Genomic DNA, 135000 nt, shown 5'->3' on the forward strand with positions numbered 1-135000 from the left:
CAAGTCCGGAAGAGCAGCCTAAAGGCAGACGGAAGAGCAAGTTCGAGACGATGCGGTCCAGGGTGTGGAAGGTCTTGGATGAACCGTTCACCAGCATTCCTGCCCGGGTAGGACATCTTTGGTGACCGCTCAACCTCACAGCGAAAGTTCCAGGGCTTGAAAATCACAAACACACGCACGCATGGGAAAAAAAAGAGAGAGAAAAAAGGCTAGTGCCGTGCCTTTGTAGCCTACTTTGTCGAGAGGGGAGGGAATTCACGTCTTCTAGCACCCAGTATAATGAACAGGTAACACGTAATTAACAGATCTGGTATTAAAAAAGAAGTCTTAGTTTTAGAGGTTATGAACAAAAAAATATGAGATAACGGCGTCTTAGAAGGGCGAGAGTCTAATTGGTGGTTGGGGATCTTCAAAGGGAGGTTGAGTCTTCTATCAGGTTGGGTAAGAAGGGAGTAAATCTTCTATTGGGTGGTCTTAGAAGGTGTGTGTGTGTGTGGGGGGGGGGGGGGGGGGGGGTGGAGATTTGAAGGCGAGTCTGAGTAAGCATTTGCTTTTCTTGTTTTAAGGGGAGAGATGTATTTTGAAGCATAGAAGCATAACAAGTCACATTCATGCTCTTTGTTTTAAAAATTTTTTTTAAACTAGCACCACTATTTTTTTTTTAAAAAGTCCCCAAAAGTGACATTTCGCTGCATAAAAATAGTTAAAGCTGCAGGTTCGACATTTTTCATCATGAATGTGTTTACAAGAAGCTATTACCAGTAGTTACACAGCATTTTTATAAGTATCAGCCTTAGTTCCCAGTCAGAAGAAAAAAATTGGGCGACATTATATTTGTGCAAGAAAATGCTATGTCAGGCTTTCATTCTAATTCATAAAAAAATATATGTAATGTATTTTCAAAAAGCGCCCCTGTAACTACGGGGCGAATTCATTAACAATGATTGGGGAACAAAATTGGTAGTCTACCACAAGTAGATGGGAAGTGAAGACCATCGTTGTGTGGTTACCATCCTTGAACATCACACTCTTAGAAAATTGCATTTGAAAGTTTGTGAAGTGTTTTGCTGCGCACAGTGAAGACAGATTGCCAAACCAATAGTATGTGTGCATTCTGGTACTTTTCACTGACATTTTCCAATACTCCAAGTACTCTTCAGAATCCCCTATCAGTCCATAGTTGCACATATGGACATCAGCCTGACGCTACACTCAATGAAACATCAAGTACAGCTGGCAATAAGGCAATAAGGCGATTGGAATTTTACTTGCAACTCTCGATGTTCTCAGTCGCAGAAGCAGACATAATATGGTTTCTGCCAATTCTTGTTCCCATCACACAAAAACCGGCCGAGATTTGATCGGAAATTGCTTCGAAGTAAGCATTATTTTTTTCAAAACTCATACAGCTATGGGTAGGACGTCAGTCGGGCTTCTGCCAAAATAAACTCTAGACTGAATGCTTCCCTGACAATCTCAAGGGGTACAATGATCTGGAGGAAGAAAAGAATATCAAGTTCTTATTAGTAAAGCAGATTTGGGATGAAATCCGACAGATTTTACCCCCAAATTCGATTCACTCGAAAACGCACCGAGTTGTTATATTCCGTGAATGGGAAAAGTTAGATTTTATCCGCCGAATTATTTATCTTTTAGAGGCAGAGTTGAGAGAAACATCGCTGTTTGAGACGTCAATAAATAACGTTCGCGTGTGTCTGCGGATATGGTGTGCACGCATGCGCAGAACGACCTCTGGGCTGAAAGTTATTGGTAATGACCAATCAGCGAATAGATTTTCAAAGGTGAAGGTCACTCATCCAAATATGGAACATTTGCATGTGAAAGTAGCCTTCGCCAGCTCTGTGTTTTGGCCGTTGAGCGGTATAAACGGACTTTATTTTTATGACTGTGACATCATCAAAAAACGGGAATTCCCGCTGAGTACGGCGCATGCAAAAAATCTGACAAATTCATCGACAAGTTGCTGCTGCTCTGCCTTGAAAAAATCGATTATTCTCCAAGTTTGCAGATTTTTAGCATTCACTTTGCAAATCATCACTTTATTGAAAAAAAGAGGATGACTACATTGAAAAAAAAAATCATCATGCAGTTATTCTAGGGTGTTCAAAGTACCTAAATATGCTGAAAACCCAAATCATGTCATGGGACCATTTTGGATACAAATTCAGTGCCACCTCTCCCCTCAAAGTGTTCTCGCAGCATCGATTTTGATTTCCTTTAATTATATCAAGTTTTGACACGTAAACGGGTCCTTTCGTTGCAGATCTATTTCTACGCAATGTGCGTCTTCATCGTGACCTCATTCTTCACTATCGCTGCTGGCACCATGGAAATGTTCCACAAACACGAACATAAACACCAGGCAGTCCATAACATGCACATGATCAGCTACACTTGCAATGCCTACCTCTACTTGGACTACTTGCTGAGGTATATAAACATTCAGGCATCTGAGGAAACCTTCTGTTTGAATACACGAGATCGCCGATTGCTTTAAAACTAACGAAACTGGCTTTCGCAGCATCAGTGGAAGTGTTTTCATTATACTATGTTAAAACTGCAGTGCAATTAAGTCACAGCATTGCTGAAGCAACGATTGGTCTTTTTGGCGCAGATTACGATATACATATGTGACCCTCCACCACGGAATGAGTCGCATGTCACCTTTGCATGATTTTCATATTTTTACATTTTCCTAAAGAGTTTTTTATGCTCTATCCAGTGGTGAAAACTGTTTTAGAAAAGAGCCAAAACTGTTTGAGTTATAAGCCTGTGACTAAGGTGACCCTCACACTGTTACCAGACACTCCCCGGACTTATATTAAGCCTAGCGCAGAACCGCGCGAGGTGACATGCGACTCATTTCGTGGTGGAGGGTCACATATAGCCAAAAGCTTTACACAACTGTCTCACAGATGACTGCACATACCTTTAGTATTGCCAGCCAAACGAAACTATGCGGTTTGTCAGTTCGCATCTCCCGCCAAAATGAAATCAACATTTCCCGTCATCACGTGCTGGGCTGAAGGCCGTGTGCGGTATGCCAAAGTGTATCCACATACCAGCTTTTACAGTGTGCTTGCGTAATCAAACACAATGTCTTGACTTAAAGAACCCAAAATAGGAAGGATTCTCCCTCTCACCGAGAGCCATGTAGGCTTTTGACGTAATTAGTCTCGTGCGAGACCTGATGTGAGACTAATCGAGGACCAGAAAATCATGAAAATTAATTAGCGAAAAAATGGCAGTTTTTGAATTCTTTCAAGAAGGTCAACAAAACTTGGTATAATACCAAATAGATAGATGCATGCGGCATGACTGAAAGCCCTTGACGCTCGGTGCACCTTGAAGTGTCAATCACAGTAATTAAGACTGGGGTTATTTGGGTATTTATTTGAGAGTCAGAACGTTAGAGTTACTGAACCTGTCAACTCCAGGTGCACGGAGCCCCTATAGGGCTTTCAGTCATGCCTCAGGCAGCTATCTGTTTGAAAAAATACCAAGTTTTATTGACTTTTATGCAAGGAGTCAAAAACTGCAATTTCTTTAACGAATTAATTTTGGACTGCCACCAGGCAGGTTTTAGTCGCCCTCGGCCTGGCTCACATCAAGTCCCGTACGAGAACTAATTACGTCAAAAGCCTACATGAAAGTCTATTTGTCTCGGCGAGAGGGAGAATTCTGTCTGTTTTGAGTACTTTAGGTCAAGACATTGTGTGTGATGACGTAAGAAAATGGTAAAAGATGGTATGTGGGTCCATTTTGGCATACCGCACACAGCCTTTAGCACAGGCACTCGTCACGAGGTGGGCGTGGCTTATGGCTGTCACTTGTGATGGACGGGGGGTCTTTTCTTATGGTTTATACAAGGTATGATACTGATTCTCTCGACCTCGTCGGCAAACTTCGCATTCCTGCCATACACAGCTTAGCAAAGCAAAACAACGGCTATGATAAAATCAAGTATACATTAAACTATCAGGCAGCTACAGATTTATACCAATTAGACGTTGCTACGGCTGTTATTTTGCAAAAACGGCACGGATTTTGGCACACAAAAACCTACGTTGTTCTAGACCGAACGGAAGTTACGTATGACTTACTTCCCCTTATAATCAAACCAAGACAACAAGCTGTGCCTTCATTGGCTGAAGGAAAAATATTGCGCGAAATCTGACGTGTAGATCTGTTGTAGATTTGAGAAAACATAAGAAGGTTGGTTACGTGTAATCTTGAATGAAATAGTAAGATTGTTTTTGTTGCTCAAGACTGTAATTTTTATGGAGCTTTTCTCAATGTCTGTCCAAAATTGCGCACCATAAGAGAGAGGGAGGGAGATAGAGAGGAAAGAGAGAAATTTTGTTTCCCATCCACATCAGTTACGGGTTGGTTGTTGATGTAGAACGATAGCAAAGCAGTCAGGTCAGATAATGCACACAGCACGAGACGCTTGCAGAGAAGGATATACAATCAGGGTTCTTGCATGCTTACAGTGTGATCTTTATTGCTATTTTTCATCAATGAACATAATACCACAGCAAAACATATTTAACCCAATTGTACTTTGTGGTTTATGTTGAGAGTGAAGTTAGGATTTATCTTTTCAAGAAGTAGACTCTGCATCCAAATAATCTAATTTGCAGGCTTAGATTCCCAGTTAGCTAGCACACAAAGAGCACCAAGTGCAGTGACATCTGTGTACAGTACTGAGTAGGGCAACCGAGCTTGACCCATCTGTGCAATTATAAGTTGATCAAAATGCTAATCGAATTGATTGAAAATTAAGCAGATAATACCCTCCTGCTGCATATTTTATGCACACATTTTTTTCAACAAAGTAACTAATTGTTTACAGGTTCTGGTGTTCATCACAAGACATATTCTTATTTATATTTTTATTTTCAGAAGCCATATACTCAGGATCATTCCACATCTCATACCTGCATGTGCATACTTCAAAACCATTGAAGAAGTCACACATGAGTAATTATATCATGATCCTTCATATATATTTATTTCAAATTAAATCTTTCATTAAACACCTCCATATGTTACTAATTCATACCAATGTACAACAATACAATTTAGCAACAACAGTATAGAGGAAGACACACTTAACTAATAATCTGCATTCAAAATTATTACAACACTTCTTTCGACACACACACAAACACACATACTGTTTGGAATCATACTGCTAAAGTTGAACGAACACATTTAACAGCAACATGCAAGCATTCATTCTTGTATTCAAGAAACATGCAAGTATACACTCTTCTTTCGTCTTTCAATAGACATTTTCCGAAAAAGACTGTGAGTGTTTATGGAGTAGTTTTATTTCTGGATGGTGAGCCGAGATAAAAAATTAAAAAAAATAAAAAACACACACACATGTTGATCGTATAATAGTGAACAATAATCATAAAGTGCATATTTTGTCAAAGTGTTGGTGTCGGAAATATGCACGAGGGAGCCCACATTCACTGCCAGCATGATAGTTTGACTGCTGATTGAAAAAGTTAACACATGATGGTAGTACTCATAAGTTTGGATGTGCAGGTTTTGGAAAGAACAGTGCGTCATATTTATTTGCAGAAAATGTGTATCGGGACTGTGAGCCTTTTCATCACTTGCCTGAACATTATTATCCCTTGGCATAATTAAGGTTCCTAAAGGTCGGCGATCAATAAAACCCTCAGTAGATTTGTTTCCAAACATCGTCAACTGCAGTGTTGCTCTTAGGCCTAAGTTTTTTTTTCTCTCACTGGTCCACACTTTTTTTTTCTGATTTGAAGCACTGTTGTGACCACTGGCTAATCAGCCTGCTGTCCGGTACATTTTGACATGTTGGAGGCCCTCTGATTGAAAAAATTTTGTGATAAATCTTGAAAAAGTTGGCCGCTAAGGTAAATCCACTTCCTCTCCACTGTATAGTCCTTGTCCATCAGACTGTTACTGAAACAAACAGTTCAGAATATCATTAGTGCGTATAGTCCTTAAGCCAAAACACTGCAGCTTTTTCGTTCACCTCTCCATCTACTTATTTGTTTTGCTTTTGTACGTAGTACACTCACTCTCTTATCACACAGAGTTTCTCAAATAAAAAAAGAAACAAAACTAAAAACAGAGGAAACAAGCAAACAAACACCACCACAACCAAGAAGAAGAACAACCTAGCTGAAGACAAGCTGTTTTGCATAAACGCAAACATGTGCATAACTCAAAATGGTAATTAGACAGGTAATTAATCTAAATCAGGTAATTAATCATGTCTAAAAGTCAATTCCTAGAAGTGTGTAAATAGTCAAAGCTCTAACTAAAAATGTAAAATAAAAATGTATCACTAGAAAACACACACACACACACACACACACACACACGCGCGCGCGCACACACACACACACACGCACACACACACACAGATGATCTTGTATTTTCTGATAACATGTCCTAATTAAACCATTGAAGAATAGGTGTCTGAACTTACTCAGAGATGAAGAGTTGACCTTCTGTTGTTATTCCTCAAGAGATTAGTTCTGCTCAAGCATGTCGCCTCGCCGGGGTTTTCCGTGTTCGGCCTGCATGCAGTTCCCCAAGCATCCGCTGTGTAAACGGATGTCTTTTTGTTACGTCTGTAGCTCCACTGGATATGAGGCTTCTTGTAAAGTTCTGTTCCAGCACTATCAGTCATCAATGTAGAATACTCCACCTGCAAAAGTGCCAATACCCCTAAAATTATGTGTCAAATAATTAACTTCTGATTCATAATGTAGATCTACACCCGATAGCCGAAATTGTGTGACTGGACAACTGATGTGTAAACCTGATGAAATATAATCTGTAGTTGGTATCACTCGATAATTGCTGCTTCCATATTCAGCTATGAATCTTTAAATTACAATTTAAAACGGATTTACCCCTCCCCTTCGCTTTTAAAAATCACATCAATCTGAGAGAGGAAACATAAAATCCCCTAACTTGTCATTTGCTTCTGGTCGTTAGATCTAAATTACAACTGAACTAGGTGCACAGACTGAGTTTGAGATCTACTTGAATGAGTGAGCTGCCATACCCACGCTACCCAATCTCTCTCTCTCTCTCTCTCTCTCTCTCTCTCTCTCTCTCTCTCTCTCTCTCTCTCTCTCTTTCAAATAACCTGCTGAAGGGTTGGGGATACATGTGTTTGGGATTATCTATTCGAAAATTCGCTCACCTTCACATGTGGACTCCGTTACGTCTTCAGCAGAACATGGTCAAAACCATGGGTCATATGTTTCGTGACGTTCAACTACAGGCTTTGAATGAGTTCATCGGCAGTAAACAAACAATTCTCTCATCTCTGCTCGTGGTTGAAACACAACCACAATCCCTGACAAAACAGATTTTCCAGTTTTCGAAAACTATCCGAAGACTTGGTGCACTGGTCACACTGGCCGAATCAGCTATATATTTTCTCTGGTGAATCCATGGTTTCCAACTCCATCACAAGGATGATCATACAATCTAAATTTGTGTTTGCATCCTATTATCTGGAAGTTGCAAGAAGAATCAAGGAATAGGAAAGTTGGTCGTGAACAGACAGATCGACTGACGAACGCCGCTGACAACTTTTTAATTATGCCTGGTCACGGGGTCACATGCGCAGAAAACATGCGCAACCTGTCTGTCGTCTGCTGCAATCTCGGTTTCTGATAACTTCACTACTTCCGTTCGGTCTAGAGCAACGAAGAGAGTTTTACCTTGTAATAGTAGTAGTCCTGAGAGCGCACAGGCCCCGCCCACTTTGATCCCGACCCGATCGTGACGAGTGCCTGTGGCCTTTAGCCTCAGAACGTGTTCACGGGAAATGTTAATTACTTTGGCGGGAGATGTAAACTGACAAACCGCATGAAGTTTGGCTGGCAACATTAAAGGTATGTGTAGGCATCTAAGAGATAGTTGTGGGAAGCTCTTGGCTGTTTATATCGTAATCTGCGACAAAACGACAAATCTTTGCTCTCGATGCTGTGACTTCGGCACTGCATCTTTAAGAACCATGAGATGTCTTTACCTAGACCATACGAAAATGCCCTATGAGTCTCATAGATACGAGGGCCAACTGAGAAGTACCGGGCCCGACTGGGAAGGAATTGACTTAGAGTAGACATTGAAAACTTGGAAGAAATTAGGAAAGGTTTTAAAGACTTTATGCAAAGTAATACGTATTTTCACCGGTTAGTTTGTGTGGGTATGTTTCTTAAAGTACTATACACCACTGTTTACCCCTGCAATGGAGAAAACTAACAAAGAGCATGCAGTGATCCAATATTTGCAAAGACAAATATTTAGCCCACTGGAAATTCATAACGACATGACGTTAACGTTTGGCAAGGATTCCCCTTCATACATCACAGTAATAAAGTGGTCAGCTGAATTCAGGCTTGGAAGGAAAACCGTTCAAGATGACAAACGGTGTGGAACACCACCAACAGTCACAACTCAAGAAACCGTTGATGCTGTCTTCGCACTGGTGTGGCAAAATTAACCAATAGGCACCTATTACATTGCTGATACACTTGGCATCTCACATGAGACAGTTTGGAGTATTCTGTTCAGAAAGCTGCCCATGAAGACAGTTTGAAGGTCTTTAAACTTTTACACCAGAACAGAAGCACTTCAGATTTAACATGGCTCTCGACATTTTACGCTTATTTGAGGCTGATCCAGAAGATTTTATTTCCCGATTTTTTTCTGATGATGAAACTAGGGTACAACTTCTTCAGTCTGAAACTAAGCAGCCGTACATGCAGTTGGGTCGTCCAGGTTATTCCCCCTCTAAAGAAGGTTAGGGTCATCTCCCCTGAACAAAGGTGATGGCATCAGGTTTGTTTGACGCAGTTTTTTTTTCTTTGTTGAACTTAGTTCCAAAAGATGAGACAGTAACCGGTGAATTCTATTTCAAGAGAGCATATCAAGGCTGAGCACCGAAAAAGTTCCGGAAAGGGGTGATATTCCGTTAAGACAACGCCCCTGCCCGAAAGTCCTTGGTTTCCCCATGGCAACAAATCATGAATGCGGCTTTGAGATCGTTAACCATCCGCTGTATTATTAGCAAGATTTGGCACCCTCAAACTATCATACGTTTGCAAACATGACGATGTACCTCAGGGGTGAGCATTACGAAACGGACAATGACGTCATGACTGCTTTTGATGACTTCGTACGGTTGCAATACAAAAGCTTCTGCAGCAACGGCAAAAAAATAAGTCTCTGAGGCACAGACGGAACAAGTGTGTGGAGGTGCGGAGGGACAATGTTAAAATGTAAACTTTTTCTAGTCCCGTAAGTCAACTCCTTCCCAGTCGGACCCGGTACTTTTTAGTAGACCTTCGTAGATTTCTTTGAACTTAGTTTGATGCCTCTATATATGATTCAAATTTGGTGAACCCTCGTCAAATTTTAAGTTCACAGTGCGGTCAAATTCGGATAAAAAGTAAAGAAAAAATTGTCATTTTTGGGAATATTTTGGAAACTAGGGCTTTGCAATTTCAACTTCAAACATGTCTGGCTGATCCCGCTCAAATGTTAAAGCTGTGGTCTATTTATGACTTTCCGGGGCTACGAGGTTGAACAATAGGGTTACAATCATGTACAGAATTCTGTGCAGCAAACGCTACCCGAAACCCCACCTATACGGCGTGTATGACCTTGAGAGCGTCAGTCAACGCTTGAATTTTGCAGGGATAACCTTCAAGAGAGATCAAGGGGAAAAAATAAACGCCCCGGCGAAGATTCGAACTCTCGACCTCGAGACTTCGTGTCTCATGTCCAAACCACTAGGCTGCTGCGCCAATTGAGAAAAAAAGAAGGAAAAACATTGATATAAATTCATGTTATGTTATTCTTGAAGCAGCATGATTTATGTCTCTATCCGCCCATTGTTCAGAAGTGAATACATGTATAACTATTTCTTAGATGTCTGTTTTCAACTGCACAGAGCTTTGGAGAGATTCAATTACTGATCTTGTCATTTTTCTTGCATGTTGTAAATAGAGATATCGCAGCTATTTGCATGGCGCGAATGTCGTGTAGCATGACGGTGTAAACATGTCCTGCGATTCCGTGAAACATGTTTGCAAATAAAGGCAAATTTTAATGGCAATTTTGACGTTTTTGCAACGCATGAATGGTAATTCAAGTGTAGAATGATATAAAATTATAAATTTTTTTTAAATCTTTGACAACACTGGTGAAGTGGCCTAGCGGTGAAGACATCGGCCCCGACATTTCGAGGCCCCGAGGCCTTCGAGTTCGAATCCCTGCCAAGTCGTTTATTTTTTTCTGCTCGATCCTTCTTGACAAATATGCTCAGCTCTGAGAGAGCAAACCGGATGTTACCACTGCAAAATTCAAGCGTTGACTGACGCTCTCAAGGTCATACACGCCGTATATGTGGGGTTTCGGGTAGCGTTTGCTGTACAGAATTCTGTACATGATTTTATCCCTATTTTTCAACCTCGTAGCCCCGGAAAGTCATAAATAGACCACAGCTTCAAGGACCTAGTTGGGTCGATACGTTGGAAGTTAACATTGGACGTTTGTGGAGGCTAGAGCAACAGTTAATTTGCTTCTGATTATGTATGGCAAAGGTGAGTCGTACAAGCATTAATTTGCTCTTCTTGTTTGTATTTGAAGATCCAAGGCCAAAACAGCAACAACCACAGGAAACCTAGCTTTAAACAAAGGTTCCTCTGTTGTATCAGATTCCTATTTTGCCCGAGCCTGCGCTCTTTTTTCATGGACCTGATCAACGTGACCGACGGGCTGGCCGTGCTGTCCAGCATCGCCAAGACAATAGTGGAGGAGATGATTCTCGTCACCGACCACACAAACAAATTTTACTTAGAGGCCATTGACATTCTACAGCTCCTCAGGATCCTTCGCCTCGTCCGCCCCATGTCCAAGGTAATTGGATTGAGATACTAACCCATAGGTCTTCCTCATTGCAGATGTTGCGAAAATATTGCAGCATTGCAAAATGTTCCGTCAATATTGCATCACTGCATAATCTTGCGTAAATATTGGATCATGGCAGAATTTTGGGTACATAAACTGAGCAAAAAAGTTATTGCACCCATTTGTGTACCCAACTAAAACATTCATTCCCGTGTCATTTTATTCAAACTTTATATGACATTCAAAGGCCCTTTACTTGGCTACCTGGCACGCTTTTCGGATCAAGGATTGCTGTTATAAGTATTACGTGACCGCCGCCGAAGTAAGGGTACCCCCAAAATCGACCTGACAATAACGTCAGGTACCAATTAAAAAATCAACAAAAAATCAGAACAGGCTTAACCTGGCAAAGTTTAAAAAGGAGGAGAGAGTCAAATCAATTATCTATTCAGAACAGGTTCTTTTGTTTTGCTATCTTGCATATCTCTTGTGAGAAAATGTAAGCTTTACGCCCTCACGGCAAAGCCATTTGGGGCATGTGAGACGGGAAAACCCGGCTTTGTATACAAAAAGAAAAAGAAAAATGCAGGGGGGGGGGGGGGGGGGGGGGCGTAGGAGTTGTAGTCAGCTGGCTGCCGGCCGCTAGAGAACACCTGAAATGGGCTAGGGACTGGGTTGGGTTGTTTTTGGTCAGTGCTGAAATGGTTACTTTGTGGACTGTTGGTCGATCGGACACTGGGGCTTAATATTTTTGCATGCATGTTTTCGTGTTTTTATTACTAAGTTAGTGGAAGAATCTTTTGTAATGTATGTTTGATGGTGTATGCTTTTAATTAAGCGTTGTTGACTATGAATGTAGATGTAAATGCTTGTATAACTGTGTTTTAATTTTAAATGTGTCAAGCGCAAAGAGCATAATTGTAAAGTTATGATGTTGCGCTATATAAATGCTCATTTATTATTATTTAAGTTATTGAGACATCCCCGTGCACTAAGGGATTTATAGAGCAAATCGAGAAAATTCTTTATTGAACGAAGCGCATAGCGCTGAGTTCAATAATTATTTTCGAGATTTGCTCTATAAATCCCTTAGTGCACTGGGATTGTTTCAATAACGATATTGTCAGTACTGCCATAGAAAAAAGAAAATTCCAAACGCACATTTTGTAACGCGCATTTGAATAGGCATAACTGTGTGGTCAGGTCGTGTACAGTAAAGATCTACTTTTGTGTGGGGTGTCTCAAGTGTGTCGTGCTTTCGTCACACGCATTTTAATTTCTGTTGGTAAATTCCAGTGTAGCGTTAATCTGAACAGTGATGATCTTTCAGAGAGACCTCATTTGAACTCGGAGAAAGGACTGTGCTCTTCATTATTTGCGATTCGAAACCTCCAGTCGAGCTTCGACGGATTGACTGTGCGGAGTGACTCCCCTTGAATTGACTCGAAGCGGGACTCGACGGTTCGCACATTTTCAAAACAAATGTGGCATATTTCTCGTGTTGTATCTTCACTCATCGGGGAGTCTGATATTAAATATGAACGGTAAGAATGCTCTGAACCCTACACGTATTATATCCCCATCGTTTTTTCGTTCACATTTGCCCAACATGTTAATTTGCTGAGCGGGGTTAATGTCTGCTAGGCTACCTAGCTGGGCAATCGAACCACTGCAGTCTGCACTGAGTCTGCACGCATGAAGCAGGCTGGTAATAAGTCTTATATATGGTAAGAACGTTCTGAACCTTACACGTTTTCGATTACGATTGTTCTTGCCTTGAAATAATAATTCGGAAACCATTCATTTACTGAACTGATGTAGTCGTATTTCTGTGTAGTCTGCTACAGAGTCGATCGAGTCAGTCTTCCAAACTGGCCAAGCTGGTACGTTATCGGAATAACACTTGTGTTTTCTGTTAGCCGCTGGGAATTGTATACTAACTCATCATTTGGTAATGTGGGTGATAAGCTACATGCCACTAACACGGCATATGAGAAGAATCTATGCAAGTCGGCGAAAATTAGATGAAACACAGCGGCTTCTATTTTTAGATCACTGGCACTGGCACAGGCACATGCAATCTGTCAGAAAAAAACCCACTTCTGCTTTAATTGAGAAGCAGGGAATTTATGGTCATTTGGTATTGTGGAGAATATAAGCTACATGTCATTAATTAATTCTGAGGATGAGAGCACAGTCTCGCTTAGGCAAAGGGCGGAAGAATACGCTCTGTGGAAAAGTTAGCGCACTCCAAGAGTGCGCTAACAGTTTTAGCGCATCGCCATTAGCCAATCAACTGGTTCACATCAGTCATGTGACACCAGTACTTACTGACAATTATTATTATTATTATTATTATTATTATTATTATTATTAATGGCATATACAGTTTCAATGAAATGACACGGGAATGAATGTTTTAGTTGGGGTATGAAAATGGGTGCAATAATGTTTATAATGATATAATTCAATTGCAAAATGTTACGTAACTATTGCATCACTGCAAAAGTGTGCGTAAATGTTGCATTTTCAGGTATCTTGGGCATTTTTTGCAAAGTCCCTGCAAAAATGAGGTCTCTTTTTGCGCCAAGTCACAATTTATTTATGTTGAATTAATTTTGCATATTGTGGTTTGCTCCATAACCAAGGTAACCGGCTTCCGGCTCATCTACTTCACGCTCAAGTGCAGCTTCCAGGAGCTGCTGCTGGTGTTCATGCTGCTGGGCTTCCTCACCATCTTCTTTTCCACCACGCTCTACTACGTAGATGACGGTGTATGCATCGAATCCATCCCGCACGGCATGTGGTTCGCCCTCACCACCATGACCACTGTAGGCTACGGAGACATCGTTCCTAAGAAGGTGGGTCACATGTGGTACAAAACGTGTGGAAGCGAACAATGCAGTGCGGTTAGTTTCTCCACCGAGACATCGTTCTAAAGGAGGTGGATCACATGTGGTACGAAACGTGTGGAAGCTAACAATGCAGTAGGAGACATTGTTCCTAAGAAGGTGGGTCAGCTTTTGTACGAAACGAGCAAACAATGCAGGGTGATTATTTTCTCCACAGAGACACCGTTCCTAAGAAGGTGGGTCACATTTTGTACGAAACGAGCAAACAATGCAGGGCGATTATTTTCTCCACAGAGACACCGTTCCTAAGAAGGTGGGTCACATTTTGTACGAAACGAGCCTACAAATACAATGCAGGGCGATTATTTTCTCCACAGAAACATCATTCCTAAGAAGGTGGGTCATATTTTGTACGAAACGAGCGAACAATGCAGGGCGATTATTTTCTCCACAGAGACACCGTTCCTAAGAAGGTGGGTCATATTTTGTACGAAACGAGCGAACAATGCAGGGCGATTATTTTCTCCACAGAGACATCATTCCTAAGAAGGTGGGTCACATTTTGTACGAAACGAGTTTCTCAACGGAGACACGGTACTTCAGGTGGTGGTTCACATGTGGTACGAAACGTGTGGGAGCGAACATTGCAATGCGGTTAGTTTCTCCACAGAAACACCCTTACTAATGTAAGCTGGGAGGTTAATTCACACGGAAGTTTGCTCGAAAATCTGTAGAAAACGTGAATTGGGTTCTCAGCTTTTGCAGGTACTTTGAGCACCATATAATCACTGAATGATGTCCATTTTGTCAATGTCATCCACTTTCTTGCAATAAAGTGATAATTTTTAAAGTGAAGCGATTTCGGGTCTCTGCCAGGTTTGAATGGTGGGATTAAAAATTAGCCAGAAATCAACTATGTGTCTGTTTCTGTTACGAAACTGAGAACATTGAGAGTTGCAAGTACAATTCTGAACGCCTAATGGCCAGCTGATCGGAATAACTGTACTTGATGTTTCATCGAGTTTGGCAACTGTCTGATGTGGATATGTGCGATGCTGGACTAATGGGGGATAGTGGAGAGTAATTGAAGTATTCGAAAACGTCAGGGAATAGTACCAGAACGCACACAGACTATTGGTTTGGCCATCTGTTTTTATTGTGCACAGAGAAACACTTCACAAATTATCAAATGCAATTTTATCAGAATGCGATGTCAAGGCCGGCAGTGACACCACGCACATGGTGATGACTTTGGATCCACTGCGGGTAGACTTATCCTTCTTGTTTGGCGATAACAAGGAGTGATGTATCTTGGTGATTACCAGAGAGCTTTGTAGAAACAATCTTTTGTACTTTGTGACTCTAAAAAGACTCCACTTTATCAAAATATGATGTCATTGCTTGATCTCAGCTCACAGCTTAGTGTCTGGAGTAATTTAGTCTGGGCTAGACTAGTGGTGATGAGGGGGGCTGACGTTCGCGGGACTGAGATGCTGCATGGCCATTAATCATGATCAACTGTTCCTTGTTCCCAGGCCGGAACCAAAGTGGTGGGGTCAGTGATGGCCGTGTTCGGCATCATCATGATGTCCATGACCATGCCAATCATGGTGTCCAACTTCAACGCTCTCTACATCAACGCCGTGGTGGGTCAGCCAACCGCCATTGAGAAGGCGCACGAGCAGATCGGGAATACCGGCTCCACGGAGTCTGATGCGGAGAACGGTCTTGAAGAAGCAGCGGAAGGGGAGACTTCAGGTCTAGAAGCTGCTAAAGAAAGGTGCGCCAAATGCTGCCTTAGCCTGCGTGCGTGCCTGTCGCGAGCGTGCAAAGTTGCCTGCCCTCCTGCTGAGGTAGGTTGTTAGTTGTCTATACTACCTGTCCGAAAAAAAAAGACTTGGTAGATGCGTTTGAGTGCAGAGTGTATTGTACGACCAGATGTATGCATTGGAAGGCCATCCATTTCCCAACCATAACTAGCAAACATTTTTGTTCACCTAGCTTGTCTCCTAATGACGTTATGGCATGCTGAACGGTGTAGGTATCATTCTTCTCACAAGCTATTAAAGACGGTTTTGATGCCTTTTTTTCGTGGGTAATGAGACAAACAAAACGGTGTAACACCCCGTTCTGACCCCTACCAGGAAGTGGCCCTGTGTGTGTGTGTGTGTGTGTGTGTGTGTGTGTGTGTGTGTGTGTGTGTAATCATATGATATAGGATTTATTTGTGATAATTACAAATAGCAATACTCTGGTGACAATTATGTTGGCTTTTAAGAGTAACAGAACGTTTTCGAAATCTTTTGTCACTTTGTGGTGGAAGTATTACATTTATTTCGATTTTTCTTTTTCTTTATCAATATTACATTTGTCACAGGTATATAAAATCTTGAAAATCTCCAAAACCGTTTGTAAATCTGGGTAGGTAGATCATTACATGAAATGACGTAAGTGCCTTTTGTTGATAGGTAAATGTATATCTTCTATATCTATATACGCTTGTGTGTGTCTGTCTGTCTGTCTGTGTGTTCACGATTCACGGCCAAAGTTCTCGATGGATCTGCTTCAAATTTGGTGGGCATATTCAAGTAGACCCCGGACACAATCGTGGAAAATTTTGAACACGAGCGTGCTCTCAGCGCGCAGCGCTGAACCGATTTTGGTTTTTCTGTACATCCATTCCCAGTAACTCTTCCTTATCTTCTCCAGTGTTTTGCGCGTTTATCTCCCTTCCTTCGTACGGTGCGTTCGCCGGCGTACACCCGGAGGTATAACTTGGGCAATCACAAGTTCAGATCCCTTCACTGTCAAAAACGTTTGTCGAAGTTTTTTTTTCTCTCTCTGCCTTTTATGTATTTCTTGAACTCTCATTCTTGTATTTAAATTATTTTTATTCATTGCAAAGATTTTGAGTGATGTATTGATAAATAGAGAATACTACATGGCTTGCTGTGTCCCACCAGATTTACACGAGTTTTTTGTTTAAACATTGAACTGCGAGCGAAAGCGAGCTGTTCACTATTTGAACAAGAGGCGAAGCCTTCAAGACTCACGTAAGAAATCGACAAACAGTAACACAAACTCAATCACTCCGTCACACACACACACACACACACACACAGTAAGCATTGATAGGTGACACTGTGCAAGAAAGCGAGACACTAGATCTAGATCTGTCTGTCTGCATGTAGCCTACTTACAGGGACACGACTGCCAACTAGTCTCGGCCCGCTCAAAATAACAATGACCGAGACTTTCAGTAATTCCTTCGCGTGACGTCTAACCCTCTTACGTCATAATGTGACGTCTTCAAATGACGAAATGTTAAAGTTTCTACCACAGACATACACACGCACAAACAAACACACACACACACGCACACACGCACAGACAGACAAAGTTACGATCGCATAGGCTACACTTACGTGAGCCAAATCTGGTACGACACAGCAAGCCATGAAGTATTCTGTTTATCCTACATACTGTACTTACGTGTATTTTACTGAAAATGTCCTGCATTCGAGGCAGCTAAATTGAAGACGCTTGTTTTGGAACCTCGATCTCTTCTAAAGCCTCGTGCAATCTATTACGTCAAAGCAAAGAAACGTCACTCTGAAAGTGTGGCGTGACGTGTTAGTTCTAAAGATTCATCGAGGGTAATTAGCGAGCGCAATTTTTTTTCTTCTATAATGACGTTTGTCTCGGTGACGTTGGCATCATAAGCAGTGGAAAAACAGGTCCCTGCCAGACTTGCTTGACATGACCTCATTTACATGATATACACACGTGTGATTTGAACGATTATTATCTCACGGGTGTCTCTCTCACGTATGTAGGATAATCAAATTTATTAAAAGATTTCATAATTTTTAAGAACTTCCAGTGAACGATTTCCCATAATCGCCAGTCCTATTTTCAGAATCATCGGCTTTTGTGAAAAGCCCGATGGGCGATTGCATCACCGCGCGTTACCTGCATATAATGGTGGTTAGCTACTTCTAAATAATGCACATCTGCATTTGTGCAATAATACTAGTTTGTGTGAAAATGACACGCTGTAAACGCGGTGGAGTGTGTCCGTGCGTGCGTGCGTGTGTGTGTTTATGCGTGTGTGTGTATTTTTATTTTGCTTGTGTCTAAGGCAGTTTTCATGGTACATTTTTTCATTTTTTTTCAAAGGAAAGCAGTTGTTCTTGTTCTTTTTATTCATCTCTTTTTCCCATAGTCCAGCAGCATGTGTGAAAAGTCAGTAAGGCCCTGATAACTGGACACGAGGGTTCAGTGCAGGTGACTCGCTTGTGGCTCACCAATCAATGCACCTCGGGTCAAGCGCTAACCCCGTGTACCACCTCGGACACACACACACACACGCTTACACACACACGCACATGCACATGCACACACACACACACTTCACCGTGTAAGTACAGAAGGGGGGGGGGGGGGGGAGTGCCAGGGTCCCTAAAGGTGAAAATCAGGTTGGGGCCCTTTTGAGATGGGGATTGGACAGTACGGTGGAGGCTGAATACAGTATTATATTATGTGGGCCATCCGAGGTAATCCCCCTGGGAGCCACTTCGGAGTTCAAAAGTGGCCCCCGGGGTCCAGTTTGGGTCACAAAAATGGCCCTTCCAGGTTAGGGTCAGAACGGGGTGCTACACCGGATCATTTCAGTAACTCCTCAACGCATTGCCTTCACACTTTCGGTGAGTTGTGCTAACACATGTTGTAAAATATGACTGAAACGATGAAAGCCCTCGGGGCTACGTGCACCAGGAAATGATAAGCACATTACCTTTAAAAGAGAGGTACCGTTTTACAACCTTCTCAAGTTACCTTGCTACCATGCACGACTGCGCAACGCTCTGTTTGCAGAAAAGCAAGTCCGCCTCCGACGCAGAAGAAGAGCGCAGAACATTCAGCGGGGACGAAGCGGACGACGAAAGCGACTCCGGCAACTCCAGCGCAGACGACATTGAAGAGTACTTCATCAATCGCTGGAACAGGTCTCCGAAGGTCTCCCCTTGCCCGGGAGTACCGGTGTACCATGACCGTTCGAGTAAGGAAACCGTGGCCACGCGTCGTCTGCTGCTGTCCAAGGTTTGTGACACAGCGTGTGAGGAGTACAAGGCCGTTGGACTTTCGAGGCGCCGTTTTGCTGTCATTTCAGACGGCGTATCATTGCTGCACGAGCATTCCAAGGGCGACGACTCCAACCATGGGACATTTGACCAAGAGTAGACTGTGCCTTTTGCTGCTGGCGTAGTTTTTGACTCACATGCGAAGCAAAAGTGAGTCTATGTACTCACCCGAGTCGTCCGTCCGTCCGTCCGTCCGGACGTCCGGACGTCCGTCCGTCCGTCCGTCCGGAAAACTTTAACGTTGGATATTTCTTGGACACTATTCAGTCTATCAGTACCAAATTTGGCAAGATGGTGTATGATGACAAGGCCCCAAAAAACATACATAGCATCTTGACCTTGCTTCAAGGTCAAGGTCGCAGGGGCCATAAATGTTGCCTAAAAAACAGCTATTTTTCACATTTTTCCCATTTTCTCTGAAGTTTTTGAGATTGAATACCTCACCTATATATGATATATAGGGCAAAGTAAGTCCCATCTTTTGATACCAGTTTGGTTTACCTTGCTTCAAGGTCAAGGTCACAGGAGCTCTTCAAAGTTGGATTGTATACATATTTTGAAGTGACCTTGACCCTGAACTATGGAAGATAACTGTTTCAAACTTAAAAATTATGTGGGGCACATGTTATGCTTTCATCATGAGACACATTTGGTCACATATGATCAAGGTCAAGGTCACTTTGACCCTTATGAAATGTGACCAAAATAAGGTAGTGAACCACTAAAAGTGACCATATCTCATGGTAGAAAGAGCCAATAAGCACCATTGTACTTCCTATGTCTTGAATTAACAGCTTTGTGTTGCATGACCTTGGATGACCTTGACCTTGGGTCAAGGTCACATGTATTTTGGTAGGAAAAATGTGTAAAGCATGTGAGTCGTATGGGCTTTGCCCTTCTTGTTTAAAGAAAGAAGAAATACAAAACAAGTCGCGTGACGCAAAATTACTACATTTAGTCAATCTGTCGAACTCACAGAATGAAATTGAACGCACTGCACTTTTTTTTTTTACGAAGATAATATAGCTTCGGGATTCTCCACAGCAAGGAAATCGGTGACACTTCACGTGAAAAACACACTGAGATGGACAAGCCAGTAAAGCCCGGTAGCAATGGCGCTTCACAGCACAGCGCGTTTTTGCTATTCTGTGTAACTTTCTGAGCTTGTTTTTAATCCAAATAACCTAATACACCACTAAACAGTTCCGCGGCCATTGCGACAGTGCGCATGCGTAGCATTTTTTCGAGTAAACAACGCGTCGTGCTAGCTTCTCAGCAACTTGAAACATGTGCGATTTGAGCGAGATTTCCATCCAGACTGTGGAGCACTGAAGCATCGAAAACCTTGTCGTGTGTACGGAAAACGAGTGTGGAAGGTGCACACGAGGAACTTGTAGCTAGGTAAGTTTTATTTCTTTCGTTATTTACTCTTTGCAATGATGCGATGTGTTGTTCATTCCCAAGAGGCAAGACCGGTTTTCCGCCCTGTAAGTTGTAACACTAACAGTAACTTAGTAAGTGCTCTCTCTTCAGATACGCTTAACTTTTCAGTTGATTAAAGTCAAAAACTTGAATAAGTGCCGTTGATCTGTCCACGGAATCTAACTTATTATGAAGCATAACTATATTCCGATTCGTGATGCATAGGCTACATGTTGCGATAGTGTATGCAAAAGTTTTCCATTTTCAATCTGACGTGTGGGTAAGTTGCCACTGCCAGTTTGTATAGCTGCTAAGCTTACCTCAGGCTGAGTCAGTGAGTATTTTGTACGTTTACATACAAAATGGTGATGAGGGGGAAAAAGAATGCCTTCCACAGGTGCGAAAAACTGTGATTTGATCTCAAGGCCTTTTTGTTTCAGAGCTTTTCCTGCTTTGGAACTTGGGAGATGGGATTCCTGTCGACCGTGAAGCAGAAAATGCAGAGAAGGTGCTTCTTCGGGAGTACAAGCAGAAGTTGTATGTGAAAGGGGTGCTTTATCCTGATCCATTCATCATCACAACTGGATTGAAAGGCAGCAAGATGGGCGATTCCTGTGGCCAAGCGTCTTCATCGCCGGCTGCCTGTGAGTGTGAGCTCGACCTCGTGCATCGCCTCGTCAACGAGTTTTAAGGAGGAAAGGCTTACAAGAACAAGGTAGGAAACCTCTCTACTTTTTTAAATAAGTCATATTTGCACTTCTTTACTTTTGAAAAAGAGAATGGTTCAAGTTGAATTGCAAGATGGCAGTGCAGCCTAACAACATTTTGGTTTCAGTGAACAGGGAATGTGTCAAAATCTGAAAAACCAGCATACTAGTATTAATACACACTAAAATTATGCCTGTCGCTGTCATATACATATAATTTTTGAAAAGTGCAGTGATAGTGATACAGTTAATCAGCAATGACTGAACCGACTTTCTAAATTCAGGGATGATCAAATCATCTGACTAATGGCCAGGGGCGAGTACAAAAAATCCGCTGTGCTAGTTAAAACCGCTTGGCAACTCGCCTGGTTGGCTAGTGAAAATTCTCGTCAAATGCAACACTTCTGGTTGTATACTCTAGTTTCAAAACGTTATATAAACAATGCAGTTATAGCAACTGTGGTTTGTACCCGGCAAGCAATTCTTTTTGGTGGACTGGACTTTCTTGAAATGACTCACCTGTCTGGCAAGTTAAGATTTTGAGATCTGGCCATCCCTGCAACTGTCTTAATTTTGCAATGCTCTTCATGCAAGTTGCACTCAAATTTGTGAGCAATTTGTTATGTACAACTTGGTATAAATTGTCCTAAATGATGCTTTAGTAAAAGTTGTTGTCTCCTTTCTTTCTCATATTGATTATTTTCTTTTTTTCTCCCTTTTGGCAGTGTTTTGACCATATGCAACAGGCTGCGAGTCATTTTGGAGGAGGAAGCCCCTGATTGCATCTTTGTCAAAACCAGAAAGAGACTTCTACCTGTCTCCAAGAGTCAGCCATCACAACCACCTGTTACCCAGAGCCAGCCATCACAACCTCCTGTTCCCAAAGTAATCCAATTGCCCGTTTTGATACAGGCAGCAACAGGATGCACTTAGGAGGAGGAACTAGTAGAAGTAGGGAAAGCGGTATTAACAAAACAGCTTTTTCCTCTTAACTATGAAACCACACAGATAAACAAGGAGAGCAACCCTTCCACAAAGTAAACAATCCTGACGACTCTAATAATTTCAACAATTTGTCAACTCATGTAAAAGCTTTGCCAGATCCAGGCATTAAGCTCTACTCGTTACACATGTAATGGGCAGAGCAACATTGTTGAACAGCTGCTTCATTTCTGTAAGTTTTCAGCCTGAAAGGTAGTAGGGTGGGTCGCATCTAAAATATGAATGTTTGTCTTGTCAAAACCTATGTAAATTTTCCTACATTTTAAGACTCCCTCTTTTTCTGTAGTGGATTTTTTTTTATCAGATTATTGTTTGGAGTTCTGAAAAGGAAGGCTCCTGTGTACACCATTATAGATATGACTTTTACTGTACTACATTTGTGTTTTTGATATATATATATATATATATATATATATATATATAAATATATAAAACTAGATATCTTTCTTCCCAATATGTTCATTGCCAAGTGGATGAAGTCATCAGATTTGATCTGCTGCTAGTGATAACGTTTATCAACATAAGTAAAGTTTTTTGAGCTGACTGTATTGTGTGCATTTTGTTTGCAAGTGCTGATATGTTTGACTTTGTGCTGTAATGCTTTGTCTTGTCTCTCATTTTCCCTTTCAAAGTACGAGAACTCAGATTTTGTTCTGACACACTCATTGCATCATACAAACATCAATAGACACACACAGAAAGTGAGCCAAACAAACATTTTTCCTCAGAACATGTTATGGTATGCACAGGGGACATTAAAATTATGGAGAGGTCGACGACTGTGCGCAGGAAGAAGAAACATTCAAACAAATGAAAACAAACCAGTAAATTGTTTAAGGTTGCTCTTGGCCACTCTGGTGACATGTAGATGTACTTTATTCTACCTATATTAGCGAAACTGATAGGCTAGATCCTGAAGGTCTAATCCTCGTCTCTGTTGCATAAACAACATCTCATCTATACTACAACGTTTAGGGTCAATACTCATTGGTTGATCGCTAAAAATTCTTGTCTTTTTAGAATTTTTGACTTTTTCCTGCCATCTTCTTGTTGCAAAGGGTGACACTAAAACCATGAATTAATTGTAAGAGACTGGTCGTGGCTATACCAGTGCAATATGATATGTTCTGCGAGAAATCAGATTTCTGAATAACCATGGATTTTTCCTGTCTGCGTTCTTTTTCTTAGCCATGTTTGCAATCTGTAGTTTGAACATCAGTCTATTGTTCTCCTTAGTCAGCTTAATCATTGCAATAAGATTGTGCATAACGGGTGTGCATTAAGTTGGCATCTGCTTATACAAAAAAAACTATCAACAAATAAGCAAAAACAAGAGCACCCAGAAATGTTTCTGTTGTGAATGGGTCTTGTTCAGGGCTAGAGTCACACTTTTCTGGCAATCAACTAGCTGCACCATTCCTCTCCCTTGATGATCCTTGGGCCTGGCACGTCTCAAACTGGAATTCCAGATCTCGCATTGCACATTTTCTTCTGCCTAGCCGGTGCTCTGGTCGGGGTATGTCTATCAGCACTCTTGCTGTCTGAAACATTGCCAAACAGGGTTCATTCTGTCAGTATTTATGGTAGTATTACATCTTCATGCAGGGTTCTCCACATATGATGTCCGTTTGGGTTCAATGCCCCCAACTTCAACTTATAAAGGTGGTCATTTGGACCCACTGTAGTCATTTTCATTGCAATACAGAACTCCCCCTGTGAATTCCCCGGTACACTTGTTTTTGTTCCTTTGGCTTCTATGGAGAGCTCTCCTAATGTTGATCAAATCGCACTCTGGAAACAAACCACCCACATAAAACTTAGCTTGGCTTCCCACATTCATAAGCCTCATATATTGATATTGATTGATATTCATTCTTGTTCAGATTTCAAAACACACGAACAGATGAAAAGTCAATTAAATCACTCAAGCTGTAAGGCACAGACACATCATAGTGATACCAGGAACAGCATGTGTGAACAAATACATTCAACACCTTCCCATCTTCTTTACTGCGTACACACACAAAATATAACAAGAAAGTTATTTAAAAAAAAACTTACTCTGTGTTGAAATCCAGGGTATCCCAAGTTTTGTGTTGGGAAAGAGTTCTCTGCAGTTGGTGTGCCATCAAGAAAGTGTTGAGAACAAACCCTTGCAGGTGAAAAAAAAAGCTTGTGCTGGGTTCTTCTTGTGTGTTGGATGCGGATGCAAGCTGTTGAAAACAGACAGATGCATATCAGATTTAACAATTTATGGCTCTACAAAGCAATTTTTTATTGCTTTTTAATCACAGCCATGCCCTAACAACATGAAGTAAAACAAAAAAAAACAAGAAACGGAAACACACTGACACAGAAAGTGAGCCACATTTTTTGATCTCATGCACGGCAGATTCAAACAAGTATTTCATGCAGTGCCGGTGTGCAGCTTTTGTAACGTTCAAAGCTGTATAAATGCAGGTCTAGCTAAACGGTTTTGTAATCATGCTATGGAATTTGCAGAAAAAAACAATAAATCGCATGAATGTCAGGCAATAAAATAAGTTGATCAAGAACTGTTACAGTGTTGCGCTTACCTGAACGGTGGTTGGCATGAACAGCACAGACTCGTGTGGAACCTGGTGAATTTTGCAAAGTTTAGCTTTCCATTTTGAAGACGGTAGCTTCCGTTGTCACAATCAATCATCGGGCAGTGACATGCCATTGTTAAAATCGATAATCGCTGAATTTACATCGACAAAACAACAAAATAAACACAAGTGTCTGACTCGTCAGTCGCAGAACATACGCAAAGCTGTGTTGCAGACGATTTGTTTCCTCGAAAAAATGACGCAGCCAATGAGAGGCGTCTGTGCGGTCACGTGATTTTCCTTCTTTGTTCCATGTAAACGTCGGAACTGTTTAGTGGTGTATTGTCATCATTTTCACAACCTTTCATTCATAACAAGCTGGGTAACAAATAACGCTGTTCGTATGTGACAAATCCAAATTGCCAATGGTTTTTCAACTAAGCTGTGAAATCACTCATTGCAAAACGAAAAGGATTGAAACACTAAACGCCGAACAGAAAAAGTACATGCTGAAAGGTGACTGACCTCGCAACTTGATCTGATGGCAGCTCTGTGCATTTTAAGACTGGAAGAAAAGCGACGTAAAGTTTACGCTTGACGTAACATTTTCAATTATGACGCGATCGATTGAACTTCTGACGCGTTTTGAGGTTCTAAATTGCAATCTAAACAAGAGGCGAAGCCTTCAAGGCTCACGTAAGAAATCGACAAACAGTAACACAAACTCAATCACTCCGTCACACATACACACAGTAAGTTTAAGTGATACGGTGCAAGAGTGCGAGACACTAGATCTAGATCTGTCTGTCTGTAGCCTATCGACACTGCGCTTTCGCTATTTTTTTATTTTTTATTTTTTTTTATTTTTTATTTTTTTATTTTATTTATTATATTAGCATATATCATGATTGTATTGATTGTATTTATTGTTCAAAATGCCCCCATGGGTTATGGACCAATAAACTTGAACTTGAACTTGCTTCCTCGCGCAGACACTGGAAACACGCTGTGCAGATGAACCTGTAGGAAATCTCCTTTGGTATCTTCTTTATCTATTTTTCTGGAGCTACGAAACCGAACAATGTGAAATCATGAGTTGTCTTCTCCGAATCGGCGAACTGCAGCTCGGTGATAACTGTATCTATACCACAATCCTTCACGCGATCTGACCTAACCTTGACCCCTGACCTGGTCTACATACCACACACGGCACAAACCAGTCAGCTGTTTTTACCCTCCCAAACCCCCCCACCACCCGTTTTCTTTGGATACACACTTTAACTACATACGTGCCTACGAAATGTTGATCATTGCTTCAATACTTTGAAGCTGTTGCTTGAATAATAACCAGGTAAAATTAGTATTTCGGTGTTCAGTCAAATGTTAAAGTTTCTACCACAGACATACATACATACATACATACATACATACATACATACGCTCGCACGCACGCACGCACGCACAGACAGGCAAAAGTTAGCATCGCATAGGCTACACTTACGTGAGCCAAAATGTAGCCTCCTGTGCGTACTGTTGCACTACCAAAAGGATGACAAAAACGATGTTTGGTGGCTTGTTGTCAGATCAGCATTTTTTTACTCACCCGAGTAATTGGTGAGTCTTAGGATTCATATGTATGTTTTTCAAGCTAGACTTCTGAAACTGTGCACAATTTTAGGGTTTGATAATCTCACGAAGTGACCCCAGTTTAGTTGGCCCTCGTCAAATTTTGGGATCACATCGGGGTTCGTTTAAAAAAAACTTAACGTTGAGGTTATCTTGAATGTTGTTGAAGCTAGAGCTTTGAAACTTTGCACACGTCTAGGGTTTGATAATCGCCCGACTTCTCCTAAGTTTGATTGACTCTCGTCACAGGGGGTCATGTTCGATTCATAAGAACTTCATGTATTATGTTCAATTACCTATGAATTGTTGAATAAACACTGCTTAAACCATACGAACTTAACATTGACGTTAACTCAGGCGTTTTTGAAGCTAGAGCTTTGAAACTTTGAACTACTGATCTAAAAATAATGGATAGCGCACAGCCAATGAAAACAGCGTAACCAGAGTGCTGCCATCTTACTACAGTCGGAATCGTTTATAACGTAACCGGTTATAACGAATAATTGGTCATAACGAACATTTTATTTTTTCCCTGCCAGCGCTGTTCTTAGTTATCACTAAAAACAAACTAGTTATAACGAAACCGGTTATAACGAGAAACTGCTTACAACGTCAACATTTCTTGTTCCCAGACCAGAAAAAGAACCGGTTAGAGCGAAACTATGACGCAAATCCAACTTGTTCGTAACTTATGACTTATGACGTCAACTTTGGGAAGTAATTCATACAACAAGATGGCAACTAAATATTGATTATAACGAACATTTTATTTTTTCCCTGGCAGCGGTGTTCTTAGTTATCACTATAACGAAACCGGGTATAACGAATATTGGTTATAACAAACATTTTATTTTTTCCCTGCCAGCGGTGTTCTTAGTTATCACTAAAAACAAACCGGTTATAACGAAAATGCAAAGCAGAAACAAAGGTATAACTTTTGCAACTTGAATTTGTTTGTTCTGTTATAGAGTCACGCTGCAGCTAATTTTCCTTATTCAAATGTATCGTTGCTGATCTGTGTTGACCATTTCATTTTGCGTTCATTTATGGGAAGATTATTATTTAACGACACTATTATTTTAATCCAACTGGATTGCTAGTGTCGCGATAGTTAAGCATTTGTAAACACTGTCAAGTTGTACAGGTTATTTTTGTGCTTCAGTTTTAGTTTGAAAAAAGAAACCATTTTTCCATAAATATGTAGTTCCAAAAGACAAGGATAATTAAATTCATTACAAATGAATTTATTTGAATTGTTTTCACCAGTTTCTATTTGTAAATTGCTTGATAGTTTAAAGCCATATGTACTCGCTGACTATACACGCTAATTGCTTTACCAACAGCTGGAGACATGCTAAATTAAGTTCCCTGCAAAATATTGTGGTCTAGGACCCCTTCAATGTTGAGATATGTTAATTTTCATTTTGATCTGGATCGTCCTATTTATAGATTTGCCAACAGAGGTAGCGTTGACGCAAGGGAAATAACTCCGCGTCTTTGTTTACATCCAAAGTTTTTGAGACTCTAAAACAAGCTGTAATGCATGTATATGGTCCGCGCATGGCGACATATCGTCATTACATGGTCTTATGGTGCGTTTGACATCGATTATGGGCAAACTACACTTTGTAAACACGGGAGCGCGTACATATGCCTTTAAGTAAACATCTAAGTGTTGTTTTTTTGTCTATTTTCTTTTCCGCCTGCAAAACAAAGCCATTATTTTGTACATCAATTTTTAGACACCAGGTCTTTTGTTGTTGTTTTTGTTGTTGTTTTTATTTCATTGTTACATTCTTGGGTACAAGGTTATGGCCTAATAAACAGATTTGTTGAAGAACAGAATTCGATGTGTGTGTGTGTGTGTGTGTGTGTGTGTGTGTGAGTGTGTGTGTGTGTGTGTGTGTGTGTGTGTGTGTACGTGTGTGTGTGTGTTTATTGTTTCAGGCAAACTTTGGTATTGCTGTTGAAAACGATCTCTCTGCTTAATTATTCATTTATTTGACCGTTGTATAGACCACATAACAGTTGATAATTCTCCACTTGAATCTCCAGCTTTCCCTAGGCCTGTTGCATGCCCCATACCCCCCCCCCCCCCCCCCCCCCTCTCTCTCTCTCTCTCTCTTTCGCCATCTCTCTCTGTCTCTCTCTTTCTCTCTGTCTCTCTCTCTCTCTCACTCTCTCTCTCTCTCTCTCTCTCTCTCTCTCTCTCTCTCTCTCTCTCTCTCTCTCTCTCTCTCTCTCATGTACGATTATGTATGTACCTCATTGAATGTTTTAATGATATGACAAAAAGATTACTTATGCAACAGAAAACAATACTTGTTTGCCAACATTTTACCATTTTTACGTTGAAAATGTGAAGAAACCGGTTATAACAAATAAAAAACGTTTTTCCCTGAGATTCGTTATAAACGGTTTCGACTGTATATCCCACCACACTGACAAACAAGGTGAAAGGGAAATAATCGTACTTTCGAGAGCCTTCTCTCCCTTGAATACGAGATGCACCACTGATCTAAACAGGTTCACAGATGCGATCTTCATCCCTCTTATGTTTTCGCAGTTTGTGATTAAGGAAATGAAAGCAATTTGGTTTCTCTATAGGTGCGATTTTACGCTGTCGACCTGGCGTTGCGGTATCGAACGATGTCCCAAGATGGCGGATCCGGTGGAGTCAATGTTGTGATAGCAAATAAGAAGGGACGCGCTATCCATTATTAGATCAGTGCTTTGAACACGTCAAGGGTTGGATAATCTACTGACGTGACCCTAGTTTGGTTGAACCCCCCCGCCACGTTTTGGGGTCACAGCGGGGTCATGTTCGTAGTAACTTAACGTTTAGGTTTTCATTTTGGGAGCAAAAGCCGCTAAATTTCACACAAAAAGAAGGTGTTGGTAATCAGCAGACATGACCAGAATTTCATCCAATGTTTGTCACATCATGAAAATGTTGGCTGGAAAAGATTTTCACCACTAAATATTTCCGCTGAGCTATCAAAGATATAAGTCTTGACCTCACCAAGCTATGATGTCATTGTTTTATTTGGTCACAGCTAAAGGCCCTGTCACATTTGCCTTATGCAGGGTGTCACACTTGCCTTACGCTTATGCATTATAATTGGTCGAGCAAAAGATCGAGACATTTTTGCAATAAGAATATTAAGCTAGTCCTAAACACTGAACCCCTTCATCAAGTGAAGTGGGCTTACACAGTTAGTCTTTCTTTCTTTATTTGGTGTTTAACGTCGTTTTCAACCGTTCAAGGTCATATCGCGACGGGGAAAGGGGGGGGGGGGGGGGATGGGATAGAGCCACTTGTTAATTGTTTCTTGTTCACAAAAGCACTAATCAAAAAATTGGTCCAGGGGCTTGCAACGTAGTACAATATATGACCTTACTGGGAGAATGCAAGTTTCTAGTACAAAGGACTTAACATTTCCTACATACTGCTTGACTAAAATCTTTACAAACATTGACTATATTCTATACAAGAAACACTTAACAAGGGTAAAAGGAGAAACAGAATCCGTTAGTCGCCTCTTACGACATGCTGGGGAGCATCGGGTAAATTCTTCTCCCTAACCCGCGGGGGGTACACAGTTAGTAAACAACTGGGCAGATGCAAAGACAAAAACACGCATTGAATAAGTAAATAAGTAAATAAACAGATACATAAATAAGCAAATAAATCAATAAATTACATCTTACAAATGACCATCGCTTTCCCATCTTTCCTAAAAAAAAGTAAAGAAAAAGAAAAAAAAGACAAAGCTAAAGATCGTGTGGCTTCAAAGTTATTTAAAAAAAATATACAACTCGTTTTAAAACCTGTTTTTGAACCTATCCCACTTATTTAACAAGCCGATATCAGTTCCCCTAAAAAAGTACAAAAAAAACCCAACAACATCAAAACCAAAATAAAACTTTATTTACGAAATTTAAACATACAAAAATATAGACATTTCATTTGACTTCCTAATGACAAACGTGAACACAACACTAGTCTTGCTGAAAAAAAAGAAATGATTATATAGCAATATTCGATCACTGAGTTCATAGTAACCAAAAAAATGAGAAAAAAACAAAAACCAAACAAAGCAATGACTGAAAAAAACCAAAAGAATTCTACAAGAAGTATCCCAAGCGCGAATAAACAGGCAAACATCGACTTAACTCTAACTCTTCTGACCCCTTATCTAAACCGGCCTTATTTTTGTTTTATCTTCTTTGATACAATTATACATTGGCCTTGAAACACCCAACAGCTACCAAAACCGAGGCGCAAGCAAGCTGTTACATTACTTAAAAAAAACAAACAGCCAAGTGACGTTAGTTTCAACAAAGTTGATACAACTACAAACAACTACACTACGAAACAGTTAATTAAATTTTAACCTAGCAAAATTGAACTACAAGCACTCCACACTCCGTCGAGCGAAGTACACATTAGTTTCAACAAAAAGTAAACATTATAAAGTTTCAACAAAATTAAGCAAACTACATAAAAAAGCAAAAATTGTTTAATCAAATTCTAACCCAGCAGACAGACGGACACAAACACGCACACAGACATACACAGACGCACGCACACACGCACACACACACACACACACACACACACACACACACACACACACACACACACACACACACACACACACACACACACACACACACACACACACACTGTTGAAGTCACTTGATCAATGGTACTGCGCGAAACGCTAAAGGAATTCAAATAGGTAGACTAACTACCCATCCCTCTTTGAATACACGGGTTCCTCGCTTGGAGTGGTGTGGACACCCAAAACTTCTCGACGTTGGTGAGTGGTTCTTTCGAGTTTGTTGCTTGAAGTGAAAGCTTAATCATTTTTGTGTGTGTCTGAGCCTCATGCGTTCGGGATAAGGGTGCAGAAAGTGATGTAGGAAGCCATCTTGAACACTCGGCCAGTACAACTGGCCTTGACACGGAACGATTCAAGGGGGGCAATCTCAGTCATCTGAAAGAGGGAAATCCAAACGCAATCCGCCTTATTCGATTTTATGGGCTTGGACGATAGAGAAAAATAAGAAAAGCAAAAGCTGGAGTCCAGTCTGGACGAAACTGCTATCAAGAACGCAGAATTGATTTTTTCTGAGTTTTATTTTTAGCCGTAAGCGCCATTTCTCATTTCGAATTTCTCAGTAACTGCTGTTCACAATGCGGCCGCAGTAAAACCAACAAAGGGGCCTCACTCTGGAAGAGTTTCCTGCTCCGATAAACATGGCGCTTACGGCTAAAACAAACTCAGAAAAAACCAATTCTGCGTTCTTGATAGCAGTTTCGTCCAGACTGGACTCCAGCTTTTGCTTTTCTTATTTTTCTCTATCGTCCAAGTCCATAAAATCGAACAAGGCGGATTGCGTTTGGATTTCCCTCTTTCAGATGACTGAGATTGCCCCCCTTGAAAAGTTCCGCGTCAAGGCCAGTTGTACTGGCCGAGTGTTCAAGATGTGTAGGAAGCTTGAAACGGAGCGAGTCGGCAGTGCTGAGCTTCCGGCGTTATATTCTTTGTAGTGAATAGTGGTAGTAAGGGTAAGCATGACGGAGTAAATAATGATCGACCGGCGGTTGGATACAAGCTCCTGTGGTTGCGAGTTGGTGGTCAATGGCTCCCCTGTCGTCTCTGCCAGCCCTCAATAATGAACTGGTGGGTCATGGAAATCGAGACTGAAGAAATGACGTCACAGTTTTGTCGTTTCTTCGAGGTCAACTTCGTTAGCTGGTTCTTTGAAACTTGAACTACAATGCGTTACTTGAAGGACTCAAGTTTGGTTCTATAACACACCTTTTACAGGCGACGACTAGGAAGGTAAAGCTCATAACTTGTGTGGATACTTTCCTAAGTTCTTTTACTTTGAACATGGCATGGACACTCCCGTCCTATGTAGCTGTTTATGTATCTTCCCCCATTCATTGAAGTTTTAAAGTAAACGAAAGAGAAACAGACTGCAAAATATGTCGGAATAAATGCAAAAAATGAATTTCTGGCAGCCGAATGTTATTAATTATTTTAAATTCTCTTTGTGACGTGCTGTTCGTGTTTTTTTTTTTTTTTTACTGAACTGTTTTTCAACGAAGCAAAGCAGGGCAATGAAAAATAAGTGTTCGAAGGTCTTTTGTGTTTGTGTGGTGCGTTTGTGTGTGTGTGTTCCATTATGTGTGTGGACATATCTATAAACCCGAAAATACGGGTAGATTGTCTTTTGACAAATGAGCAAAGAGAATAGTTATATGCAGATTAATTCTGCTTACAAGGACATAATATGCACTGTTAGTGTTAGAACTTATTTTCTGCTTCAACAACTTGACAGAAAACAGTCATGAACCGAGGGCCTACACGAGATTCTTGCGTCTCGGCCATGCAGCCTTACCTCATCAGGGGTGACCGCAAGAATGTAAGTATTGTCGTCGTCTTCCGTTGTAGTTGTAGTTGTTGTTCCAGCTGCAGAAGTATTTGCTGCTGTCCTCGTCACTTGAAGGGTCGATTTTTACTTCAAATTATGTTGTGCGTTGATTATTGTAAAATTCTTTTCAAATGACGGGTTATCCATATGCATATCAAGGAAGGGCTCCTAATATGGACCGGTTCCTAATATGGACCACGTCCTGTTCTGACAAACTAACGGTGCCAGAGTGCTCAAAACAATTCCATTTGCTGTATTCACCCTATCGGGATCATTTGCACATGTGTCAAAACTGTTGCAGAAACACAAGTCACAGAACCGTTAGGCTTTTTCTCTTTTTACATTTAGTCAGGTTTTGAGTAAATGTTTTAACATAGAGGGGGAATCGAGATTAGGGTCGTGGTGTGTGTGTGTGTGTGTGTGTGTGTGTGTGTGTGTGTGTGTGTGTGTGTGTGTGTGTGTGTGTGTGTGCAGCGTTTCAGAGAAAACTACCGGACCGATATTCATGAAACTTTACATGAGAGTTCCTGAGTATAATATCCCCGGACGTTTTTTACATTTTTTTGGATAAATGTCTTTGATGACGCCATATCCGGCCTTTTGTGAAAGTTGAGGCAGCACTGTCACGCTCTCATTTTTCAACCAAATTGGTTGACATTTTTTGCGTTGTACGTACGTATTCCTCATCTTCTCCTGAATTCAAAAATATATAGATATGTCATGTTTACTCTAAAAATATGCTCAGAATGAAAGGAAATAGGTTCAGTATGAACAACTGACGCATGCTTCGCGGAGGCGAGCGTGACCCGTCTCGGTCTTCGGTATGGTTAGCCGAGACTATCTGAATGCAGTCTCGGCGATGCTTGGTTTGTGGTGTTGATGTCCTTATATCGCTTCACGCGACTTGTTTTAACTTTTGGCAGCATTCACGATCGGTTCAAAGATCAACAGTAAAATGTGACGGGGTAAGATCCCCCGCTTGGTCAAAAATGCGGGGGACCTTATCTGGTGTCTGCGGGGGACCTTACCCACTGAGAATCGAGTACCACAAAATAACGCTAGATTAGAGCAGCTTATCCACGATGCTGGTGCCCAAAAACGCGCATACAAGGCTGCAAGGTATCGAAGATTAAACTGTGAGTATTAAAATAGTGCTTTAAATGGTAGTTCTAGGTTAATTTGTACGAAATTGAGACCTCTCTGTATAATTTTCACGGACTTCGGCAGAAAATCGAACGCCACTGTTCACGAGTACACAACAAGACATAAATTACATATTATACATATATCCTATGCAATTCTGCTTTAAAATATCTATACTTAATAATGTGATTTGCCACAACGTACCTTCACAGGGCAATTCCTTTGCGAGATAACAATTTTGCTTCCGCGTGCGGGGGAACGAATTGGGTGTTGTTCCTGCGGTGGACAAAACTAGGCGTGCCACCATCCACGGCGTGAGTTTGGTGGATGTTGAGTATGTCAGGCTAGTGTTGGTAGTGGAAAGGAGGTTGGGGGTTGTGCAACTTTGAATATATGTTAAAGGCACAGTGCGCCTCCCGTAAACCATCACAGATACTGTCAGGCTTTTACACACAGTACAAACACCCTTCCATTCAGTTGAACGCTCACCAAACGGGAACATCCCAGGTGCTCTTCATAAAGAGCGAGCAATTTTCAAATAATTAATTTTGCGGATTGTGTCAGAGACAATCGGACCGTGGTGCGTTTTGGCGCTTGACCTAACTTTTAAAATCTAAATAATAAATTGACAGCTTGTTACACAAACATTCTTAAATCATAAAAGAATTCGTTTTTCATCAAGACAAGATCAGTACAATTCAAAGTTTTGAAAGTTTGAAAAAAGAAACGCCCGGAAGCAGGGTCACGCAAGGTCTTTGTTCTCGTAGCAGACGACGGTTTATGTCTATCGCCAGTTCCTCTCAACAGTCAAAAGCCATCGCGAGAGTTCTTGTGAACCACAGCCGTTTGTTTCGTGCATAGTCAGAGGTACACAATAACGTGCTATTGCAAGTTCAAGTTTTATTAGTCCATAACCTATGGGGGCATTTTGAACAATAAATACAATCAATACAATCATGATATATGCTAATATAGTAAATAAAAAAATAAAATAATAATGAAAAACTGTTACAAATTCTATTTATAAAGTCCAAAATATTCTTTAGCAATTTCTTTTTCATAGTAGCAAACAACTTTTTAAATTTAAGTGCATTAGGTTTTTTTCCAATAGTAACAACTCTGCTCTTTCTTCTTTGAAAAAATCACAGACAAATAAATAATGGAATTCATCACCTATGTCTTGTGATACACATTTGGTGCAAGTTCTTTCTGACCTCGGGATGTTAAGATAACGTTCTTTCTGTACAGGCAAATTGTTGTTTAATGTTCTAAACTTCATCATTGAAACACATTGCTGATATGGCAGGTGTGTGACATAGTCTTCACATGCAAAAATATCTTTAAACATTCGATAATTCCAAAACATATTTTTTATTCCAACTTATGTAAACCATTTATGGATATATACTGGTCATACAAGCTTCTTTTTACTTTCTTTTTAAACCATGCGCTTGAGTATTGAACATTTTCTTGAAAAGTCCAAAGGCCTGAGAGACCAATTTCATTTAAGGTTTTTTCAATAAAACATAAATAATTAGATTCAATCATTTTGTTGATATACAATTTATAAGTAAAGCAATACACAATACTTGAAAATTTATTTTTATGAATAGGACTAATCAGTTTATACCAATAGCAAAGCATTCTACATTTCATATTAACATCTTGTGGACATCTTCCAAGTTCACCAAATATCATAGCATTTGGAGTTGATTATTTTAGTTTGAAAACACTTTTATAAAAACGCAATTGAAGTTTAGTAGCAAGTTCACAGGAACCAAAAAAACCCATACTTCACATCCGTATAGTAAAATTGGAGCAATCATTTTATCGAACAGGTCAACTTTTATGTCCACAGGCAGTGACAATTGTCTACAAGTACGCAAAAGAACAAACATTGCCCTTTACGAATACGAATACGAATACGAATACTTTATTATCTCATACAGAGAAATTTCAGTGTGGTGCACATTAAAAGACAAAACAAATAATAAGACAACAGATAAAAATACCATACGAAGCATACTACACTCGCGCACGCATATGTACACTAACAGGAATAGTAACATGATTCCAAATAGGTAAATTGCCGTCAGCTTTAGCTAAAAGTTTACCGCTAAAAACTATCATTATCACAGGACTAGATATGTCATTGAACAATATTTATCACAGGACTAGTCATTCGAGGGTTATCACACTCAGCATAAGGGTGCACATCAAAGAATATAAAAAATATTCATCACAGAAATCAGTGCATATGTTCACCGGCACACATACTAGTTTTAATTAACTTAGGTATTTAAAAAGCCAATTGACTTTGGAATAAAACTGTTCTTAGTTCTGAGCGTGCGGAATCTGGGAGTGCGGAGGCGACGTCCTGAGGGCAGGACCTCAAAGTGGTGAGCGAGCACATGACTACTATCCTGGATGATGCAGCGGGCCTTTCGAGGCACGATCATATAGATTCTTCTGTGCGACTGAAAATGTATTATTATAATTAATCTTAAGGCCCAAGTACATTACATCAAACACTACTTCGATTAAATTGCCATTATACGTAAACAATGGTTTATTTCTTTTTTTACCTCTGTAAAAGACTATATCTTTCGTTTTGTTTACATTAATATTTAGACGCCATTTTAAACAGTATTCGTGCATTTTGTTTAAACATTCTTGCAGGTTTTTTTCAGACTCTGACTCTGAGCAGATCACAGTATCATCCGAATACAGAAATAAAAACATTTGAAACAAAGCATTTACATCAGTATCATCCATTCCAACAACAATAGCCTCTCTTGACATAGATTGTAAACCGTTACTGTTTTCCAACCGAAAAGGCTTTAGATCATTTAAAAATAGAGCAAAAAACAGCGGTGACAAGTTTTCCCCTTGTCTAACTCCACACAAACTGGGAAAATATCCAGAACACTCACTATTAACTTTAACGCAAGACTTGGCATTTTCGTACAAATTTCTTACAGTTTTTAAAAACTTCCCATTAACATCAGAACTAACTAATTTCTCCCATAAAAATGCACGGCGAACTTGATCAAACGCTTTTTCATAGTCTACAAATGCACAAAACAGTCGCTTCTTTTTGTTGAGAAAATTTTATACAATGCAAAGTAAAAACATGGTTTATAGATCTAGTGTTGAAAAACCTGTGCGGAAACCTGTTTGTTTTTGACCTAATTTATTATGCCTCTCCAAATAGTTTGATAACCTAGCATTTAAAATTGCACTGAAAAGTTTTCCGAAGCAACTGAGTATAGTAATTCCTCTATAATTTGCGGGGTCAGCTTGGGAGCCTTTATTTTTGTACAATGGAATAATTTCACCTACAGCCCATTGTGTTGGAACCTTTCCTGACTGCAAAACAACCTTAAACAACAATACATAAAATATCAATCATTCGATCATACAAAATTCCCACTGTACATGAGGCAGCCAGGTTGATTAATGTTGTGTATGTGTGCAAATGGAGGATTGTTCTCATCCAATGTAAAAGTCTGACAGATCTGAGATGGTGGCGGTGCAGATAAGCTCACAGCGAGTCGCATTCAAATTACTAACTGACGACTGCATTGTGAAAAAGGGAAACTGGATCACACGGGTTCACGATGGCTCAGGGGTAAGATAATTAAACCATGCAAAAATAAATTCTTTGAAAATTGCGCGCTCTTTACAGAGGGCCCCTAGGATGTTCTCAAGCGGTGAGTGTTTAAATGAAAGGGTGTTTGTACTGTGTGTAAAAGCCTGACAGTATCTGTGATGGTTTACGGGAGGCTTACTGTGCCTTTAAATATTCTTAGGGTTGATTTGCTAAATACCGGCACGGTTGGCCTAGTGGTAAGGCGTCCGCCCCGTGATCGGGAGGTCGTGGGTTCGAACCCCGGCCGGGTCACACCTAAGACTTTAAAATTGGCAATTTAGTGGCTGCTCCGCCTGGCGTCTGGCATTATGGGGTTAATGCTAGGACTGGTTGGTCCGGTGTCAGAATAATTTGACTGGGTGAGACACGAAGCCTGTGCTGCGACTTCTGTCTTGTGTGTGGCGCACGTTATATTTCAAAGCAGCACCGCCCTGATATGGCCCTTCGTGGTCGGCTGGGCGTTAAGCAAACAAACAAACAAACAAAAAATTTGCTAAATGAATTGATACAGGTCATATAAGGATCAAGTTTGTGTCGTTCAGTCTTACGTGAAAGTTCTCTTAAAAATTAGTTTATGAAGCTCCAACAGTTTTTTTTTTTTTTTTTTTTTTTTTTTTTGGGGGGGGGGGGGGAGGGGGGGGGGTAAACTTACAGAGATTATGAACAGAATACGTGTATTTTAGAAAACAGGGTCTATGGGGTAAGGTGGTTCAGGGAGGGGCGGGGGTAACGAAGGCGAGTCGTGTGTAAGCATTTGCTTTTCTTGTTGATCAGCTTCTTTAGTTTCCTAGTGTGCTTCGAATAATGTTATTTTGAAGTAAAGGGGCTTTTTACAGTGATTCGTCAAGGCCTCTTCACTGGTCCATATTGAGCGCCCAGGCCCCTAATATGGACCATTTTGTGATTTTTTCTGTATTTAATTTTTGCTGAATGTTTATGAAAGCTAATTCACTCGAATTAGGCCTAATAGTTAACCTACGAGAGAAGGGCTACCAAACACAAAATGAAACTTCTTGGCAAAACACTAAAAGGGGTTCATATTAGAAGCCCTTCCACTATCATTTTTTTCGCTCCTTACAACAATGTCCACACACACACACACACACACACGCACGTACGTACGCACGCACGCACGCACACACGCATGCACGCACACACATACACACACTCACACACACACACACACACACACACACACACACACACACACACACACACACGCAAAGAAACAAAGATTTATCCGAATAAACACTCCGCGCATTTCAGATCCCTCCGAGCTCCCAGCCCAATTTCAGAAACTTCGTCCGTATCAACGTCAACGGCAGAGTGTTCGACCTCTCTCGCTCCACCTGCATCCGCATCCCAGTTCTTCAAGGCATGCTGACCCGCGGCAGCAAGACCTCGTTAGAGGAAAGAAAAAAGGGCGATACTGATAGTCCCTCAGACGAGGTGTACTTTGAGCGCAACCCCAGTGTCTTCGCGGCGGTGGTGGACTACGTGCAGAACAACGAGCTTCACGTGCCAACCAAAGTTTGCCCCAAGCTCTTCGCGCGGGACTTGAACTTTTGGGGCTTTGACATTGATGAGGTCAGAGGGAAAGAAACAGAGAGATTGGAGAGAGAAAAAAAAAGGGGGGGGGGGGATAAGAGGGAGAGAGAGAGAGAGATATGGAGGAAGTGAGAGGTGGAGAGAGAGATAGGTGGGTGGGTAGAGGAGGGAAGGCGAGGGGAGGGGGAGGGGGGTGGGGGGTGTTGGGCTTGGATTAGGAAGATGTCAAAGAGTGAAAAGAAAGAAGGGGGGAGGAATACAAGGAGAAACAAACAGAGAGAGAGAGAGAGAGAGAGAGAGAGAGAGAGAGAGAGAGAGAGAGAGAGAGAGCTAGATGGGTTGGAGGCAAAGGGAGGGAGGGGGAGGGGGGGAGAGAGAAAATGCTGGGATTTCATAAGATGTCAAGGGAAAGAAAGAGTGACGGTGAAAAGGGATGAGTGGAAAGAGAGAGAGAGAGAGGTATGGTGGGCTAGAGAAAGTGCTTGAACAGGGAAGATGTCAAGGGAAAGAAAGTGACGGTGAAAAGGGATGAGTGGAAAGAGAGAGAGAGAGAGAAGTATGGTGGGCTAGAGAAAGTGCTTGAACAGGGAAGATGTCAAGGGAAAGAAAGAGTGACGGTGAAAAGGGATGAGTGGAAAGAGAGAGAGAGAGAGAGGTATGGTGGGCTAGAGAAAGTGCTTGAACAGGGAAGATGTCAAGGGAAAGAAAGTGACGGTGAAAAGGGATGAGTGGAAAGAGAGAGAGAGAGAGAGAGGTATGGTGGGCTAGAGAAAGTGCTTGAACAGGGAAGATGTCAAGGGAAAGAAAGAGTGACGGTGAAAAGGGATGAGTGGAAAGAGAGAGAGAGAGAGGGGTATGGTGGGCTAGAGAAAGTGCTTGAACAGGGAAGATGTCAAGGGAAAGAAAGAGTGAGAAGAGAGAAAGGGGGAGGAAAAAAAGAGAGAGAGAGGGGGGGAGGAGAAAATGATACTTGAACAGGGAAGATGTCAAGGGAAAGAAACAGTGAGAAGAGAGAAAGGGGGAGGAGGGAAAGGAGAGAGAGGGGGAAGGGGGGGTGGATGGGTGGGAGAGAGAGAGAGAGAGAGAGAGAGAGAGAGAGAGAGAGAGAGAGAGAGAGAGAGAGAGAGAGAGAGAGAGAGAGAGAGAGAGAGAGAGAGAGAGAGAGAGATTGCTAATGCGCGCGCTAGCTTGTGTGTGTCTGTCTGAGTATGTAGGTGTCTGTGTGTACGTCTTTGTGTCTGTGTCTGTCTGTATCTGTGCCTGCGTGTGCTTTGTTGCGCAAAGTCGTCTGTGTATATATACGTATGTCGTCCTTTGTGTCTGGCTGCGTCTGTCTGTATCTTTCTGTGCTAGCGTGTGCTTTGTTGTCAGCATTAAGGCACAGTTTTCCAGCACCAAAGAGGATAAAATGTGCGTCTTAGGTTGAACCTTGCTGCTTCTCGGGGGTGGTTCACTTCTTGTGGGAGCAAGAGAAACTGGGCAAGTTCCACGACTTTTTGCGCTCGACGGGGAGTCCGCAAAAGCAGCCAAACGGCAGACGGATGAGCAAGTTCGAGTCGATTCGGTCTATGGTGTGGATGGTCTTAGATGAACCGTTCACCAGCATTCCTGCCAGGGTAGGACATCTTTGGTGACCGCTCAACCTCACAGCGAAAGTTCCAGGGCTTGAAAAACACAAACACACGCACGCATGGAAACAAAACAAGTCGCGTAAGGCAAAATTACTACATTTAGTCAAGCTGTGGAACTCACAGAATGAAACTGAACGTAGTCCGCCGCTAGTGCAAAAGGCAGTGAAAGTGACGAGCCTGTTTGGAGCGGTAGCGGTTGCGCTGTGCTTCATAGCACGCTTTACCGACTGTACCTCTCTTCGTTTTAAGTTTCTGAGCGTGTTTTTAATCCAAACATATCATATCTATATGTTTTTGGAATCAGGAACCGACAAGGAATAAGATGAAAGTGTTTTTAAATCGATTTCGGAAATTTAATTTTGATCATAATTTTTATATTTTTAATTTTCAGAGCTTATTTTTAATCCAAATATAACATATTTATATGTTTTTGGAATCAGAACATGATAAAGAATAAGATGAACGTAAATTTGGATCGTTTTATAAAAAAAAAATTTTAACAATTTTCTGAGTTTTAATGACGAAAGTCATTAATTAATTTTTAAGCCACCAAGCTGAAATGCAATACCGAAGTCCGGCCTTCGTCGCAGACTGCTTGGCCAAAATTTCAATCAATTTGATTGAAAAATGAGGGTGTGACAGTGCCGCCTCAACTTTTACAAAAAGCCGGATATGACGTCATCAAAGGTATTTATCGAAAAAAAGAAAACAAGGTCCGGGGATATCATTCCCAGGAACTCTCATGTAAAATTTTATAAAGATTGGTCTAGTAGTTTAGTCTGAATCGCTCTACACACACACGCACAGACACACACAGACACACACAAACACACACACACACACACACACCACACCCTCGTCTCGATTCCCCCTCTACGTTAAAACATGTAGTCAAAACTTGACTAAATGTAAAAATGAATGAAAAATATGGCTAGTGCCGTCCCATGGTAGCCTACTTTGTCGAGACGAGAGGGAATTCACGTCTTTTAGCACCAAGCAAAATTAACAGGCCAAAGGTGAAGGTCATGCGTTTTCGAGGGGGGGGGGGGGGAACTTCCGGTCAGAAAACACGGGGAGGAGACATGTGGAAACGTCAATACAATATGGATTCCAACGTAAAGCTATGTTTCCTTTTAGCGACGCGGCGGCGGCACGACGGCGACAAACAGGCGATGCCGCTAGCGAATTTCGCCTTGAGTATTTCCATTAAAAGTGGCGCAGCAGGCGGACTTTTGTTCTTTCTGGCTTGACTTCTTCTAATAAATCGGTCAAAAACTCACACAACCATGCCGTAATTAAGAGAAACTATATTTGAAGCTACTTATGTTGGTAAGAAAATTGAAAAGACGAGAAATGTAAAAAAAACACTTTTATTTTAACAAAATGCTCAAAAAGGGAAACGAACCCGCCGGTTCTTTGACAATGACAACCTTTGAAGAAATTCTTGCTGGACTATGTACAGCTCAGGGAATACATGTATCTGACGAAAACACAGTCAAAATAGACTATACACCTGGTTGTTAGGGGTCCTCGAATATTTTGGAAAGACTTAAGACCACGCCTACTTTGGACGCCCGGCACGCAAATGGAAACACGCGCTCTTTGTTACAACTATTGCGATCGGTTTTGCCGCTGCCGCCACCTCGCCGCAACCATCGTGCCGCCGTTGCGTCGCTATATGGAAACATAGCTTAAGGCTGTTCAGCACACCGTAACCCAGCTACACTCAGTCACTTATTCAAAGAAATACATCCTCAGTGAAAGGTCCTCACACACAAATCTCACATGCTAAGCCGCAATGGAAAATATCTGTCACCCTTTCTACCAATAATTATTTTTCTTGACTCAGAGAGAGAGAGGGGGAGACAGTGACAGATTCACAACAACTTTGAGCTGAGAACGTAATGATACATTTGACGCGACTATGACGACACTTTTTGACTCGCCTGAGTAGTGGGTGAGTCTAAATATTCATCAGTCTCTGGTCGTGGACAAAATACGTAACGTTGAGGTTATCTCGGATGTTTTTCAAGCTAGACCTCTGAAACTTAGCACACTTTTAGGGTTTGTTAATCGCACGAAGTGACCCCAGTTTGGATGGCACTCGTCATATTTTGGGGTCACAGCGGGGTCATGTTCGTTTCATAAAAACTTAACGTTGAGGTTATCTCGGGTGCTTTTGAAGCTAGAGCTTTGAAACTTTGCACACTTTGACCTAAGTTTGGTTGAGCCCCGTCACATTTTGGGGTCACAGTGGGGTAATGTTCGTAAAAACTTTCCTTGTTATATTTAGTCAAGTTTTGACTAAATATTTTAACATCGAGGGGGAATCGAAACGAGGGTCGTGGTGTATGTGCGTGTGTGTGTGCGCGTGTGCGTGTGTGCGTGTGTGTGTGTGTGTAGAGCGATTCAGACTAAACTACTGGACCGATCTTTATGAAATTTGACATGAGAGTTCCTGGGTATGAAATCCCCGAACGTTTTTTTCATTTTTTTGATAAATGTCTTTGATGACGTCATATCCGGCTTTTCGTGAAAGTTGAGGCGGCACTGTCACGCCCTCATTTTTCAACCAAATTGGTTGAAATTTTAGTCAAGTAATCTTCGACAAAGCCCGGACTTCGGTATTGCATTTCAGCTTGGTGGCTTAAAAATTAATTAATGACTTTGGTCATTAAAAATCTGAAAATTGTAAAAAAAAATAAAAATTTATAAAACGATCCAAATTTACGTTTATCTTATTCTCCATCATTTGCTGATTCCAAAAACATATAAATATGTTATATTCGGATTAAAAACAAGCTCTGAAAATTAAATATATAAAAATTATTATCAAAATTAAATTGTCTAAATCAATTTAAAAACACTTTCATCTTATTTCTTGTCGGTTCCTGATTCAAAAAACATATAGATATGATATGTTTGGATTGAAAACACGCTCAGAAAGTTAAAACAAAGAGAGGTACAGAAAAGCGTGCTATCCTTCTTAGCGCAACTACTACCCCGCTCTTCTTGTCAATTTCACTGCCTTTGCCATGAGCGGTGGACTGACGATGCTACGAGTATACGGTCTTGCTGAAAAATGGCAGCTACTTGACTAAATATTGTATTTTCGCCTTACGCGACTTGTTTTTACATTTAGTCGTGGTGTTTGTGCGTGTGTGTGTGTGTGTGTCTGTCTGTCTCTGTGTGTGTGTAGAGCGATTCAGACTAAACTACTGGACCGATCTTTATGAAATTTGACATGAGAGTTCCTGGGTATGAAATCCCCGAACGTTTTTTTCATTTTTTTGATAAATGTCTTTGATGACGTCATATCCGGCTTTTCGTGAAAGTTGAGGCGGCACTGTCACGCCCTCATTTTTCAACCAAATTGGTTGAAATTTTGGTCAAGTAATCTTCGACAAAGCCCGGACTTCGGTATTGCATTTCAGCTTGGTGGCTTAAAAATTAATCAATGACTTTGGTCATTAAAAATCTGAAAATTGTAAAAAAAAATAAAAATTTATAAAACGATCCAAATTTACGTTCATCTTATTCTCCATCATTTGCTGATTCCAAAAACATATAAATATGTTATATTTGGATTAAAAACAAGCTCTGAAAATTAAATATATAAAAATTATTATCAAAATTAAATTGTCGAAATCAATTTAAAAACACTTTCATCTTATTCCTTGTCGGTTCCTGATTCCAAAAACATATAGATATGATATGTTTGGATTAAAATCACGCTCAGAAAGTTAAAACAAAGACAGGTACAGAAAAGCGTGCTATCCTTCTTTGCGCAACTACTACCCCGCTCTTCTTGTCAATTTCACTGCCTTTGCCATGAGCGGTGCACTGACGATGCTACGAGTATACGGTCTTGCTGAAAAATGGCATTGCGTTCAGTTTCATTCTGTGAGTTCGACAGCTACTTGACTAAATGTTGTATTTTCGCCTTACGCGACTTGTTTATATTTAGTCAAGTTTTGACTAAATATTTTAACGAAGAGGGGGAAATCGAGACGAGGGTCGTGGTGTATGTGCGTGTGTGTGTCTCTGTGTGTGTGTAGAGCGATTCAGACTAAACTACTGGACCGATCTTTATGAAATTTGACATGAGAGTTCCTGGGTATGAAATCCCCGAACGTTTTTTTCATTTTTTTGATAAATGTCTTTGATGACGTCATATCCGGCTTTTCGTGAAAGTTGAGGCGGCACTGTCACGCCCTCATTTTTCAACCAAATTGGTTGAAATTTTGGTCAAATAATCTTCGACGAAGCCCGGACTTCGGTATTGCATTTCAGCTTGGTGGCTTAAAAATTAATTAATGACTTTGGTCATTAAAAATCTGAAAATTGTAAAAAAAAATAAACATTTATAAAACGATCCAAATTTACGTTAATCTTATTCCCCATCATTTTTTGATTCCAAAAACATATAAATATGTTATATTTGGATTAAAAACAAGCTCTGAAAATTAAATATATAAAAATTATTATCAAAATTAAATTGTCGAAATCAATTTAAAAACACTTTCATCTTATTCCTTGTCGGTTCCTGATTCCAAAAACATATAGATATGATATGTTTGGATTAAAAACACGCTCAGAAAGTTAAAACAAAGAGAGGTACAGAAAAGCGTGCTATCCTTCTTAGCGCAACTACTACCCAGCTCTTCTTGTCAATTTCACTGCCTTTGCCATTAGCGGTGGACTGACGATGCTACGAGTATACAGTCTTGCTGAAAAATGGCATTGCGTTCAGTTTCATTCTGTGTGTTCGACAGCTACTTGACTAAATGTTGTGTTTTCGCCTTACGCGACTTGTTTTTATATTTAGTCAAGTTTTGACTAAATATTTTAACATCGAGGGGGAATCGAAACGAGGGTCGTGGTGTATGTGCGTGTGTGTGTGCGTGTGTGCGTGTGTGTGTGTGTGTGTGTCTGTGTGTAGAGCGATTCAGACTAAACTACTGGACCGATCTTTATGAAATTTGACATGAGAGTTCCTGGGTATGAAATCCCCATACGTTTTTTTCATTTTTTTTATATATGTCTTTGATGACGTCATATCCGGCTTTTCGTGAAAGTTGAGGCGGTCCTGTCACGCCCTCATTTTTCAACCAAATTGGTTGAAATTTTAGTCAAGTAATCTTCGACGAAGCCCGGACTTCGGTATTGCATTTCAGCTTGGTGGCTTAAAAATTAATTAATGACTTTGGTCATTAAAAATCTGAAAATTGTAAAAAAAAAATAAAAATTTATAAATCGATCCAAATTTACGTTTATCTTTTTCTCCATCATTTGTTGATTCCAAAAACATATAAATATGTTATATTCGGATTAAAAACAAGCTCTGAAAATTAAATATATAAAAATTATTATCAAAATTAAATTGTCCAAATCAATTTAAAAACACTTTCATCTTATTCCTTGTCGGTTCCTGATTCCAAAAACATATAGATATGATATGTTTGGATTAAAAACACGCTCAGAAAGTTAAAACAAAGAGAGGTACAGAAAAGCGTGCTATTCTTCTTTGCGCAACAACTACCCGGCTCCAGACTTCTTGTCAATTTCACTGCCTTTGCCATGAGCGGTGGACTGACGATGCTACGAGTATACGGTCTTGCTGAAAAATGGCATTGCGTTCAGTTTCATTCTGTGTGTTCGACAGCTACTTGACTAAATGTTGTGTTTTCGCCTTACGCGACTTGTTTTTATATTTAGTCAAGTTTTGACTAAATATTTTAACATCGAGGGGGAATCGAAACGAGGGTCGTGGTGTATGTGCGTGTGTGTGTCTGTGTGTGTGTGTGTGTGTGTGTGTGTAGAGCGATTCAGACTAAACTACTGGACCGATCTTTATGAAATTTGACATGAGAGTTCCTGGGTATGAAATCCCCGAACGTTTTTTTCATTTTTTTGATAAATGTCTTTGATGACGTCATATCCGGCTTTTCGTGAAAGTTGAGGCGGCACTGTCACGCCCTCATTTTTCAACCAAATTGGTTGAAATTTTGGTCAAGTAATCTTCGACAAAGCCCGGACTTCGGTATTGCATTTCAGCTTGGTGGCTTAAAAATTAATTAATGACTTTGGTCATTAAAAATCTGAAAATTGTAAAAAAAAATAAACATTTATAAAACGATCCAAATTTACGTTTATCTTATTTTCCATCATTTGCTGATTCCAAAAACATATAAATATGTTATATTCGGATTAAAAACAAGCTCTGAAAATTAAATATATAAAAATTATTATCAAAATTAAATTGTCCAAATCAATTTGAAAACACTTTCATCTTATTCCTTGTCGGTTCCTGATTCCAAAAACATATAGATATGATATGTTTGGATTAAAAACACGCTCAGAAAGTTAAAACAAAGACAGGTACAGCAAAGCGTGCTATCCTTCTTAGCGCAACAACTACCCGGCTCTTCTTGTCAATTTCACTGCCTTTGCCATGAGCGGTCGACTGACGATGCTACGAGTATACGGTCTTGCTGAAAAATGGCATTGCGTTCAGTTTCATTCTGTGAGTTCGACAGCTACTTGACTAAATATTGTATTTTCGCCTTACGCGACGTGTTTCTCAGTTATTATGGGAAAAAAGCCTCCAAAATTTCACACAATTGTATGTGTGGATAATCTGCAGACATGATCAACAATTGGCATGTTTTCCTCACATTTTAGAGTCACAACATGAACATATCCACTGAGCTATCAAGAATATATGTCTTGAACTCATCAAGCTATGATGTCATCGTTTAATTTGGTCACAGCTTAGTGTCCAGTGATTTTAGTCTTGGCTAGACTATTGGCGTAATTATAGTGTCAGAAATGAGATCACACGCCGTGGATCGTGTAACTCTGCATTTGCGCCACCGCAACTTTTTATCGCTTCACGCCGACGAAGAGGCAAGCTGCGAGGTAGGTCTCTCGAATGATAAATTAAATTGTTAGAATGCTAGGCACTCAGCATGTTCTCAAGTGTTGCATTTCACTAACTTATATCCTTAGCTATATTTCTGTATATATTTTTTGATGCTTTGATGGCCCTGGTGATCGTGACGATCTGTTTTTCTTCTCGTTTCCCCATGTTTTGGGCATATTTTCAGTTTCTGCGTCAAATGCAACAAAACAGAGATTACTGGTTATTCTTGGACATGTTCACTGATAACTTTAATGTTTTATGAATCTCCACGTGTAGTTTCTCTGTATATAGTTCCATATATACTTTGCAAGAAGCAGATAAAAACAGAGTGTCAACAACTCTCTGTAATTCGCCACCGCATCAATTCAATGTTAGATGTAACTCGCCACCGCATTTGTTGTTATACGCCACCGCACTACGCAAATTGTTATTTTCAAACGCATCAACATCGTGGAGGCATTTAAACCTTTATTTTTGTCACAAAACTGACAGCAATTGATAGGAGCATTTTAACTTTAGTGCTGCAAGTTTTAAACTCAGGGGCGTGGCGTGATGTTGCCTATGCAAAGGATTTAAAGGCACCATGAGTTGACAAATCAAACTGTAGTATTTCTTCTTCTTCTTCTTCTTCTTCTTCTTCTTCTTCTTCTTCTTCTTCTTCTTCTTCTGTATGAAAAGTATGCTTATCTGTACTTGAGTGTATAACCCACATGTACTGGAATGTGCTTATATATATGACCCCCCCCAAAAAATCCCTGGGACTGAGATTCAAGAGGTTTAGGGTATGATGACATCAATAGGAAATATAACAGTGCTTACCCGTAAGAGTGAAAAAATACTATATTTACAAGTGGGAAATGCATCGATGACTGCTAGTCATGATCTGAACAGATTACGCAGCAAAATAAAGACACATCAGAACATGAAGACCAACGTTTTCACCAATGAGATTTCACTTTTAGGAAGGCACGCTGATGAAAAGTTTGTCCTCATGTTCTCTTATGCATTCATTTACATTCGGAAGATTGACTACACATACAAGAATGTACAAAAACGTTCCGCATGGTTTGAACATTACTTAGTGTAAGGCGACGAATGGCAGGATGGATAGCGTACTGCCCCTATGATCCGCTTGATTTCCTTGGCCGCGGGTTCAATCCCTTGCCGGGACAGTTCATAAAGTGAATTTAGGTTTACGCTATGCATTAAAAGCTTGTCGTCAGTGGTTTTCTTCCGGGTCCTACCAGTTTGTTTTCCTCCACCATTTCAAAACTGTAAATTAATTCCGCCCATCTGCAAAAATTTAAAAATTTTTTTTTCCAAATTCTGATTTCCTAATAGCAGCTTTAATCCTTCGTACCACATGGTGAGTGTGTGTTGTACGATTGTCACCATGTGAGCGTACGTGTCAAATCAATATGTTCAATTGGAAGTGACAGAATCACTGAACTCTTCAACATATTATGCAATTCATTAGACAGTTGCGGTGGCGAATAACATCCAAGACGTGAAATTGCGGTGGCGAATTACACCAAGCATCGGTGGCGTATAACATGAAGTCTAATTGTTTGTGTTTTCTTTTGCCGCGTGCGTCACCCAAAGACAAAATTGTGCAACAGCATTCATCAAGAATACAAAGGACATGTTTAGCTCACAGGATATCATCACGGGAATGCATCAACTAGTGCTGTTTCGTTGAAGTTACGAGGGAAGGGACAAATTGTGCAATTTCAGCTACAATTCCAGCAGAAATCGGACTTCAGAACTGCTGAAACCTGACATTTCGACTAAAAAAGCACGTACCTTAGACCTTGAGTATATACTTCTTTAAAATGTACTAATGAAGAATCTAGATGATGCCTGAAAGTCCTACAAATTTTCATTTTTTGTGAGAGACCTATCTTGCAGCGTGCTACTTCGTCCGCGTAATGCACTGAAAAAGTTGCGGTGGCGCAAATGCAGAGTTACACGATCCACGGCGTGGATCACGCAAGTGTCTGAGTACACAGATTTTGTCCTTGCCAGCCAAAACTTAATTTGGTCAAGAAAATTATGGTGCTTGTAAAATAAAAGTCACTCTTTTTTCAAATTTTAGGTCTTTTGAGTAAGAGCCCCTGTCGCACAGCGCTACGCCCTTACAACGACCATGCCGATCACGCCGATCTGAAAAAGATATTAAATCGGGGCATATTGCCGTCAAAATCCAGAACGTGGCCAATTGTGGGCCAAACGTGGGAGGATCTACATGAGCGTGGTTTGGTCGGGGTGGGACCTGCTAGATCGGGAAGCTACACTCTCTCCCTACGCTTATTTTGAACTCACTGTGTGTCAACTGATTCCGTTCATACACGGGATGTTCCCGTTCGTCCGCAGGATGTTTCCGTTCATACAGCCTCATTTTCTGCACTTGCTTGGGGGAAAAAACGTGGCGATAAGTCGTGTGGGCAGCGCGCTTTTGTGATATTGCAACTGATTCACACACACACACACACACACACACACACACACACACACATACACCATACACGACCCTCATTTCGATTCCCCATCTATGTTAAAACATTTAGTCAAAACGTGACTAAATGTAAAAAGGACTGATAGAGCCTGAATAATGTTTTTCTTGATTTGTCTAAATTCTGTTCATGATTATCACAGGTGAAGCAAATGGCACGATATGAGTAAATACAAATGTACATGTCACTTATTTCAGTCTTAGTTGTAGTGCTGCAAAGCAAGCAAAACTGCATAAATCAATCTTCGTTCTTATCAAAACACCCAGAAAGATCCGTCACCGAACACATTACTGAAAAGCGTTGGGACGGAAACAATTTGATGAAAGTGGTACGAACGGACACATGTTTACGTCAAAATCAGTACGAACGGACACATAACTGCTTTTTGCAAATTCAATTCATCTTTTGGCTCACATAGGTCCAATATCACACGTCGCATTCGTACTTTGTGCTATCTGACGACCATTGAAACACACAGAACTTGTGGTGGGGGCCTGTTTCACTCTGATCTAACGAATGTGTACGAACGGAAACGCTGTTCGTACGAACGGAAACATGCACTTTTGTACGAACGGAAACATGGCGTATGAACGGAATCTGCATGTTTTCAAAAGACAAGTAATTGTACAAAAGCCATGGGTTTCTATAAGCTCTGTTCAAGCGAAATGTCGTAACAGGCAATGGTTTTGGTGATCATGTGTAAATCAGGGGTCAGATTCGATAACAGAGCGAGAAAAACAAGAAACTGTAAAAACAAAATCAGGCTATTCTGCCGCGTGTGTTATCATGAGGATTACTAGCACCTTGGTACTTATCGTACACATAGCCCAACCAATTAGCTACCTTATTCTTGCAATATCACAAAAGCGCGCTGCCCACACGACTTACCGCCACGTTTTTTCCCCAAGCAAGTGCCAAAAATGAAGCTGTATGAACGGAAACATCCTGCGGATGAACGGAAACATCCGGTGTATGAACGGAATCAGTTGACACACCGTGGAACTGCACAAAACAAATGTGGCCGGGTCGTGGCGCAGTATAGTCTTGATGTAGTTTTTTAAAATTTTATTTGCCATGTGCTGGATTTCGACGGCGAGTACACCCCACCTTCGAAAATGAACGGACCTGATAGTGGTTTTATCACAACCACAGAGATTCTCACCACGATGCTACCACGCTGCTTGGACGATAATGGCGTTCCCACTACGTTCTTAATAAGACTTTGCCACGTTTTCTGTAGGCCACGACCCGGCTTTTGTGCAAGCGTGGGGAGAGCGTGCAGCTTCCCGACCCCACCCCGATCAAACCACGCTCATGGAGATCCTCCCACATTTGGCCCACGATTGGCCACGCTCTCGGACAATTTTACAACGTAGTAGAAGCGGCGTCTGTGTGTGATTGGGGTGTTAGAGGCCTGAGATGCTGGTGGGAAGGGGGTCGGGGTGGCCAAAGTTTGTATATATACCATTATATGGGATATTCTCAGGGTTCGATAACTGAATATATTGATACAGGTGACATTAGGATCAAGTTTGTGTCAATTAGTCAGACGTGAATGTCTACTTGAAGAGTATTTTGTGAAGCTGGAACAGCACTTTTTGACTCACATGCGAAGCAAAAGTGAGTCTATGTACTCACCCGAGTCGTCCGTCCGTCCGTCCGTCCGTCCCGGCGTCCGTCCCGGCGTCCGTCCGTCCGTCCGGAAAACTTTAACGTTGGATTTTCTTGGACACTATTAAGTCTATCAACACCTGATGTGGCCTGATGGTGTATGGTTACAAGATCTCAAAAAACATGTGCGGCAACTAGACCTCACTTCAAGTTCAAGGTCACAGGGGCCGTAATTGTTGTCTTAAAAACGACCATTTTTCACATTTTCGCATTTTCTCTGAAGTTTTTGAGATTTAATACCTCACCTATATATGATATATATGATGTCATTGCTAGGTTTAGTTATTTGACCTTGAGGTCAAGGTCATGTAAAGGTCAAGGTCAAGCATGTGAGTCGTATGGGCTTTGCCCTTCTTGTTTATTTATTTAAATTGTGTGTGAGTGTGTGTGTGTGGGGGGGGGGGGGGGGGCAATATTGCAGTATAATCCTCCTTTTAAGACCTAAACAAAATCTGAGAAAATCATGTCTTGAAAAAAGTCTTAAAATGGGGGTAAAATTTCAGAGTTTATGAATAGAACATTTGAGAAAACTGGGTCATGAAAGGGCGGATGGTATAATCGGGGGATGGGGGTCTTAAAAGGGAGGGAGTCTCCTATTGGGTAGAATGGTTGGGGGAGGGGGGGGGGGTAAGAAGGGAGAGAGTCTTCTATCTGGTTGGGAGGGTGGGGGGTCTTAAAGGGGAGGGAGTACGTCTTCTTTCTTTTTTTTCTTCTTTTTTTTTTTTTGGGGGGGGGGGGGGGGAGGTCTGTAAAGGGAGATTCCACTGTAATGGGAAATGACGAAGGCGAGCCGTGAAAGCATTTGCTTTTCTTGTCTAAATCTTCGCTTAAACCGGAAGTTTTTGTTTCCCCCTAAATGGGATAGCTGCGATTTATTATATTGGCCACCATGCACAAAGTCCCCAGCCCTGCTGCAATTCGTGGATACAGAATCGCCATTGCGTACGTTACTCCCTTGAATCAACGTGTCTTGAAAAATCGGGGATGTCTGAGGGGAGAGGAATGGGGACTGAGGAAACGGTCTACACAACAGAACTAAAAAGCTCAAGATATCATTTGAACAGTTCCTTTACAACCAAAACCATTCTGAAACTGTAGGTAGGGTAGTTTATGTTTTAAAAATGTTCTTGCAGCAACGAGTTTGATTTCCTTTAATTATATCAAGTTTTGAAACGTAAACGGGTCCTTTCCTTGCAGATCTATTTCTACACAATGTGCTTCGTCATCCTGGCCTCATTTGTCACTATCGCTGCTGGCACCTTGGACATGTTCAACCACATAGAACACAAGCCAGTCTTTGATGAGGAAAAGGTCACGATCAACGTAGACTTACACTTTATCAGTCACGCTTGCAATGGCTACCTCTACTTTGACTACTTGCTCAGGTATATATACATTCAGGCATCCGCATCACAAAGCGGGGTTTTCCCGTCTCAAATGTCCCTAATGGCTTTGCCGTAAGGGCATAAAGCTTACATTTTCTCAGGCAACCTTCTGTTTGAATCAACGAGATCGGTTTGCTTTAAAACGAAACTGGCCTTCGCAGCATCACTGGAAGTGTTTTCAGTCCAGGTGTTAAAACTGCAGTGAAAGTCACAGCGTTGCTGAAGCAACGATTTTTCTTTTTACAATACAATACAATACAATAACTTTATTAATCTCTAAAAGAGAAATTGCATTGCTGAGCTTTTGTGTCCGTAATAATAACATACATAAAACATTCAAAAATAAACATTTGTTCTTTGTCATTCATACATTCTTGTGTTCTTATACATTTCTTCAATTCATACATCAATATTCTATCATAATTATGTACATACATTTATTCTCTTTTAACAGTCTGTCTTCAAACGCATCTCAGAGAGGGAGGCTAGAGATTTGTGTTGTGCCATAGGTAAAATCATGTGCTTAGCTATGAAGTAATGTTATCACATGTTATTTAAGGAAAATGAGTAAATATATGTACCAAGCGTATAACATCAGCAACACTGAGAAAATACAGCACATTGGTTATCACATAAGAAAGTATATTAAAAATAAATTAACATGCATTCACCATCAACAATGCACAAACGAAAGTCAGCACCTTGCCGGTTATCACATATTGTCTAAGAGAGTAGAATAAGAGTATATAATCATGCAAAACAAAATCAACAATACTGAAACAATACAGAACACTGACCCCGTGCATCAGAGCGACAACACCAGCATCTACCGCCCCACCTGAGAATTGAAGATGTGAATTGCAGATAAATGAACGAATTTCTGTAGCGTGTGGATCTTGCGGTTGGTTGTCTGAATCTGTTGCTCCTGTCTGTCCGTCTACTGTCAAATTCCGGTCTGAGTGGGTGCGAGTCGTCAGCCAAAATCTTCTGTACCTTGTCAGTCAGTCGTCGTTCATGTGTTGATGTGAAATTGTCCTGCTTCCTCCCAACCACTCCACTTGCTTTCCTGATGAATTTATCTAATCTATCCCTGTCTTGCTTGTTGATGTTGCCACCCCAACACACGGAGCCAAAGTACAACACACTATTGCACGTTGAAGTGTAAAACATCTGAAGGATTTCTTGTCTGATGTTAAAAGACCTGAGTTTTCTCAAAAAGTACAGGCGAGAGTGGAGTTTCTTCACAAGGGCATCAGAGTTTGGTTTCCATGTCAACTTATTGTCTATAATCACCCCCAAATACTTATACTGCTCTACCTTCTCTACGACCTCCCCCTTGATCACTATCTCCCTGTGTACATGTTCCCCCCTCCTGTTGTCCATTATCATTTCCTTTGTCTTCCCCATATTAAGCTCTAAATAGTTGTTTTCACACCACCCCACAAACCTATCTACCTCCTGCCTGTAGTCAGAGTCGTCGTCATCAGTCAGCAGTCCGGTCAGTCCAGTGTCGTCAGCAAACTTGGTTATGGGGCAGGAGTCACTAGAACTTCTAAAATCTGCTGTGTAGAGAGAAAAAAGAAAAGGTGAGAGTACTGTGCCTTGTGGTGCCCCTGTGTTTGTGCAGATTGTGTCTGAAACTGATTGCCCCCCCACCCTAACATACTGTGGCCTGTTTGTCAGGTAGTCCATAACCCAGAGGATGGTGGCTGCTGGGACATTCATGCTAAAAAGCTTCTCCGCCATTAAATGAGGCAGTATAGTATTAAAAGCGCTGGAAAAATCAAAGAACATCAAGCGAATATAAGAGCCAGGCTTTTCTAAATGAGAGTAGATCTTGTTTAAAACATTCAACACAGCATCATCAACACTCCTGTTTTTCCTGTATGCAAACTGACATGGATCAATAAAATCTTTCACACAATCACTCAGTTTGAACAAAACAACTCTCTCAAAGACTTTCATACAAACAGAAGTAAGTGCCACAGGTCTCAGGTCATTCATGGGTATCACAGTCTTTTTCTTTGGCACAGGAACAATGCATGAAGTTTTCCATAGGGCCGGTACCCTGCTAGCACCAAGCGACATGTTAAAAATGACTGAAAAAATATAACTAAGTTGCTCTGCACATAGTTTTAAAACTTTAAAATCATCCCATCTGGTCCCCCCGCCTTGCTAGTATTAACATTCTTCAGCCCCCTCTCCACCTCTTCTTCCGTCACCACTATTGGGGAATCCCCTTCCGTAAGCCCACTATCACTGGTCAACCTGTCCCGCATTGCCTTCCTTTCCCCGCTGAAGTCATGCTTATCGAAGCGTGCATAAAACTGGTTGAGATCATTTGCATCTGACTGCGTAGCGTTGCTTTTTTCCTTACTCCCACCCTTCTTCCCCTTGTAGCCACTCATGACATTCAACCCCTCCCATGCCTTCTTCATGTTGTTCCCCGTGAAATTTCCCTCTACCTTCCTCTTAAACTCTTCCTTCCCCCTCCTTATCGAACTCTGGACCTCCCTCTGAACCTCCCTCATGTTACAATTCCCTTCTCTAAAAGCTTTCTTCTTCTTATTCAGCACATCTTTGATATCTTTCGTGACCCAGGGCTTTGTATTGCTGTACACCTTCACTGTTTTCTTGTCTTACAGATTATAGATTACAGTATACACAGTCAAAAGCTTTACACAACTATCTCACAGATGACTCCACATACCTTTGGTGTTGTCAGCCAAACGAAATTCTATGCGGTTTGTCGGTTTGCATCTCCCGCCAAAATAATATTAACATTTCCCGTGATCACGTTCTGGGGCTAAAGGCCGTGTGCGGTATACCAAAATGTATCCACATACCATCATTTACACTTGTCTTACGTAATAAAACACAATGTCTTGACGTAAAGCACCCAAAATAGGAAGAATTCTCCCTCTCGCCGAGAGCCATGTAGGCTTTTGACGTCATTAGTTCACGTGCGGGACCTGATGTGAGACTAATCGAGGACCTTGCTGTCCTGCCCGGAAAAAGATGAACATTAATTCTAGAAAAAAATTGCAGTTTTTGACTCCTTGCAAAAAGGTCAATGAAACTTGGTATAATACCAAATAAATCGATGCCTGCGGCATGACTGAAAGCCCTGGGCGCTCTGTGCACCTTGACGTGTCAAGCACGGTAACTTTGAGACCTGGGTTATTTGGATGTTTTTGAGAGTCAGAACGTAAATAACCATGAGATGTCTTAACCTTGACCATTCGAAACTGCCCTATGAGTCTCAAAGATACGAGGACCAACTGAGAACTACCGGGCACGACCAGGAATGAATTGACTTAGACATTCAAAACTTAACATGAATTAAGAAAGGTTCTTATCTTAGAAACGCTCCGCAAAGGGGTGTTATTCCGTTAAAAAAAACGCCCCTGCCCGAAAGTACTTGGTTTTCATGGCAACAAATCATGAACGCAGCTTGGAGATGGTTAACCATCCACTGTATAGCCAGAATTGGCACCCTCAAACTATCATACGTTTGCAAACATGAAGCTGTACCTCAGGGGTGAGCACTACGAAACGCGTAACGGACAATGACGCCATTACTGCCTTTGAAGACTTCGTACGGTTGCGATACAAAAGCTTCTTCAGCAGCGGACATAAGTCTCTTAGGCACAGGCGGAATATTGAAATTTAAACTTGTTCTAGTCCTGTAAGTCATCTACTTCGCAGTCGGGCCCGGTACTGTTCAGTTGACCTTCGTAGATTTATTTGAACTTGTTTTGATGCCTCTAGATATGATCTGGTGGAACCTCGTCAAATTTCAAGTTCACAGTGCGGTCAAGTTCGGATATAAAGAAAGGATTTATTTTTTCATTTTTCTGGAATGTTTTGGAAACTAGAGCTTTGCAATTTGAAACTTTACACAAGTCTTGCTCATCCCGGTCAAATGTTAAAGGCTGACATATAGTCCTATTTAATTAGTTTAATTACTTCCAGGGCTTTTCCCATCGTTGCGGGGATGTATCAATTAAGCTTCCTGCAAAGTTTTAGGTTTGAAGTCCTTACCAATTACGATAAATAATTAATTCTTTATTGCTATGTTTAGCAACAGTTCTCCAGGACTTGGGCTATTTTTAGACCGTCAACACAATACAGCTTCGTCAATCCCCGCGTGCAGGAAATCGCTCACCTTCCACGTGCAAAACGTAGTGATATTGACACGCCGAATCAGCGCGGTAGCGTATTGTGCTAAGCAGGAAAGCGCGCTTTTCTGTATTGTTGTTAACTTCGCAATTTCCGGAAAACATCCACTTTCACTTTGAGACTGTTCTGTTTACATTCGACACTATCAACACCACTTTGCAAAACTGAAATAATTTTTTCTGTGTTCGAAAGCTACAGCCAATCGTTATTAATATATCCGCTTTGGTGCAGTTTTATAACATTATTGGCACATGTAAACAATATGAATTAATTAATGAACGCTACGTATATGACAGCCTTTAAGTACCTTGTGGAGTGGATACGTAGGAAGTTTTTTTTAACGTCTGTGGAGGCTAGAGCGACTGCTAATTTGCTTCTGATTCATATTATGTAAGACGAAGGTGAGTCGTACAAGCATTTGCTCTTCTTGTTTGTAATTGAAAACGACTTGATTCTTGAAGACCCAAGGCCCGAACAGCAACAACCACAGGCAACATAGCTTCAAACAAAGTCAAGTCAAGTCAAGTCAAGTATTTTATTGTTTTGGGCCCAGAGGGCTTTGAAACAAAGATATAACTTTAACAAAAAAAGGTAACAAATCAGACAGTTAATATATGTATACAAATTGAGCGGACAAATACAACAATACTATACAACCAAAATAAATTGGCAATATACACTTCCATACATATGTGGGAAGGTCGGGTGTAAGGACAAGGATATATAGCACAGGCAGAGGAGCATACAATTAAGACACCAAAGACAGAGGTTGCTTTAACCTATCTTTTATTGAAGTAAACTTAACTAAAAATAACCACTCAGGTAGCTTAACCAAATCAGAAATATTCCAAAACAGTTTAGCTAAATCTGGTAGCAACCAGAGACAACGTTATAAGTTCTAATTTAGAAACAATGAACAGAACTCTAATATAGACCAGAACTAGAAATTATGAATCCTGGTATTTACCAGTACCAGCTAGAAACAATAATAGAACCAGACACAATATATGTAGGTAAGACCAGAAACAATATATGCCAGAAATAGAAACTATGACTTCTGGTATCAACCAGAAAGCAGTATAATTAAAAAGGCAATATTATTCTGGTAGCAACCAGAAAGCAGTATAATTAAAAGGCAATATTATTCTGGTAGCAACCAGAAATATAACTATGAGTTCTGGTATCAACCAGAAAGCGGTATAATTAAAAGGCAATATTATTCTGGTAGCAACCAGAAATATAAACTATGAGTTCTGGTATCAACCAGAAAGCAGTATAATTAAAAAGGCAATATTATTCTGGTAGCAACCATTTCTTTCTTTCTTTCTTTATTTGGTGTTTAACGTCGTTTTCAACCACAAAGGTTATATCGCGACGAGGGAAAGGGGGGAGATGGGATAGGGGAAAGGGGGGGGAGGGGAGATGGGATAGAGCCACTTGTTAAGTGTTTCTTGTTCACAAAAGCACTAATCAAAAAATTGCTCCAGGGGCTTGCAACGTAGTACAATATATGACCTTACTGGGAGAATGCAAGTTTCCAGTACAAAGGACTAAACATTTCTTACATACTGCTTGACTAAAATCTTTACAAACATTGACTATATTCTATACAAGAACCACTTAACAAGGGTAAAAGGAGAAACAGAATCCGTTAGTCGCCTCATACGACATGCGGGGTGCAGAGAAATAAGGATGTGGAAAAGAAGACTTTTGGTAAGTGAAATAAAAGTGATGGATCCAGTCAGGTAGAAATAAGACAACAAGAAAAGAATTGGAAAACTGCAGGGAATAGTATGGAGAGTTTTCTTGGAAGGAAATATAGGTGAAAGGACTGGTAAGGCAGAAATAAGACAAAAGAAGAGAAGAAACAGAACCGTTGGTCGCCTCTTACGACATGCTGGGTAGCATCGGGTAAATTCTTTCTAGTCCCAACCAATATGGGACTCCCCCTAACCCGCGGGGGGTTGGTAGCAACCAGAAAGCAGTGTAAAGAAGAAGGCACTAAAAAGAAAAGAAAATACAATTATAAACAACATGCCTTCTAAGTCATACATGACATAATACAAAGCATAAACCAATGAATGTATGACTGTATCATTTGTCAAAATAATCATGACAAATATAGACAAGTAACAATACAGCCAAAATCCTGCAGACACAGCATTCTCTGAAAGAGAATCCACAGTGAGTTAAACAACTCCACAACAGCTAATGTCAAGGGAAGTAACCAACATCTTCCCTTAGGCCTAAGCCTTGCGTAGGAAAATGCTTTACATAAATTAACCAACTGCATGAACCGCAACTGCAAAATAATTGTTATTATTAAGCGTGTTCATCGCCATGAAGACACATCTTCATCGAGTTGAATAATAACGACAAGAATAAGAAAGATAACTCAGGCATGGGGTAAGCGCAAGCTCCCATGCTTCAAAATGAAGCGTTAGACAACAGTCTATTACTTTACAGGGAAGCGCGACTAAATCATAACGCTTTAGATTAAAAGTCTGTTTTGCATCTATGCGACTGCACAAAATGTTAGGTTTAAATCAGTCGCAAAGTTCTTCTGCAGGCAACCGCCTTTAAAGTGCAACATGGGAATTAATAGTTAAAAATGTGCATCCGCCTGTAGACAGTACCTTCCTATTGTCTGAGATCTTAACTCAGAAGATCTCTATCATTCTCATGCCTGAATTCATCAAACTCATGATACGAGTTCATTACCCAAAATATATGTGTCAACCATAATTCCCGTTCATCAATTGTAGTGGTTTCTGCGCCTAAATCGTAAATAGGTAGCTTTACGGGCCAATGGCACTGAGGGCTTAACTTTGGACTTTTAACCGACTACTGCTCAGACTTTACTGATCTCCAGAAATAATATGTGACCCTCCACCACGGAATGAGTCGCATGTCACCTTTGTATGATTTTCATATTTTTACATTTTCCTAAAGAGGTTTTTATGCTCTATCAGTGGTGAGACCCGTTTTAGAAAAGAGCGAAAACTGTTTGAGTTATAAGCCTGTGACTAAGGTGACCCTCACGCTGTTACCATACACTCTCCGGACTTATATCAAGCCTAGCGCAGAACCGCGCGAGGTGACATGCGACTCATTTCGTGGTGGAGGGTCACATATGTGATGAAATGGGGAAAAAATCGCAACGATACACATGTGTCTTCTCGACATAAAATATTGCGAGACAGGCTTTTTCTCAGCGAAAACGAAACGTATGAGAACGAGTCTGCCTTACTTGATTCTTACGAGTCATTAATTCACAAGACTCTAAAACAACTTTAGAATAACTGATCATCAAATATTAAAAGTTATTAACGCTCAATTCCAGCGCCAAATCATGAAAGTAATTAGGAACTGATCTAGAAAACACATCTCTCCGATAGATCAAAATGGCGTCATCAACTCTGACGCGAGACCGGTCGGACATCGCCCGGGACCAAATCAGCGGCAAAATGTACATATACATGCAAACATCATAGCATCAAATGAAACATAAGAATAAAGCATAAGGAATGAATAAATTATTTAGTTACTTACAGATTCTCCTCAGTGAGCACAGGTAAAAGAAACACAAAACTGCTGCTGACGCTAGTCGCGAAACACAAGAGCACGAATTCAAAACCACAAGTCGACCGATTACAAACGTCGCGCCAAACTACACGCTAGACCGGTTCACGACAACCCAATAGGAGCACCGCACAGCTCACTATCACAAATCGCATTGTCTGTTCTACTCTATGCTCGCTCTTTTAAACACAGTGGTCACTTCCGATTTCCTGTGGCGATAAGCCAATAGGGAGGCTACCCTGTGTAAGCCAACGGGGGGTGTTCTACTTAAAATGCCTGCCCAATGAAAGGGATCGTTAAAGATGCAGAGAGCCCTGTGTCACACACCGGAAATATTACGAGCAGTTACACTAGCTAAAGGGAGAAGAGGGCCCTGTCTGCATCACACACCGGATAAGGCTCATTAGATTACAAGCAGTGTCAAAGCTGATACATACTACTAGCTAAAGGGTGAAGAGGGCCCTGTCTGCAGTGCACACCGGATAAGGCTCATTAGATTACAAGCAGTGTCAAAGCTGATACATAATAGTAGCTAAAAGGAGCCGGGAAAGTTATGGGATCTTACCACCTAGGTTAGAAATGAATCCGGTCAAGAGTCTACCCTACGATAGTAAACACACAATAAAGTACAATGCACAAAGACAACCAGGTATTATTTAGTCACTCCTTAGGCACTGATGGTTAGAGGTTACTCTGCTGCTTCTCACCATTTTAAGTTAGGGATTTCCTAGCACAAAGGGCATTATTTAAATGTAAACCCAATGTGACTATAGCACACACACACAGGGAATAGCTATAGACAGGGGAGGCAACTGGGTCGGGCAGGAGATAACACACACAAAGAGACGGGGTACGCCACTTGGCTACACATACAAACAAAAATAACAGAAAAATAGGTTTAACAAAATCAGATAAGAGATCAGACAGATAATATGTATACATTAAGCGGACAACGATAATATACAGCCGAAATAAATTGGCAATACCATTATGCCATGCATCTTTTGTAAAAACACAAAACAAAACAAAAGCATGTATTACATACATTTATATACATACCAATAAAGAAACTAGATATAACGCTAACATACTAAAATCATAACGTGGGTTACAAATCTTGCTAGCTTCATTAGTTTTATCTTAGATTTACAATTCATTAGCTGTTCATATTTTAAACAATTTGGGTGAGATCGATAATAAGGACTAATTAATTTTCTCCTTTCAGACACTATACTTTCGTCGGTACAAATGAACAAATAGTGAAACTCATCACCTAATTCATTTTTATCGCACATATCACACAATCTTTCATTTCTAGGAGCATTAAAAAATCTGTGCTGATGTATTGGCAACTTATGATTGCTTGTTCTAAATTTTGCTAATTTAACTTGGAATTTCCTAGGCAAACAAAGCAAATACCTTTCCAGACAAAAATCCTTTTTATACATTCTGTAATTAAAACACAAGCTGTTGGCATTCACGTCAGTGTTCCATTCCTGCAGGAATTGATCTCTTAGCCTTTGTTTTACAAGGCTCCTCTGTTGTATCAGATTCCTATTCTGCCCGAGCCTGCGCTCTTTTTTCATGGACCTGATCAACGTGACCGACGGGCTGGCCGTGCTGTCCAGCATCGCCAAGACAATAACGGAGGAGATGATTGTCGTCGACAACGAAAGCCACATTGAGGCCATTGACATTCTACAGCTCCTCAGGATCCTTCGCCTCGTCCGCCCCATGTCCAAGGTAATTGGATTGAGATACTAATCCATATGTCGCGCTCATTGCAGAATGATGCAAACACATTGCAGCATTGCAACATATGTTCCGACAATATTGCATCACTGCCGAATCTGGCTTAAATATTGCATCATTGCAGAATTTAGGGTAAATATTATATTATTGCAAAATGTTGCGTAATATTTGCATCACTGGAATAGTTTGCCTAAATGTCGCATTTGTTTTTGCAAACTTGTTGAGGTCTTGTTTTGCGCCAACCTACTCAAATCACAATTTTGTTGTTGAATTAATTTTGCGTGTTGTGTGTTGCTTCATAACCAAGGTAACCGGCTTCCGGCTCATCTACTTCACGCTCAAGTGCAGCTTCCAGGAGCTGATGCTGGTGTTCATGCTGCTGGGCTTCCTCACCATCTTCTTCTCCACCACGCTCTACTATATAGATGACGGTGTATGCATCGAATCCATCCCGCACGGCATGTGGTTCGCCCTCACCACCATGACCACTGTAGGATACGGAGACATCGTTCCTGAGAAGGTGGGTCACATGTGGTACGAAACGTGTGGAAGCGAACAATGCAGTGCGGTTAGTTTCTCCACGGAGACATCGTTCCTAAGAACGTGGGTCACATGTGGTACAAAACGTGTGGAAGCGAACAATGCAGTGCGGTTAGTTTCTCCACAGAGACATCGTTCCTAAGAAGGTGGGTCACATGTGGTACAAAACGTGTGGAAGCGAACAATGCAGTGCGGTTAGTTTCTCCACGGAGACATCGTTCCTAAGAACGTGGGTCACATGTGGTACGGAACGTGTGGAAGCGAACAATGCAGTGCGGTTAAATTCTCCACGGAGACATCGTTTCTAAGAAGGTGCGTCACATGTGGTACGAAACGTGTAGAAGCGAACAATGCAGTGGGTTAGTTTCTCCACAGAGACATCGTTCCTAAGGTAAGTGTGCTCGAAAACCTGTCAAAAACGTGTTTGGGGTTCTCAGCATTTATCAATTTATCCACTTTCTTGCAATAAAATGATAATTTTCAAAGTGAGTGAATGCTACCATTCTGGAACATTTATGAAAATCGATGTTTTCAAGGCTGAGCAACAACCACTTTTCGTTGAATTTGTCGTACTTCTTCCATGCAAACGACGTATTCAAAGGGAATTCATGTTTTTTGACAACGTCAGAATCACCAAAGTCTAGTCCGTTATTCCATTCACCATCTAAAGCCTGACAGACGCGAGTATCACATGCTGATATTCCATATGTGAAAGAATGTCTTTCAACCTTTGAACATGTATTATTTGATTGGTCATTCTCTAGTCGTGGATAATGATGGAAGTCACGTTTGTTATCCGGTTCAAAACAAGTAAACGTGATATTGATCGACTCAAAAACTCAACCAGCGATGGTTCATCTAAAATTCAACTCTTAAATGAAAATACAGATGGCAGGTTGCGGCAGATTAAGCAGCGAAGTTAAAGACAGCAGTTGCTGTGAATGTGGAGTTTGCGATGCCAGGTTTGAATGGTGGGAACAAAAAATTAGCCAGAAATCCACTATGTGTCTATTTCTGTGACGAAACTGAGAACATTGAGAGTTGCAAGTACAATTCTGAACGCCTAATGGCCAGCTGATCGTTATCTCTGTACTTGATGCTTCATCGATTTTGGCATCTGTCTGTTGTGGATAATTATGTGCGATGCTGGACTAATGGGGGATAGTGGAGAGTAATTGAAGTATTCGAAAACGTCAGGGAATAGTACCAGAACGCACACAGACTATTGGTTTGGCCATCTGTTTTTATTGTGCGCAGAGAAACACTTCACAAACTATAAAACTGTATACAGTTTTATCAGAATGCGATGTCAAGGCCGGCAGTGACACCACGCACATGGTGATGACTTTGGATCTACTGAGGGTAGACTTATCCTTCTTGTTTGGCGATAACAAGGAGTGATGTATCTTGGTGATTACCAGAGAGCTTTGTAGAAACAATCTTTTGTACTTTGTGACTCCAAAAAGACCCCATTCAATCACAATATGATGTCATTGCTTGATCTCAGCTCACAGCTTAGTGTCTAGTGTAATTAAGTCTTGACTAGACTAGTCGTGATGAGGGGGGCTGATATTCGCGGAACGGAAATGCTGCATGGCCATGCAGATGGCGTTTTTAATCATGATCAACTGTTCCTTGTTCCCAGGCCATGACCAAAGTGGTGGGGTCAGTGGTGGCCGTGTTCGGCATCATCCTGATGTCCATGACCATGCCAATCATGGTGTCCAACTTCAACTCTCTCTACATCAACGCCGTGGTGGGTCGGCCCTCCGCCATTGAGAAGGCGCGCAGGGAGATCGGGCACACGAGCCACGGCAGCTCCATGGGGTCTGATGCGGAGAACGGTCTTGATGAAGAAGCAGCGAAAGGGGAGACTTCATGTTTAGAAGCTGCTAAAGAAAGGTGCGCCAAATGTTGCCTTAGCCTGCGTGCGTGCCTGTCGCGAACCTGCAAAGTTGCCTTCCCTCCTGCTGAGGTAGGTTGTTCGTTGTCTATGCTACCCGTCCTAGAAATAAAACAAGTCGCGTAAGGCGAAAATACAATATTTAGTCAAGTAGGTGTCGAACTCACAGAATGAAACTGAACGCAATGCCATTTTTCAGCAAGACCGTATACTCGTAGCATCGTCAGTCCACCGCTCATGGCAAAGGCAGTGAAATTGACAAGAAGAGCGGGGTAGTAGTTGCGCTAAGAAGGATAGCACGCTTTTCTGTACCTCTCTTTGTTTTAACTTTCTGAGCGTGTTTTTAATCCAAACATATCATATCTATATGTTTTTGGAATCAGGAACCGACAAGGAATAAGATGAAAGTGTTTTTAAATTGATTTCGACAATTTAATTTTGATAATAATTTTTATATATTTAATTTTCAGAGCTTGTTTTTAATCCAAATATAACATATTTATATGTTTTTGGAATTAGAAAATGATGGAGAATAAGATGAACGTAAATTTGGATCGTTTTATAAATTTTTATTTTTTTTTTACAATTTTCAGATTTTTAATGACCAAAGTCATTCATTAATTTTTAAGCCACCAAGCTGAAATGCAATACCGAAGTCCGGGCTTCGTCGAAGATTACTTGACCAAAATTTCAACCAATTTGGTTGAAAAATGAGGGCGTGACAGTGCCGCCTCAACTTTCACGAAAAGCCGGATATGACGTCATCAAAGACATTTATCAAAAAAATGAAAAAAACGTTCGGGGATTTCATACCCAGGAACTCTCATGTCAAATTTCATAAAGATCGGTCCAGTAGTTTAGTCTGAATCGCTCTACACACACACACAGACAGACACACGCACATACACCACGACCCTCGTTTCGATTCCCCCTCGATGTTAAAATATTTAGTCAAAACTTGACAAAATATAAAAACAAGTCGCGTAAGGCGAAAATACAACATTTAGTCAAGCTGTCGAACTTACAGAATCTTTCTTTCTTTATTTGGTGTTTAACGTCGTTTTCAACCACGAAGGTTATATCGCGACGAGGGAAAGGGGGGAGATGGGAACTTACAGAATGAAACTGAACGCACTGCATGTTTTCACCAAGACCGTATACTCGTAGCATCGTCAGTCCACCGCTCGTAGCAAAGGCAGTGAAATTGATAAGCTAGAATAGCGCGGTAGTGGTTGTGCTGAGCAGGATACTGTAGTCCGCTTTTCTGTATCTATATTCTGTTAGACTTTCTGAGCTTGTTTTTAATCCAAACATATCATATTTATATATTTTGGGTATCAGGAACCAACAAGGAATAAAATGGAATTGTTTTTAAATCGATTTTGGAAATTTAATTTTAATCATAATTTTCATATTTTTAATTTTTAGAGCTTGTTTTTTAATCCGAATATAACATATTAATATGTTTCAGGAATCAGAAAATAAATGATAAATAAAATGAAATTGTTTTTGGATCGTTTCATGAAAAATAGTTTTAATGACAATATTCAGATTTTTAATGACCAAACTCATTAATTAGGAAATTAAGTGAGTCTTACCTGGAAGATGAAGGTTAATTGAAATTATTTCGAGCATGTCGATGGTTTGAGATGCAGCGCGCGAACTATTAGCCAGTAATTAGCCGCGAGTGTTTTTCCAAAGTGAGTCCTACCTAAGGTGAGTCACGAAACCATTTCAAGAAGTGATGGGAGGGCATACTCGAGATAATTTCAATTAAGCATGGACTGTGAATAAAAACAGACAGTGACTGAAATTCAAACATTTTTATTTACAAACTTGTCCAGCACAGACTGAGCAAGGGTCTTTGTTTTATGTGTCACAGGTTTACAATAAAACTTGCAAAACGTATTTACATTGGACCAGCCTGCTGTATTCAAAATATTTGCTAGGCTAACATCTCTCGAAAAAGCTGCCGAAGTGCTAGCTGCACGGGTGCTATGAGCTGAAAAAGTGGATATATCTATCCCAGCCTTCTCAAGCACACTCTTGATCCATCTGCTTAACGTGTCTCTCGAAATCGGTTTATGAAGTTTAATGAATGAAATGAAAAGTTCTCTCCCTTGCCTCAGTTTTTCTGTTCTCTGAATGTATTCACAATGCAAATTTTTTTTGTTTTCAAAACATTGAAGATCTTATGGTGCAACATGCGTGCCCACTCTTGTTTGTTTCACAACAGCACTATACACAATAACACACTTGTTACATTTAGTCAAGTTTTGACTAAATGTTTTAACATAGAGGGGGGAATCGAGACGAGGGTCGTGGTGTATGTGTGTGTGTGTGTCTGTCTGTGTGTGTGTGTAGAGCGATAAACTACTGGACCGATCTTTATGAAATTTGACATGAGAGTTCCTGGGTATGATATCCTCAGACGTGTTTTTCATTTTTTTGATAAATGTCTTTGATGACGTCATATCCGGCTTTTCGTGAAAATTGAGGCGGCACTGTCACGCTCTCATTTTTCAACCAAATTGGTTGAAATTTTGGTCAAGTAATTTCCGACGAAGCCCGGACTTCAGTATTGCATTTCAGCTTGGTGGCTTAAAAATTAATTAATGACTTTGGTCATTAAAAATCTGAAAATTGTCACAAAAAAAAAAATTATAAAACGATCCAAATTTACGTTCATCTTATTCTCCATCATTTTCTAATTCCAAAAACATATAAATATGTTATATTTGGATTAAAAACAAGCTCTGAAAATTAAAAATATAAAAATTATGATCAAAATTAAATTTTCGAAATCAATTTAAAAACACTTTCATCTTATTCCTTGTCGGTTCCTGATTCCAAAAACATATAGATATGATATGTTTGGATTGAAAACACGCTCAGAAAGTTAAAACGAAGAGAGGTACAGAAAAGCGTGCTATCCTTCTCAGCGCAACTACTACCCTGCTCTTCTTGTCAATTTCACTGCCTTTGCCATGAGCGGTGGACTGACGATGCTACGAGTATACGGTCTTGCTGCGTTGCATTGCGTTCAGTTTCATTCTGTGAGATCGACAGCTTCTTGACTAAATGTTGTATTTTCGCCTTACGCGACTTGTTTTCTTTTAATTTGACATCGTCTACTAAGAGAGAATGTAATGACTGTCCCCTCTGTCCTGACAACAATGCCAGCAATGTAACAGTTCTTAAAGTCAGTTCTTTCAGTTGCATCTGCTCCACAAAAAGCCACTCTACAATAATATTTAACACCACATCAACGTTCCATGATCCATGTTTCTATGTACTTTGGCAACGAAGGTTGTTTTTCAAAAATTCCTTTCAAGAGTCGACACACCAGAGGGTGACTCCCAACTGTGTTCAAACCAGTTTTGTTTAAGTATGCTGAAACTGCGCTCCTAGCCAAATTAATAGTACTGTGACTAACCCCTGTTTTGTAAAGGTCAGCTAAAAAATGTGCTACATCTACATGTGTAGGCGACACTATTTTGTTACAATTTACAAATTCCTGCCATTTTTTTTATGTAAGTGTCATGAGCTTTTACAGTGGTTGGTCTCCAGGAGCTCATCACTAACTCCACCGTATCAGTGTTCAATCCAGAATCTGTGTAGGTTTCCCTGAGATCTTGCATACAAGCAGGTTTAGCCGTTTTCTCTGAATCAGAGGGTGTATCGCGCCTGGTTGGCTTGGAAGCTGGAGAAGGTTGCATTTAGGAACCTACGCTAACAAGATGGCGCAAGCTTGCATTCAAAGTTAGCTTAGGCAACGAAGGTTCGATGACGTCATCCAATAGTCACATCACAGAAGGAAATGTACACAGGCTGAACGTAGCCCATTTTAGCTAGACTTATTAGACAGAGAGGCTTGAGGAGTATGATAATAACAAAGTCGTTAACAGAGTGCAGACCTCAATGATCGTAAAAACGCACAATTTATTGTTTTCTGATGGTTATAATCGGAAGTAGCTTTCGATAATGCATATGGGGCAGACAACTCCCGTAAACCATTCAAGGCTTACTTCCCTTCTTTGTTGTCGTTAGTTTCATGGCTGACGAACAGATGTTACTTACGTTCACATGCAGCTATCGAAGCACGTTCAGCAAACCAAATTATAAGACATACACGTAAGATATCAGGTGCTCTTCTGTCATCTGCTCTTCATACTTCATTATTTTGCACGTAAAGCAAACCCTAAATATTACATAAACGAAAAGTAACAGCTGTTCCGAAGTTCGTCAGCCATGAAACTAAGGCAAAAAAAAAAAAATAGGTCTGTTAACGGTAACATAGGCCAAAAAAATAGGGTCGGTAGGTCGGGATTTTTTTTTTCTTTTCCCCAAAAAACCATATTTTTACGTTATTTTGCAAAAAAAAACCAAAAGATTTTTTTTCCCCCCCAAATGCCAAAAAAAAGTCTAGGGTCGCGCGAAAAAAATAGGGTCGGTCGGGTTACCGTAAACAGACCTATTTTTTTTTTGGCCTAATGGCAACAAAGAAGGGAATTAAGCCTTGAAGGGTTTACGGGAGTTGTATGCCCCATGATCCAAAGCAAGTTCCGGTTATAACCATCAGAAAACAATAAATTGTGCGTTCTTACGATCATTGAGGTCTGCACTCTGTTAACGACTTTGTTATTATCATTCTCCTCAAGCCTCTCTGTCTAATAAGTCGAGCTAAAATGGGCTACGTTCAGCCTGTGTACATTTCCTTTTGTGATGCGACTATTGGATGACGTCATCGAACCTTCGTTGCCTAGAAGCTAACTTTGAATGCAAGCTCGCGCCATCTTGTTAGCGTAGGTTCCTAAATGGAGATGGTTGCTCCTGCCGACTAGTCGCACTGGTGTGCCCAGGAGCATTCGTTGTAGAACCGGAAAACAGACTTGTATTGGCCAATCTGGCACCACCAGCATTCCCGAAGCTTGGTCCCGTTGCACTTTTTGCAACACTCGTGCCAGTGTGCTGAAAGGAGGAAAAGCATAAACTGTTTCATCTTTCCATGAAATTGAGAAAGCATCCACTGCTACTGCAGCTGGGTCGGGTCTGAACGCTATGTAACGTGTCATTTGTGCATTCAGTCTCGATGCAAACAAATCAATGGTAGGTACAACCCCCCCTACTGAGTAAAGACAAACCGCAACAACTCAGAATCAATTTGCCATTCCGCATCCAGATTAATGCGTCTTGATTCCGTGTCTGCCACTGTGTTCTCTTTGCCTGTAATGAGTGCAGCACTAACCCAAACATTGTGACTTACGCACCATTCCCACAATGACTGCGTTATACTGTTGCATGAAAGTGAGTGGCTGGTACCCATATGATTGATACATGCGACGGCTGTTGTGTTGTCAATCATCAATCTGACATGTTTGTTTTCTATCTTAGACTAGAAACATTGCAATACAAACAATGCTGCTTAATTTTAATTCCAGGTAGTTGATGTGAAAGTGCTGTTCTACTGCTAGCCACTGATCTCCTGCAGACACTCCCTCACAATCACATCCCCAGCCAATAAGGCTGGCATCTGTACTGATCACCACCTCAGGATCTCCAGTACACACATCATTACTTGCTAATTCAATGTTGTCCACCCACCATTTTAATTGAGTTTGACTGTTCTCTGACAAAAACATGTTGTCATCAAAATCACCCCGACTTTCCCTCAGTGCTTCTTTTGTGTCTTCTTCCAGGCTACGATAATGGAGTGGACCATATTTCACTGCCGGAAAACTTGCAACAATGTTCCCAATATCCTGTGCTACTTCTCTGATCTTTCTTTATTTGGTGTTTAACGTCGTTTTCAACCACGAAGGTTATATCGCGACGAGGGAAAGGGGGGAGATGGGATAGGGGAAAGGGGGGGGGGGGGATGGGATAGAGCCACTTGTTAAGTGTTTCTTGTTAACAAAACCACTAATAAAAAAATTGCTCCAGGGGCTTGCAACGTAGTACAATATATGACCTTACTGGGAGAATGCAAGTTTCCAGTACAAAGGACTAAACATTTCTTACATACTGCTTGACTGAAATCTTTACAAACATTGACTATATTCTATACAAGAACCACTTAACAAGGGTAATTGGAGAAACAGAATCCGTTAGTCGCCTCATACGACATGCGGGGTGCAGAGAAATAAGGATGTGGAAAAGAAGACTTTTGGTAAGTGAAATAAAGGTGATGGATCCAGTCAGGTAGAAATAAGACAACAAGAAAAGAATTGGAAAACTGCAGGGAATAGTAGGGAGAGTTTTCTTGGAAGGAAATATAGGTGAAAGGACTGGTAAGGCAGAAATAAGACAAAAGAAGAGAAGAAACAGAACCGTTAGTCGCCTCTTACGACATGCTGGGTAGCATCGGGTAAATTCTTTCTAGTCCCAACCAATATGGGACTCCCCCTAACCCGCGGGGGGTTACTTCTCTGATCACAGGTGTTCTCTTACTGCTCAACTCATAGCATCCCTCTCTGAGGCTACGTGCTCTATCTGCAGTGAGAGTGAACTGTCATTGACTCTGTGTCTATAATGACTCCCAAGTACTGAATCATCTTTGATGGTCTCAACACTGGCTTGACTGGTGGGACAACAAATCCCAACTGTTGTAACATTGCCAATGTATCTCGAATGTTGTCTGTCACGTTTCAATATATCACTTAAGGTGATTATGAACCGGTTAATTACTACTAATTAACTAACCACACCACGATCCACTCTCGCAGGCATACAATTAAATAGAGTCAACAAAAGTATAAGTTTCAGACGCCTGTTTATGTATAAACTCTCCACCTCCCTCGAGCCTTCACTCAAAATATGTTCCTTTTACGTTCTCAACACGTAAAAAAACCAGTGTTCACTGACAAAATGCCAGTAGTATATAGAAAATTATAGTAACACGCTGAACCCGTGTAAATATAGTTAAATGCGAATGTTCTGTTCGAAAAGCTCTAGTTCGTGCAGGTGTCACACACCCCACGTTGTCACTACTCCAATGAAATCACAGATACGAAAAGACAACGGTGGTCAACGGGGTGCGTACGACATGGTGCACTTAGCTTTATCTCTGCTGCTGCTGCTTAGCCGGTATGCTGGTTAGTCGGTTCGCTGGTTAGCCGGTTCGCTGGTTAGCCGGTTCGCTGGTTAGCCGGTCCGCTGGTTAGCCGGTCCGCTGGTTAGCCGGTCTCCTGGTTAGCCGGTCTCCTGGTTAGCGTAGCTTCAACAGGTCCCGCCAAAGTCAGCCGTGCAGATGTTACAGGAACGTAACGAAACGAAACGAAACGAAGGCTGCAAACAGAAAGCATCGGTGCACTAAACATGTCAGCTACCCCTCACCCACCACCTTTAAACATGTCATCTTTAAATATCTCATCGAGCACGTGGGCCTGCACAAAACGGACTTTTTACAACAACAAAACAGTCATTTTCCGTCCTTCTCTCCCTATCTGCAAAAACCATATACAGATTAGTATTTTAGCGTCACAGAGAGTAAATTATGCGCTAACCTGGAAAGAACAACAGAGAGTATTTCATTCCACAACACAGACTCATCAACAGCGTTAAATAATGATTTATTACCTCAAAAGCCTATGATTGTACTCTCAATGGAAGCAAAGTCCGCCTCCTCCCTGGAACAGCCTCTGTTCGTCAACAGTGACCAAAAACCTCCAGAACCCCTTGTCGAATCCTTATGCGAAAGCCATCGCCGACGAAGGAAAGTTGACGACTTGTCCTCAGCAAAGTACTGGCAGTGAGACAGGAAAAACTAGTGGAAGCTCCCCTAGAGTGCCGAATACAATATTCGGTGAAAAACCATCATACTCTAGAAACTGTGTATTAGATCCTTCCCCTTCTGCCGCTGGGTGTCAAGTGCCCCGTGCTTGTGTCTCTCTCAGACAACCTAGCCAATAACACGTGACTGACCTTGTCACAAAACCAGTCCAGCTATACACAATTCTGCCTCCCAAGCAGAAAAAAGACACGAGAAACTTAATCCCTGAAAATCCCGTGCGCGCTGTCAGCGAAAAACCGTCAGCCCTATGACAGCAAAAAACCCCACTGTGAAACTCGTGCGCTACAAAACATCCGTGCTGATTGAGCACTGTCAGCAAACTCTGCTGTAGCCCAATATCACGTACAGGCGCTTTCTATCATAATCGACCAAGAACAGGCACTCCACTGAGTGACACTTTCTTGGTCTCTGTCACCCGATCGTGACACACCTCCCCTCTTCAAGACGAAACCTCGGTTTCGCTCACAGTCATGTTCTCCTCTACAGCCCGAGAGAGAAAGTCAGCTCCAACATTGTTGGCGCCCGGAATGACGCGTACCGTGAATTGGTACGGTTGGAGAATCAACGCCCAGCGCATAAGTCTGGCGTTTGCCAACCTTGCAACCTGAAGATATTGCAGAGGTTGATGGTCCGTCTCCAGACAGAAAGGTCGTCCGTACAGGTACGCTTCGAACTTCTGGATCCCCAGACAATGGCGAGACACTCGCGTTCAACCGTTGCATACGCTGCCTCGGCCGAGGTCAGCTTACGGCTGGCGAAGCAAACAGGGTGCAAAAACCCCTCTGTCTCCTGAAGCAACACTGCCCCAAGTCCCTTCCCTGAAGCGTCTGTCCTCAGCACGAAGTCCTTGTTCAGGTCTGGTAGTCGGAGAATAGGCTGACTGGTGAGTCGCCTCTTCAGGGTGTTGAATGCGGAGCTGCATTCCTCAGTCCACACTACAACGGTCGGTTGTAGTTTCTTGGTAAGGTTGGTCAGTGGTAGAGCGATTTCGGCAAAGTGCGGGATGAAGCGTCTGTAGAAGCTGGCTAGGCCCAGGAAAGACCTGACTTCTTTCTTCGTGCGCGGTGGCTCCGCCTCCCGAATCTTCTGGATCTTGTCGTCCTCTGGAACGAGCAATCCCTCGCCGACAACATGACCCAGGAAAGACAATTCCCGAAATCCCAAGTAGCACTTGGACGGTTTAGCTCCCAGATTTCCGTCCTTCAACCTTCCGAACACGTCGCGCAGGGCGTCGAGATGTTCAGTCCATGTCTCTGTTGCGATCAGCACATCGTCGATGAAACTGCTGATGTCCTCGCGCTTCAATGGTTCCAAAAGTTTCCTCATCATGCGAGTGAAGACGGCACCTGCATTCTGTAGACCAAAAGGCATGACTGTCCACTGGAACTGGCCGAATGGAGTGGTAAATGCAGTCTTTGGGCGATCTTCCTCGGCAACTGGAATTTGCCAGTATCCCTTGGTGAGGTCTAATTTTGAAAAATACTTGGCCTTGGCCAAGTGACTGAAGAGGTAGTCCACATCAGGCATGGGTTCCGCGTCAAACGCCGTAATCTTGTTCAGCTTCCGGTAGTCGACACAGAACCTGACGCGTCCATCCTTCTTCTTCACAAGCACAATTGGTGAACTGTAGGGAGAGTTCGCTGGCTCGATGACGCCCAACTTCGTCATGTCGGCGATTTCCTTCCTGACCACCTCCTTCTGGGCATGAGGCATGGGATACTGCTTCGTCCTCACTGGCTGTTTCTCCAGCAAGTCGAAGGTAAACTCCTCTAGATGCGTCTGAAGTGGTATGTCTGTAAGGACCCGTGCTGCATCCTTCAGGATCTCTTGCAAGTCCGCCTGCTGGTCGTCCCCAAGATCAGGTGAGATGTGCACGTCCGTGTGATCCTCACTAGCCTCCAGCGGACAAACTGGTACACGTCCTCCTCCCTGTTCTTCCGTTGTCTCGTCCATCACGACAGCAACTGCTTCTGTCACTTTGTCCTTTTCCCCGTAGGCAGTCCTCTCTATGTAGGCGCGCAGCAGGTTGGCGTGGTACAGGCGTGCTTTCCCGTTCATGACGATCCTGTAGTCGTTCTGGCCCACTTTCGCTGTCACCTCAAAAGGTCCTTGCCACTGCAGTTGTAGCTTGTTGTGTTTGACAGGTAAAAGTAGCAACACCCGTTCTCCAATCTTGAAGCTGCGCGGCCGTGCCTTGCGGTCGAATCCTCGCGCGTAACGCTGTGCTGCTCTTCCCAGGTTCTCTTGAGCCAGTTTGCAGGTCTCTTCAATCCTGTTCCTGAGTTCTACGATGTAGGTCGCTGTCGTCTGCACCTCCTCGTCAGCTTCTTCGTCCGTCCAAGCCTGACGCAGGATAGCCATGGGACCGCGTACCTGTCTGCCGTACAACAACTCAAATGGGGAAAAGCCCAAGCTCTCCTGAGGAACCTCGCGGTATGCAAAAAGCAATGCTGGGATGTACCTGTCCCACGTGCGTGGTTTCTCCTGAGCTAGTTTCCTCAGCATGGTCTTCAAGGTGCCATTGAACCTTTCCACCAGTCCGTTGCACTGAGCATGGTAAGGAGTGGTGAAGTGCTGCTCCAGTGATAGCAGTCGTGCTGCCTCCGCCATCACTCCTCCCGTGAACTGCGTGCCTCTGTCGGTGAGTACCTCTGATGGAATTCCCAGCCGGGACCACATAGTAACCAGAGCCTCAGCTACTCGCGTGGCTTCAATCGATTTCAGAGGGATCGCCTCTGGGTATCGAGTAGCGTAGTCCACCATGGTCAAAATGTATCTGTTTCCGTCCTCAGACGCAGGCAAGATGGGCCCGATGATGTCCACTGCCACCCGACGAAAGGGTTCGTCGATGAGCGGCATCTTCTCTAAGGGGACCTTCCTCACCCTTCCTTTGGCAACCACCTTCTGGCACTTATCGCAGGACGCACAGAAACGTCGGACATCCGTGCAGATGCCTGGCCAGTAAAAGTGGCGCCAGACACGATCCGTGGTCTTCTTGGTACCAAGATGACCTCCCAGAATCGAGTCGTGTGCCGTTGCCATGACACCCTCGCGAAACTCGCGAGGCACGACAACCTGTTTGAATGTACCTTCTTGGTTGCTGAACTCCCGGTAGAGCAACTTCTTGTCCCTGAGGAACCTTGACCTCCCATGCTTCCCGCTCAGCTTCACCTTCCCCGACTTCGCGTGCTCCCGAGGAGTTGCTAATGTCGGATCAGATGCCTGAGCCTTCGCGAGAAGCGCGGGGGTCACGTTCCCCAGGGCAGCTCGTGCAGCAGGTAGGGGTTTGAGAGGTTTGTCCTCTCGCTCCGCCTGTGCCCGCGTGAGCACTGAAATGACGTCGGGAGACCGATAAACGGGAACCTCCCTGGTGACGCCGTCCACAAACTGAACCCGGTTCCCAATGAGCAGGTCGCATGGAGGATCGTCCATGACGACGGCCACAATGGTCCCCGTGAACAACGGTGTTACGACCTTGATCACTGCCGTGTTCAAGTCGTAAGCGTGAGATGCCTCGGCCATTCTCACCCTGATGCTGTCTCCTGTGTAGGCCATAGCTGGAACTAGACTCGCCCGAACCACTATCATGTCTGCCCCTGTGTCCCGCAGACCTTCGCCCTTCACTCCGTTAACGTAGACGTTGCAGTGGGGCTGGAAATGTTTCCTGGAGCACGGAACGCAGAGTTGTGGAATTGTGCATGAGCTCGTGACGTCCCTTAACTCCTCACTGCCAACAAAGTGTACGCCCTTCTGGTCAGCCTGTCTCCTGTGGCAGTCCTTCTTCACGTGGCCCCGCTTGTTGCAGTAATAACACTGGATGTCAGTTCTGGAACTTGATCCTTTGTGTCCCTGATCGTCCTTCCCGTCCTTGGGTCCTGAAGAACCTGAATTTCCCGATTTTCCCGGCCGTGAGCCTGAAGATTTGCCAGAGATCGCCTGGGCGTCCTCGTGTACTCTGATCCAGTCGGCTGCCTCCTGAGTAGTCTTAGGCTGGTGCTCCTGCACGAAGGTCACCACCTCAGGTCGCAGGCTGGACATCAGTTGTTCCATGACTATGAGGTCGGCAAGGTCGTCGACGGTCCAGTTCTTCTCGGCCATCTCCACCCAGCGCCGCAGGTAGAGATTAAGGCGTGCCACAAACTGATGGCTCAGCTCGCCGCTCAGTCTCTTGCTGTTACGCAGACGTCGTCTGTAGGCTTCAGTCAGGTTGAAGCGCTGGAGTAACGCCTTCTTTAGTGCCTGATAGTCTCTCGCCTCGTCGTCATCCAAAGCGTTGTAGAGCTGCAATGCGCGTCCTTTTAAGCAGGCGCTAAGGCGGCTAGCCCACGTGGCCTCTTCCCACTTCTGGTCAGATGCAATGCGCTCAAACCGGCGTAAAAAGTCGTCGAGCTCGTCCTTGTCATCGTCGAACGTCGGCAGTCTCGTACGGTCGGCAACAAATGTCGGCGCGCTAGCCTGAGTAAGCGTACCCTTCTCGGCCTGTAGCCTAGCTAGCTCTAGCTGGTGATCGCGATCCGCCTGTTTGTCCTGTCTGTCACGTTCGGCCTGCCGTTCGGCCTGTCGTTCCCTTTCTTGTCTGTCACGTTCGGCCTGTCGTTCCTGTCTCTCAAGCTCGTCTTTCTTATCCTGTCGGTCACGTTCGGCCTGTCGTTCGGCCTGTCGTTCCCTCTCTTGTCTGTCTCGTTCATCTTTCTCTTTCCGTTCTTGTCTGTCACGTTCGTCTTTCTTTTCCTGTCTGTCACGTTCGTCTTTCTCTTTCTTGTCCTGTCTGTCCCGTTCGGCCTGTCGTTCTTGTCTGTCAAGCTCTTCTTTTCTCGTCTGTCGCTCTATGTCTTCTTTACGTTCTAACTCCTTGCGCTTAAGCAAACTACGCGCTCTAACGCGTGCGTCTCGCTCTGTCTGTTCCTCGCTACCAGGAGTCTCAAAAGTTAATCTCTTCGTAGGAGATCCCCCTGTAGCCATGGTTAGTTTAGCAAAGCTTTATCACAAAAGTAAGTCTAACGCAGCTATAGCTAGAACACGCGGTGATGAAAGCGGTGGATACAAAAATCCCGCAACCAGAAAATGCAGAAGAAAAATCCAAACGGTGTAGAACAAATCGCGTAGCCTACTTTATGGCTGCTTTTTGCGGTGAAACAAAGTGTTTCCCACAGCCGTGGCCTACTTTATCGGCTGCTTTTTGCGGTGAAACAAAGTGTTTCCCACAGCCGTGGCCTACTTTATCGGCTGCTTTTTGCGGTGAAACAAAGCGTTTCCCACAGCCTTGGTTAGGACAGAAGTCCTCGGACCCTTCCCCCCCAAAATTCCAACAAAGTCAAAATATGGAGAAAAATCCAAGTAAAACAAGACGGTAGAAATGTAACCTGTTACAAAATGCGAAACAACAATGTAGAGAAAACTGAGTAAAACGAATAACAAATCCGCTAACCCCGCTCAGCTCTCTGCAACGGAAAACTCTGAACGTACAACAACAAAGATTCACAAACAAAGGAAAGGGAAGTAATCACAGTTAGCGCATACAATAACTCACAAATTACAATTTACATTTCCTGCAAGATGTGAATCGCTTAAGGTGTGGTATATGATCAAAACTATACAAAAAAGGGTAGCACCAAGCAGAAAATAAGTCGAGCACTGACGAGATTATCTGCTCTTAGTTATCCTTAATTGGTGGGTCTTTATCAGTTGGAAATTAACTGAGTCGATCCCGGCTTGGCCCCCATGTGTCACGTTTCAATATATCACTTAAGGTGATTATGAACCGGTTAATTACTACTAATTAACTAACCACACCACGATCCACTCTCGCAGGCATACAATTAAATAGAGTCAACAAAAGTATAAGTTTCAGACGCCTGTTTATGTATAAACTCTCCACCTCCCTCGAGCCTTCACTCAAAATATGTTCCTTTTACGTTCTCAACACGTAAAAAAACCAGTGTTCACTGACAAAATGCCAGTAGTATATAGAAAATTATAGTAACACGCTGAACCCGTGTAAATATAGTTAAATGCGAATGTTCTGTTCGAAAAGCTCTAGTTCGTGCAGGTGTCACACACCCCACGTTGTCACTACTCCAATGAAATCACAGATACGAAAAGACAACGGTGGTCAACGGGGTGCGTACGACATGGTGCACTTAGCTTTATCTCTGCTGCTGCTGCTTAGCCGGTATGCTGGTTAGTCGGTTCGCTGGTTAGCCGGTTCGCTGGTTAGCCGGTTCGCTGGTTAGCCGGTCCGCTGGTTAGCCGGTCCGCTGGTTAGCCGGTCTCCTGGTTAGCCGGTCTCCTGGTTAGCGTAGCTTCAACAGGTCCCGCCAAAGTCAGCCGTGCAGATGTTACAGGAACGTAACGAAACGAAACGAAACGAAGGCTGCAAACAGAAAGCATCGGTGCACTAAACATGTCAGCTACCCCTCACCCACCACCTTTAAACATGTCATCTTTAAATATCTCATCGAGCACGTGGGCCTGCACAAAACGGACTTTTTACAACAACAAAACAGTCATTTTCCGTCCTTCTCTCCCTATCTGCAAAAACCATATACAGATTAGTATTTTAGCGTCACAGAGAGTAAATTATGCGCTAACCTGGAAAGAACAACAGAGAGTATTTCATTCCACAACACAGACTCATCAACAGCGTTAAATAATGATTTATTACCTCAAAAGCCTATGATTGTACTCTCAATGGAAGCAAAGTCCGCCTCCTCCCTGGAACAGCCTCTGTTCGTCAACAGTGACCAAAAACCTCCAGAACCCCTTGTCGAATCCTTATGCGAAAGCCATCGCCGACGAAGGAAAGTTGACGACTTGTCCTCAGCAAAGTACTGGCAGTGAGACAGGAAAAACTAGTGGAAGCTCCCCTAGAGTGCCGAATACAATATTCGGTGAAAAACCATCATACTCTAGAAACTGTGTATTAGATCCTTCCCCTTCTGCCGCTGGGTGTCAAGTGCCCCGTGCTTGTGTCTCTCTCAGACAACCTAGCCAATAACACGTGACTGACCTTGTCACAAAACCAGTCCAGCTATACACAATTCTGCCTCCCAAGCAGAAAAAAGACACGAGAAACTTAATCCCTGAAAATCCCGTGCGCGCTGTCAGCGAAAAACCGTCAGCCCTATGACAGCAAAAAACCCCACTGTGAAACTCGTGCGCTACAAAACATCCGTGCTGATTGAGCACTGTCAGCAAACTCTGCTGTAGCCCAATATCACGTACAGGCGCTTTCTATCATAATCGACCAAGAACAGGCACTCCACTGAGTGACACTTTCTTGGTCTCTGTCACCCGATCGTGACATTGTCAATACATTCTTCTTTTGTGTCCCCTAACAGCAGTGAATCGTCAAGAAACGCTGTGGACACATGACTTTTTTTCCTCAGTGTGGCAAAGACTGGCTTTAGGAGTTTGGTAAACTTACGTGGGGCCAGTGCCAATCCATTGGGAAGGGCGTTGTACTCATATCTCTGCCCTTTCCACTTGAACCTCAGCAATTTTCTGTGTTCTGGGTGGATATAGCTACGCTGTAGCAGGCATCTTTAAGATCTACAGAGGCCATGAAGCAGTCTTTGCTGATCAGACTGAGTGCTGTATTCAAAGTGTCCATTTTGAAATGGCGGTAAGTAATTTCTTCATTCAATCTTTATCCTGGCAAACACCGGGGAGAGGACCTCTTGAGGGTGTTGTTTACATGCACTAATCACCCATTTTCCCAGTAAGTTTTGGATTTCTTTATCAATAACAGCACCGGCCCTCACTGGCACTCATGGCGAGGGTTGCTCTTGAAATCAAAGGCAGTGACTATATCCCTATCGAATTCAAGTCTGGTCCCTGATACCAACTCAAGTATACATTTTCAGGATCACTGGTAACTTTTTTCCATGCTGACAAAAAATGCGTCAGTCTGCCTCCTTTAAAGTTTTGAGCAGTTGTTTCTAAGTCTTGTAGCGTTTTTGGCAAGCACAAAAAAAAACCTCGCTCACCTTTCAATCTAGTGCGCTTGATGTGCGCTCTGTCGGTTCTTGTTCCCGAATTTGAAGTTTCGCTTTGGGTACGCTTTGTTGTTGTGTTTGTGAAAAGTCCCCCTGTTCATTGTTCATTGTTCCTAAATAAAAGCACCTCGTTTGGTATTCGGAAAAAAGTTTTCACGTCTTTTCTCACACGTAATTGTGGCGCAGTGGCGTGGTGGTAAGACGTCGGCCTCCTAATCGGGAGGTCGTGAGTTCGAATCCCGGTCGTTGCCGCCTGGTGGGTTAAGAGTGGAGATTTTTCCGATCTCCCAGGTCAACTTATGGGCAGACCTGCTTGTGACTTAACACCCTTCGTGTGTACACGCAAGCACACTCGTGCTAAAAACATGAGTGAACGTGGAAGTCTAAGCCCATGAACGAAGAAGAAGAAGAAGAAGAAGAAGAAGAAGAAGAAGAATTGTTTGAAAAGTTCTCGCTCTACAGGGAGAGAGCGGCTAGGATGTCCTCTAGCTGTTGGCATTCATGCAAAGGAATGTGTGTAATAATTTACGTAAACGCCAGAGGATGTCGGTGGTCAGGTGTGAGAGCCGGATGGTGCGTTTAAAGGTGGTCGTCTACATTTTTGCTTTTTTTACATTTAGTCAAGTTTTGACTAAATGTTTTAACATAGAGGGGGAATCGAAACGAGGGTCGTGGTGTATGTGTGTGTGTGTGCGTGCGTGCGTGTGTGTAGAGCGATTCAGACCAAACTACTGGACCGATCTTTATGAAATTTTCCATGAGAGTTCCTGGGATTGATATCCCCGAACTTTTTTTTTGTTTTTATGATAAATGTCTTTGATGACGTCATATCCGGCTTTTCGTGAAAGTTGAGGCGGCACTGTCACACTCTCATTTTTCAACCAAATTGGTTGACATTTTCGTCAAGTAGTCTTCGACGAAGCCCGGACTTTGGTATTGCATTTCAGCTTGGTGGCTTAAAAATTAATTAATGACTTTGGTCATTAAAAATCTGAAAATTGTAAAAAAATTATTATTTTTATAAAACGATTCAAATTTACGATCATCTTATTCTCCATCATTTTCTGATTCCAAAAACATATAAATATGTTATATTTAGATTAAAAACAAGCTCTGAAAATTAAAAATATAAAAATTATTATCAAAATTAAATTGTCGAAATCAATTAAAAACACTTTTATCTTATTCCTTGTCGGTTCCTGATTCCAAAAACATATAGATATGATATGTTTGGATTAAAAACACGCTCAGGAAGTTAAAACGAAGAGAGGTACAGAAAAGCGTGCTATCCTTCTCAGCGCAACTACTAAACCGCTCTTCTTGTCCATTTCACTGCCTTTGCCATGAGCGGTGGACTGACGATGCTACGAGTATACGGTCTTGCTGAAAAATGGCATTGCGTTCCGTTTCATTCTGTGAGTTCGACAGCTACTTGACTAAATGTTGTATTTTCGCCTTACGCGACTTGTTCAATAATCTTATGGTTAGATTTCGAGACAAAATTATGTCAAATGATGAATGAACCATGGGGAAAAAAGTTATAGAAAAAAAAAGATAATTATGTAAAAAAAGATTTTATTTTTGGGTAGCGTGACTCACGCTTCCAATATTTTGTTTTCTGTTTGCTGAGAACGTGTGCTTTGCCTAAAAATACTGACCAATCAAATTCATGTCACTATGCTTATAGCCACGCCCAAACAAGTGCAGCAACAGTTTGACACTGGAGCGCTGTCCAAGCTTTTTTTTAAACGCACGAAATGCACAGGATTTGAGAGGAGTTTTGCGCTTGGCATTTTCCAAATAAGGATATCCTACTATGAGTACTACGCTGGAATGCTACAATGAATTTTCAAACGGCTACACTGGCTTCGTCTTTCCTGATCGAAAGGGGGTGTATTGTTGATATTTGTAGATAATAGACTCTGCATGTTAATGGTCAAATGGCGATTTCGGTATAAAAATGTAGACAAGGACCTTTGAGATTTCAACCATTGGGACCCCATGCTTGGGTGACAGGCACTTTATTGTGCACACCATCCCAGATGTCTGCAGTACAGTGCATCTCTCTCTTGTCAGACCTCTGAAAATGTGAGCAATTAGGGGCTTACAACCTTTGATGACGTCATATCCGGCTTTTTGTAAAAATTGAGGCGGCACTGTCACACCCTCATTTTTCAATCAAATTGATTGAAATTTTGGCCAAGCAATCTTCGACGAAGGCCGGACTTCGGTATTGCATTTCAGCTTGATGGCTTAAAAATTAATTAATGACTTTGGTCATTAAAAATCTGAAAATTGGATAAAAAAATAATTTTGTTTTATAAAACGATTCAAATTTACGTTCATCTTATTCTCCATCATTTTCTGATTCCAAAAACATATAAATATGTTATATTTGGATTAAAAACAAACTCTGAAAATTAAAAATATAAAAATTATGATCAAAATTAAATTTTCAAAATCAATTTAAAAACACTTTCATCTTATTCCTTGTCGGTTCCTGACTCCAAAAACATATAGATATGATATGTTTGGATTAAAAACACGCTCAGAAAGTTAAAACGAAGAGAGGTACAGAAAAGCGTGTCCTGTCCTTCTCAGCGCAACTACTACCCTACTCTTCTTGTCAATTTCACTGCCTTTGCCACGAGCGGTGGACTTACGATGCTACGAGTATACGGTCTTGCTGAAAAATTGCATTGCGTTCAGTTTCATTCTGTGAGTTCGACAGCTTGACTAAATGTTGTATTTTCGCCTTACGCGACTTGTTTTTTTTACAATCCTTATTTAAAGCCTACCTCCCGCTAACCATCAGTTTCTGGTCACAGACACTTTCAGGCTTTTACACACGGTACACGCACCCTTTCATTTAAACACTTACCGCTAGAGAACGCCCTAGGTGCCCTCCATAAAGAGCGAGCGTTTTTCAAAGAATTTATTTTTGCGTGGCCAGATGGATTTCCATCCATGTACAACGGAAGCCTAACTTTTAACATCTAAACAATAAATTGACAGTTTTTGTACACAAACTTTGTTAAAACACCAAAGAATTCTTTTATCATCAAAACAAAGTCAGTACAGTTCGAAGTTTAAACGTTTAAAAGTAGGGAGCCCGGATGTATGTAAAAAAAACCTGGGTGAACGAGTTGAATGGGTCGACTGGTGCATGCAACTTGCAGCTCTTTTGAATTTGGTGACGGGGAAGAGGGCTTCTGAAAACGATACAACTTTGGCTTTTTTAAATGATGGTCGACTGCGATTTCAACCATTTGATACTGTTAGTTGCTGTGTCTGTGTAGATTGGGTATTGCGCGCATGCACACGTACTTCCGCAACAGGCATATTATTACATCAAATGAGCTGCATCTTACCATTGCCCAAGCAGACGAATTTTCCAATAACCGCTAGGTTCCTTGAAGTTGCTGCTACTCGGTTTGTGTCACCATAAGTCATTCATTGTATTATTGAGTCAGAGGTACACAATAACATGCTATTGCAGATACGGAGTCGCATTGAAACCACAAACTGACGACTAAATTCATCCCGTATGTAAAAAAAAAAACAAGTCGCGTAAGGCGAAAATACAATATTTAGTAAAGTAGCTGTCGAACTCACAGAATGAAACTGAACGCAATGCCATTTTTCAGCAAGACCGTATACTCGTAGCATCGTCAGTCCACCGCTCATGGCAAAGGCAGTGAAATTGACAAGAAGAGCGGGGTAGTAGTTGCGCTAAGAAGGATAGCACGCTTTTCTGTACCTCTCTTTGTTTTAACTTTCTGAGCGTGTTTTTAATCCAAACATATCATATCTATATGTTTTTGGAATCAGGAACCGACAAGGAATAAGATGAAAGTGTTTTTAAATTGATTTCGACAATTTAATTTTGATAATAATTTTTATATATTTAATTTTCAGAGCTTGTTTTTAATCTGAATATAACATATTTATATGTTTTTGGAATCAGCAAATGATGGAGAATAAGATAAACGTAAATTTGGATCGTTTTATAAATTTTTATTTTTTTTTTACAATTTTCAGATTTTTAATGACCGAAGTCATTAATTAATTTTTAAGCCACCAAGCTGAAATGCAATACTGAAGTCCGGGCTTTGTCGAAGATTGCTTGACCAAAATTTCAATCAATTTGGTTGAAAAATGAGGGCGTGACAGAGCCGCCTCAACTTTCACGAAAAGCCGGATATGACGTCATCAGACATTTATCAAAAAAATGAAAAAAACGTTCGGGGATTTCATACCCAGGAACTCTCATGTCAAATTTCATAAAGATCGGTCCAGTAGTTTAGTCTGAATCGCTCTACACACACACACAGACACAGACACAGACACACACACACACACGCACGCACGCACATACACCACGACCCTCGTTTCGATTCTCCCTCGATGTTAAAATATTTAGTCAAAACTTGACTAAATATAAAAAGAAAGAAAAAAAAGTGGGTCACACGGGGCCACGACGGCTCGGGGGTTGAATAAACCACGAGAACTGGTTTGTGGTTTACGCATGCTAAAAATCAATTCAACCTAACGGAGTCATTCTGTGCTGTTAGATGCTTTTGCAAGTGTGTTCCATAAGAATAGAATTGCTTTTTTTTTTATTTTTATTTATTTTTATTTTTTTTTTTTGCCAAGCACATCATCGTGGGGCTTTTAATCCATAACATGCATCCGTCTACAATGTATTTTCATTCATCCTTCAACATGTATAATAAATATGTAAATGGCAAGTATACAAGAATGTATACAACATTAGGACCTAACCGACAGACGGACATGTAACATACCGACAATACTGATAAAAAAAGAGAGAGAGAGAGAGAGAGAGAGAGAGAGAGAGAGAGAGAGAGAGAGAGAGAGAGAGAGAGAGAGAGAGAGAGCGAGAGAGAGAGGGGGTAACAGGGTGACAGACAGGTAAGAGGATAAGTGATCACAAACACCACCTAGCTTTTATATACAGTTCCAAGACCCTGTCGTTTGAACACTTTCCGCCAGGGTACAACTTATAGAACAAGCATTTTTCAATGAACTTATGTTTGCTTGGAAGTGCGGATAGGAAGACTTGTTATTGCGCTGGACCTAACTTTAAAAATCTAAACAATAATTTGACAGCTTGTGTGACAAACGTTCTTAAAACACCAAATAATGTTTTTATCATTTAGACAAAATAAGTACAATTCGAAGTTTTGAATGTTTGAAAGAACGGAGCCCGGATGTAGTTCAAGCCAGGTTGGTGACTGAGTTGACTGGTGCGTGTAAGATATGCACCCCTTTTCATTTGATACTTTTTGTTGCTGTGCCAGCCTAGTAGTTTGAGTATTGCGCTTATGAAAAAAAAACCCATACTACCGCGACATCTTATTCTTTACTACACAAGTAGACGGTGTTCCTGCAAATCGCTACATTATCTCTGAAGTCAATCGCAACTCGCTTTGTGTGACGTGGGTTGAATAAACCACGAGAACTGGTGTTTGGTTTACGCTTGCTAAATAGCCATTCAAGTGATCTGTACGTTTCATTTGTTTTTGTTGAATGCTATTGCGAGTGTGTTCCATCAGGTAAATATTGCTGTTTTCGTGAAAAGATGACATCGTTCTGTAAACTTCCTGTGAGGCGGAGTGGGCCTTTAAAGAGATCACACACACACACACACACACACACACACACACACACACACACACACACACACACACACGCACGCACGCACACACACACACACACACACGCACGCACGCACGCACGCACGCACACACATACACACACACACACATACACACACACACACACGCACACACACACACACGCACACACACACACACGCACGCAATTTACTGTGTAACATATACAGAGGAGGGAAGGTTTCGGGTATGAGAAAGGCGAAAAACAGTTGGGGGCCTATTGAGATAAAGGACAATGGGACAGTGCTGTGGGGGCCAACTACAATATGTGGTGTCCAAGAGTGTTTGTGTTACCAAAGTGTCCCCCGGGGGCCACGTTCAGGTGGGGGTCAGAACGGGGTGTTACACCGGTATAGAAAAAATTCTCTCTTTTGTCGGGATTTATAGACTTATATGTAGGCTTTTTGCGTAATAAGTTCACGTGCATGGCCTGATTGAAGAAAACGCTGTCCTCCCCGGACAATGATGTAAAAAAATTCGTTTAAAAAAAAGGTCAGGTTTCTACTCCTTGCAAGACGGTCAATAAAATTTGGTATAATAGGGCCTTTTACACCAAGACTATTCTAGGCGACCTTGACCTTGGCCCGCTGTGCCTCGGGCAAAGTCAGCCACTTTTGCGCGCTGTTTGAATGGTGGATCTGTACGATGGTGCACAAACATTGCTGTTATGGTGTGTGTAAAAGTGATTTAAGACACCGTGAGAGATCACACATGGTCGGTGTTGGATGGGTACCGTTTTCCAAACCCTCTAGAGATTTAGAAAAGTGCCGAAAATGGATTAAACTATGTGGAAGAACGATCGAGAGGCGGTTCAACATCGAAAAAGTCAACAAAGACACCTACATTTGCACAAAACACTTCGTCGGGGGGCACTTGAAAATGACATGCTGCTTTTCTTCATAAGTATAAATGGAACAAAAAAGATTGTACCATGCTTTGACTTTATGTGCTGAGAGAGGAAGAAATGGTTTTAATGTAGCTTTTTCATATCCCCATAAACCAAAGTGCAGCTAGTTAGCAAAACAATTTCACTGAAAAACTAGACAGCAAGTGACACATAGTCTACAAACCCAAAAGGCATTTAAGAAACAGGATCATTCTTTTAATCTTGTCTAAAATTTTGAACATGAATCTCACTGCAAAAACACAATCTGACAGAAGTGGCAGAAAAACAAAACTACTTCAGCATACAAATGGCCCAAAGAATATGGTCTGAAATCAGACAAAAAGCATGACAGCTCGGTGCTTGCAGTTGCAACTTGCATACAACAAAAACACAAAAATGAAAAAAAAATGGTCAAACTGAACTATGTGTCGTTCAAAGGAAAAATGGTTTGTCTCAAGGAAAAAAACTGAGAGACATCACATGACAAGCTCACAAGAACTATTGGTTGTAATCATGAGTACGACTAGACTGAAATGATAAATAATGTGCATCACAGTACTATTCAAGCACTAAAAAGTGCCTCTCACTAGCTTGTCACCAAATAAACAAAGTAGGTTGTAACAAAATTGCAGATTAATAAACAAAATAGTTCAATCAATAGTATATGTCACACCTGACATTAAACTAGTGATTTCCATCACTATCCTTTTCAGGCATTAAAAATAGTTCAAAGCACCTAGCCCCACATAGAAGTAAGAAGCTCATTCACAAGCTAGTTAAAAGCTTTTCATTCTTTTGTTTTTCTCAAAAGCAAATTCATAGTATGACAACAGTATTCACAGCAGGCAGTTTTAAATCAAGCAAGGGAATTCTCCAGGTATGTTCACGAAATACATTGTAATCTTAAACAGAGACAATTTTCAGTTCACGCGTGAAGATGATTTTACTGACCAAGTTTCTCCCCATATATTTCATAACCCTGCAGGTGAAAATGGGAATACCAGCACAGAATGATTGTCAGTGAAAATTTAATACCAACACTTCAAACTACATCACTCATCATAAAACAGAAACTGTGACTCCAGAATGGATTTAAATGAAAATCAAAAAGTGGAAAAACTCATACTCTGATAATTGTTGTCCAAGTGTTTCAAACTACATCACTCATCATAACTTGAACAGAAGCTGTGACTTGGATTTAAATGAAAATCAAAACGCGGAAAAACTCATACTCTGATAATTGTTGTCCAAGTGTTTCAAACTACATCACTCATCATAAAACAGAAGCTGTGACTTGGATTTAAATGAAAATCAAAACGCGGAAAAACTCATACTCTGATAATTGTTGTCCAAGTGTTTCAAACTACATCACTCATCATAAAACAAAAGCTGTGACTTGGATTTAAATGAAAATCAAAACGCAGAAAAACTCATACTCCAATAATTGTTGTCAAAGTGTTTGTGTGGTTAAAAAAACCCAAATGTACCTGATCATGAATGAAATTAGAGCAACCCATATGATCATTAACCATTCACTGCCACAGGTCCATACATATACTCTTCAGTTTCAAAAAGGAGATGGGTATTGGAGAGGCAGTGCTACTGTTAGTGATTCAAAGTGCCATACATCCCATCGTAGTGCTGTGAAATGGGGATATATTCAATATTTCATGGAAGCTAACTAATATTTGCATGTATGCATGCAAACATACTGTGACAGTACTAATACAGTAAAAGCATTATTGAGGGTGAACAGCCTGCTTTACTTGGTTTCAGTGAGGAGTAACAATACTAACAATAACAATATGAATAATAACGTGCCTATGTTGTGAAATGTAAGTACTTGCCCCCCCCCCCCCCCTCCCGGACACTGGCAAAATCCCAGCAGAATGCCCCCATTATCGCTGACAAAATGCACAGTTTATATGAGGAAGTGTGCAGGTAGGTTGTCTGCCTCTGTGTCGGTTTTACCTCCGAGGTGTAGACGAAAAACTTTTCCACTTCTGCACATGTATGTATCTCAAGTTGAGCACAAAAAAGGCGATATATCTTCAAAGGATTTGTAAGCTTTCGCCTTCTTCTGGTCGAAATCGTTCTTTTTCTCAATCAGATAGTTCAGGATGTCAACAACACCGATCCTGGGTGCGTTTGATGGGTCACTTTTTTCTTCGGATGTAAAAGGATCGAGTGGTGGAAATCCGATCTGTCGAAGTTTTTCGGAAAGTTTTTCTTGCACGTCCTGTCTTGTAAAATCCGGATCGATCGGTAGTTTCAACTGCTGTGCAGTTTTCACAAGTTGCAGCAGACCATCTCGTCTGTATCCAGTAACAGTATCGACAGCGAGTTTGCCCGTACCCAAGGGGAGCAACTCGAAATGACTCAGCGCGCGGTCAGCTGTAAAAGGCCCTATTCCAAATAGATAGAATCCCGAGGCATGACTGAAACCCCGAGGGGCTCCTCGCACCAGGAAGCGACAAGCACAGTAACTTTAAAAGAGAGGTTCTACTTTACAAACTTTCTCAAGTTACCTTGCTACCGTGCACGACTGCTCAACGCTCTGTTTGCAGAAAAACAAGTCCGACGCAGAAGAAGAGCGCAGAACATTCAGCGGGGACGAAGCGGACGACGAAAGCGACTCCGGCAACTCCAGCGCAGATGACACTGAAAAGTACTTTCACAGACGCTGGAACAGGTCTGGGAAGGTCACCCCTCATAATCAAAAGACAGCCCCGCTTCAGGGAACCGTGGCCACGCGTCGTCTGCTGCAGTCCAAGGTTTGTGACACAGCGGCTGAGGAGGACCAGCCCGTTGGACTTTTGCGTCGCCGTTTTGCTCTCATTTCAGACGGCGTACCATTGCTGGCCGGGCAGGCCTCACCTGCCGATGAGTCTTAGTGATGAGCAGTGTCCGTCTGTGTGGAGTAAAATGCATGATAGATCACCAGAGTTCAAGTCTATCATGAAGATAACCTGCGACATTCCTGAAAACGAGTAGCCTACACCCCATCGTGAGTCATTTGTATTAATAGTCCGTTCCACACTAGTCGCGGAGATCAACATTTTGAGTGGCCACGACATTTTCCAAAGGGAGCTGGGGGCCTAGAAAACCGTCAATACCACAAGTGCAGGGGCGGACGAGGGGGGGGGTTTCTGGGGTTTCCGGAAACCCCCCCCCAGCCAAAAAATAAAAATATTTTTGTGTGTTTTTTTGGGTTGAGTTTCAATTTTGTGGGTATTAATCAGTGACAAAATCTGCTGCCTGGAACTGGTAATGATCATCCTCAGAATGCACCAGCTTGCACCATTTTGCATCCTTTTTTTCAAAATTTTCCGGGGGGGCATGCCCCCGGACCCCCCTAGCAAGCTAGGCGCTTCGCGCCGTCGGCTCGGCGCTTCGCGCCTTCACACCCATATCTTCACAATATACTTTTGGAAACCCCCCCCATAAAATGAACTGATCCGCCCCTGAAGTGCATTGCATACTGAATCATGCAACTCTTAGCACATCAAGATCTATTGTGTTGCTCTGTAGAGTGAAAAGGGTGTTGTTGACATTTATTTTTTTTCTCGAGGGAAACTGATAAGCGAGATGAGAGAGAGAGAGAGAGAGAGAGAGAGAGAGAGAGAGAGAGAGAGACAGACAGACAGACAGACAGACAGACAGACAGACAGACAGACAGACAAGGAGAGAGACAGACAAGGAGAGAGAAACATAGACAGGAAGGAGGGAGAGACAGACACAGAGACGGAGAGAGAGGGAGATAGAAATTCATACAGGCAAGCAGACAGTCAGACTGAGAGACAGACAGACAGACAGACAGACAGACAAGGAGAGAGAAACAGACAGGAAGGAGGGAGAGACAGACACAGAGAGGGAGAGAGAGGGATATAGAAATGCATACAGGCTAGCAGACAGTCAGACTGAGAGAGAGACAGACAGACAGACAGACAGGGAGAGAGAAACAGACAGGAAGGAGGGAGAGACAGACACAGAGAGGGAGAGAGAGGGATATAGAAATGCATACAGGCTAGCAGACAGTCAGACTGAGAGAGAGAGACAGACAGACAGACAAGGAGAGAGAAACAGACAGGAAGGAGGGAGAGACAGACACAGAGAGGGAGATAGAAATACATACAGGAAAGCAGACAATCAGACTGAGAGACAGACAGACAGACAGACAGACAGACAGACAAGAAGAGAGAAACATAGACAGGAAGGAGGGAGAGACAGACAGAGAGAGAGATAGAGAGAGAGAGAGGACAGACAGACAAGGAGAGAGAAACATAGACAGGAAGGAGGGAGAGACAGACACAGAGAGGGAGAGCGAGGGAGATAGAAATTATACATCCAGGCAAGCAGACAGTCAGACAGAGAGAGAGAGAGAGAGAGAGAGAGAGAGAGAGAGAGAGAGAGGGGGAGGTGATGCACGCCGTAGGAACGGCTGCACTAGGCAAACGCCAGTTCCCCGGCTGCATGCCAGTGCGACCCTCGAAACAAGGATTTCCCCCCCAAAATTAGATATTCACAGTCCTTATTTTCTCAAATAAAAGATTTGAGGCAAAGCGTAAGTAATCATTTTAACTTACCTCTACCCATTTTCTTTAGTTTGGGAGTCCTACACGCGTTCTGGGTTAGGTTTCTTTCAAATGTGTTGCGCATTCAGTGCAAATTGTCAATTTGAGACGTAATCAAGAAAAAAATCAACAACAAAAATCACTTTCATGATCGGCAGTTCATTCATCTATTATTCATTCATATGTATACACCGAGTTTTAGCTATGGAACTTAATTGGTTTGAACGCAAGTCAAATTAATGAATACAATCAGAAATTCGCCGGCTGCAAGCCAGTGTTCTCGTCGGCTGCGGGCAGGCCAGTGTTCTCTTCGGCTGCGAGCCAATGTTTACACAAAAAATACCTTTTCAAGAAGATTGACTAAGGTTAGCACAGCCACTGCAAAATATGACATTCTCATCTTTTAAAAATTCATATAAACTACATATTTAACCTCTAACGTATGATCAGCTGTGGAAGAAAAGCAGTGAAATGCACAAAATGAAATAAATGTGTAATGAAAATCGTGCATTACATCTGAAATTAATGAACAATTTCTTCGTGGCATGCACATAAAACGCTACTAGAAGTACTTGTACCATTTAACATAACGTTTGAAAAGCACAAGATTATCTCTGAAAGATATATTTACTTGGCATGTCTTGTGTTTAATGTATTCAAATCATGATATGCAAGTCAAATTTCTTGTATTATCTCGTATAAATATATCTATCACAGTCACCCGCATTCTGAATCAACCTTTACTTTTAGTCTAAGCTTATCTGCCACTTTTCTGAACATTTTTACATCTAATCCAGGTTCAAGTGGAATAAAAATATGTTAAAGAAAAACTTTACAAAAAGCAGGTGTCAATTACCAAATGAAGAAAAGATTAAAAAAATGACCTGTCATTACAGTTGTGATGTTTCGATGGCATATGTGTCATCTCAGGATGTGACATGCTCAAGCAATTTCCACAGGTCATGAGGACTGTAATACAAAATAATACATGTATAAAGTAAGGTGCAACAAAAACAAATAGGTTTTTTTTAAACTCAAAACTTCAAATCAAAATATACCACTAGAAAACACACTCAGTGTAACACACACACACACACACACACACGCGCACACACACACACTCACAGATGGTATTATATTTTCTGATAACATTTCCGGAGTTGCCAGTGAAGAACATGTTTTTGAACTTACTCACAAATGAATAGTTGACCTTCTGTCGTTACTGTTCAAGAGATTGGTACTGCTCATGCCTCCTCAGGTTTTCCGTGTTCGGCCTGCATGAAGTTCCCCAAGCCTAATCTGTGCACAGGCGGAAGGTATCGTCCACTGGACTACTACTATCACAGAAAGACTACAAGGTACGTCACTCACCTTCGAGTCTTCTGTGTGCTTGGAGTCGCTTTTTGGGGAAAAATATTGTTCAAGACGGTTTGCCTCTTCCTATAGTCTGTGTTAGGTCAAATAAATACAGTTGAATGATTGTTTGAACTGTATGTGCCTTTAATTTCAAAACATAAACGAGTACTCACCTGAGTCGAAGTTTGTGTAGAATTCCACGATGTAGTTTACAGGAACGGAGGGATATGTGAGATGCGCACACCGCCGGAAACACGCCATTTTTCACAGCACAGGTCATCTGATATAACCATATCAGATGATCTGATTTTTCTTTAAGCAACCAAAAATGTTTCGGTTGTATTTACATTTGATAAATTAGCTTATTTCCTTTATTGGAGAGGGTGAAACTGAAGGGTGGGCACATATCCCTCCGTTCCTGTAAACTACATCGTGGAATTCTACACAAACTTCGACTCAGGTGAGTACTCGTTTATGTTTTGAATTCCACTTCTCGTAGTTTACCGAAACTACGTGATTTGTGAGATTTTAAAGTTGGTTGATTAAAGATTATATTTCAAACAAAGGAATAATCAAAGTCACACTAAAGTGAAATGTCAAACATTTATTCTCAAAGGACAACATGAGAATAGTGAACACCTGTCTTGGCTTTTACACCAAACATACATTGTTTGAAACAACCATGTATTACAAAAAATAAGTGATGCATTTATTCTCCATTCATTATGGGAATTGCAATTTCTTCATAACCAAAGAAACAATAAACACTACAACACATTTGAAAACAATGGATCAATTGTCCACAAAAACATTTGCTTTTCTTACATGGAGCCAGGGAGATAATTGTCTCTAGATCTCCATTTGTTAGCTCCCTTGTCTTGAATTTTTTAACTGTCCCAATGCAAATTATCAGAATGTAATCAAAGTTCGATTGCTCATACGACTTCCGGCCACCACAGCAGCCCCTCCAAAAAACCAAATTATCAGAATGTAATCAAACTTAGATTACTGAGCTGGAAGATTTTTATTTTCCAACTTTCGCATAATAGTTTAAGATAGTGTTTGATTTATCTTTACTTTCCAGTGGTTTGTTATAGAACTTTTTGAAAGTGGATACATTTGACCAGCCTGCCACTTTCAAAATATCTTGAACAGCAACACCCGACTTGAACATTGCTGAAGATGATGCGCCCCGAAAGCTGTGGGGTGCAAAATTTGTAATTCCTGCGCGTATGAGTACAGTTTTTAGCCACCTAGCTATGGTGTCTTTCGCCGCTGGTCCATGTGGCTGTTGGTAACACAAAAGTAACTGGTCAGTCTCATCACTCTCACATCTGAATTCTACAGTACTATTAATGTACTGTCGAAGACAAGTCACCACACACAAAGTTTTGTCTTCTGTATAAAACGGTAACTGCAAAGGTTTTGGATGAAAGCCAGGTCTAGACTGCTTCAACTTTTCAGTTATGTAAATTGTACATCCATCATCATGAAAACAAATATTTCTCAACCTGATCAAATGAATTGTCTGCACTCTGTGGGCAGTAATTAACAACAACAAGGAACACAATTTTAAAGTCAAATCCTTCAATGAAAGTTCAGAATTTTCACCCATGTTTCTGAAAAACTGCAAAACTTTGTCTACATCCCAAGTTTCATTGTATCTTGGTTGTGGTGTACGCAGTTCAAAGATTCCCTTTAGAAATCGAATTACTAAAGGGTGACATCCTACTGTTTTATTGTCTGGTAGAATAACCACTGCAGATAGTGCACTCCTTGCAGTGTTTATAGCACTGTATCCTAAGCCATCTTCATACAGCTTAGTCAAGAACTGTAACACCTCATCTATAGTCGGACGAAGGGGATCACACTGGCACTGCACACAAAACTTGCTCCATCTGCTGAGGTAGGAGGCATACTGCTGTCTGGTTGAAGGTCGCCACGATGCCCAGATAACTTGGAAAGTCTCACCTTGAACTCCTCTTGCTTCGAGGGATTTCCTGATAAGCAACAAGCCAGAAGTTGCAGAGTCCTGTGGAGCGGATGCACATCTTGCGTATGTGGTAGATGAATGGTAAGCTTTCCCTTTGGAAGAAGAACAGGCTCTTGTGTCAGCATTTTCAACATCTGGGGGTACCATACTGCCGTAGGCCACTTTGGAACGATCAAGATTCCTTCCGCTCTGTCGCGCTGCCATTTGTTGAGCACTTTCTGCAGCAAGCTGAAAGGCGGAAAGGCATATATTAACCATTTTGACCAATCTTGGGTAAAGGCATCAATGGCCAAGGCTTCTGGGTCTGGTATCCAGGACACGAATGGTTTCATCTGAAAATTTAATCGTGATGCAAATAGATCGATGTCTGGCTTCAGCAGACGATCTTTTAATTTGCAGAAAATATCATGATTCAATTTCCACTCAGTACGATCATTGAATTGTCTTGACAAAACGTCAGCTTCTGTATTCAGTATTCCTGGGATATGTGAAATTGATATCCAAATACCATTTTCCTTGCACCACATCCAAATTTGTTTTGCAACGTTATTGCAATCTGGAGAACGCGATCCTCCCATATTGGATATATAGGAGACTGCACATGTGTTGTCTGTCAAGACTTTTACATGTTTTCCTGTGATCATTTCTTTGAAACTTTTCAAAGCGTACAAAATTGCCATCATTTCTAGAACATTGATGTGCAAATTCATTTCTGTTTCGGACCATCGCCCTCTAGTCTTAATTTGACCACAAACAGCTCCCCAACCACCTGAACTTGCAGCATCCGTCTGGATTTCAACTTCAGGATTAGTTTTTTCAATGGGGAAAAAAGAGGAATCTAAATTTTCAATCCACCAGTCTAGTTCTTCTGTTGTCTTATCTGTCAAGCTTGTCAGCGATTCAAAATTTCCTGCAGAAAATTTTAACGATGTGGATTTCAGTCTGTCTAAACTCCTATAAAACAGTGGGCCCCACTGAACAGCTGGAAAGGTTGCTACCAACTGGCCTATAACTTGTGCCAGTTCTCTTATGGTCACCCTCTTCTTTCTTTTCAGTTCTGAACATGCGAGCACAACTTTTTGCTTTCTTTCCAGGGGTAAAGTAACTGTCATATCTTCAGAGTTTAAAAGAAACCCCAAGTACCTCAGTTTCTTGCAGGGTTTGAGGACTGATTTCTCTGTGTGGATAATAAATCCCAGTGAATCGAGTAATTTCACTGTCTTTGACACATTCTCTGCACACTCTTCAAAAGAATTACCTTGCAGATAACTATCATCAATAAAGGAAGTGGATAAATATCCCTGTGATCTGAGTGTGGCATAGACTGGTTTCATTAACTTTGTGAAATAACGAGGGCAGTTACTTAGTCCATTTGGGAAGCAGGTATACTGATAAAGTTTGTTTCTCCACATGAATTTGAGGTATTTCCTGCATTCTGCTTTTATTGGTACAGAGTAGTATGCATGTCTGAGATCCACTGAAGCCATGTAGCAGCCTCTTATCATCATTTGAGTTGCTGACGTAAGATTGTCCATCTTAAAGTGCTCATATTGTACTGAATCATTAAACTTTTTTAGATTCAAAATGAGACGGTAGGAGCCATCAGGTTTTGGGACCATGAAAACAGGGGAGATAATTTCATCTTCCTGATGCACCGATTTTTCAATAACTCCCAAGGATAACAGTTTTTCAATTTCCGAATCCATTTTTGTCCATAGATTTCCTTGTACTTGATTTTTCAAGTAAGAAAGATTTTCAGAATTTAAGTCAGAAAACTCATCTATTGGAATATCAGCACCGCACACCATGTCAAGAATAAATGGGTCTGATGTTATTTCTTCCCATTTTTGAACAAACTTTTTTAGTCTACCTGCTTCAAAAGGGCGGTTAGGTATTGTATCTTTACTTACAGATTTTGGCAGAGAAGGTAGTGGAGCTACTGCTGGCCTTGTTGCCACTCGGTTCGTCCGCTGCCGCGGTAGTTCATTCTGCCCCGTGCACGGTAAGGTCCTCTCCCTCTCATTCTGCCTCTTGGTGTCCAGGTTCTTCCTGCACCTCTTGGCCTCCAATTCCAATCGTTTTTTGCAAAGGGGTTTTGTGGAAAAAACTTTTGACCTTTTACTCCACTTGACTGACTGAGACCCAGGCCCATTCTAGCTGTTGTATCAATGTTTGCACATGCAGCTTTCAGGTCATTGCCAAACAACATATCTGTGATTGGAACTTCAGCAGAACCAAGTTTTTTGTACTTTTTGTTCAGTTGAGCATTTGAAATTTTCCCCCTTCTGTCGATTGACAGATCATGGTTTGTTTTCTGTACAAGTGCAATAGAATCTGCTACACCTTTCATGAGTCCCCGAATTTCGGGTGATTCACTTTTCAGTATGGTTTGCCATATGTTTGTGAGTGCATAGGTCGCTGTACACAGCGCTTTCTGATACTGCTGTAGTTTCAAATCTGCACCTCTTGTTGCACGGTCAAGTATTGACCATATCTCCGGATTGACCTTTGGAACAACAACCTTCAAGTTTTTAGGTCTGGCATACTTGTTCATTTTTTCTTTCATTTTTTCTTCTGAAATTTGACCTTTTGCCATGGTCTCATCAACCAGCTTCGCGATACCTTCCGGTATTTCTGATGCAAGCTTTTCAGCATTGTCGAACTCTTGTTCTATTTCTGCCATTTCAGTGTCAGAATTACTAGTGCCACAAGTTTGACCACAAGTTTCACCTTCGTTCACTCTGATCATCGATTCTATTTGATCATCATAATCTTCGAACGAATCAGATTCATCTCCAGATTCTTGTGACTCTGCTTTTCGCTTTTGTCTTTGTGTCATCTTCGAACCATGATCATCAGGCGATTCGCCTTCGGTCTGGCCTTGGCCCTGACCTAGCAGCGCTAGGATACGTTCGTTTTGTTTTTTCATGTTATTCCAATCACTGATTGGAATGGTCACTGCCTCTAACCGAGGTTTTTTCTGATTCTTTTTCTTCCCTTCTTTTTCATTTGACACATGTTTGTCCTTTTGACTTGAACAAGGCAAGTCTAACAATTGATCCACTTCATCCGCGTGGATTTGGATTTCAGGCACTGATTCAGTGCTGTCCATTGTTCGAACAAATTCTAAGTATTTGCGACAACAAATAAGGAAAATACACTTACCGCAGGTCAAAACAAATGGTTAACCGAAGGAATAAATCAGTCAAGTTAGGAAAAAAGGACCCTAAAAGGAAGGATTAACCTGATAAAGTAAGACCGGTTTTGGAGAAGCTGCTATGGCGGCCGGAAGTCGTACGGGAATGGCGTGTTTCCGGCGGTGTGCGCATCTCACAAATCACGTAGTTTCGGTAAACTACGAGAAGTGGAATTTCAGCTTCCGTCCGTTGCAGGTTGTTTTTAACCATCATTTGGACGAATCTTCGTTTGCGAGCCGCTAATATCCACTTTGCGTCAAATCATGCATCCGCACCGAATATGCATACCAGCGCTCATTGGTCTAAAACATGTGTAAATATTGTGCAGCAAAGAGAAGCTACCCACGGGAAAATAATCATCGAATATCCTGTTATTAACCAATGAGCGCTGGTATATGCATATTCGTTGCGGATGCATGATTTGACGCAAAGTGGATATTAGCGGCTCGCAAACGAAGATTCGTCCAAATGATGGTTAAAAACGGAAGCTGAAAATTAAAGGTACATACAGTTCAAACAATCATTCAACTGTATTTATTTGACCTTTCACAGACTGCAGGAAGAGGCAAACCGTCTTGAACAATATTTTTTCCCAAAAAGCGACTCCAAGCACACAGAAGACTCGAAGGTGAGTGACGTACCTTGTAGTCTTTCTGTGATAGTAGTAGTCCAGTGGACGATACCTTCCGCCTGTGATCGGTGTAAATTGGATGCTTCATTGTAACGTCTGTATTTTGACTGTGAATGAGGCTTCTTTTTATTGTTCCTCTGCAATTTGCCGTTCCTATGCAAATTGCCCTTCCAGCACTATCAGTCATCAATGTAGAACACCTCAGGCTTTTGAGTTCTGCATGCATACTCCACCTGCGAAAATGCTGGCACCCCTAATATTTGTAAAATTACTTCTGATTCAAGATGCAGATCTACATTAGAGACTTTGTGACTGGACAATAGGGTAAACTTGATGAAATATAATCTTACCTACCACCCTGAAATTGCTGCTTCCATATTGAGCTATGAATCTTGAAACTACGTTTTTAAACTTATTTACCCCACTCCTCTCCTTAATAAAATCACATCAAACTGAAAGAGGAAAGATAGAAGACCGACTAACTTGGCATTTGCTTTTGATCGTTAGATCTGAATGCAACTTCAGTATTAAAACCGAACGATGAGCACAGACTGAGTTCGAGATCTACTTGAATGAGACAGCAGGCCATAAGCTTACCCACGCAACCCAAGAAACTCTCTCTCTCTCTCTCTCTCTCTCTCTCTCTCTCTCTCTCTCTCTCTCTCTCTCTCTCTCTCTCTCTCTCTCTCTCTCCCTCTCTCTCTCTTTCTCTCAAGCAGGCTGCTGTAGGGTTGGGGATTATCTATTGGAAAATTCGCTCACCTCAACATGCACAGGAATTCCAAAATCGAAAAAAAACTCTGAAAATAGGCCGAGGTCCAGGGGCCGCCCAGGCCCTGGCGGGGTACAGGGGCAAAGCCCCCTGGAAGGAAAACTAATGTTAGCATTTCAGACCAATATTTTGATAGTTCTCGTGTAAGCAAATAATGGATAGACAGACAATAGTAACATATAATTTTATTTTATTTTTTTTTGCCGCGGAGATTTGTATTATTTTTGCTGAAACGTAATTTCCTTTTCGCGGAAATCCGCAATTTCGCGGACAATTCCCATGCCTGCTTCAAATGTAGGCTCCGTTGCGTCTTCAGCAGAACTTGGTCATAGCCATTGCTCATATTATGTTTGTGTCGTTCAACAACTGCGTTTGAATCAGTTAATCAGCAGTGTAAACAAACACTTCTTTCATCTCTGTTCGTGATTGAAACACTCACAACCCCAGACAAAACAGACGTTCCAGTTTTCGAAAACTGTCCAAAGACTTGATACTTCCACACTGGCCGAAACCGCCATTTTCTCTGTTGAATCCATAGTTTCCCACTTCTTAGTCGCCAATCACAAGGATGAGACATTGTCAATTTTTAAGAAGTTGCGAAAAGAATCAAGGCATGGGAAAGTTGGCGGACATCCAGACAGTTCGACTATCGAACGTTGAAAAGTATGCTCAGCCACGGGGTCACATGCGCAGGAAGCATGTGCAACTTTTCTGTCATCTGCACAGTCTTGGCACTACTGGACGGGCGCAGTGGTGTGGTGGTAAGACGTCGGCCTCCTAATCGGAAGGTCGTGAGTTCGAATCCCGGTCGCTGCCGCCTGGTGGGTTGAGAGTGGAGATTTTTCCGATCTCCCAGGTCAACTTATGTGCAGACCTGCTAGTGACTTAACCCCCTTCGTGTGTACACGCAAGCACAAGACCAAGTGCGCACGGAAAAGATCCTGTAATCCATGTCGGAGTTCGGTGGGTTATGGAAACACGAAAATACCCAGCATGCCTACTCAACGAAAGCGGAGTGAGCTGACTCTGGTCTTAGAGTATAGTGTGGGGAACCCAAATGGGCAAACGAGCTCACACGTAACCAGAACATTCTGGAACGCTGAAGAAGAAGAAGGCACTACATCATTTTCATTCTGACTAGGACGACAGATAGTTTTACCTTTACTTGTTGTCATTGAGAGTAGTATGTACGTAATCCAACACACAGGCCCCGCCCACTTTGATCCCGCCCACATCGTGACGAGTGCCTGTGCATGCCAGTGTCTGAGTACATATAATAGTATTATGTCTTAGCCAGCCAAAACTCATTTTGGTCAAGAAAATGATTAATTTGTATGGTTCTTGTAAACTCTATGAAAAACTTTTTTTCTCTCCAAATTTGAGAGGTGTTAAGTATGAGGCTAGTGATGGTGGTGGAAAGCTGAAGTCTTCCATAAAGGGGAGTGAGCCTTCTAATTGGGGTACCCCTGTAATCGGACATGACGAAGGTAAGTCGTATATATGCATTTGCTTTTCTTGTTACATTTCATTGCAGTCGTGCACATGACATGTTCAACAAAAGGACAAAACACTTGAATCCGCTAAAATTACTATTTTACACGCTCGCGCAATGTTCTCATTTCTATAAAGTTGTAAATCTGCAAGTATTTTTGTTTCATAAACACATATGTAACATATATATGTTTTTAATTCTTCATGTTGTAATAAAAAAATTAAACGTGTTTTTTTTAATTGTTTTTTGTTTGAAATGGTGCACGCAAACATCACACACACACACACACACACATACACACACACACACACACACACGCACACCAACAACAACGACAACGACAAGAACAAACAACAACAACAAACAGAAAAATAGTCAAAGGGATTTTCAGGTTCCAATTGCATGACATGCAGTTCTGTCTGACTCAAAATTGCCAATTGAGTTCATATCATGTCGTTCAAAATTATGGCTTTCTTCTCATTTCAGTTCAATAAAAACTGAAACAGAGACTGTAGAGTACACAGAGACGCTTCATTCGGCGCTGAAAATTGAAACAGGAAGCCCCGTGGCGCCACCACGCGGAAACATGTAAAAACCTACTTTCCCTTTCCACAGCAGTAGCGATATCGTGCAGCACAACCATGGCCGCACCAAAAAGAAAACACAGCGGGGCATGGTCTTTGGCCATCAATTGCTCAAACTCACACGCCAAAGGCTTCAGGATGTTCAAATTTCCTGAGGAAGAGAGCAAGTGAGGATTGTTTTTTTGTTTTTTTTTCTCTCGTTAAATGTCGGAAAATCAGTAAAAAGTGTAGCGTCGAACTGCGTGTATTCTACCAGAACAGAGAAAACACACACTGTACACAAGCTCAACAATGTGATTGCGCAGTTGTTTAATTAACATCAGGCTTAATTTTGTTTTGAAGGACAACTGAACAATTGATTCTATTCTTCGTCCAAGCGCAAAAGTCGAAAACTTCTCAAACTAGAATACTTGTGACGATGCTGTTCAAAGTGTCATCCAGTCGGTCCGTACCTCGTTAATTCATCTCAATTCATGTGTGTGTGTGTGTGTGTGTGTGTGTGTGTGTGTGTGTGTGTGTGTGTGCGTGTGTGTGTGTGTGCGTGTGTGTGTGTGTGTGTGTGTGTGTGTAACTGACTCAGAGAGAGAGAGAGAGAGAGAGAGAGGGAGAGAGGGAGAGAGAGAGAGAGAGAGAGAGAGAGAGAGAGAGAGAGAGAGAATGACAATGACAATGACAAATCTTTATTTTTCGAGGGTGACAAGAATAAGCATAGATATGCTTTTTTGCATCTGGCCCTCGTCCTAAAGAGGGACTAAACTATTTTACGATAACTATGACTAGGAAAAAAAAAAAGAGAGAGAGAGAGAGAGAGAGAGAGAGAGAGAGAGAGAGCTTTCTGAACAAGAAAGAAGCAACCGATAAGAAATAAGACAATCATCGATCGATCAAGATTCTTTAATTAAAGTCAGCTAGGTCACAATAATGTTTAAGTTGCTGTATTTTACAGTTTTCCTTACATGATAATTTCTTAGCACCGTGCAATTGACTACCCATTTCACTTTAGAGGTGCTGGGACGACGCCAAGTTGACTAAATGCCTAGTAGTTACCGATTTGACCGGGAACTATTTCGTTAACGATTTATTCCTGACATATTTTCTCAGGCTTAAGTGACCATGTATACAGTATGTATTTGTATTTGACTAAAACACACAAAAATAACGACGGTTAGTTCGTGAAAAGACACTGACTTGAATCATGTTTGCATAACTACAGCGATGCAGCGGGTATTGCCGCCTAAGTAAATTTGATTTAATTTTAATCTACACCATTTTCTGCGGTGTTTTTATGGTCATTTAAAAAGGATGTTCACAAACAAACATATTTTTTCGTTCAGTTACTTTTTGCAGCGCTGTCAGCCGGACAGAACAGACAGTATGTTAATATAAACGTGATATAAACACAGCCGACAGCAGCCGCTAAACGCGAACTTCCTTGTGCGGCAGGGAGTGGCTCTTTTCCCGCGCGCTGGCTGGCCGGTCTCACTTTCGCACCGCAGCGCAAAGGATGAAGCGTCTCTGTATACTCTACAGTCTCTGACTGAAATACGTGTTTGGTTCAAAGGAGCGTAACAGTTACGCAGCTGAGACTAGCATGTTTTTGTGTGTGTTGATTCATGTTGAAAGAAAAGAAGGTCAATCACTTCGCCAACTATTTCGAATGTGTGTTCTTTTCTCTTAATACATGCTAGACAATGACGTCATTGCGAAAAAACGTCACGTCCTTGACGCTTTGGAAATCACATCAAATCAAGTGTTGAAAGGAAGATCCCACGATTCTAGGATTTTCAATCAGTTTTCTTTTTGTTCGCGAAATCTAAATCGTGCAAGCAGCGAGGTAAGACACGTGCTTGTGAATTATGTATTGGGGTTGTTTTCGTTGATTCAGATTATTGGAAGTGACACATTCTTCAGCTTCGTTGAATTTCGCCCCTTGGTAACCTCTTTCTTACTTGTTTTTGTTCTCGTCTCTTCTCCTAGCCTCATCAGGTTTTCATGGAAAAATATCTGTGGCAACGTATACTGAAACGGTAGGTAGTGTTGCAATCAAGGCGTGTAATCACTTACCTGTGACTCACAAATTCTGTGCCAAACCTATCAATAACGTCGGATTGCAAATTCTCCATACACGTTTAAAACACAGAAAGTGGTGGTTTATAAACAACACGATATTATGCTTTTTGGTTCACGTAAGTGTAGCCTATGCGATGCTAACTTTTGTCTGTCTGTGCGTGCGTGCGTGCGTGCGTGCGTGCGTATGTATGTATGTATGTCTGTGGTAGAAACTTTAACATTTGAATGAACACCGAAATACTAATTTTACCTGGTTATTATTTAAAGCAACAGCGTCAAAGTATTGAAGCAATGATCAACATTTCGTCGGCATATGTAGTTAAAGTGTGTATCCAAAGAAAACGGGTGGTGGGGTTTTTGTTTTTTTTGGGAGGGGGGGGGGGGGTAAAACAGTCCATTGTCCTCCCCCTTCTCAAGAAACCGTCCCTTGATCCGAACACCCTGAAAAACTACCGTCCTGTCAGCAACCTCTCCTTCCTCTCCAAGATCACTGAAAAACTTGTTCTTTCTCAACTCTCCGACTATCTTCACTCTCACAACCTCTTTCCTACCACACAGTCCGCCTACCGAGCAGGTCACAGCACCGAGACAGCGCTTGTTCGTGTCATGAATGACCTCCTGCGCGCGATGGATGGTGGTAATCTCCCCATTCTCACCCTACTCGACCTCTCAGCAGCTTTCGACACAATAGACCATCAGATCCTTCTTGACCGCCTCCATCTCTCTTTCGGACTTTCCGGCACAGCACTCACCTGGTTTCAATCCTATCTCTCGGACAGAACACAGACAGTCTCAGCAGGCAGCCACACTTCCAAAACTTCCACCCTTTCACTAGGAGTTCCTCAAGGATCTGTCCTCGGGCCAGTCCTTTTCATCCTCTACACCAAACCTCTATCAACTCTCATCAGCCACCACTCGGTTTCCAGTCAAACCTTTGCAGATGACACACAACTCCGGGGCTCTTGCCCCCCCCCCGGATCGACTCGATTCCACCATCCGCCGCGTGCAGGACTGTGTCGACGACGTCAAGCGCTGGATGACCTGCAACAAACTAAAACGAAATGATGACAAAACTGAAGTCCTCCTCATCCACCCTAAAAACAAGCCTCTCCCTCCTTCTTTTCCTTCTTCTATCTCTGTAGGCAACTCTGACATCAAACTCTCATCCTCTGCTAGAAACCTTGGAGTGACCTTCACAGACACCCTCTCCATGGACAAGCACATCACGAACATCTGTAGATCTGCATACACTGAGATCAGAAAAATCAGCAGCATTAGACATCTTTCCTTTGACGCCACCAAAACTCTTGTCTGCTCTCTCATTCTCTCCAAATTTGACTACTGCAACGCTCTACTCACAGGCTTTCCCTAGCACCTCACAGACAAACTTCAGAAAGTCCAAAACACAGCAGCTAGACTCATTTTCAGGGCAAAGAAACACGACCACATACAACCACTTATGCAACAACTCCACTGGCTTCCTATATCTTCCTGCATCATACATAAAACCGCCAACATCTGCTTCAAGTCTTTCACTGATCCTCACTTTCCTGTCTATCTTTCTGAACTCTTGCATCCTTACACTCCATCCAGACAGCTTCGCTCATCCACTGACAGCAGAATACTTTCCACCCCACGCACCAAAACCAAAACCACTGGCGACCGTTCTTTCTCCTTTTCCGCTCCCACTCTCTGGAATCAACTTCCCCACCCCATCCGTCACTGTAAAACCTCTTCCACTTTCAAAAAGTCCCTTAAAACCCACCTTTTCAAGTCTGCTTACAATACCTAAAGCACACGCCTGCCTCGTGATATGTTTTTATCTGCCAGCATTCCAATAAACTCACTAGTTAAATATTTTTATTGGGTAGTCTCACATTATTAACACTATAATATGTACTACTGTTGTTTGTAAAATATGTTTTAAACGCTTACTTAATTCTTTTTATGTATTTAAATATTTGTTGAATTTAGTGTGTGTGTGTGTGTGTGTGTGTGTGTGTGTGTGTGTGTGTGTGTGTGTGTGTGTGTGTGAGTACATGTGTGTGTGTGTGCGTGTGTGTGTGTATGTGTGCTTGTGTGAGGTTGGGTGTGTGTCAAAATGTGTTGTGCAATATGGCATGAAAATCTTTTTAGATTTGTTGTTAAAAATTACAGCTTTGTATACCATGTTTATTATCTTTTACGAAGTAATTATAGTTAAATAGTCTTTTATGTTTTTTATTTGATCGACCTTCTTAGGATTATGGAGTTTTATGCACTGCCTTTTATAGTTAACTAAATTTTTGTATTTGAAATAGTCCACTGTAGTCGGTGTAGGCCTTAAGCTTTTTTTTAATCGTTTGTCCAGTATTTATTTTAATTTAATTCTCTATTTTTGTATGAACTCAAATGTTTAGTGTTCTTAGTATTGTCTTGTTAGCCTAAGTTCTATTTAATCAGAGTATGTTTGCATGTGCTTATACCTAGTGATATTGTAAAGCGCATAGTGCTTTTAGTTATGCGCTATAGAAATCTCCTTAATAAATAAGTAAAATAAAAACAGGTGACTGGTTTGTATCGTGTGTGGTATGTAGACCAGGTCAGGGGTCAAGGTTAGGTCAGATCGCGTGAAGGATTGTGGTATAGGTACAGTTATCACCGAGCTGCAGTTCGCCGATTCAGTCGGAGAAGACGATTTTACATTGTTCGGTTTCGTAGCTCCAGAAAAATAGATAAAGAAGATACCAAAGGAGATTTCCTGCAGGTTAATCTGCACAGCGTGTTTCCAGTGTCTGCGCGAGGAAGCGCAGCGCTGTCGAAAGCGCAGCCGTGTCGATCAGGCCATCTCAGGCAGTCGTGTAAGTAAGTAGCCCAGCCAGCATGATTCTGCGTGACGCATGCGTTATTTCTGCGTTTTTCATGCGGGGATGCGTACGGCCTCGTGACACCTTCGCTTCGCGCGCGTTACTTTTCGCCAAGTTTTACGCAGATTGTCGCATTCGAAACGACTTCACCACGCAGTGTTTAGCACGCATGGATTCAATGAAAAGGTGATTGCAATTATTGTTTTTCCTAATCTTATACCGTGTGTTTATGCATGTTCTTCATGAAATGATTTATTATATTTTATGTTATCAAAAAATATTTACTTTTACATTTTGGTTATGAATAGTTATTCTTCTTCAAAAACTATATTTTTTTTTTTAGAAAAAAATTGCATAAAAACTTTCAATCCGTTATTTTTCAGTTTATATTAAGACAGTTTCGGTTAAAAAAAATACATTTAAAAGTTTAATAAAATATTTTTATTTTATGTAATGGTTTTCCCATTTAATTTTTATTTAGTCATTTTGTTATTACTAAAAAAATTTTGTTTAATTGTTATCCTGATTATTTTTATCTTAAAATAAATATAATGATTATTTTAATTTGTATTATCATTATAATTGTTTTAGCATGTATTATTATTATTGTAATGGGGATTTGGTATTGTTGTAGGAATCAGCTTTCCACAAAATAATGTCGTGGAAAAATCTAGGCAAAGCATAATAAAATTATTTTATGAACAGGAAAGATAACTGAAATCTATATGAACACCCATAACAAAACGATAAAAACATTAAAAAAAATTCAGATAAAAAAAAAGTAAACTAAAGTAACTTCGAAACTAATTATCTACTCAAAATAAAGGCTGATGTTAATGGTTAGGCCAAAAAAAAAAAATTGTCTGTTTCTGGTAACATGGCTAAAAAAAATAGGGTCGGTAGGTCGGGATTTTTTTTTTATTTTTTTATTTTTTTATTTTTTTTTTACCCCAAATGTAGACCAATAAAACTAACTTTAAAAATCGCGCAAAGAGACTGGATTCACAATACATAGAGACAAGACACTCAACACATTTACAAATCGTCAGCGGACTTTCGTTTTCACACGTTTTTGTTGTTCATTTTCTCACCCTGTCCTTTACCACCAAAAAAATATAAAAACATTTTGAGTTTGGAAAAAAAAAGTTTAGGGTCGGCGCCGAAATTTAGGGTCGGTCGGGTGACCAGAAACAGACAATTTTTTTTTTTTGGCCTTACATAAAATTTGTTCTCAGCATTTTTTCATTTTATTTTATTTTGCTATGGAAGAAAATCTCTATGAAAGTTCAATTTCAGGGGAGACAGATACCTTGACTGCAAAGAGCAATTTATTGAAGTTATTTCCCTTGTCTGTCAGGCCTACTTCAATCTCCAACTTCCTGTTGGCAAGAAGTCTGTCAATCCACATTGTATCGGCGTTTTTTGACTCACATGCGAAGCAAAAGTGAGTCTATGTACTCACCCGAGTCGTCCGTCCGTCCGTCCGGACGTCCGTCCGTCCGGACGTCCTTCCGTCCGTCCGTCCGTCCGTCCGGAAAACTTTAACGTTGGATATTTCTTGGACACTATTCAGTCTATCAGTACCAAATTTGGCAAGATGTTGTATGATGACAAGGCCCCAAAAAACATACATAGCATCTTGACCTTGCTTCAAGGTCAAGGTCGCAGGGGCCATAAATGTTGCCTAAAAAACAGCTATTTTTCACATTTTTCCCATTTTCTCTGAAGTTTTTGAGATTCAATACCTCACCTATATATGATATATAGGGCAAAGTAAGCCCCATCTTTTGATACCAGTTTGGTTTACCTTGCTTCAAGGTCAAGGTCACAGGAGCTCTTCAAAGTTGGATTGTATACATATTTTGAAGTGACCTTGACCCTGAACTATGGAAGATAACTGTTTCAAACTTAAAAATTATGTGGGGCACATGTTATGCTTTCATCATGAGACACATTTGGTCACATATGATCAAGGTCAAGGTCACTTTGACCCTTATGAAATGTGACCAAAATAAGGTAGTGAACCACTAAAAGTGACCATATCTCATGGTAGAAAGAGCCAATAAGCACCATTGTACTTCCTATGTCTTGAATTAACAGCTTTGTGTTGCATGACCTTGGATGACCTTGACCTTGGGTCAAGGTCACATGTATTTTGGTAGGAAAAATTTGTAAAGCATGTGAGTCGTATGGGCTTTGCCCTTCTTGTTGCTTTTTCTTCTTATTGACTTGTATTTTTGACTTGCTTATTGGATGCAAGGTAATCTTATCCTTCTCTCTGAAATGAAGATTGACTTCTTTCAAGAATAGGTAAGTTGATCAACTGAAGGAAAGATTTGGGAATATGAATTTTTGATAGCTCGCGGCCTTCGGCTTCCGAGTTTGATGGCAGAGAGAATTTCTCACACTTTCCTTCTTTTTTCGCCTAGAAGAACACTGTTCTATTGATTCATGTTTGTTTTGTCTGAAAGATGAATGAATGAACTAACTTTTCCAAAAACATAAAGTTGATTGATGCAGTGGTTTGTTTTTAAGGAGTTGTGGAAGAGTGAAAATGCCATCCGAATCCCGATTCGCGGGTCGCACACGGCACCATAAAAACTGAATTTTCGTTTATCATTTCATGTCTCATTTTCTGTTTCTTGGTGAACTTTGGTTGGTTCCAAATCTGGTCGAGTCATTGCGGCAGCAGTTGTCAGGAGCTTTAGTAGTAATACTAATAGGCTCTTCATATATCTTTTTTTTATAATTTGTAGCAATGAGTGTCTCATTCAGAGTCATTGATAGTGACAGCGTCTTTTTGTTCTGTGACTTTTGCTTATTTTGTGTTTTATTCTTTTAGTTATAACCAGATGTGTCAAACAAATTCAGCTGATCTTTTACTGTTTTAGTGAAACAAATGTATTGTTTCCAGCAAAGGGAAAAAAATCGGGTGGGGGCGGTTGGTCGATTTTATTTTTATATTTAAATTTTCATTTTATTTTAATAGTTTTATTGATGTTTGTTTTTAATTAACACAGGCATCTCATTGATGAGAAAGTGTGAACTGTGTCCGCGGGATGCCAGAGAAGAGTAACTTTTCATCCAAAGTCTGCAAAATTGAATTTAAAATTTAACCTGTTTGATGAATATTTTTGAATGAATACGAAAAGTTCTAGTGTTTGGAGGAAAACTTAAGGTCAGTTTAACTTTAAACACGGATATTTAGTGTGTGTTTGTACTTCTGTCTGAGAAAAAAAAGAAATCTGCTTGAAGTAAATACACACAAAAATGTTCATCTCCAACTGCTGAGTCCCTACATCTTTTTACCCCATCAAATGCCACTCTGTATGCCCCTTTAAAAATGATTGCAATATATATATATATATAATTATATATATATATATTCCTCATCTTCTCCTGAATTCAAAAATATAGAGATGTCACGTTTACTTTGAACATTTGCTCAGATTGGTTTTTAGTGCTAATGGTTTCTTTTCAGGCTGACAGATTGTCTAAAATATGTATTGCTTCATGTAAATGACTTTTTCTTCTTTTCTTCTATTCAGCGGACACAAGACTACGAGCAGAGCAGAGCGGCAAGATAAACATCAGTTCTTGCTGCTGGAGAAGGTTCTACAGGAGCAGATGGACCTGATGCGACTAATTTAGTAATTGGTCGCCAAAGAATCATGGTGGAGCCAGAGCCTTTGCACTGTTCGATGGAGTCATCTTTTTACTGTTGAGTGTGGAAGATGTTGAAGGCACATGATGGATCTGTCGAAGGAGTATCAGTGGTACTGGTAGGTGGCTTTGAATGTTATTGTTAAAGCAGACCAGTCATGCCTGTGCTATTTTCCCCAGATAACTGTAGCAAGATCTTGTGAGTGTGACATGTTATTGTTAGACGCTCTTTAGGCTTTAAATGTTACCTTGAGTGTGTGCTTTTTGGAGGATGCCAGATGTCATCACGGTTCACGGGTGTATCACGGGTTCATCAGTTCTCAGTTATGACCAGTTTCCCATTATCCTGGGAATTCATGCAAGGTTTATGCGTATTGGTCACATTTGTGAATTTAACCAACACATTTTGATGATAAAACTATGCTTATAGGTACGCACAATGATGGGCCTCTTTTTCTCATGTGGGGTGCAGAAAATGCATGCACCACTTTGTTTTCTGTGATCATTGCATCTGTGAGAAATAATGCAAATATTGCTCTGTGGCCAGAGCTGCCATCTGCTAGGTTTTCAGGGATGTAACAGAAATTGCTACGCTGTCGCTGTTTCCTCAAGTTCAAAATTGCAAGTGCTACACTCAAGCAAATAATCACAAACATGCAACAGTGCCTTCTTGTGAGTTCTGATTCTCACTTCGTGTAGGCATCGGATTATGGGTCAGACATTTTTTTTCCACACTGAATAGTATCACGGTTGACGCTCTCTTCTAACTATGTTTGTGCTTTCCAAATGAAGATTTGTGAGATAGTATTGAATGATTGATGCAGGTCACCTGAGGTGTGTGATCACATTTTATGACAATGCTACACTCAATCACCATTTGCTCTTCTGAAAACTTGTTTTTTAAAGCAAGTGCGATTATTGATTTTTTGTTCCAGGTGACAGTATGATGCTTCCAGATTGAATTGTTTGTATGTGAAGAAGAGCTGTCTGAATATTTGATTTTTGGAATTCAGTTGGCTTGTTTTGTTTGTTTCAGATCCATGACCATGAGCTCGGTGTGGTTGGTGGACATGAACTAAAGACGACTACTGATGCTGTGATGACGAAGGTGTTCCACAGGCTACACGGTTGCTGACAGGGGGCTCTAGGGGAGGGCAGGGAAAGAGACCATGGTGTACGTTGCGACTAAAAACCATCAACAGTGAGTTGTTTTTCATAATTTGTAAAATCATCCTGGTCCTTTTACTTCTCTTCAACAAGGATTACAATGTGTCGTAATTTCCTCACTCAAGTATAGTTGGTGTGTTGTAAAAGCGTATGGTGTGTATGCAAGTTTGTGTGTCTGTATGATTTTTAGCAAGTTTACAGGCGTCAGGAAATAAACTTTAGACTTTTCTCAAATCAGTGATAGTTGTTTGATGATCTAAGTTCATGTTATTTTTTGTTTTGTCATGCAGAGGCTGTTCCGTGAAGCTGTACGGGTGCCACAGGTCAAGACCTTGAAGACGGCCGTTCAAGACTGGTTTTTGGAGGCCTGTGATAAAAGAAAGAGACAACAGGCCATGGAAGAGCCTTCATGATTTGGTTTACAGTAATTGAACTTTCTAATCTCTGTAGGCTTATTTACAATGAGGGCCCCAAAGGGTTTAAAATCGTGATCGTGATTGGCGTTTTTTGACCTTTCTGTGACCGTGATTGCCGAAATTTCAATTTCTGTGATCGTGATGGGACTTTGCCCGTGATCCGTGATGACAAAAAAATCAAGTCTCGTGATCGTGATCGTCATTTGTTTTCGTGATCGTGATGGGCATTATTGCAAAGCATTTTATTTTCAACGTACATTTTTCACAGCTGTATCACTCTATGATCCTCTATTCGTCAAGGTGTTTGTGATCGTGAAAACAAAAATCAAGGTAACTGTGATCGTGAAAGCTAAAATTTTCCTTCCCGTGATCGTGATGATACCCCCCCTTTGGGGCCCTCTACAATGCTAGTTGCAAAAATTTGATGAATGCAAGATTTGACTCGCCTGAGAAATTGCTAGTGAGTAATTGTATTTCACAGTTCAGGTCTGTGTGGCTGATGGGTAATGTACAGAAGAGTCTGGGGTTTTGTTGGACATTATTTAAGCTAAGCTTTAAACTTCACACTCTTCTACAGATGATGTTCAGACATGATGTACCCTTTTAGGTTGTGTCAGAACGACAGAAGACTAAACTGGAAGTGCTCAACTACCATTACTATCAGTGGAGACGCATGGATGCATTTGAACTTTTCTTGTGGGTATCCCGTACTAAAAATATAGAATACATGATTCTGGGAAAGCTGTTCAAGGGCACTTACACACTATATTCGATTTTTAATACACGACTCAAACCTTCAGGATAAATCAAAATGAATAAAATACAAGTATAAAGAGTTCAGAAAAGAAGAAAACAAAAAGTGAACAAATGGAGAGAAAAGATTTTAACAATTCCTTGCCATTTATAGGAGTCGAACCCAAGACCGCCAGGACGGCTAGTGTACTACCACTGAGCCAACCAAGCACACAATTCCCACGCATGAACATAGGCAGTTGAACTGCAAACATTCATTACACTTGGGTTCTTGAGAGTGTGTCGACTCGTCGGTTTTAGACTTTCTCCGTTTGTATTTGGGTTTTGTAAGTTTTCTTAATCTCACAATTATTTGTGGTTGCGGCGATACCCATAGGGCATTTGAGGACTGGGTGGCCGAGTGGTAACGCACTTGCGCTCGGAAGCGAGAGGTTGCGAGTTCAACCCTGGGTCAGGGCGTTAGCAATTTTCTCCCCCCTTTCCTAACCTAGGTGGTGGGTTCAAGTGTTAGTTTTTCGGATGAGACGAAAAACCGAGGTCCCTTTGACAAGTGATTTTCATCAGTGCACTTATATTAGATTTTTTCATGTGTACAATTTTTGTGCTGTTTGATGGTTTAAAAAAAAGTAAGCTTATGCTGCAACAAAAATTAATGGTAAAAACCCCAAAATCAGCGACAGAAAATAAAAAAAACATTCCGGTCAAAAATCCAAACTGATGTTAAGTGTTTATCTGCTTCACATCAAACATTTTTGTTTAAGTACAGCAGGGGTTATGTTTCTGATATATTTATTACACATGAGCAAAAGCTTTTTTTCACATTGGCCTTCTACGGGTGCAATTCAGTCTGCACTGCATGTGCTGGACTGCTTTTTATCAGTTTTGTTCTAGTTATCCTTTCTTTTGGTCATCTTGAAGCCTATTTGATAATATTGAAAACTGAAGCTTCATTTTTTGTATTGGGTATTTTCCAGGTTGACTGAGTTGCTTGTTCATGCTTAAATATGTGCCTTTTTTATACAGTATATTTTTTTTTCAATTATTGGAAAGTTCGTTAGGGTTAATAAAATTAATGAACACTTGACCTTTATTTTCATCAATAAAATGTTGTGGACTGCAAATTATTTTGTTTGTTCGACTGCATTACAATTATTGTGGGATGTGCTTAAAGTGATCGTATCGTCTGCGTGAGAGTGTGTAATTTGTAAAGCAATTTTGTGGCCTGCGTGAGATTTCGTAAAGTGGAGGTGTCGACTGCGTGAGATTGCGTAAAGTAGTTGTGAGCGTGCGTAAAGTAGTCGTGTCAACTTCGTGGGAGTGCGTAAAACAATTGTGACATCTGCGTGGAGAGTGCGTAAGGCAATTGTAACATCTGCGTGGAGAGTGCGTAAAGTAGTTGTGTCACCCGCGTGAGTGCGTAAAGCAATCGTGACGTCTGCGTGAGAGCGCATACTTAGTCTTCATGTTGCATAAGTGTGCGCTGGGGGCGCGTATGGTCTTCGTTATCTGAGGGAAAGCGAATTCGTCACGCACTGATTTCGATTTGCAAAAACGCGCGCGTATCGAGTGCGTCTTTCGCAGTTGGAACGCATTATTTGGCGACTGCGAGACGCATTCGCCGCGCATAATTTTGCTGGCTGGGAGGCTACAGACAGACAGATCTAGATTAAGTGTCTCGCACTCTTGCACCGTGTCACATATGCCGACTGTGTGTGTATGTGTGACGGAGTGATTGAGTTTGTGTTACTGTTTGTTGATTTCTTACGTGAGCCTTGAAGGCTTCGCCTCTTGTTAAGAATGTTTCACGTAAGCTTACAAGAAGTAACGTCCAGGCACAATCAGGCAGACAGGAACATCCTGGGTACTGGCTACACAACATAATGGTAGTGATGATGATGATGATGATGATGATTATGATGATGATGATGATGATGATGGTGATGAAACCTTTGTTTTGACCTTTTATGACTGCACACATGTAATCGTGATCACGTCATACACAGCGCAATACTTATTCTCTAGTGGTCTTTTCTTCGGCAAGGCGTGGTTCGTTGTTTCTTTTCGTACGACAGAAATTGGTCCCGGGTTTCCTTCCATGTTGAGAGCTTGATTTTGTCATCACAAAATAAACACAAACTATTGTTTCCAAGCAGAATCTTGCGTTATGGTCGTAAACAATTTGCCACAATTGAGACACCGACAAAAACCTCGTATGTACCGTAAGCTACTTCGTATACGCCCCCCCCCCCCCCCCCATTGCACCAGTTTTGCCCAAAAGTTGGGGGTGGGCGTTTACTAGGTGCAGGAGCGGTTCCTTTGCTAAAATAACGATATTTTGGTCATTTGGCATGGCAGTGTTCAAAGGATGCGTTATTGCAACGCTTTACCAACATGGGTGGAGCAGCAAAGCCGTCAAGGTGAAGGCCACCGGCCAGTTCCAATAGTCTTATTTGCAGATCTTTGTTCCCGACGACACGGTCCTCTACAAGAAATCCAAGAACATCTAAAGAAATCTCTTCAGAAATCACTACCCGCCCAAGATGAACATTTAATCTTTTCCCTCCCAGTCCGATGCGTCAAACATGTATCGCGATTCTCTAGCCATTTTCGAATCCTTTTTCTGTTCACTCCCTACTCACGTACTGTCTGTAAAACAATGCCATTGTTGTCCAGGTGCTCTAGCGCTTAGAGTTTAAACTCCACTGTGTAGGAATTCATTCGCGGCATCTTGTCACACTGAAATCTCTGCCGCGCGCGAAACATTTCCAAGGAAGGGAAACAATAAAAACAAGAGGCGAAGCCTTCAAGGCTCCCGTAAGAAACAAACAGTAACACAAACTCACTCACTCCGTTACACACACACACACGCACACACGCACGCACACACACACACACACACACACACACACACACACAAAACCGCACAAGCACGCACGTACACACAGACACACTTTTACACTGCATCAGCATAATTATCATGGCAAAGCTATATATCTACTACCTATCAACCTACCCTAGAGCTTGCGTATCAAGATATATTCTTGGAATGATCATACGACTAAGAGTTAAAGATATGGTCACATTCACACAGCTTTACATGAGGTTATTTTCCCTGGTCCTCGCACTCCGAAGTCTATGCTATTTTCCAGTGACACGTTGTCCTGCTTGCCACCAGCTCCGCGTGCTTGGGCATGAACGGTCACCAAGAAGACCATTGACCATTATCTCTCATGTACTGGCTGTGTGAAAGGTAAAGTCAATGACAGAAAAATCATGTACTTCCTCACTGTAGCCATGGGAATCTTTTTAATCCTGTCCCACTCAATTATCGGGATGTTCCTGTGGTAGCACAACCACTTGTTTAGAGTACACTATCACGCCGTGGATCGTGTAACTCTGCATTTGCGCCACCGCAACTTTTTATCGCTTCACGCCGACGAAGAGGCAAGCTGCGAGGTAGGTCTCTCGAATGATAAATTAAATTGTTAGAATGCTAGGCACTCAGCATGTTCTCAAGTGTTGCATTTCACATACTTATATCCTTAGCTATATTTCTGTATATATTTTTTGATGCTTTGATGGCCCTGGTGATCGTGACGATCTGTTTTTCTTCTCGTTTCCCCATGTTTTGGGCATATTTTCAGTTTCTGCGTCAAATGCAACAAAACGGAGATTACTGTTTATTCTTGGACATGTTCACTGATAACTTTAATGTTTTATGAATCTCCACGTGTAGTTTCTCTGTATATAGTTCCATATATACTTTGCAAGAAGCAGATAAAAACAGAGTGTCAACAACTCTCTGTAATTCGCCACCGCATCGATTTAATGTTAGATGTAACTCGCCACCGCATTTTTTGTTATTCGCCACCGCACTACGCAAATTGTTATTTTCAAACGCATCAACACCGTGGAGGCATTTAAACCTTTATTTTTGTCACAAAACTGACAGCAATTGATAGGAGCATTTTAACTTTAGTGCTGCAAGTTTTAAACTCAGGGGCGTGGCGTGGTCTTGCCTATGCAAAGGATTTAAAGGTACCATGAGTTGACAAATCAAACTGTAATAATAATAATAATAATAATAACGGGCATTTATAAAGCGCCTTATCAGAAGTTCAAAGCGCGTGACAACAATACATATATACAACAAGAAGAGCAAACGCTCGATCGAGTCACTTTCGCAGTTCTGAATATTATATGAGGCATCAGATGGACAGGAAGAAATTGCTATTCACAACACAATGAGTCACGTTCACATAAAATTTGAGCCCGGTCACTTTTATAGTTTCCGAGAAAAGCCCAACGTTAAGTTGTGTGTTGCCGAACAGAAAAGGCTAGTTATCTCCCTTGTTTTTCTGATAACGTTCGTAAAAGGCTACAGATGTAAATACTTTGATGTAAAGAATAATCCTACAAAGTTTCAATCACATCCGATGAACTTTGTCAAAGATATAAAATGTCTAATTTTTCCTTTGACGCTGACCTGTGACCTTGAAAAAGGTCAAAGGTCAACAAAACCATCGTTAAAGTGTAGAGGTCATTGGAGGTCACGACTAAACAAAATATGAGCCCGATCGCTTTGATAGTTTCCGAGAAAAGTCCAACGTTAAGGTGGTGTCTACGGACGGCCGGCCGGACGGCCGGCCGGCCGGACGGCCGGCCGGACAGACTAACACTGACCGATTACATAGAGTCACTTTTTCTCAAGTGACTCAAAAATCATACAATCACTGTCAGATTCAAACAACACATCATGCACATCTCACATCCCCAGACTCTATACTAAGGAACTATCCGTAGTGTTGTTGGAACAAATGAGTTTTCAAATTGGACTTAAAAGATGAAATGGATGGAGAGTGACGTAATTGAAAGGGGAGTGAATTCCATAACTGAGGTCCATAATACGAAAACGTGCGGAAGCCATGAGCCTTGCGTTTAAAGCGACCTTGCCGTGTAGTATTTCTTCTTCTTCTTCTTCTTCTTCTTCTTCTTCTTCTTCTTCTTCTTCTGTATGAAAAGTATGCTTATCTGTACTTGAGTGTATAACCCATGTGTGTGAAATAATTCTAAAATTCAGTCATTCCTATTACCAGCGACAACACAAAAACTCATCAGTTTGACGCTGGAAGAGAAAAGAACGCCTCTGACAGACGTGACGTTTTTCGGGAAAGAAGAATGACGAAGAATGTGGGAGTGAAACGCCGCCAGGTGCGTCTCAGAAACGTGTTCTACAAAAGCTGAACTATACACTGAACTGAACAACTCCAAATCAATATTTTCAATTGGAAGTGACAGAATCACTGAACTCTTCAACATATTATGCAATTCATTAGACAGTTGCGGTGGCGAATAACATCCAAGACGTGAAATTGCGGTGGCGAATTACACCAAGCATCGGTGGCGTATAACATGAAGTCTAATTGTTTGTGTTTCCTTTTGCCGCGTGCGTCACCCAAAGACAAAATTGTGCAACAGCATTCATCAAGAATACAAAGGACATGTTTAGCTCACAGGATATCATCACGGGAATGCATCAACTAGTGCTGTTTCGTTGAAGTTACGAAGGAAGGGACAAATCGTGCAATTTCAGCTACAATTCCAGCAGAAATCGGACTTCTGAACTGCCGAAACCTGACATTTCGACTAAAAAAGCACGTACCTTAGACCTTGAGTATATACTTCTTTAAAATGTACTAATGAAGAATCTAGATGATGCCTGCAAGTCCTACAAATTTTCATTTTCTGTGAGAGACCTACCTTGCAGCTTGCCTCTTCGTCGGCGTGAAGCGATAAAAAGTTGCGGTGGCGCAAATGCAGAGTTACACGATCCACGGCGTGACTATGCACTATGTCTTGGTATCAGAGAGTTGTAATGTTAATTCCAGTTGTAAGGACGTCCTTTCCTTAAAGGCAGAGTAAGCCTCCCGTAAACCATCACAGATAAAGTCAGGCTTTTACACACAGTACAAACACCCTTTCATTTAAAGGCATATGTACTCGATGACTATACACGCTAATTGTTTTACCAACAGCTGGAGACATGCTAAATTAAGTTCCCTGCAAAATATTGTGGTCTAGGACCCCTTCAATGTTGAGATATGTTAATTTTCATTTTGATCTGGATCGTCCTATTTATAGATTTGGCAACACATGTAACGTTGATGCAAGGGAGCTAACACCGCGGCTTTGTTGACATCCTCACTTTTTCAGAGGCTAGAACAAGCTGTAATGCATGTATTATGGTCTGCGCATGGTGACATATCGTCATTATATGGTCTTATGGTGCGTTTGACATCGATTATGGGCAAACTACACTTTGTAAACACGGGAGCGCGTACATATGCCTTTAAACAATCACCAATTGAGAACATCCTAGGTGCCCTCCGTAAAGAGCGAACAATTTTCAAAGAATTTATTTTTGCGTGGTTTATCTTACCCCTGAGCCATCGTGAACCCGTGTGATCCAGTTTTCCTTTTTGGCTCACGTAAGTGTAGCCTATGCGATCGTAACTTTGTCTGTCTGTGCGTGCGTTTGTGCGTGCGTGTGTGCGTGTGTGTGTATGTCTGTGGTAGAAACTTTAACATTTCCGAGTCTATGTGTGAGTGGTTATCCAAGACTATGGATAAAGCTCGCATAAGATTACGTCACGGTCAAAAGTGTTTGACGTCAATTAATGCATCATGACTGCATGCCTCCCTGTAGTCTTTCTCTCTCGCGTGGTGTGTGTGGTCTCGGTCATTGTTATTTTGAGCGGGCCGAGACTATTTGGCAGTCGTGTCCCTGTAAGTAGGCTACATGCAGACACAGACAGATCTAGATCTAGTGTCTCTCTTTCTTGCACAGTCGTCACCTAAGCTTACTGTGTGTGTGGGTGTGTATGTGTGACGGAGTGATTGAGTTTGTGTTACTGTTTGTCTATTTCTTACGTGAGCCTTGAAGGCTTCGCCTCTTGTTCACAATGCAGTCGTCAGTTAGTCATGAATGCGACTCGATGTGAGCTTATCTACAATAGCACGTTTTTTATGCACGAAACAACGGCTGTGGTTCACAAGAACTCTAGCGATGGCTTTTGACTGTTGAGAGGAACGGCGATTTGCACTGATAAACCGTCGTCTGCTACGACCCTTGCGTGACCCTGCTTCCGGGCTTTTCTTTTTTCAAACTTTCACAACTTCTGATGTTGTCATGATGAAAAACGAATTCTTTTATGATTAAAGAATGTTTGTGTAACAAGCTGTCAATTTATTATTTAGATTTTAAAAGTTAGATCTAGCGCAAAAACGCACAACGGTCCAAAAGCATTTTGATAATCATCGATTCACGGCTATCGCCAGTTTACATCGATAGAATGAGACCCGAAGGGAAGTAACTCATGTTTGACCTGAGTTCAGGATGGGTCCAAAAAGTGTTCGAGACAATCTGCAAAATTAATTCTTTAAAAATTGCTCGCTCTTTACGTAGGGCACCTAGGATGTTCCCGTTTGGTGAGCGATCAAATGGAAGGGTGTTTGTACTGTGTGTAAAAGCCTGACAGTATCTGTGATGGTTTACGGGAGGCTTACTGTCCGGGCGTGAATTCCGGTATTCATAACAGCCGTCCAGTACCAAAACGAGGCGCCATTATTGTTAAGGACCAAGTCCACGAAAATAAATTCTTTGAAAATTTCTCACGCTCGACAGAAAGCAGCCAGGATGTTCCCGTTCGGTGAGCGTTCAAATGGAAGTATGCTTGTACTATATGTAGACGATCGGGGAGCTCTGTGATGGTTTACGGGAGGCTTACTGTGACTTTAATATAAGTCCGGGGAGTGACTGGTAAAAGGGTCTCCTTAGTCACAGGCTTGTAACTCAAACAGTTTTTGCTCTTTTCTAAAACGGTTTTCACCACTGGATAGAGCATAAAAAAACCTCTTCATGAAAATATAAAAATATGAAAATCATGCAAAGGTGACATGCGACTCATTCCGTGGTGGAGGGTCACCCATCAGCTTAACTGTCTTTTGCACTGCAGACACTAAGCAATCTATCCTAGGTAGCTGCCATGTGGCCACTTTTTGACTCACATGCGAAGCAAAAGTGAGTCTATGTACTCACCCGAGTCGTCCGTCCGTCCGGAAAACTTTAACGTTGGATATTTCTTGGACACTATTCAGTCTATCAGTACCAAATTTGGCAAGATGGTGTATGATGACAAGGCCCCAAAAAACATACATAGCATCTTGACCTTGCTTCAAGGTCAAGGTCGCAGGGGCCATAAATGTTGCCTAAAAAACAGCTATTTTTCACATTTTTCCCATTTTCTCTGAAGTTTTTGAGATTCAATACCTCACCTATATATGATATATAGGGCAAAGTAAGCCCCATCTTTTGATACCAGTTTGGTTTACCTTGCTTCAAGGTCAAGGTCACAGGAGCTCTTCAAAGTTGGATTGTATACATATTTTGAAGTGACCTTGACCCTGAACTATGGAAGATAACTGTTTCAAACTTAAAAATTATGTGGGGCACATGTTATGCTTTCATCATGAGACACATTTGGTCACATATGATCAAGGTCAAGGTCACTTTGACCCTTATGAAATGTGACCAAAATAAGGTAGTGAACCACTAAAAGTGACCATATCTCATGGTAGAAAGAGCCAATAAGCACCATTGTACTTCCTATGTCTTGAATTAACAGCTTTGTGTTGCATGACCTTGGATGACCTTGACCTTGGGTCAAGGTCACATGTATTTTGGTAGGAAAAATTTGTAAAGCATGTGAGTCGTATGGGCTTTGCCCTTCTTGTTCCACTGTTGTCCTCAGTCCTATACTTTTCATCAAGACTTGTCACCATGCCGAGTGGATCTAAATTCGGAAGTCTTCATGTGGCTGAGGCATATCTGACATAGCGTCGATCTTGTTGTAGGTTAACCACCTTTCTGAAACAAATGGCAAAATGCGATTAGTTATGATGACTACAACCTACACAAATCTAAACAGTGTTTTGAAACAGACTAGTCAGGTTATACAAGCCACTTTACCTATGCAGCATGGTAACGCTACAATATGCGAAACATGTCAACTGACTGCAGCAGCCTGGTTCTTAAAATCATTCTGACGGTCAACACAGCCAACACACTATTCAGTCCATTTTAAGGAGCAACGGAGGTACTCTCTGAGGGTCTTGTTTTAGTGATAACGATAAACTCAGGAGGAAATTAAAAACAGGAAAAGAGAAACCATTAACATTAACCGCAGAAAAATACTGAATCACATGTACCATTATTTACAAACAGGACGACTGTCGTTGTCTCAAAACTCGCATTCTACCTTCTGTCCGAAAGACTCTAATCTTACTTTGTACTGCCTTGAAAGAAAATGCCAACAAAGACAAGGAAGCTGTTGCAAGGTAAGCTTACCAGACGTTACATAGCGAATCATGATAGTGCGTAGTAAACAGAAAACAGTTCAATCAAAGAGAGGATCGAGTCTGGAATGAAACGCGATACAGATCTAGCATTCAAAAACTGTCTTTCAAGTTCAAGGAAGTTGTTGCAAGGTAAGACTTACCAAATTGTACAGACAAAACCATGACAGTGCATGTTTTGAATCTGAGGCAAAATCGTGATCATTTTGACTTTGAGAACAGATTCATTCCGATTTATCATATCTGCATGTTCAAGTAAATGGTGGACAGTTTTATACGGGCAGAGTAAACTTGAGACTCTACAGCAAGTCTTGAAATTCCCATAAATCGAACCAAGAGCAAAGACATCCAAACATTACAGGCACTTTAGATCAACTCATTTCACTAGAGGTGACTGCCTAGCACTGTGTTTGACATCCGTGTCTGCTGAAATAAAAACGGATTAACAGTAGGTGACACGTTATCAGAGTGGTTAATTAGAAAAAACACAGTAAACACCAATTTATCAGAGTGGGAGACACTAGATCTGTCTGTACTTACCAGGATACGGCTGCCAGATCGACACTGCGCTTTCGACAGCTCTTCCTCGCGTGGACATTGGAAAAACGCTGTGCAGATCAAATTGAAGGAAATCTCCCTTTGGTATCTTCTTTATTTACTTTTCTGGAGCTTAAAGCCATATGTACTCGATGACTATACACGCTAATTGCTTTACCAACAGCTGGAGACATGCTAAATTAAGTTCCCTGCAAAATATTGTGGTCTAGGACCCCTTAAATGTTGAGATATTTGAATTTTCATTTTGATCTGGATCGTCCTATTTATAGATTTGCCAACAGAGATAGCGTCTTTGTTTACATCCAAAGTTTTTGAGACTCTAAAACAAGCTGTAATGCATGTATATGGTCCGCGCATGGCGACATATCGTCATTACGTAGAGGTTACATGCCGAGTCTCAGTGATTATTAAAAATAATGGTCGAAGTTAGCGGATCATGAAAAATGCGAGCTTTAGCGAGCTTTTTCATGACCGCGAACTGAGACCATTATTTTTTATAATCACTGAGACGAGGTGTGTAACCTCTTTATTCCTCCTTTCTTCAGTTATTCAAAGAAAAGAGGAGTTTTTTTGCGAAAGTTTGATCGAATCCTATTCACTCAACCAGTCAACCTGCGCAGGCGATCGATTAATGCGCGGTTGTATAGTTCCGTGCAAATCATTCCATTCTGTTAACACTTCTTGTCAGTTTTCCTATTTTGGACTAAAATCAAGTACACAGATATGCTGTTATTCTGCTGTGGCGGCAAAGGCAGATATTGTGTGTTCTGTATATGTTTTGGTATCGGTTAGGATAATGTTCTTTCGTCAAATGGGACTAGCAGACGAACTTTTGCACCCGTGTTCCAACGTTAAAAACTGTATGAAGTTAAGTTTTCTGGGGAAAATAGTGTATGAAACCGCTTTATGTTGTTTAAATTGATGAGATGTGTGCATTTGGTTGCGTGTGATCTGTTTATTAAATGAAATATTGTTGAAAACTGACCGTCGGATTGCAGTCTGTTGTCGAAGAAACTGAGTGAAAAGAAGGGGAACTACTCTTGTCGCTAGACAAAGTATGAGTTACTTGCCTTGGGAAATTGCTTGTGATGAACGTCTGATCTAGATTCAGAAAACAACCGAACTCATGGATTTTATATGGAGATTCATGTGTTCAGGCCTGTAGTTGTTAATTTAAATGCGGTATGTTTGTATTGTTTGCTCCAGAGATGTATACTTCGTACATTAGAGCGTTCGGAACTTTTCAGTCGCAAAAAGTAGTACCGAAACAGAACAGCTTCTCAACCCATTGCACTATCGAGGATTCAGGCTGTTGCTGGGTCGTTATTTGTTTGGTTGCTGGGTCATTATGGGTCATTATCGAAAAATAACTACCCCTACAAGTTTACAGAGGTAAAGAAGCAGAGGGGGGAATAAATGGTCTTATGGTGCGTTTGACATCGATTATGGGCAAACTACACTTTGTAAACACGGGAGCGCGTACATATGCCTTTAAAAACCTCGTCGCGATATAACCTTCGTGGTTGAAAACGACGTTAAACACCAAATAAATAAAGAAAGAAGCTTAAAAACCGAACAACGTGAAATCGTCTTCCCCGAATCGGCGAATGCAGAGGTGAGAACTTGAGAAGTGAATCTATGTACACCTCAATCCTTCGCGCGACCCCTGACCTAGTCTTGACACCTGACCTGGTCTACATACCACACACGACACAAACCAGTCAACTGCTTGTGCCCCCTCAAAACCCCCCACCACCCGTTTTCTTTGGATAAACGCTTTAACTACACACATGCCGACACAATGTCGATCATTGCTTCAATATTTTGAAGATGGTGCTTGAAAATTAACCAGGTGAAATGAGTATTTCGGTGTTTAGTCAAATGTTAAAGTTTCTACCACAGACATACATACATACTGTCACGTTTTAATATCACAATAAGGTGATTATGAACGGTCAGTTACTTCTAACTAACCACACCACGATCCACTCTCGCAGTCATACAAATAAATAGAATCAACAAAAGTATAAGTTTCAGACGCCTGTTTATGTAATATTACGCCACCGAGACTTAACTCCAAAAGATGTTCTTTTTACGTTGCTAATTCATGCAGGTGTCACGCACCCCACGTCGTCACCACTCGAGTATAATCATTAATAACACAGATGACTTGGTGGTAAGGGTGCAAAAACATGGTGCAACTTAGCTTTTTGCCACTGAGTGGGCGGCCCGAAATTAGTCTGTAGTCTCCACAACTGCTCCGTTGAATGTAGTGCCGGTTAGCGTGGCAACGAAGCAGGGAACAGTGGAGACATCAGGCGCCTCACTCAGTCGCTGAAGGTCCTCCCGTAGTCTACCAGAAAAGTAGATTTGTAGCTGGTAGGACGGCGACAGCGACAGCAAATCACCAGTATAGCAGGTTAGCAGGTTACAGCAATGCCGCGGACGACCTGGTTACAGCATCCCAGCGTAGCAAGTAATAATATACGTTGGCAGTAACAGAAGAAGGCTGCAACAAAAAGCCTCGGTGCACTAAACATGCCCACCTTTAAACATGTCACCCTGACATATCTCATCGAGCACGTGGGCCTGCACAAACGGACCTTTACAACAACAAATCAGCTATTTTCCTTCCTTCTCTCCATATCTGCAAAAACCATATACAGATTAGTATTTTAGCGTCACAAAGGGCCAATTATGCGCTACCTGGAAAGAACAACCAGGCATGAAAATTCTCCGTATTTTCCGTATTTTTGAAAAAAATAAACCGTATTTTGTTTTATTTTCAGTATTTTTTTTAATTTTTTTTATTTTTTTTTTATTTTTTTTTTTTTTTTTTTTTTTTCCTAGTCATTGTTATAGTAAAATAGTTTTGGGGCCATGTTTGAATCCAATTTTAAGGCTCAGATAGCCCCAGATTGCACCAAATTGCACCCTTGAACAAAAAAATTTCCGGGGGGGCATGCCCCCGGACCCCCCTAGAAATCTTGGCGCTTCGCGCCTGCGAAACTTGGCGCTACGCGCCTGCGAAACTTGGCGCTACGCGCCTGCGAAACTTGGCGCTACGCGCCTTCGAATTTTGTTTTCAGTATTTTTTTTTTTTTTCAGTTTTCATGCCTGACAACAGAGAGTATTTCATTCCACAAACACAGACTCGTCAAAAGCGTTAAATAATGATTTATTACCTTAACAGCCTTATGTAGGTAGCTACCCGCTTCCTTTCGAATGACTTCTGTTCGTCACAGAAATACCGTCATCCTCCTCTCGCGCTGAATCCTTATGCGGTGAAAACCTTGACGCCCCGTCTGTCAGCCAGCATGTAAACAGTGAGAAGGTGGTCCGTCCTTGTAGTTCCTTTTAAGCCCCACTGGCAACTAAGCAGCATGGCACGTTGATATACAGTAAAGTATTTAAACGTGTTGAAGACCATCAAACTTGTAGGAGAATTCTGACACCGACCCTTCTCTCTCGCTGCTGAGTTTCGAGTGTGTAGTTAATATGTCTCAACAGACAACCTTGACAATAACACGTGACTAACCTTGTCACATTCCAAGTTCAGCTATCGCCAGTTTTTGCCCCGACAGCAGAAATCACCCACGTGAAATCCGTGCGACACGAAATTCCCGTGTTCGCTATTGCTCGGTCAGCTAAAACCCAGCCGTTGACAGAAAGCACAGGCGCTTTCTATCACAATTGACCAAGAGAAGGCACCCCACAGAGTGACACTTTCTCGATCCACGTCACTAAATCGTGACACATACATACATACATACATACATACATACATACATACATACATACATACGCACGCACGCACGCACGCACGCACGCACGCACGCACGCACAGACAGACAGACAAAGTTTAGCATCGCATAGGCTACACTCGCCCGCTACACTTACGTGAGCCAAAAACAAAACAAGTCGCGTAAGGCGAAAATACAACATTTAGTCAAGTAGCTGTCGAACTCACAGAATGAAAACTGAACGCAATGCAACGCAGCAAGACCGTATACTCGTAGCATCGTCAGTCCACCGCTCACGGCATGGGCAGTGAAATTGACAAGAAGAGCGGCGTAGTAGTTGCGCTGGGAAGGATAGCACGCTTTTCTGTACCTCTCTTCGTTTTAACTTTCTGAGCGTGTTTTTAATCCAAACATATCATATCTATATGTTTTTGGAATCAGGAACCGACAAGAAATAAGATGAAAGTGTTTTTAAATTGATTTGGAAAATTTAATTTTGATAATAATTTTTATATATTTAATTTTCAGAGCTTGTTTTTAATCCAAATATAACATATTTATATGTTTTTGGAATCAGCAAATGATGAAAAATAAGATGAACGTAAATTTGGATAGTTTTATAAAATATATTTTTTTTTTTACAATTTTCAGATTTTTAATGACCAAAGTCATTAATTAAATTTTAAGCCACCAAGCTGAAATGCAATACCGAAGTCCGGGCTTCGTCGAACATTACTTGACCAAAATTTCAACCAATTTGTTTAAAAAATGAGGGCGTGACAGTGCCGCCTCAACTTTCACGAAAAGCCGGATATGACGTCATCAAAGACATTTATCAAAAAAATGAAAAATATATATGGGGATATCATACCCAGGAACTCTCATGTCAAATTTCATAAAGATCGGTCCAGTAGTTTGGTCTGAATCGCCTTACATGCACGCACACACACACACACACACACACACACACACACACACACACACACACACACACATACACCACGACCCTCGTCTCGATTCCCCCCTCTATGTTAAAACATTTAGTCATAACTTGACTAAATGTAAAAACAACAGCAGACTGAATATTTGTTTTAAACGTTCCTTTACTGTAATGATCGAAAATGGGGGATGGGCGTTTACTAGGAACTACACCCTGTGCGCGCAGAATTTGACCAAAAGTGGGTGGGCGTTACTCTATACTGGGCGTATACGAGGTAGTTTACGGTACATCTGAATGCTCAAAGCTGCTGTAGAGGGAAGGGAAGTGAACTGTCACTGTGTACCCTGTCGCCAAATCAATTCGCTCTGTCTCAACAATCCACCACTGCGATCTCTACCGACGCTGTGCACACCAAACCGTTTCTTTTTGGCAATGAAGTTTAATACATAACGACTCATCAATTTTGAATTGAGACAGGCAGAGATTTTAGATCAAACCAAACAAACGGCAAAACAAAACGGACAACACAGACGAAGCTTTAAGCTTAGCGCCTATGATTAGGAACCAAAAGTAGTACAGGGAAGGCCTGGCCACACTTGAGCATCGTTTCAAGGAATATGAATCGCCTTATGACATTTTTCGAAGAGTGGGATTTCCCTGAGTGGCTACTCTCTTATGAAATGTTTTAAAACGATGTGCTACTTGACTCCGCACTTTCTACGACATTCCTTTGAATAGACAGTTATGATACAGTCTGTGCGTACTTATTCTTGAAAAAGCATTGACCTGATGTTGTCCAGATCGCTTCATAAATTCTGCATAAGTCAATAAGTCAGCGAATACGCGTAGAAGAAAATCGAATCGATGCGGGTCATCTTGTTTGAAGTCAAACACCTCGCTGCCGTTGGCAGTGTGCGTCATCGGCTTGCCTTCTCTGACTGGTCAAATATTGCCCGGCATATGATTCGAACGTCAAAAATAGAGCATGCGGGATCCTTAAGATCTGAAGGTAAGCCAACACCCAAGGCGCCTCAAAAGAAAACCATGACGCGTAACGAAAATGTGGTCATCTGCTTAAGACAAATGAGACTAGGCTTAACACATCTATGTTTTGTTTCAGGCATTCAGTCCCAACCAGCACCACGTCACCATCAATGAACTATCTGTTTTGCAGAGGACAACTCATGAAAGGAATTATGCCCTACAAAAGTCACCGTGTCAAGTAACGGGAAAACAAAACAACTCAATCACCCAAATCTACTTGTTCTGACACCACACGTGTGTGAACCCTGCAACTACGAACACTTCACCCACGAGGAATACCTCACTGGGTCCACCGACAACCGTCAAATCTTACATTCATGTACAATTATACACAACTAGAAGCAAAACGAGTCTTCAAGGATTCTGGCCGAGCCAAGCTAAGTATTTCTGGTTAACGAGAGAGAAAATTACTGACAGTTAAAACAGATCTTGACGTCAGTGCATTGGTAAGTACATAACGGCAAAACCAGAATTTCTCGTCACACAGTGTTGCGCGTTCGACAGTCCAATCAAAATGGAGTAGCCGTAAATAAAATGTCAAAGCGTATCTTCATACTGAGCAGCGGCGTTCGGAACGTCAGCATCCTAGCAGAGATGCCTTAAAACAGCCTCTCAAAGCTATTTTGTAGCAGCTGATTCAGTTTTATTTGGAAAATAAGCATAATCATGTCCTCGAAAATGGACGTGGCGGAGAAATTCAAGTTGAACGCTATGGATCGACTGAAGACTTCTGGGGAACGACTGAAGGTCACCGCCACGGATAGAACACGAGGCAGGCGCGATGACTACCAGACGGCCATCCAACCCTACATGAACAGCTCGCCCACCCTCACTAACATCCAGCGACTGTGCGCGAACGCCTTCGCCAGCAAGACCAGCATGGTCCGGATCAATGTTAACGGCACCATCTTCGCCCTGTCGCGCACCACGGCTATCCGGATCCCGGCCTTACGACCCATGCTGCCTTCTGCGCAAAACGCCAGGAGCCAGAAGGCCAAAAAAGGGACTTTACTTTGGGGCATGCTGAGTGCAAGCCGAGACGTGCTGTGCTTTGAGCGCAACGCCACGGTCTTTGCAGCGGTGGTCGAATACGTGCAGAACGACGAACTCCACGCCCCCCACGATATTTGCCCCAAGCTCTTCGCTCGTGAACTCAACTTCTGGGGCTTCGACATTGACCTGCTGGAGCCTTGCTGTTTTGCCGGCGTGGTACATTTTCTGTATGAGCAGGAGAGGCTTTGCAAATTCCACGGCTTTCTGCACAACAGGGGTGGGTCTGGGGGAAACGCTAGCGTCTCGGGGAACAACGAGGGGGAGGCAATGACTTGCTGCCATAAGTTTGCGGCTTTCCGTACACGCTGCTGGACTGTGATGGACGAGCCTTTCTCTGGTCGACTGGCCTTGGTGAGCAAACGATGTGTTATGTTTGTTTAGTCAATGAGTCAGAGAACGGATAAATGAGTAAGTATGTGACTGTCAGTGTCAGTCATTCGGTCAGTGAGTCACCGCATAGTCAACAAGCATTTGTTTTGTTTGGCACTCTTTCAAGTTTCATTCTTTTGTTCTTGTGTGCGTCTGTTCGTTTCGGGGTGATAGTTTTTAAAACAAAATGTTCCCTTCGCTGACGCGCTTCGATTTGTCTCACAGTAGAACACGTGTAGTTCCGGGTCCTTTTTTCACATAAAATCCCTCCCATTTATTTCATGAATTACATCAGGCCTGGAAGTGGCGAGTATTTCATTTGCCATGGCGAGAAGAAACATGTAACTGGCGAGTAGAAATGTTCATCTACTCGCCAAATGTGAGTAAAGTTGCTGAAACAAATTGTTGGTTTGGCTAGTAAAGTTTGCTCTCTGGCTAGTACATTTTCAGAATCACTAGCCAAAGGCTAGTACACCATTGTTTGGACTTTCAGGGCTGTACATACAGTCGTCGTTGCTAACACGTCTGTTTTGGGACGATCAATCCCACACCAACTGCTTCCTGAAAGCAGTTATCTGTCAACCATATCTTCCAGACCAAGTTATTGGTATGCTTACCGCTCACTCCTAACCATCAGTAGAGTACCAGGAGAGTTCCATGCCCCGATAAGCTGGTCCTGTCCTCTGCCCCGATTACTGTGATGGTGTGTGTGATTGTTTAATGCCCAACGCAAGCGAGAAAGTATAGAACACCACGAGTTGGCATTCAACACCTATCGAGCTTACGTCAGACATTTAAAAAATAAAATTTTGAAAAGCCCTATATTCTCTGTCCCAATTACTGTGATTTTTGTGTGTGATTCAAAATGCCCAACGCAAGCGATTACTTTCAAAACGCGAGTGAGAATGAAAGTCGCTTGTTCATGTCAATGCTTGTTAGTGCCAGGAGACTGGTTCCGAATTACTCTCACTTAACACTATGACACATGACGTATGCATTTTAGAGCGCTTATTTCCCTTTGTTTGTCAGACGTCATACGTTCCGAATAAGAAGGACTTCCACTCCCTCAGCCTTGAAGAGCTTCCTCCCTCCCGATCCTTAATACAGTCGAACTTGCCCTTTCCACCACCTCTCGAAAGCGACCACCTGCTCATAACGACCACTCCCAAGGATCCCAGTCGAGTTCTTCTATAGTATTGACCTTTCCATAGCGACCACCTGCTCATAACGACCACTCCCAAGGATCCCAGTCGAGTTCTTCTATAGTATTGACATTTCCATAGCGACCACCTGCTCATAACGACCACTCCCAAGGATCCCAATCGAGTTCTTCTATAGTATTGACCTTTCCATAGCGACCACCTGTCTATAACGACAATTTTTCAGCGGTCCTTTGGGTCCTTTGGGCGGCCGTTATAAACAGGTTCCACTGGACCACACTTGGTTCAACCATACCCTTTCCCGCTTGTCTGTGCAGATCTACTTCTGGGTGATGTCCACCATCATCCTCGGGTCCTACTTGACCATCTCTCTCGGCACGCACTCCTACTTCAAAGAGAAGGGCTCCAGAGCAGCTCGCACCCTCTTCATAGGCGAGCAGACCTGTCTGACCTTCCTGTACTTAGAATATGTCTGCCGAATCATCTGCTACCCGAAGCCTATGTACTTCTGGTGCGACTTCATCAACGTGACTGACGGCGTGGCCACCCTGTCCAGTTTGTTTCAGCTTGCGTCAGGGATGACCGGTCTCCTGGAAAATCGCGAGGGCCAGATATATGTGCGCATAGTGGACATGCTGCAGCTTCTCAGGATCCTGCGCCTGCTCCGTCCCATGTCCAAGCTGACGGGGTTCAGGCTGATTTTCTATACTGTCAAGTGCAGTTTCCGTGAGCTGCTGCTCGTCTTGATGCTTCTCATCTTCTTGGCCATGTTCTTCTCCTCCCTGTTGTACTACCTGGGCGACAGACAATCCATCAACTCCATTCCCGACGCCATGTGGTTTTCCATCATCACCATGACGACGGTGGGGTACGGAGACATCGTTCCTAAAGATGTAACTATCACTTGTGAATATTCTTATCATTATTACTGTATTGGGTGCATGGCGGTGTGCATGCAGCTTGTAAAGGTGTGGTGTGCGGATGTGTGAAGGGAGGTGGATGAGTGAAGGGTACTGGGTTAGCGATTATAATCCTCGACCTGAGAAGTTGTTCACAAGAAAATAAATCATCTCCACTACTGGGTTATCAGGCGATGGTGAGTTTTTGGTTAAACACAAGCAAACATATTGCTTCAAAGCTGTGAGGTTTAAAGAAAAATTAAATACGGGGGGTGGGGAGGGGGGGGGCAATAGAAGCTGTTGGAAGGTTGCTCGAGCGTCGAAACACCTTTTAGAATCATTCAACTTCCGGGTGTGTGTGTGTGTGTGTGTGTGTGTGTGTGGGGGGGGGGGGGTCAATTGAAGCTGTGGGGTGGTAGCTCGCGTGTCGAAACACTTTAAGTTTAAGACTTTTAGAATCATTCAACTTCCTGGGGGGGGGGGGGGGGGTAGCTCGAGTTTCCAAACACTTTTAGAATCATTCAACTTCCTGGCGGGATCGAACAAATAGAACTTTTTTTGTTTCTTTCCAGATGTTAGTGAAGTTATTAGAGCTTTGAAACTGTACACACTTCTTGGGTTCGATGACCTCCAGACTTGCCAAATCTGGTTGACCCTCGCAAAATGTCAAGACTATGGTGGGGCCAAGTTCAGGATAAGAAAAAGAAAGAAAAAAATATCATTTGTTTTCTGACAATTTTTGAAGCAAAATCTCTAAACATTCTCAAACTCGCACGTTTCGTGGACATCCAGATTTGAGGCAAGCTTTGTTGACCCCAGTAGAATTTCAGTGTCAAAGCGGGGTCATGCTTGCTTAAAAACGTGGAATATATTGTTGACTCACCTGAGTAAGGTTGAGGTTATCTCGGATGTTTTTGAAGCTAGAGCTTTGATACTATGCACACTTCTAGGGTTTGATAATCTAACGACCTGACCCTAGTTTGTTTGACCCTCGTCACAGTCACATTTTGGGGTCACAGCGGGATCATGTTTGTAAAAGTTTTACATTGGGATTTTCTGAGTAATTTTGGGGGCAAAAGCCTCCAAATTTCAGGAAATTGTAGGTGTAGGTAATCAGCAAACAAGACAAACATTTGGCTTGTTTTCATCAAAATGTAGAGTCCCAGCATGAAAATGTTTGCTGGAAAAGATTCTCACCACTGAACATGTCCACCGAGCTATCAAGGATATAAGTCTTGACCTCATTAAGCTATGATGTCATTCTTTGATTTGGTCACAGTCTTGGCTATAGACTGTTGGTGATGACATCATGTTATGATGTCATAGTGTCAGCAATGAGGTCACTCAAGTGTCCGAGTATACATATTTTGTCTGGGCTAGCCAAAACTCAATTTGGGAAAGAAAACGAGTAATTATTATGATTCTTGTTTAAAAAAAATCTCTTTTTTCCAAAAATATTTTGGTGGATGTTGAGTATGTCAGGCTAGTGATGGTGGTGGGAAAGAGGTAATTGGTTTGACTATTCTTAGTATTGGCTGGATTTATACAGGTCACATACCCAGGGTTTAGCCTGGGATAAAAAGGCTATGGGACATTTGTCCCCCTCAACTGGCAAATTCCGATTGGACATAGTCAAAGGCAAGAAGCGCAAACAAGGCCTGTACGCATTTTTGACCAAAGATGCAAAATGGTGCAATATGGTGGCATCTGAGAATAGACGATGTTCGGAAATAACTCTGTCGGGTTTGTATGGTTTGTGAAAGAGTGAATACCCTTGCTTTTTATCGGGCAAATAAATTCACACGTGCTCCTGTCCACGTGTTTTAGACACACCCCTCGCTAGTGATTGGCCCCTCCAATGTTTGTCCCAGTTCTTCTTCTTCTTCAGCGTTCCAGAATTGTCTGGTTACGTGTGAGCTCGTTTACCCATTTGGGTTCCCCACACTATACTCTGAGAGCATTGTCAGCTCACTCCGCTTTCGTTGAGTAGGCATGCCGGGTATTTTCGTGTTTCCATAACCCACCGAACTCTGACATGGATTACAGGATCTTTTCCGTGCGCACTTGGTCTTGTGCTTGCGTATACACACGAAGGGGGTTAAGTCACGAGCAGGTCTGCACATAAGTTGACCTGGGAGATCGGAAAAACCTCCACTCTTAACCCACCAGGCGGCAGCGACCGGGATTCGAACTCACGACCTCCCGATTAGGAGGCCGACGTCTTACCACCACGCCACTGCGCCCGTCATTTGTCCCAGTAAAAGCAGAGGCATAGATAGAATATGTCTCTGGTAAAAGCAAGGGTATTCACTGTTTCGCAACCCAAACACACCCGACAGAGTCATTTTTGGAATTCGGTTATTAGCCGCTATATCGTGTTATCTCTGTATATATATGTGTGTGTGTGTGTGTGTGTGTGTGTGGGTGTGTGTGTGTGTGTGTGTGTGTGTGTGTGTGCGCGTGCGTGTGTGTGTGTGTGTGCGTGTGCGTGTGTGTGTGCGTGTGCGTGTGTGTGTAATCCGATTTAAAGTGTACATCTTGGGGCGCAGTGGTACGTAACCTCAATGCGCCCGTTGACGCACTGAAGGAAATAGTAATGGGACATTTTCACATTTAATGCGCCAATGGCGCAAGGCGCACTAGTAAATGAAACCTTGCATACCCAGCAAACATAACACTCTCGGATCGCATGCGTAAAACACTCGGCGCCGGTTTCTGCACTCGAATCGAGCGCGTCACGCATGCGAAAAATCTATCGCAGATTTCTGCACTCGTATTG

The 135000-nt window shown here is 41.7% G+C and overlaps 4 protein-coding genes and 3 long non-coding RNA genes across 7 annotated transcripts in view; 4 read left to right on the top strand and 3 right to left on the bottom strand.

The window, feature by feature from the left end:
* LOC138979053 (potassium voltage-gated channel protein Shaw-like) overlaps positions 1-19049 on the top strand; it is a 20685-nt gene extending 1636 nt beyond the window's left edge. The window contains exons 3-8 of the mRNA XM_070351863.1: positions 1-107; positions 2285-2451; positions 10764-10965; positions 13605-13817; positions 15344-15661; positions 18684-19049. The exon at positions 1-107 is cut by the window's left edge and continues 82 nt beyond it. Of these exons, the coding sequence (XP_070207964.1) occupies positions 1-107; positions 2285-2451; positions 10764-10965; positions 13605-13817; positions 15344-15661; positions 18684-19049 (1373 nt within the window). The remainder of the gene's footprint in view (positions 108-2284; positions 2452-10763; positions 10966-13604; positions 13818-15343; positions 15662-18683) is intronic.
* Positions 4072-7833, bottom strand: LOC138978342 (uncharacterized). Its single transcript, XR_011459652.1, has 3 exons — positions 7235-7833; positions 6509-6730; positions 4072-5976 (listed from the first exon to the last, which is right to left on the bottom strand). It is a non-coding gene; the product is annotated as an uncharacterized lncRNA (long non-coding RNA).
* A 3915-nt stretch (positions 19050-22964) lies between the features above and the next one.
* LOC138978363 (uncharacterized) lies at positions 22965-25366 on the bottom strand. The gene is made up of 3 exons (XR_011459658.1): positions 24657-25366; positions 24142-24293; positions 22965-23621 (listed from the first exon to the last, which is right to left on the bottom strand). It is a non-coding gene; the product is annotated as an uncharacterized lncRNA (long non-coding RNA).
* A 6656-nt stretch (positions 25367-32022) lies between these two features.
* On the top strand, positions 32023-64218 carry LOC138977797 (potassium voltage-gated channel protein Shaw-like). Its single transcript, XM_070350403.1, has 8 exons — positions 32023-32131; positions 32634-32717; positions 38788-39108; positions 40491-40685; positions 53007-53194; positions 62509-62701; positions 63018-63230; positions 64213-64218. The coding sequence occupies exons 2-8, from the start codon at positions 32643-32645 to the stop codon at positions 64216-64218; spliced, it is 1191 nt and encodes a 396-aa protein (XP_070206504.1). The 5' UTR covers positions 32023-32131; positions 32634-32642.
* A 664-nt stretch (positions 64219-64882) lies between these two features.
* LOC138978353 (uncharacterized) lies at positions 64883-90465 on the top strand. Its single transcript, XM_070351073.1, has 2 exons — positions 64883-65225; positions 90095-90465. The coding sequence occupies exons 1-2, from the start codon at positions 64899-64901 to the stop codon at positions 90419-90421; spliced, it is 654 nt and encodes a 217-aa protein (XP_070207174.1). The 5' UTR covers positions 64883-64898; the 3' UTR covers positions 90422-90465.
* A 3581-nt stretch (positions 90466-94046) lies between these two features.
* LOC138978362 (uncharacterized) lies at positions 94047-97529 on the bottom strand. Its single transcript, XR_011459657.1, has 2 exons — positions 97361-97529; positions 94047-95678 (listed from the first exon to the last, which is right to left on the bottom strand). It is a non-coding gene; the product is annotated as an uncharacterized lncRNA (long non-coding RNA).
* A 31877-nt stretch (positions 97530-129406) lies between these two features.
* The window catches only part of LOC138977798 (voltage-gated potassium channel KCNC1-like), a 7332-nt gene continuing 1738 nt past the window's right edge, over positions 129407-135000 (top strand). The window contains exons 1-2 of the mRNA XM_070350404.1: positions 129407-130144; positions 131640-132215. Of these exons, the coding sequence (XP_070206505.1) occupies positions 129407-130144; positions 131640-132215 (1314 nt within the window). The remainder of the gene's footprint in view (positions 130145-131639; positions 132216-135000) is intronic.

This window comes from Littorina saxatilis, linkage group LG10 (assembly GCF_037325665.1).
Source record: "Littorina saxatilis isolate snail1 linkage group LG10, US_GU_Lsax_2.0, whole genome shotgun sequence".
NCBI lineage: Eukaryota > Metazoa > Mollusca > Gastropoda > Littorinimorpha > Littorinidae > Littorina > Littorina saxatilis.

Excerpts from the sequence above, each read along its gene's own strand:
- LOC138977797 (XM_070350403.1), top strand. The coding sequence starts at position 32,643 with ATGAACCGAGGGCCTACACGAGATTCTTGCGTCTCGGCCATGCAGCCT. Across the intron at positions 53,195-62,508 it reads TACTTTGACTACTTGCTCAG|ATTCCTATTCTGCCCGAGCC; the intron begins GTATATATACAT and ends CTGTTGTATCAG. Across the intron at positions 62,702-63,017 it reads TCGTCCGCCCCATGTCCAAG|GTAACCGGCTTCCGGCTCAT; the intron begins GTAATTGGATTG and ends TTCATAACCAAG.
- LOC138978353 (XM_070351073.1), top strand. The coding sequence starts at position 64,899 with ATGACCAAAGTGGTGGGGTCAGTGGTGGCCGTGTTCGGCATCATCCTG. Across the intron at positions 65,226-90,094 it reads TTGCCTTCCCTCCTGCTGAG|AAAAACAAGTCCGACGCAGA; the intron begins GTAGGTTGTTCG and ends CTCTGTTTGCAG.